General features: G+C 35.1%; 4 protein-coding genes, 1 long non-coding RNA gene and 1 pseudogene across 9 annotated transcripts; 3 read left to right on the forward strand and 3 right to left on the reverse strand.

The window, feature by feature from the left end:
- Positions 1-451: 451 nt before the first annotated feature.
- Positions 452-3,666, reverse strand: LOC114382697 (methionine gamma-lyase-like). Its single transcript, XM_028342274.1, has 2 exons — positions 2,689-3,666; positions 452-1,305 (listed from the first exon to the last, which is right to left on the reverse strand). The coding sequence occupies exons 1-2, from the start codon at positions 3,437-3,439 to the stop codon at positions 734-736; spliced, it is 1,323 nt and encodes a 440-aa protein (XP_028198075.1). The 5' UTR covers positions 3,440-3,666; the 3' UTR covers positions 452-733.
- A 53,937-nt stretch (positions 3,667-57,603) lies between these two features.
- LOC114381960 lies at positions 57,604-57,998 on the forward strand (annotated as a pseudogene).
- Positions 57,999-61,000: 3,002 nt separating this feature from the next.
- Positions 61,001-67,504, forward strand: LOC114381101. Its single transcript, XR_003659939.1, has 3 exons — positions 61,001-61,441; positions 66,849-66,921; positions 67,325-67,504. It is a non-coding gene; the product is annotated as an uncharacterized LOC114381101 (long non-coding RNA).
- Positions 67,505-68,971: 1,467 nt separating this feature from the next.
- Positions 68,972-86,096, reverse strand: LOC114382652. Its single transcript, XM_028342212.1, has 2 exons — positions 86,079-86,096; positions 68,972-69,622 (listed from the first exon to the last, which is right to left on the reverse strand). Exons 1-2 carry the CDS (start codon positions 86,094-86,096, stop codon positions 68,972-68,974), a joined length of 669 nt encoding a protein of 222 aa, XP_028198013.1.
- Positions 86,097-86,464: 368 nt separating this feature from the next.
- On the forward strand, positions 86,465-89,839 carry LOC114381999. 2 transcript variants are annotated; one of them, XM_028341228.1, is made up of 5 exons: positions 86,465-86,983; positions 87,072-88,172; positions 88,287-88,860; positions 88,931-89,429; positions 89,531-89,839. In XM_028341228.1, the coding sequence occupies exons 3-5, from the start codon at positions 88,826-88,828 to the stop codon at positions 89,624-89,626; spliced, it is 630 nt and encodes a 209-aa protein (XP_028197029.1). In that variant the 5' UTR covers positions 86,465-86,983; positions 87,072-88,172; positions 88,287-88,825; the 3' UTR covers positions 89,627-89,839. The 2 variants fall into 2 exon arrangements, with proteins under 2 accessions (XP_028197029.1, XP_028197030.1); XM_028341229.1 differs by lacking the exon at positions 89,531-89,839 and having other exon boundaries at positions 86,470-86,983; positions 88,931-89,476.
- A 7,452-nt stretch (positions 89,840-97,291) lies between these two features.
- Positions 97,292-100,638, reverse strand: LOC114382540 (metal-nicotianamine transporter YSL1-like). Of its 4 annotated transcripts, none has more exons than XM_028342036.1 (7): positions 100,519-100,638; positions 99,996-100,398; positions 99,749-99,921; positions 99,385-99,479; positions 99,011-99,145; positions 98,618-98,916; positions 97,292-98,519 (listed from the first exon to the last, which is right to left on the reverse strand). In XM_028342036.1, exons 2-7 carry the CDS (start codon positions 100,369-100,371, stop codon positions 97,588-97,590), a joined length of 2,010 nt encoding a protein of 669 aa, XP_028197837.1. In that variant the 5' UTR covers positions 100,372-100,398; positions 100,519-100,638; the 3' UTR covers positions 97,292-97,587. The 4 variants fall into 4 exon arrangements, with proteins under 4 accessions (XP_028197837.1, XP_028197838.1, XP_028197839.1 ...); XM_028342037.1 differs by having other exon boundaries at positions 100,500-100,609; XM_028342038.1 differs by having other exon boundaries at positions 99,996-100,394; positions 100,519-100,601.
- Positions 100,639-132,899: the final 32,261 nt, after the last annotated feature.

Genomic DNA, 132,899 nt, shown 5'->3' on the forward strand with positions numbered 1-132,899 from the left:
GGATTGATTAATTGTTTAGCTTTTCATGATCATCATCAGTGGAAGAACAACAGAATATGTGCAAGAAAGGAGAAGAACAAATTTGAAGAGATGAAGAAAAATGAAGAACAATTGTGAGAAAAATAAGAGTTTAATCCTATAACTTACACAAAAAGTTTATTCTTAAAATGAAAGTAACTAACTAATTAACTACACTAATATATATTGTGGCTAATCGAAGGAATGGATGGGTCTTGATCAGGCACATTTAATCTAATTAAGCTAATTACACATTTAAAATTTTGTAGCATCCTGTAGGTCCTCCACAAGGCAGAAGTAAATACAAAATCTTAAAATAAGCAACAATTATCAATTAAGCTCAATTATTTACTTAAGCCCAAAATTAAGTTAAGGTGAAAAAATAAGAGTGGAGTAAAGAAATCAAATAAGCTAAAAAAAAATAAAAAGATACTAAACTAAAAATACTTAATCACAATCATATTCTCATACAGTGTAGCAAATTTCACAAAAGAGGTGATGGCATTTCTAGGTTTAGGCGTCCTTTTCTTCGTACTACTCTTTTCTAGCTGGTTTATTTTCAACATAATTTTGATAACTTGATAGTATACGAATACCGTAAAACTATCTAGAACTTTATAAAGTAAACCAAACAGTAGAAGTTTATTCTATTGTACTGAAGCGGCTGATAACGGTAGCTAGTCCAACAAAATAGTAGCAATAAATAGAAATAGAATTAAACTAGTGGCTGCTTTTCCTGAAATCTATCGAGTGCAATTTCCATCTGACTCCATTTCTGCTCCAATGTGCCAATGTATCCAATTGACATCCTTACTAGGCCTGGGGAGATTCCGGCAAGCTTCTGTTCCTCCTCAGTCATCCCACTGCTAGTGCTGCTACCAGAGCAGGACATGAGGGTCTCATAATACCCCAAGCTAACAGCCATGAATCCAAATTGAGCATCGTTTTGCAAGTGAGCCATCAACAGGTTTGCCCTCTCCACCGTTTCCATGTCAATGCAAAGAAGTCCACCATACCCATATTCCCTGTTGGCTATTGATTTCAGCAATTCGTGCTGTGGGTGGTCTTCAAGGCCTGGGTAGATCACCTTCAACCCTAATTTCTTGAGCCTTGTGGCGAACACCAACGCACGGTGGCAATGCTCCTTCATCCTAAGGCTCAAGTGTGGGATTCTTTCTGACAGTTCAAACGCCACCTTCGCATTCATTGTTGGACCCAGCAGCATCAGGGACCCGTCGTGAAGGTCCATCATCGAATTCACTAGGCTCGCAGGCCCGCACACAGCCCCTGTTCATTGCAACATCCATTGTCACTTTACATTTTCAATTTCACCAAAAGAAAACCTTCATTCTAAAGACAAGATGCTTATTAAAAGGGATAATAACACATTATTATTTTGCCTCCATTGTCCATTCATAAAATAATAAGATGTAAAAAAGTTAATTTAAATGCAATAATACTACAAAACATTTTACATTATTATCTAACATAAATTATTATACATAATTAAATTATTATAATAGTAATTTCTAATTAATTGAATGTCACTATCTATCAAAACTATATTCAAATCAAAATTCTCTTACTATACTTAAAATAAATAAATATCAATATTCGCGTACAAATCAATGAGAACTACATCATTATCACATTGCAACTAACACGTGGATAAGGAAAAGAGAGAGAACAAGTGGCCGAAAAGACAAGTTGGTATGTTCACATGGTGTGCGTTCGGGACAAGAGCAAAGGGTAAAGAACAAGAAGGACTTTCGTCGAAAAAGAATATTATCGCTTTCGCGATTCCTCGTATTTCTTTAAAGGCAAAATAAGTTTGGAAATGAAAAAGAGAAAATAAAAAAGACAAACTTTAAATGCATTTTTATGCTATTATTTATTAAAATTATAGTTTTATTTTAATGGTATGCATAGTAAAAAATTATATTAAAAAGAGAACATATAAATTGCCAAAATAAAACTCTAATCTGAGAATAACATAAAAAAAAAAAAGTTCATGCACTAACACGGACGTTGCGTCTATGGTGCCTTCTTTTTATTAGAGTCACCTTAAATTAGAAAATGATAAACCTACACTCCTAGGAAATAAAAGAAAAAAAATTAACGATATCAAACAAAGAAAAAAGTAAAAGGAAAACATATATTTGTATAACTGTAAAGTTGTTATAGTGTGTTTAGAGAAATCTAAGAATTTTTAATATAACTATATTTTTAATTAATAGTTGAATATACACATCACCTGAGAATGAGAAAGAGAAAAAGAAAAAGGGTTTCAATAACGATATTAAAAATCTTTCTGGATATATGTCATAAATTTTTTTATTTGTTATTTATTTAAAATTGAATTTTAGCCACACAAAGTCATTAATTAAAAATGAAAAAAAATTATTCTACCAAAATATAATACTTTATACTGTCATAAATGTTTTCATTTATTATTTATTTAAATTTCAGTCATAAAATCATTAAAAATAACAATTTATTATACTCCTATCAAATTTTAATAGTCAGCCGTAATTATGAAAATTCAGTTTCAGGAGCATTGAAGAGATAATAATTCCTACGGCTAAAAAAAACGCATATCTAATTATTATTTAACCGCAGATAATAATTTATGAGAAGAATTAAGCCTAAATAAAGGTTGTAGAAACGGACCTGCAATAATATCAGCACCCCCACTGATAAACTTGGAGATGCTGTGAACGACGACGTCAGCGCCGAGACGAGCGGGGGAGATGACCATGGGAGCGAAGGTGTTGTCGGTGACAACTGTGACGCCCTTTGCGTGTCCCACGCGGCACAGTTCCGGAATGTTTGCGACCTTCAGGCTCGGATTCGCCATGGACTCGAAGTACAGGACGTTCGTCTTCCCTTCCACGATCGCACTCTCCACGCTTTCCAAATCACTGATGTCCACGAAGGTGGTGCTAATGTTGCATTTCCCGGGGAGGAAGTGCGTGAGGAGGGCGTGGGTCCCGCCGTAGAGAGTGGTGGAGGCCACCACGTGCCCGCCGGAGCTGCAGAGCTGGAGGAGGACCGAGGAGATGGCGGCCATGCCGCTGGCGGTGCAGTAGGCGGCCTCCGTGCCTTCCAGGGCGGCCATGTGGCGGCCCAAGTTGAGCACCGTCGGGTTGAAGTGGCGGCTGTAGATGAAGAAGTCGCGGTCGGGGCCCAGCTCGCCAGTGAACATGCGGCAGAGGGTCTCCGGCTCCATCACCGTGAACGTAGCCGAGGCCTCGATCGACATGTTCACGCCACCGTGCTCCCCGAACTCGTGCCGCGTCAAGGCCAATGCCGCCGCAGGGTCCATGTCGGGTGCCACCACATTCTTCCTCTTTCCGTCGTTCTCCGAAACGACGTCGTCCGTGCCGCTGCGCTTCCTGTTCACCACCGCGCTTTCAGCCATTTCGGTCGAAAATGTAGTGAGCAAGAGAGAGAGAGAGATATTGAATTGCGGAAAGGATGAAAGAAAAGACACCCCTGTCTGCAACTGCAAGAGCTCCCTATTGATTTTCGTTCTTCTCTGTCTGTCTCTGCCTAAAGCTGCGTCAATTTATAATAGCCTCTACGTTGTGAACCTGGACGTAATATCTGCGCAAATGGTGAATCTGGTCCTTTGAAAAGTAATTTCAAAGATTAGTCAAACCCGATTAAAAGAAAAATGAATCCTGTATAATTAATGATTCTGTAAACTTCAGAAAAATTAAACACGTACCATCAATGCTTTTTTTTTTTTTTTTAACTCCACACGGATTTTTTCTTTTTAAACAATGGTCCTGGCGTGTTTCCTATCATGCCTAGTGGTTCACTCAACACACGGATAATTCTTCAAATTGCTCTCCATTTCTAAGTTGGTAGCTTTTCGCACTAACTTCATCGATATTATCTATCAAATAAAATGCTTGTTCAGAAAAACCATCCAATTCTCTATAAACAATCAATTTAAATCCTCTAATTGTTTCTTTTAGACCAACCTATTTCCCATGATAATTGTTATTTGTAAGTATATTTTGAGTTCAAATTATATAGGAATTTATAATTTTTATCTCCTATTTCTTTTTTTTGGCAAATAATTATTATTTTAACATTATTTAAGATTTTATACAGAAAATATTAAAAGTTGTTGAATTTATGGAGCTTCTTAGTGTGAAAAATAAAACCCAAAAGAACAAATTGAAAATCTGAAAGCGTGAGCAAGCTAGTTCAGACGTTGAGCGCAAGTCACGCGCTAAGCGCGAAGGACTACTGCCATACACAACAAACGCGTGAAACCTATAAAAGAAAGAGATAGAAGAAAGAAAAAAACACAGAAAATTCAAGATAATACAATTCTTTATCGAAGGCAAAGGCTAGAAGAAGGACGAGCAAACATTGGAAGTCATTCCTTCCCTCCATTTCCTTTCTCAAGTTTCTCATTTATTAAATATTTTCCTCTTGCAAATGTAAAGCCTCCTAGGATAATGAGAAGCTAAATCCCCTTTGTTGGGAACTTGGCAAGCTGACTACTTTGATGTAATTTATCTTCGTATCTATTTGATAATATTACTTTTACATTATTCTTTCTTGTGCTTAACATTATTATTTGTGGCTTGATCACCCATTTGCATGGTAGATTTTAGGGGTAGCATTAGAAAATGATATTTTCTAATAGAACTAAGAAAAGGTATCTAATTAAATAAAGTCATAGGGATATATAGATTGATTTTGTTTAGCCTATTATACATCTCTATTTTTAATATAATTTACTATTTTGTTTAGCCTGTTATACATCTCTACAAAGGGATTTGGGAGAGAAGATAAATAAATTAGGCTCTTTCACTAGAGGGATCTTAGTTAGAGTGTATTAATAGATGTAGGTGTAAATTGGAATGATTATAAATAGAAAAAAATCATTAATGTTACATCAAGAGTAACTCTAATAGGCTAAATTCCCAACATTCTCATATTCTGAATTTAAATTTTATAATTGTCACAACCTACCCTTCGGCGGAAGGGCGAGGCGAAACAAAAAGTGTGTCATCTCATGAAGAAAATGCGTGGAGTCGCCACCAATGTTTATTCAAGGAAAACGTTAGAAAAACCAAAAAGACGAAGGTCTGCGGATTTTGAAAATGAGGGTTTGGGAGTTGTTTATGCATGGGGAAGGTATTAACACCCCCCACACACCTGTAACAAAGGACGACAACCCTTAATTGAGAATGCAAAACATGACTTCAAAATTATGTATTTTCCCTTTTTTATATTTATTATTTTTTTGAGGTCGACAAGGGTGTTGTCCTTGCTCCTAAGTATCCTCAAGTGCCATGAAGAGTTCATACCTACGTAGTTCTTTAAGTCTGAAAGTTTGTGTGTTACATTGATTTTATGTTTTTTTGAAAGATTGATTTTAATTGCGAACAAAGGTCGTTTAAGGCGTTGGACCTTGAAACGATGTTTTAAACTTTGAAAAGTGGGGAGAGTCATTAAGGCGTTGGACCTTGAAACGACCTCAAGTGATGTTTGATGAAAAATGAAGAGAATCGTTAAGGCGTTGGACCTTGAAACGATCTCAAGCGATATTTGATGAAATGAAGAAGTTTATGAGTTGGTTTTATTTTGGTTTTGCTTATTACCCTTCAATCTTTTTTAAAAGACAACTTGTGGCACTAATGACCGGTTAAAACTCACTGATGATAAAAGAAGGAGATGAGGGAGATAAAGATGCACAAAACAAGAAAGAGGACCCCTAAGGGTGCATAAATCGCATTCAAATCCTTAAAACAAAAACTAACTGGATAACGAATAAAGAACGAATGAAGAACGATGTAGAAGTCGATTACGGTCGCAATTCGGTACTGCCTCAGCCTTGTTTTTCTCTTCTTCTCTCTGATTTCTCTCAATATATGAAGGCGAAACCCCTTCCTTCAGCCCCATCACGCCTATTTATAGGAAATGAGGGGACTTGGTTGATCAGCAGCTCGCCTAGGCGAGCTGGTTACTTCATCCCTAAGTCTTTTAGGGGCCTAGGCAAGCCAAAGGCTAGCCCGGGGTCAGAAAAAGCTCCCAAAGGACCCTTTTGCCCTCCCTTTTGATTATTTTTTGTATTTTTTTCTGAAACATCATAAAACCTTTCGGATTGTGCGATAATTGGTGTCAAGTAGCTCAATTCGGCTAGCAAGAATCAAAATGTTGGAAAATGATCGTCCTCGGACGAAATTAGGGTATGACAGTTGTCCCTCTTTACTTATCTTTTTATTGAAAATGAAAAGGTAAGTAAAGATAAGGACACTAATTTCATCCTAGCGATCTTGCCATCCGACCGGCTACTAGAGGAAAACCTAAGCAGTGAAACCTGTCAAAGAAAGAATGTAAGAGGTATCAGGTACATCCAACAAAAGACCTTAAAGTTTTGAAAAGTAAAGGAGACATTGAAGTATCGATAAAAGACTTTGATAGTCTTTGAAACAAAAGACTCTGATAGTCTTTGAAAATGTAAGGAGCATAAGACATTGATAGTCTCTACAAGACAACAGACTTTGATAGTCTTGGAAAAGTAAAGAAGAATATGATAGTCTTTGACAAAAGACATTGAAGTCTTTGAAAAGTAAAGAAGACTGTGATAGTCTTGACAAAAGACAATGAAGTCTTTGAAAAGTAAAGAAGACTGTGATAGTCTTGAAAAAGTAAAGAAGAATGTGATAGTCTTGACAAAAGACTCTGATGGTCTTTGAAATGTAAAGAAGATTGTGATAGTCTTGACAAAAAGACTCTGATAGTCCTGGAAAAGTAAAGAAGACTATGATAGTCTTGGAAAAGTAAGGAGGATTGTGATATTCTTGACAAAAGACTCTAATGGTCTTTGAAATGTAAAAAAGACTGTGATAGTCTTGACAAAATACTCTGATAGTCCTGGAAAAGTAAAGAAGACTTTGATAGTCTTGGAAAAGTAAAGAAGATTGTGATATTCTTGACAAAAGACTCTGATGGTCTTTGAAATGTAAAGAAGACTGTGATAGTTTTGACAAAAGACTCTGATAGTCCTGGAAAGTAAATGATAGAGGACTTTGAGTCTTATGAAAACATAAAGACAAAGGACTTTGAGTCCTATGAAAAATAAAGATGAGGACTTTGAGTCGTATGAAATATAAAAGTGAGGACATTGAGTCCTGTGAAAGATAAAGCGAGGACTTTGAGTCATGTGAAAGATAAAGCGAGGACTTTGAGTCCTGTGAAAGATAAAGTGAGGACTTTGAGTCCTATGAAAGATAAAGTGAGTACTTTGAGTCTTATGAAAGATAAAGGCGGGGACTTTGAGTCCTGTGAAGGATAAAAGAGAGGGCTTTGAGTCCTATTCAACTAGCTAATAGGTACTAGTATCAAAGGGCTCAACCTTATGAGAAAACAAGAGGTTGACTCTTTGAGAAAGCCTCTCATCCTAGACTCAAAAGATATGACACTAGATTTGGGAATTGGGTGTATAAAGAGAAATCTACGTAATTATAACCTAACATGATTTTTGGGATGCAGATGCATGCAACCTTCATCTTGAAATGCAGTAAAATGTAAAAGGTATTGAACCATGAAAAATGTGTAATGCTCATGACATTCTTTTCTATTTTTGTGATTTTGATTTTGATTTGATTTTTTGCTTCTTTTTTTTTCTTTTTTTCCTCATGAGACCTTTTTGCAAATCTCTTCGGGGACTCCCTCAGAGGGTATGTTTGTTTGATTTAGTCACTCGACAATTTTGGATGATGACAGTGGAGCCATTTGACATTTAATCAATTAACCGAAATATTGATACTAGAGATTGTCCCTTTCTCTTTTTTTTTTGGTTTAAAACCTTCTATTATTATGCACAACAAGGAAACTTAAGGCTTTGGGATCAATCATGCGCCCCATTGAAGGATGACAATGGATTGTCACACTTTGGTTTGTGACCAAGTGAAACATTCCCAATTTAAGATCGTAGAGTGATGCCAAGGGTTTGTCGATCTCGCTGAAACTTTACGACATGGGCTAATCACGAAAGAATTTATATGACGAAGCTACCAATGGATTCGAAAGGAATCCCAAGGAGTCTAACATCATATGTACCCTACTATCACAATTGTCTTTGGGTATCTTCCACGAGCTCCTGGTCAAATGAGTTTTCTTCTCAAATGTGCAAGTGCGAACCTCAGGTTTTTTCTTTTCTTTTCTTTTTCTTTCAATAATCACAAGTGTGTATGGGTTTCATTCTAGAATCTCGACTTAAAGCAAAATTTATCATTCCTTGATCCACATGGGCTTTATTGGGCTTGTAACATGGTCAGGGGTAAGAGGGCTATGAAAGAAAATATCAAAGAGGCTCAAATAGTGTTTGAGGGTTATATTGAGTAAGAACCTTGAGAGTCTTGCTTGTACTTTTGTTCCTTTCAACTCTTGGGTTGGGCTCTACTCGTTTTGTGTCATACATTAATCTTTTGTTGCACTTTTGTGCCTTTCTTGTAAAATCTAGAGATCTTTGTGTAGAAGCAAGCTTCATGATGAATCAAGATTGATTCAAGGAGTTTTAATGATAACAAAGATGATGACAAAAAGCTCAAAAGTCAAGATCACTTCATGATAACAAAGATGATGACATTCAAGATTGAGTTCAAGATTGAGTCAAGAACACTTCAAGGATCAAAAGAAAATTTGATTTCAAGAATCAAGAATCAAGATTCAAGAATAATCAAGATCAAGATCCAAGACTCAAAGATTCAAGAATCAAGAGAAGACTTAATCAAGATAAGTATTAAAAAGTTTTTCAAAACATTGAGTAGCACAAGAAGTTTTTACAAAATCATTACCAAAGAGTTTTACTCTCTGTTAATCGATTACCAGATTATAGTAATCGATTACCAGTGGTTTTAAAACGTTAAGATTTTCAAAATTCAAAATGAAGAGTCACATCTGTTGATGTGTAATCGATTACACCTTTATGGTAATCGATTACCAGTGACTGATTTCGAAAAATTCATTTCCAAAAGTCACATTTCTTCAGGTGACTTGTTTCTGAAGATTCTTTCAAAAGCCATATCTTTTTAAGTGATTAGTTTTAAAGGAATTGCAAAGAGTTACAAGTTTTGACTTGAGTCATCAAGAAACTATAAATATGTGACCTTGGCATGAAACATTTTAACAATCTCATTCAGATCTATCATCTCTTTCAACCATTCTATCTTTCAATCTATCTTTCAATATCTTCTTTCATTTCTTTCAGAACTTTCTTATTTCATCTTTCTAAAAGTTTTTGTTCAAAACTTTTTCTTCTCAGAAAAGTTCTTTGTTCAAAAACTTGTGTTATTCATCTTTTTCATTCTCTTCTCCCTTTGCCAAAAAGAATTCGCCAAGGACTAACCGCCTGAATTCTTTTTGTGTCTCTCTTCTCCCTTTTCCAAAAGAACGAATGACTAACCGCCTGAATTCTTTTGTGTCTCCCTTCTCCCTTATCAAAGAATTCAAAACAACACAGTCTGAGAATTCTTTTGATTCTTCCCTTTCCCTAAAACAAAAGATTTCAAAGGACTAACCGCCTGAGAATTCTTTTGTTTCCCCCTTCACAAAGTTTCAAAGGACTAACCGCCTGAGAACTTTGTCTTAACACATTGGAGGGTACATCCTTTGTGGTACAAGTAGAGGGTACATCTACTTGGGTTGTTGACTGAGAACAAGAGAGGGTACATCTCTTATGGATCAGTTCTAGTGGAGGGTACATCCACTTGGTTGTTCAAAGAGAACAAGGGAGGGTACATCCCTTGTGGATCTTTGCTTGTAAAAGGATTTTTACAAGGTTGAAAAGAAATCTCAAGGACCGCAGGTCGCTTGGGGATTGGATGTAGGCACGGGTTGTTGCCGAACTAGTATAAAACTCTTGTGTGTTTGTCTCCTTCTTCCCTACTCTTTTAATTTCCGTTGTACACTTTAATTCCTGCTTTTACTTTTGGTTAAGTTTCTTTTCTATTCTTTATTTTATTAACAACATAGTAAAAGCCTAAGAAGGGTAATTTTTAATTAGTAAAGGTCTAGTAATAATTAATTCAACCCCCCCCCTTCTTAATTATTCTGAGGCCACTTGATCCAACACTTTGTCTCTCTTTTTCTCTTCACTCGCCTTTGGCGGATTTTATATTCTTTTTTCTTTTCATTGTTGCCCAACTTCCTGTGTTGTTTTCATTGCTCTTCCCGCTGGTTTAGCGATGGTTCCTACTCAGGGTTCCTATCTTGCTTTTGTTGTTTTTTTTTTGTTGTTTATAGAAAACAAATATGGTTTGGCTCGGAGGGGGTAGCAAAGGATAAACTAATGTTTGGGAAGTTGAAACATGGTCATGTGTCATTTCAAATCTTGTCTTAGATCCTTTTGTAGTTTGGATTTTGGGATAAAACCTTAATAACACACCCCTGATTGTTTTTTCTTTCATTTTTTATTACCCTAATTTTTGCCTAGGCCGCCCTTTCAAGTTCTTGACCTACCGGGTAAGAACTTCGGATCTGCCCCTAGGTTTGCTTAAGGCTCATGCATGGTGCCTCTCATTGCCCTAGTGTAGGGCTTTGAGGTATCTATTTGTTGTCTTTTGTCACAACCTTGTAGCAAGGAAAAATGAAATAAACTGTGCAGATTCTCAAAAATGAATTTTCAAGGACGATAAACATTCAAAGGATTTTCAATTGACAGATTAAATCGAATGACTCCTGTTCTTGATAACTCACTTTTCTCTCAAAAAGACAACTTTTAGGAATGATGAAATGAGGTCACATGAATGTTTGTAATTTTTATTTGGAACACAATCAATCAAAATTTTTTTAAACTTTTTACTTTACTCGTCGTTTACGGCACCTTCACCAAACATGGAGAACGAGCCATTTCTGATTGAACAAACTTGGGGATCAACTCAGGAGCACATGTCACTTGATCAAACAAACCAACGACTTACATTCACATTCCAATGGAAGTTAAATAAGAAAAGATGTAATTGTGAGAGAATGAGAGACAAGGATATCAAATTTATCCATATTATTAGCATTTTGACTGTTGTTTACAATAATGGCTTAAACTTGAAAATCCTAATGAGTTATTGGAGACATCTAACAACAACCTTCAAATTTCCCCATGTATGGTGTCGCTTGCCAAAGCCAGAATTCACAAGCGATTATCCTTCTCAAATTTTAGCCATCCCGCATCAATTAGACTTTGCACCTTATGTTTCAAGGTCCTACAATGTTCAATGGAATGCCCCAAAACTCACCCATGATAAGCACATGTCATGTTGGGGTTGTATTGTTTGGGAAATGGAGGTTGAGGAGTCTTTGTTGGGCTTATGACTGCCATTACATTATCGAGCAGATAGGGGAGTAAGTTAGCATATGGCATTGGAATTGGGGTGAATTCTGCAGGCTTATTTTCTAGAAAATTCCTTTCCTGGTTGGTGTTTTGATTTGTGTGAAGGGTGGTGTTTGGGGTGGCTTTGTGGCTGATTTAGGGGTGGCCTTTTTGGATGATTGAGTGTTCTTGGCTGATAGGGTGGTGGGTAATGAGAAGGGTTGATATTGGCTGAGTATTGATATTGTTGAGCTGGTGGGAAATTTGGCCATGTAGGAATGGCAATCATAGCATGGGTTCCTCCCTCATTCTTACTCTCTCTATTTGCCCCAGGTTTCTCATTCATCAAAGCAAGATAATCAAATTTTCCTCTTCTCAGACGAACTTCGATCCTTTTGCCGGTGAAAACCAAATCAGCAAAGCTTGAAGGCATGTAACCCACCATCTTCACATAGTAGAACACCGGTAACGTGTCTACTATCATTGTTATCATCTCTCTCTCCATCATTGGGAGCCCTACTTGAGCTGCCAAATCTCTCCACCTTTGGATGTATTCTTTGAAAGATTCACCCTCCTTCTTACACATGTTTTGTAGCTGCATTCTATCTAGAGCCATATCAGAATTGTACTGATACTGCCTAATGAAGGCAACCATTAGGTCCTTCCAAGAATGGACTTGGGAAGGTTCCAGATTAGTATACTAGGTGACGGCTGCCCTAGTAAGACTTTTCTGGAAGAAATGCATCAACAATTTTTCATTTTTCAAGTATGCCCCCATTTTCCTGTTGTACATTTTTAGGTGATTCTTGGGGCAAGTAGTCCCCTTGTACTTATTGAAATCTGGTACCTTGAACTTTGGAGGGATAATGACATCGGGCACTAGACACAATTCTACCATGTCAAAAAAGGCATAATCTCTGCTTCCTTCAATAGCCCTCAGCCTTCCCTCTATATGATCAAATTTCTCCCTTTCCACTATGGCAAGAGGCAGTCTTTCCCATGCAAAATGCAAGGATTGTGGTTGTGGGTGATACTGAGGTCCCCCCAAAGTGTTTGGCAGGGGTATGTCACCAAATGCCTTCCCATTGGGGTGCTTCATGTGTCTCAGTATCAATGGCACATCCGAGGTGAGGCTCGAAGTCGTCTAGATTATGGTATCGGGGTGCTTCATGTGTCTCCCCCATGGGTTGAGAGACATGTGCATGATCAGATTGGGGTTGTTGGCTTTCAATGGGTATGGGTGCGGAGTTGTCGACATTCTCATTGGGAGTGTGTGCAACGTTGGGTGGTGAATGGTTAGGAGGTAAGCCATATAGTGGGAAGTGTTGGACAAGTGGCCTCAATAACTTAAGAGGGAGGGGTGAATTAAGTCTTACAAAATTTCCTTTTCTAAACTTGAAATAGTTTTCTTAGAATATGAAACTAATTTGGCAAGTTTAATATATTTTTTTATGCAAATCATTGAATGCATCTTGGAGTTCATGAAAAGAAATAGATAAGTCATAGTTAGAAGACATTACCTCCTCTTCGCTTTCATAGTCTTTAGCCATGAGACCTAGATTTTAGGGCACCTATACTAGTTTTTGTATTAGGGGTAATTTTGTAATTTCACATGCATTAAGTGAATATTTGATGTATGTGTTGGGAATTAAATTTAATTGAATTGGGAGAATCCCAATCCAATTAAATTTTAGAGGGGGAGGTGAGCATTTTCTTGCTACACCCCATTGCTACATCATATAGTCACACTTTGTGCAAGTCCTTGATGCTTTACATGCCTCATGACACCAAGCTTACTTAGTGGAGAACCTTGGACTTGATATTGGATTAGTGGTTTGAACCATAGCTAAAATGCACTAATTATAATTAGTGAAATTTTGGCTCTTCAAATTCAAGTGAAATTTGAATAGAAATTCAAATTTCCCTCTAATTTTATGTGACACTTAGACTATAAATAGAGGTCATGTGTGTGCATTTTTCAACTTTGATCATTTGAGAATTACACTTCAAAGTTCAGACCTCATTTGAGGCACAAAATTTTGTGCTCCTTCTCTCCCTCTCCATCCACTCATCTTCTCCTATCTTCAAGCTCTTATTCATGGTTTCCTATGGTGGTGAGCTTGTTCTTGACTCATCTTCTCCTTGAAGTGGCATCTTCAATCATCTTTCCTCCTTCTCCATTCCGCTGCCATTGATCTTCAAGAAGTAAAGGGCTTCATTGATGAAGAATATCTAAGGCCTACAAGCTCCACATGGAGCTATATCATATGATTATTTACTGATTGTTCAAACATTTAACATGGTTTTTGATATATACTATTAAATTATGAAATGCAAAAGAACAGGGACTGCTATCAATGGTTTTTGCATGTATCAACACTCAGAACAATACCATTTTTGTAACCATTCCTATACATCCATCCTACCTATATATAAAATTCTATAAACAGGTACACTGAATTAATATTTGACAAATTGTCACTAACGGAAACACTCTTTTCAAGTTTGTTTTAAATCTAATACATAACAAGAGAATTTTATAAATAGTTTATGTAAAAATTTGTATTTAGAAATCAAGAAGTTTATCAATAATACCTTATAACACAAATAATCATAATCATTTGACAAATGCACCAAAGTATTCAACAATCAGAAATTGGAAAAAATAAAATAAAATTAGTGTAAATTACATTTTGTATTAGTTGTCATCACAAGTAACCAATAGTAGGTAGCAAATTAGTGTAGTTGGTAGGAAGTCTAAGGCTAAACCACACAAATGTCTAATCATAGGCTTAGTGGGAAAGAAAGAAACGGGAGGGAATGCACAACTCACCATTCTACCTTTTCTTCACTAGCTTCTGGTGACTATCAATGGTGAACCATATCCAAAATCTTCAAAAAACTTCTACAACATGAACCCTCCTTGAATAACATATATAAGTCGGATGATGATAAATGATGAACAAAATGGGAGGGCGAAAAGCATGGTTTCCTGAAGATGACAACTTACCTCCAACATGAAGAACAAAACACATATCTTCTCCTCCTAAGTTTGAAGGAACGTTTCTTCCTTTTTACACTATATGTTAGACTCAATAATCAAACAGGCATTCACGTACCATTATTTCTCCTGAAAAAAATATTATATTACTACTATTGGTAGATTGGTAGATACAGGGAAGTAGTACTACATGTTGCAGGTTTATATACTCTATTTATAAAATAACAAGGACCAAATGTGACCCCCAAAAACTGTTATATGTTGCACCTAAATTCTTATTTTCAAAGAATAATAAAATGTTGCAAAATACTTTGTGAAGTGAAAGATCAAATGGAAAATTTTGCACAACCAAGGAAAAATAGAAAACACATTTTGCAAGAAAGAAGAAAAGGTTGTCACACTCAAAATCAACATTTATCTTATGGTAAGAATGAGTACAAACCCCCAATTGACATGTACATATTTTGATAATTACTAATTCAAATATAACTTCTATCATTGCAGAAAAACGTAAGCGTATATCAACGTGTCATCCACACTTTATCGATGATAGTCCTACACTACATACACAATACACACCTTTGGCAAACATCACTTCATCTTGGAATCAGTCTAATCAACATTATACTAGGGAATTTGAAATTCGTTCGAGACATACTGTGAATGTATGTAGCATCCAAGATTCTTCAATCTAGACAAATCTATTGTACAAGTATGGGAAAGAAAATCTTACTTCATCAAACTTCAATCGACCATCAACTTCTACAGCAAATACACCCACACCTGGTGCTCCAATTCCTTTTGCCAGTAGGTCTCAACATATAAATTCTGGGAGATATGCAATACACAAATCAATACTAATATCTCACATCTCAGATGATAGTGATGAGGAAAATAATATAAATCAGACAGACATTGATGCGGGTAATGTGTTGTTATTGTTATTACATCTGAAATGAGTAAATGGTTGTGGATTATAATTACAATATGTCAAACTGATCAGCGTCTATATTTAAGTTGTTGCTTATCTGACTGACTTAATTGGTTAGGCAAGATGACATTTTAAGTTACACAAATTTGTGTCATGTGGAATATTCATTTGATAGCCCAACCCCAACAGATGATGATGTCGATAGTCATGATGATAGCAATGATCATACAGCTCGTGATTTTGAAAATACCGGCGTTGAGCTTGGAATTTCAACTTACTTTTTGTTGTCTTTTCATTTGTTCTGCACGTATGGAGCATTTAAACTTCTGAATTCATGTTTAGGTGCAACTTACAATGATATTGGAGATCCAGTTTGGAAATGCAAGCACTATAATGCTATGATGAGGTATGATGAGAGGATTAACAAAGACAAGCAGTCCAAAAACCCAAGGTTTGCATTATGTTGTGGCGATGGCAAAATACAGCTTCCTCTACTAGAAGATCCTCCACGACCATTGAGACAACTACTTTTTGACAGCAACAGTAAACAAGCTAAGAACTTCTAGCTCAACATTCGTTCATATAATCTAATATTTGCATTCACATCACCTGGTGCCAAAGTTGAAACAAGCTATAATACTGGTAGAGGTCCTCCTACATTTCGCATACATGGTCAAGAGCATCATCTTATTGCAAGCCTCCTACCTATGGGTAATAACTCACCCAAATTTCCACAGCTATATATTTATGATATTGAGAATGAAGTTAAAAATAGGCTTGCCCAAAACTTGTAAGTTTTTAACTTTGGATAAATTACATGTTACATTACATTTTTTAAAAAGTCTTTTTAATAATGTATACTAACAACACTTTGTTATGCACCTTGAAAAATACTTAGGAAAAAAGATATTCTTGATGAAGATATTATCATTGAAATCAAGAATATGCTAGATAAGCACAATCAGTATGCACAGAAGTTCAGAATGACAAGGGACAAACTACAATCTTCGGTTGTTTGTGACCTAAAACTAAAACTCATAAGTGATAGGTAATCAAATAGAAGATTATGTAACTTGCAAAATACTACTGAAGTTGCTACTTTGATTGTTAGTGACGAGCATACAGGTAATAAAAGAGATATCATCATTGAAAAGCAATCAAGAAGGAGCAAAAGAATAAATAAACTACATCTTGCATATTTGCCTTTGCAATATCCCCTCCTGTACCCAAAAGGTGAAGATGGCTATAGACCAAATATTCTTCATAAGGATCATCCAAATAGCCATGTTGCAAAGAGGAAAAAAGTTACCATGCGTGAATATTTTTGTTTCAGAATGCAATCAAGGGACAATGAATCTCGAACAATACTACATTCAAGGAGATTGTTTCAACAATGGATAGTTGACGGCTACACTATGATTGAGTCTCAAAAACTAAACTATGTTAGAGAAAATCAAAGGAACTCAGAGTTGACAAGTACATGAATTTGAATGCCTGTAATAATGAGCCCGAAACACATGGCAATGAGAAAGGAAAGAGAATTATACTACCGAGCTCCTTTGTTGGTAGTTGTAGGTATATGGAACAACTATATTTTGATGGTATGGCAATTTGTGGCCATATTGGATTTCCAGACCTGCTCTTGATATTAACATGTAATTCAACATGGTCAGAAATTCAACGAAAAGTTAGGAAATACAATCTAAGACCTAATGATTGCCCTGATATTGTCTCACGAATATTCAAAATGAAGCTCAATCATTTGATGAATGATCTCAAAAGTGGACATGTCTTTAGTGCCATTGTTGGATGTAAGTATTTACCACCTTTACCAATCAATTACTACACTTAATTTACAATTATACTTTCAAATACATTAATATTCATGGTGCTTATTATTTCATTGGATTGCAGTTGTTTACACCATTTAGTGGAAAAAAAGAGGATTGCCTCATGCTCATATTTTAATATTTCTACATCCTTCAAACAAGTATCCAAATCCAAAAAACATTGATAGCATCATTTCTGTTGAGATCCCAAATAAGGACACACATCTAGAGTTGTATGAATTAGTCAACAAGCATATGATTCATGGTCCATATGGACTGTCAAATAGGAAGGCATCATGTATTGTTGATGGAAAGTGTATTAGATTTTTTCCTAAGAAGTTCCAGTAAGCAACAATTGTTGACCAAGATGGTTTTCCAGTTTATAGAAGAAGAAACAATTGACATATGGTTGAAAAGAATGGTATTGAACTTGATAATCAATTTGTTGTGCCAAATAGTCCACATCTTCTACTTAAACATAGAGCACACCTAAATGTGGAATGGTGCAATCAGAGTACATCAATCAAATACCTGTTTAAGTACATCAACAAAGGATTCGATCAGATTACAACAGCTATTGTTAATGTGCAAAACCAGGATGGCACACAATGTAACACCCTGATATATATATCTATATATTATTAGTAATTATGTTTGATGTTTGATTATATTCGTTGTGTTATTTTTATCCGTAATTATTTTCAAGGAGGTTAATTTAGTTATTAGAGGGGTGTGGGTAGATAAGGATCTAGCTTCTCAAAGAAGTCTCTTGAGAAAACTTCTCAAAGAAGCCACGAAGAACCTTCTTGAGGAAGCCTCTTAATGAAGCTTCTTGAGGAAGCTACATGAAGCTGCCTCGGTAAAAACGCTTCCCAGACTTTGTTAACCGTTGGATCTTTCAAAATTTGGTCTGCAGCTTCACAAGACATTTGTCCATGATTTGACTGTTGGGAACTTTGAGAAGATGTCTGGAGTGTGCACGAAGCTTCCGTTCCTGAGAGCATTTCTCATTTGAGCGTTTCAGCCTTTGCTTTCGTGTAGCTTAGGAAAAACGTCATTTCTTCTCCTTTCTTCCTTCCAAAACCATTTCTAACGTCCCAAGCAATTTCTCCATCACCCACAGCCACCATTAGCCACCACAAATCGCCGTTGTTCTCCGTTGCAACCCCACATTGAGAGGAACCCTTCGACCGAAGCGGAATCTTCCAACTTGGCTCGCGGTTTCGGTAGAGAATGAAACCCTAGTCTAACCTTTCATTTTCCTTCGAGGTAACCATGGTTCTACGCTTGTTTCTTGTTAGTTTCAGCTTGTCTTGGCATCTTTTCTGACTTTGGAACCGTCATTGCATGTCTTATGCTTCCTTTGAAAAACCCTAGAGAAAGAGACTTTGTAAATGTTATCCTTTCATGAAATGCATGTTATTTTCGTAACCTACACTAAACCCCGGTCACATTGGCGTGGTCGAAATTTCCAAATGATATCCCTTTGTAAAACCCAAAATGCTCTCAATGCTCTTATGTAGTGACGTGGGTGTTTGACCCAGAGCATTGTTATTAGCTTTGTTTTCTGAAATCCATATTAAGTCTCCTTCATTTTAGCATGGTAGAGGCTTGCATGGAATTGGCGAGCAAGGACGAAAAGGAATCTTCAAGTGACGCGACGAGGAACCCGCGGGGTAGCTCACGATAGGTGAGGGGAGTTTATTATAAAATTTACTGTTTTAACACCATAGTTAGGGTCAGGGAACCTAGCTATAAGGATATCTTCCTGTCCCTGTTGCATGCTGATTTTTCTTTCAAGAAAATTATGTTTTTAACTAATGGGATGCGATAAAATTGTTATTGATATGCATGCTGGTTTTTCAGGAGAAATTATGTTTTGACGAATGGGATGCGATATATATATGTGTGTTTGTGTGTGTGTGTGTGTGTGTGTGTGTGTTTGAAATGCAATTTGTAGTTGATGTCTCTATTCAGGATTTTAATTGATATGTGATGATAATGATAATTATGATGATATTGATTTGAGATGACGTTGTTAATAAAGACCATGTCAACATGAATTTTTGTTACTATTGATGAATATGTGAATATAAAATGAGGTTGTTGTTGTTGTTGATAACGTCATTGAGACGAGATGATATTTATGTTGAGAATGACATGGAAATGGAATGTTGATTGATGTTGGAAATGCATTGGCATGTGCATGTTGTGTATGTTCGTGGGGGGCACTGTGCACTGACCTTCCAGGGTCTTTGGCACTAGCTTTTGGCCACGTTCATACATTGGATGTTGTGTATGTTCGTGGGGGGCATTGTGCACTAACCTTCCAGGGTCTTTGGCACTAGCTTTTGGCCATGTTCATACGTCGTATGGAGTGTATGTCATGGGGGGTAGAGTGCATGACCTTGTCGGTTGGCCCAGACGTGGGTAACTAGCGTGGTTAGAGAATCTAAGCATTTCTGAGAGGATGCTTAGGCGCTTTAATTCGTCCATGATCTTTGGCACTTACTTTTGGCCGTGATCATAGCTCATACGACACAGGAAATAGAGTAACTGTGGCCAAGTGAACTTTGTACTAGGGGGCTATCACCTGGTAGGGAACACCTTTGGGCTCCCAGGCTGATCACCTATGGGAGGAGGGCTGTTACGCGCACAACCGGGTGGTCTCGACAAACTCAGCACAGTTCCCTAAGTGAGAGTGTCGTGTGGGCACGCTTAGGCTACTTCCTGAGGTTTGGTTGTTGTTGGTACGTACCACATTGTATCTGAGTGGTTGAGTCAGGTGCATGCATCATTCTGTGCAGTCTTGATTAGGTCCATGGATGAATGATGAGTAATTGTAGGATGTGGATGATGAATATTTGTTGGATATGAGTGTTGAATAATGAATGTTGTGTGTCCTTATCATGTTTGCCTATGTTCCTTGCTAATTGTGGTTATTTGGAATTGGTATTGGTTCTTTTTATAATGAACTCACCCTTGCAATTTTGTATCGTGTGGTTGATACCTGTGATGATCACGAACATTGTTCGTGGGAGCAGAATGACAGCAGCAGGGTGCAAGAAGTAAGATTCTGGTGAGGAGCCGCCGAGCCGATGTGATGACATTGGTGTTATTTTGGGAGAGAGTTGTGTTTTGTAATCAAATCCTCTATAGTTGGTTTTTAAGTTTTATTTTATGAATTAAAGTTGTAAAACTTGGATTTTAATTATACTTATGAATAGATTTAATTTTCGTTTATGTGTATGACGTGTACCGAGTTACTGTTTCTATATAATTATGTATATTCACTTAAGTAATGGCGTGTTGTTGGATGAATGCATATTGTGAAAAAATTACTTTGGTTTTCATAAGCAAAATTAAGGGAGTTCTTTTATAAAAAATTGAAATTAGCGTATATTAGAGTGTGGGTATCGTAGCGACGAGGCGGGTCGTTACACACAAACTGAAGTTCATGATGAAATTAAACACTATCTCGATTGTAGGTATGTGTCAATCATTTGATGATTTAATACATAATATCTATACATAAATCAGCCCTTGTTATCTATAGACATTTATTATAATTTTCTAAAATGTTACAAAATATGTGTATATCTTTTACTATTAATTTGACCAGGTATGTATCACCACCTGAGGCATGTTGGAAGATTTTCGCATTCCAAATGCATGCACGTGCACCAGCAGTTGAACGTCTGTATTTCCACCTTGAAAATAAAAAATTTGTTTACTGGAAAGATACTCAAGAAATTGGTTCAGTAGCATCTAAAAAAATAGTCAAAGAATCTATGTTTACAGCTTGGATGGGCACCCCTTTCAAGTGGAGAGTTGTTCTACCTGAGAATGATGCTATCTTCTGCTAAAGGGTCACAATCTTACAAAGACATTAGAATGGTAGAAAATCTGGTGCATGGTACATTTAGAGAAACATGCTTTGCAAAAGGTTTTCTAGGAAATGATCAAGAATTTATTGGTGCTCTACGAGAAGCTAACACATGGGGATCTACACACTTTCTTAGAAAGTTATTTATAAAGTTGTTATTTATGAATACCATGGATAGACCACAATATGTGTGGGAACAAACATGGCAATGAATGGCAAATTAGTATTTTATCATAGAAGACAAGGTAATTTCAAGCCATTTATGGAATCAATCCACCAGGTGTTAATATTAACACTAGCCATATTAGATTCATAACATACTAATGAGATTGATTTACCTTTCTTCTCAAGCCATTTATGGAATCTAGGGCAATTCTTCTTCATGTGTCCCTTCTTCTTACAAAAGAAACACTTTGCCACCTTCTTAATATCAATTTGAGGTTGTATTTTACCATTCCCCTTCTAATTAACTTGAGACTTATTTGCTTTGTTCTTCCCACAAGCAATTGTCAGCAATGCACTCTTACCCATTGTTAGTCGATGAATACGACTAACTTTTGTGTACGAAATCTGTGAAAATTGTATCTAACTCCTCCCATTTATGGTTATTTTGTAGTGTTGTAATTACTTTTTGTTAAATATAGGTAATAAGTACTTAGTACTCCCATTTTGTGTATTTAATAATCATTTCCTTTCAATTTCAGGTTAATTAGGCAAAGTTGTGAAGTGCTGATTTTTAGCTTCTCGCTAAGCCAATCTGCCAGCTTAATGAAAGAAGAAGTAAGAAAAGAAGTGCTCAAGTTGCTAGAGGCAGGGCTCATCTATCCAATTTCAGATAGTTCATGGGTTAGTCCTATTCAAGTTGTTCCAAAAAAGGGAGGTATGACAGTGGTCAAGAATGATAGAGATTAGCTAATTCCTACAAGAACAGTCACCGGATGGAGAATGTGTATAGATTACAGGAAGCTCAACGAAGCTACCAGGAAAGACCATTACCCGCTTCCCTTCATGGATCAAATGCTTGAGAGACTTGCAGGGAAATCTTTCTATTGTTTCTTAGATAGATACTCGGGCTATAATCAAATTGCAGTGGATCCTCAGGACCAAGAAAAGACAGCTTTTACATGTCCTTTTGGTGTATTTGCTTATCGCCATATGTTGTTCGGTTTATGTAATGCCCCAGCTACTTTCCAGAGATGTATGATGACAACTTTTGCTAACATGGTAGAGAAATGTATTGAAGTTTTTATGGATGATTTTTCTGTCTTTGGTGCATCTTTTGAAAATTGCCTAGCAAATTTAGAGAAAGTGTTACAACGCTGTGAAGAATCTAATTTGGTGCTCAACTGGGTGAAATGTCACTTTATGGTTCAAGAAGGCATCGTGCTGGGACACAAAATTTCTAAAAGAGGAATTGTGGTGGATAAAGAAAAACTTGATGTTATTGATAAACTTCCACCTCCAGTTAATGTTAAAGGCATATGAAGTTTTTTAGGTCATGATGGATTCTATCGGTGATTCATTAAAGACTTTTCCAAAATTGCTAAACCACTGAGTAATCTGCTGAGCAAGGATGTCGTGTTTGTGTTTAATGACGAATGTTTAGAAGCCTTTAACACCCTCAAAGTCAAGTTGGTCTCTGCTCCTGTGATCACAATACCAGATTGGGGACAAGAGTTTGAATTGATGTGTGATGCAATCGATTATGCAGTAGGTGCTGTGCTGGGACAACCGAAGGGCAGAATGTTTCATACCATCTATTATGCCAGCAAAGTTTTGAATGATGCTCAGATTAACTATGCCACCACTAAGAAAAAATTGCTGGCAATCGTTTATGCACTTGAGAAATTTCGATCTTATCTGGTGGGATCAAAGATAGTGATTTACACTGACCACGTAGCAATTAAATATTTGTTGCGCAAAGCTAATTCCAAGCCATGATTGATCAGATGGATATTGTTGCTTCAAGAATTTGCTTTAGTCATCAGGGACAAGAAGGTTTCTGAAAATGTGGTAGCAGACCACCTCTCCAGATTAGTAAATGAAGAGGTCACTTTAAAGGAGGCTGAAATAAAAGATGAATTCCCTGATGAATCTTTGTTTTGATTGCAGGAAGACCCTGGTTTGCTGATATAGCTAATTTCAAGGCAACAGGTATCATTCCCAAAGACCTCAGTTGGCAGCAGAGAAAGAAATTCTTCCATGACGCTCGACATTATATATGGTATGATCCACACTTGTTCAAGGTAGGTGCAGATAATCTTCTTAGAAGGTGTGTAACAAGTGAGGAGGCCAAGGGTATATTGTGGCACTATCATAATTCACTATGTGGAGGGCATTATGGTAGAGACAAAACAGTAGCTAAGGTTTTACAGTCAGGATTTTTCTGGCCAACACTCTTTAAAGATGCCCATCATCATGTCTTAAAGTGTGACCAATGTCAAAGAATGGGGGGAATTTCCCGAAGGAATGAGATGCCTTTGCAAAACATTATGGAAGTTGAAGTTTTTGATTGCTGGGGTATTGATTTCATGGGTCCATTTCCTTCATCTATGGGAAATGAATACATTTAAGTAGTTGTTGATTATGTGTCTAAATGGGTGGAAGCTATGGCCACTTCAAGAAATGATGCTAAGACTGTGGTAAAGTTTATCAAGAAGAATATTTTTGCTCGATTCGGGGTGCCTCGGGTTTTGATTAGTGATGGTGGTTCACATTTTTGTAATGCTCAGCTTCAAAAGGTGTTGAGTCAATATCATGTGAATCATAAGGTAACATCACCCTATCACCCTCAAACTAATGGCCAAGCTGAAGTATCCAACAGAGAATTAAAGAAGATATTAGATAAAACAGTGGCATCAACCAAAAAAGATTGGTCAATCAAATTGGAAGATGCACTATGGGCTTACAGAACTGCATACAAGACCCCAATTAGCTTATCTCCTTTTCAACTGGTGTATGGGAAATGATGTCATTTACCAGTTGAAATGGAGCACAAAGCATATTGGGCTCTGAAATTCCTAAATTTTGATGAGAAGGCATCCAGGGAGCACAGAAAGATCCAATTGTTGGAGCTGGAATAAATGCGATTAACAACTTATGAATCTTCAAGACTTTACAAAGAAAAAGTCAAGAAATATCATGATAAAAAGATATTGAAGAAAGGCTTCAAACCGGGACAACAGGTACTACTTTTTAATTCAAGATTGAAATTATTTCCCGATAAGTTGAAATCCAAATGGTCTGGACCCTTTGTTATCAAGAAAGTTCGATCTTACAGTGCAATAGAGCTATACGACCCACAATCTCAGAATCCTAACAGAACATGGGTAGTAAATGGCCAGAGGTTGAAACTGTACCATGGTGAAGAATTTACACAGGCACACAACACCGTACATTTTATCGCTCATTGAGGTAAAAGCGTCAAGCTAATGACGTTAAAGAAGCGCTTCCTAGTAGGCAACCCAGTTCTAATTTCTGCTATTTTTTCTTTATGCATTGTATAATGTGGAACTTGCTTCATAGTCATTACATTGGGGTATATCAGCTTGCTTTTGAATGATAGATATAAGGGTTTCAAACTCTTGAGAAAAAGACTGAAATAGAACTTAGAATTTTTTTTCTTCTTCTAAAAATCAGTCCTTTCGCTAAGTGCAAACCTCGCGCTAAGCGCATCTTTTGTCATGCGCTAAGCGGAGAGTCTCTAGCGTTTAGTGCTCAACCTTTGCATCTCAGGCTGACTTGGTCCGCTAAGCTGGCCAAGGTTGAGCTAAGTCCATTTCAATTCGATCTGAATTGGGCTAAGCAATGGCCTGCTCGCTAAGCGCATCGTATTCACTGGCTAAGCGCGAGACGTCGCCGCTAAGCTCAATTTCTTGCAGCCTAAATTGGGTTTCATTGAGCTAAGCACAAATCATGCCAACTAAGCCAAATTCCTTGCGGCCATAGCAGCACTAAGCGATCCATTATTCGCTAAGCGCAAGCCCCTCTGTAGTCAAGATGCATCATATTCGCTAAGCCGGCCCAGAGCCAGACTTAGCGAGAGTTGCAGGTTTTAAAATCTGCCGAATTCGCTAAGCGCCCCTTCTGTGCGCTAAGCCTAGCTTTAAAAAAAATCAGATTTTGAATTTCAAACTTGGGCTAAGCATGTTGTCCCGCTAAGCGAACCTCTTTGAGAAACCAAACGTCTCTCTGGCTCACTTAGCGCTGCGGTTCGCTAAGCGAGAGGGTCGAAAATTGCTTAAGTGTAACATCAGTTACACTTACCTTTGCCTGCAATTTTGAGAACACTGCCTGCGTCCTCTCTCTCACCAAATTTGTGCATTCTTGCATTCATTCTTTCCGCATCTTCAGCAAAAAATAATCCAAGTAAGTTCCTCATTCCCTTTACTCTTTTACTTTGGTGAACCTTAGAGTAGAAAACCATAGAATTTAGCTTTTAATTTTTAGGGTTTTAATGATATTAGATTAGTTAAAAATTAGGACATTGGGAATGATTATGCTGTGTAGATAGTTTTGAATGGTTTGCATGTTTGATATGCCTTTTAGAGGCTCAAAAATAGAGGAGAAAATGAACTTTGTTTTTTGCATTTTTCTGAAAAACGCGATGAATTCGCTAAGCGAGTTCATCAATATTGCTTGAATATATGCGTTTTCAGATGAACTCACTAAGCGCACCTACCGTGCTAAGAAAGTTCATCTTTTGTGGATGAACGTTCATCTCCCTGATGAGTTGACTATGGCTAAGCGGGGCTGATTCGCTAAGCCCACGCAACTTAGTCAAATTTTTGTTGAACGCCACACACTAAGCTAAGCTCATGTCGTTGCGGCAGACATTGGGCTAAGCGAACCTAGCTCGCTAAGCCCACATACTTAGTGAATTTTTTGAAATTCATGGTGCCGCTAAGCGCAACCCTGCTAAGCTTAGCGCATATCTTTTGAGGCCTTGATTCAGCTAAAGCGCACCCTGTTGCGCTAAGCTGAAGTGTTATATTTCTGAGGGTGCGCTAAGCGAGTTGTATCCCACTAAGCGGCCATCATCAATTTCAACCTTTTAAATTCTATTTTTTTCAAATTGAATAAATGTAGTCTAAGGTGAATTTTGAGTTCTTTTCTTTACAGATGACATCGAGAAAAAGGAAAACCAAGGCCATAGCAAATGACATCCCTTCATCATTTACTCCAGCACCTCCATCTGCATTAGCAGGACCAGATGCCCAGAGCTCCCAAATCACAACCACTATGCTGCAAAGCTTATTCCAGGGACAGGTTATTATTATGCAAAGCCTACAGATGGTAGCTCCTCCAGGATCCATTCTATCAGTAAAGCAGTTCCTTGAGCATGTGGCCTGGCCTGGAGCTCAACCCTCGATTGTGAGAACTGGTGGAAGCTTTGTAGCTTAGGCACCTCAACAGGAGATATCCGACAAGGCTATTGCTCCTCCAGAGCCTACACCTGCACAGGTTGAACCAGTGCCAGCTGATCCACATTCACTAGTGGCAGATCCATATTCTCCCGAACTTGAAGCAGCTCCCCCATCTCCACCTATTATTATCCTCTCTGAATACCCTACACAGTCGACATCTAGAGAAGTTGTTGCTCTCTCTGATTCCCCTATTTTCCATCTGATAGATGAGGAGGATGCTCAGACTCAGGATACACAGGATCTGTCTCGGGGATTTTAAATTCCTGATGATTTTGCTTTTTGGATAATGATTATAACTATATTAGTTTCAGTACATTGTTTTTAGTGATTTTGATTTACGTTTATATATACTTGTGTTTTTTGTGGATAGTTAGTATGCATGTTTTGAAGCATACGGAACAGTTTGACTTGATCTTGATGAATATGCAATGAAACACTTTTATCTTTTTTTGAAATGGGTGTTATAAACTGATTTTGGATTGAATGCAGGATTCTTATGAAGATTGTGTTTCTTTTCATAAGTTTGAGCAAGTGTCTATGTTAGACAAAGAAAGAACAAGATTGTGAACTTGCAATTGCAATTGTTAGTCAATAGACAAGTTGATTGAGAAAGAAAAGCTTGAACCATAACCGGTGAGAGTGTGATCTTAAATTGTGTGTGAACGACTAACATTGAGTAATAGTCTTTGCATCAATCTCTGAATTTTAGAATGAAATGCATAAGTGTGGACATGATGAAGGCCATGATTGTATATACAAGCCAATTGACCAAAAAGCTTACCTTGAATTATAATTGTATCCTTTGCACCCTTTGTGAGCTAAATTACATTTTCAAAATTGAACCCTGAACTTGAATGAATATCTCTAGATACCTTGCTTAGATTCAAGGGGAGCATATGGTTCAAGGAAATTTACCCTAATTTTTTTTTTTTGGGGGGGGGGGGGTTAACTAGGATGTAAAGTAAAAGGTACAACACATCAGCACACTCAACAAACAAGTTGTGTTAAAAAAAAAGAAGAAAGAAAGCAATCAAAGAAAGTGTGTGTTGTTGTAATAAGGTCAAATGCAAATTAAAGTGAAATGCTAGTGAGTAAGCTAATTGTATTGAAAAACTACTTGGATAAGTCTAGGATTTATGCTCTCTTAGAATCTAAGCCTTTGAATCCTAGAAAAACCAATTATTTTTGTAGCCAAGCCTCACTACAAGCCTGTGAAAGTGCTTCTGATTCTATTTATGCATTTCTGACTTTATGGCATGAGATTAAGTGTAAAGATTGGACCTCTTGCTAGTTGTTATTGATGAAAAGCTTAAACACTTGTGCTTGAGTGAAACAGTAGTCGTGAGACTGTGGTTTAAACTAATTTCCTTGATATTTTGTCTTATGCCTAACTCCAATTAATTGTATAGGATACATTATATTCTTCTCTTTGAATAACTGCATGCTTTTTGAAAGACAAGTGATGAGCGCATTTTGCTTTATTCTATTATCATGCAATCAATAGTTTTTGTTGCATACACCTTTGTACATAGGCACTGCATATTCTTGTCACTTAGGGACCAGTGAGTTGTTCTTTATTTGCTTGAGGACAAGCAAAACTGTAAATTTGGGGGAATTGTTAGTCGATGAATACGACTAACTTTTGTGTAAGAAATCTGTGAAAATTGTATCTAACTCCTCCCATTTATGGTTATTTTGTATTGTTGTAATTACTTTTTGTTAAATATAGGTAATAAGTACTTAGTACTCCCATTTTGTGTATTTAATAATCATTTCCTTTCAATTTCAGGTTAATTAGGCAAAGTTGTGAAGTGCTGATTTTTAGCTTCTCGCTAAGCCAATCCGCCGGCTTAGCGAGCCATCCGTTGAGCGCACCACTCTTGTGGTTGAGCGCACCACTCTTGCGGCTGAGCGCACCACTCCTTCGGCTGAGCATGAGAAAGAATCTGGAAGAAGGATGAGTTGGACACATGCGCTAAGCGAGGGCTCATCCCGCTAAGCACACCACTTGCATGCATCCACTAAGTGAGAAGATGCGCGCTAAGCTGAAATTCACTTATGTGCGCTAAGCGAGCCAGAGTCGTGCTAAGCGCACAAGCACCAACGAGGCCACCTATTTAAGCCCAAAATAAAAAATGGAGAGGGGGTTTGGGTATTTCTCAAAGCTTCTGCATGTTTAGAGATTTCAAGAGAGAGAAAGGTCCAAGTTCCAAAGATTTTTGAGAGCTTTTGCTGTGCGAAGACTGACAAAGAACTGAGCTTAAAGAGGAAGCCATCCTGAGAGCATGAGATGAGTTTGTGAATGATTGTAAGGTTCTAAAGGTGGAGGAGACATCCCCACTACTTGTATTTCTTCAATCCTTCATTTTTCTCTTCTCTTTGTTGTAAAGGAAGCTTCCCAGATATGGAGAGCTAAATCCTCTGGTTGTTCTTCCTTGTAGATACTTGATGTAAATACCTTTATATCTATTTAATGATGTTTTATGTGTTCTCTGTGCTATCAATACGTCATTTTAGTATGCTTTTTCCTTGATTACGTAGATGCTTGCTTTGTTAGGATCATTCAACAATGGGAAATGGTCTGATTCTTAGAACTTGATAGGACAGGGCTAGTTTATCGTATTATCACGAGGGATTGGGGTACAGTAACCTAGTTGTTTGTATGTTTGTCTTGATGCAGTTCTGGTCCAGTTTAGTCCAACAAAAGGGATCTGAGGATGATGCTTGATCAGGATTAGGCTAGACTATCACGAGGGATCGGGGTTTAGCATTTCAGGAGACACCATAGAACACATGAGCATTGTTAAGTAGAGAATATCCTTATAACATCATGCACCTAATAGGAAGACCAACACGTTGTCTACTTGTCTTTACACATCATTACTCATGTGATTTTCCTTTTTAATAGTTAGTTTACATACCTATTCATAGTCCACACATATCTTTTCATACAAGACACCTATTCACTGAATATAGCTTTACCAAGTAACACAAGTTCCCCGACAGTTCGATACTCGGTTCTTACCGTTTTATACTACTTGCGCGATCCGGTGCACTTTCCGGGTTCGAATACCCATCTCCATTACAAGCCTTTCTTCTTCCTGAACACACATGGTCATTAATTCATTGATAGTCCATTTGTCCTTATGTGTGCTGTAGGAAATCTTAAACAGTCCATATTCCGGTAGAAGGGTGTTCAAAATGAAGTGCACCAGAAAGGACTCAGACATATCAACCTCTAGTTTCTTAAGTTGATTTGAAATATCTCACATTTACATTATGTACTCACACACACCTTTCACATTGGTGAGCCGGAGAGAATAGAATTTCATGATCATGGTGCTTGCTTAAGTCTTATTTGAAGTGATGAACTGGTCATTAATAACCTTAAGCAAGTCTTGAACCTTTTCATGCTGGTCGACAAAACTATGTATCCCAGCCAAGATTTTGGTCTTAATGAACATCACAATGAGCCAGTTGGATCGCTCTCACCGCTCATATAGTACAACAACAACTGGGTTACTATTATCAATGATTACAGGTGGTTCGTCTTTTCTTATAGCATAGTCTATGTCCATCCACCCCAATTGTAGAAGAATTCTCTCCTTTCATATCTTATAGTTATCTCGTTTGAGTTTGGGAACATCACATTGAATATCAAACAAACTAACAGTTTGAGAAGCTGTAAAAATCCAAAGGCTTATGTTAAAATTTGAGGCATTTTAATCTTAATGGTATGCTTTACCAATATAAACATACCATAAAATTAAATCTTGTGACATAAAAGTTTAGTTTTAAAGCACTTGATAAAAGTTTAAAAAACATCATGCACAATGATAGACCTTTTGGAGGGAAGGTCATTTTTTTTGTGGTGATTTCTGTCAAATACTACCAGTTGTGCCAAGAGGTACTCGGTCTAATATTGTGCATGCAAGTATAAATGCATCATACATATGGGATCATTGTCAAATTCTTAAATTGACAAAGAACGTGCGTTTGCAAACCAATGTTGTCGATACCAATAGTGATAACCTCAAACAATTTTCTAATAGGCTATTGGACATAGGCGATGGTGAACTTGGAGAACCTAATGATGGTTATGGCGAAATCAGCATTCCTGATGAGTTTCTTTATCAAGGACTTTAATGATCCTATCCAGGCAATTGTTGAGACAAAATATCCCAACTCTTATTACAAAACTATAACAATGGGGACTTCTTACAGAAAAGAGTTGTTCTAGCCTCTACAAAAGATGTTGTTGATAGTATAAATGATTATGTCATGTCTTTGATACTCAGTGAGGAGAAAAAGTATTGTAGTGCTGATAGTTTTGATAAATCTAATGAACTACTCAATCCTGCATTTGGAGTTCTAACACCTGAATTTCTGAACTCATTGAAAACATCAGGAATACCTAATCACAAGTTAAAGATCAAGGTTGGCATTCCCATAATACTATTACGAAATTTGGACCAAGCAGATGGGTTATGCAATGGAACTAGGCTTATTGTCACAAGACTTGGTGCACATGTGGTTGAAGCAGAGATTATTACTAACCCCAATATAGGACATAGGACATACATACCAAGAGTGAATATGTCTTCTTCTGATTCTCCATGGCCATTCAAATTAATTAGAAGACAGTTTCCATTCATGGTTTCATTTGCAATGACCATTAACAAGTCTCAAGGACAGCCTTTGGCACATGTTGGATTGTATTTACCAAACCCAGTATTTTCTCATGGCCAGCTATATGTAGCACTTTCGCGAGTGCAAAGTTTAAAAGGACTGCATATTATTATTCATGATAAAGAAGGCACTCTAAAAAATACTACTATTAATGTAGTATACAAAGAAGTCTTTGCAAACTTACAGAGAAGGTATGCTTCCCAAATTCTTATTGCAACATATGCATTACCATTAATGCCATTAATTTTGTATATAAAACTATAAGAAACATGGAGAACGACATCCTAGGTTTGTTAGCCATCTAATTTTTGATTGACTTCTTTTTCAGCATATTAATTTCCATTTCAGCAAATTATAATGTACTACATATTTAACTTTGTCAACGTTTTTACAGGTTCCAACATGCTCACTTTTTGAAGAAGTATTAATGCACATCTATCCCCTTTATCAAACATGCAAACCATTACCTATATTGATGCAATCCTACCTCGTAAGGGCATTGGATAGAAGACTCCAAGTAAATTGGGTCAGAGATCCAAGGGAAGGCCCTAGGGTTCTCATGAGCCTTAGGGTAGATTTCGGGCCCATGGGCTAAGTATGAGCCCGCTTATCTATGTAAATATTAGAATAGGTTTTTCCTTCTTTTGGGCCTTGTATTTTGTCCATTCTTGTAGTATAGGGTTTTAGCCTGGTATTTGAGGGCATTTTGGGTAGTCTTTGTAGTAGGGACTTTTTTTTGTATTTTCATGTATTTTGTCAAGGAGGTGAGCTTAGTTTTTAGATGGGTGTGTGTAGCTAAGTTCTAACTTCTCAAGGAGGTGAGCTTAGTTTTTAGATGGGTGTGTGTAGCTAAACTCTAGCTTCTCAAGGAAGCTTCTCAAGGAGGTGAGCTTAGTTTTTAGATGGGTGTGTATAGCTAAGCTCTAGCTTCTCAAGGAAGTTTTCTTAAGAAAGCTTCTCAAGGAAGCTACCTAGTCTATAAATAGAAGCATGTGTAACACTTGTTGTAACTTTGATGAATGAGAGTCTTGTGAGACACAACTCAAAGTTCAACTTCTCTCTCTTTTTCTTCCTTCAATTTTGTGCTCCCCCCTCTCTCTTTCTCTCTCTCATTCTTTTCCTCCATTGAAGCATCCTCTCCAAGCTTCTTATCCAAGGCTCATCTTGGTGGTGAAGCTCCTTCTTCCATGGCTTATTCCCTAGTGGATGACGCCTCCTCTCACCTCTTCTCCTTTATCTTCCGCTGCATCTCCATGGTGGAAAACCACCATTAAAGGACCTCATTGAAGCTCAAAGATCCGGCCTCCATAGAAGCTCCACAAGCAAGCTTCCATCATATATTGTTTGTAATTCAAACTTATTTTTGTGCTAAGCATATATGGTATACCATATATAATATGTCATCACAATATGTACATGAGATATCATATTTCGTTCAAATGTTTACTTGGATGATATTATTTGTAATTTATTTAATATAATTAAACTACCAACATATATTATCAAATATCAAATATTACTATTAGTCCATGCTTCGGCAACGACCAAGTTCTAGTATATAAGGAAAAAAAGTATTCCACTCTACTAAAATAAAGAATAAATATTAATCCTATAGATTTGAGTGATCCACAGGAGAACCCACTTTGGAGCAAATAAGCTCTCAAGCTCTCTCTTTTGAAGAAGCCTTATTAGAGTAGACTTACTCTCTTAAGAGTTTTTCATTCTTTGAACACTGTAAGAATAGCTATCTGGATTTGTGCCAGCTATCTTAACAGTTGTGTTGTGTCTTAATAGAAGAATTTAATGCAACCAAATCCTTTCTTCCCATTTCTTGTTCTCTTTCTTGTTCCCCCAATTTTAAAAAGTACGTGACACATGGTCCAACAATAAAAACTAACAAATAGGAAAAAGAATGATCCATTTTAACTACGTATCACTTTCACTTTGAAGGATAACCTTATGTTATTTAGAACTAATCTAATTAAATGTGTTGTCTATACTTAGAACTGTAAACTGTTGGAATCTACAACATCTAAATTAAAAGCCAAGTTAGGATATATAAGTGAAGAGCAACCCTCACCCCTTGAGCTAGCTTTTGGGGTTGAGTTAGGCCTAAACTCATATTATGAGATTCTAAGCCTAAAAGATAAGATATTAAGAATGGTGTTTAGACTTATATGTTGAAGATTCGTTTCTAGAGCTAGAGTTTAATAAATAAACAAGGTTATTCACCAAAATAAATAAAAATGGTTAAAGAGAAAGCCTTTTATTTAAATAATAACATACAATAAGAATTCTTAGAATGAGATTAGAGATGATATTATTTTTTTATATTTTTATATAGAAAAACATCATTCGCTTTCTCAAATAAATAACAAAATAATGACTTCATGCATCCTCAACTTTTGCCAAATTAGAGTTAATTCAGCATAAGAGTCATCACTTTTGAAATCGCATTAGATTACTCTAGCAAGATTGAAGAATGTTTGCAGAAAATGATAATAACAAACTCTGAACTAAAAGAAAAATGAAATCCCAAAAGGTATGAAAACTTCATTCTAATTATCAGTAATCAACAAGGAACAACATGGTTAAGCCTTGGAAACTTACAAAAGAGAAAGTGAGCATAAAAAAATCAAGAGAGACAAGAGTGGCAGTTTTAGTCGTCATTTACGACTAACTTTTGTATAGAAAAGTTTTATAAAATGATTATCTTTTCCCCAATTTATGGTTTTTTTTATAGGTTTGTACATATTTTTAGGTTAGTTTAATTTTGTTCAGTAGAAATGTCTAATAGTGTGAATTTAATGTGTTTTAACTTCATTTTCAGGTAAAAAGGATGAAGATTGTAAAGGCTTGTAGTTGGTGTCTTGCTAAGCGAGGCTTGTGAGCTTAGCGTGAATCATGAGCTAATCGAGGCACTCAGCCCGCTTAGCGAGTTAGGAGAATCTGAGAAGCATCTGCGCACTCAGCGTGTCATCAGCTCGCTCAGCAAGGTGGTTGTCTCTTATCGCGCTAAGCGTGCCCAGCTCGCTCAGCGGATATTCACTAACTCGCGCTAAGCAAGCCTTCGAGGACAGAAAGCCCTTTTTAAGGTTGAAGTTGGAAAAATCAAGCATTCAGCTAAGAAGCAGCGAAGATTAGGCTAAGAGAGAGCATAACAGAGGCGCAAAAACAAAGCAAAGAAGCAAAAAACCTCAGCTTTCAAGAGGATCTTAGGTTTAGGAGTAATTTCTAGGTTCCTAGAGGTGGAGGAGACATCCCCACCACTATGTAATATGTTATTTTCTTCTTAAACCCTCATCTTGTAGCTGAAAGGTGTTGCCTTGCGATGGAAGGCTAAGTATCTCTATTGGGAAATTCTGGTGAAACTTGATGTAAATTCTTAACTATTTATTTAAAGTTGTTTTATGTGTTCATTGCTTCTATCTGCACTTAATTATTGCCTGCTTTTGGTTTGATCACCCATTGGTGTGTAAAGTTAGGATTTTTAGCATTGGAAAATGTATTAATCCTTAGAACTGGATAGAGCAGGGCTATATAACTGCATTGCTAGACATAGAGTGCAGGGTTTTAGTTTTTGATATGTTGTGATTGTAATGTTGTTCGATTAGGCTAAGTTCAACGAGACATCTGAGAACGAGGGTTTAATTAGAATTAGTCCATTCATGCAAGGAATCGTTGTTTGGTATTTTAGTCCTCAGCATAGAACACAAAAATAAGATTAAATAGAGAAAAATATTTTAATTACATCAAGTGTTCAGTAGAAGGACCCGACGTTTTAATCATATGTTTTCTCTCCTGTTTTGATATGCGTATTTGTAGTTATTTTAGATTTACAACATATATATCTTTGGTTTAATTATGTTTACATGGTTTTATATCAATGTCTGCTTGCTGAATGAAACTTCACCGAATGAAACAAGTTCCCTAAGTTCGATACTCAGTTTCTTACCGTTTTATTATTACTTTAACGACTCGGTACACTTTCCGATAAAGTTTGGGGTTGTCCTAGAGCTCGAACAGGCAGCAAGACAACCTGAAAGTTGCAGGTCCACCGCCTACTATACTAACTTATCTATTAAGTTGTAGGCTTTAGCAACTAGCAATTGCCCTGTCAACTTACTTGCATGCACTTGACAAAAGAAACTTATTTGGAAACTTGTGAGGTACACTTTTTACCTATTTGAAACTAATAAGAGCATATAACAATCTTTCATGATAAGAAATAAGATTGAGAGACTCTAATTCATAATTTTAGCCACTCACGATCCTTCAGAACAAGACCAAACTTTCTAGCAAAATCTAAAAGAAACTGAATTTCCAGTAAGTATTTGATTCAAATTAATCATCATCAAACTTCTTTGAGTGTTATCACAATCCACTTGACTATAGTGTCATCCATGACCAAATACATACTAATCATATTTTCTCTGTTCCAATACCATTTCATAACAATGACCAGTTGTTAACTACTCAGTCATCAATCCAAAGTTGCAACCACAAAATGGAATAAATATGTGAAAGAAAATCAGAGTTGTTATACCAATTACCAAGTGACACTCCAAAATCAAATACCATTTTGAATGACAATTCAACAAAAATGACAAGTCAAAATCACTAAAATAGATCTATACCTACAAATTTGAAAGCATAAACACTCTCACCTAACATATCCACATGCCCACTAGAATGAATTCCAACTAGGAGAAGCAACAATATTTATTAGCATTACACGCATGAAGTAGGAAAATTCATAACCAAATGAAAACAATTTTAAACCAAAAGGCATAGTAGAACGATTCCATTAGCACGAGTAACTAAAAATATCAATTTCAATGTTTCAACTCTCAACTAAAAAATGTGCAGCGACTAACCTAAAAGGACTGAAACAAGTCAAGTGAGTATGAAAGAGAAAGTGAGTATAAAAAAATCGAGAGAAAAAAAAAACAAATCGATATACCTTACAAAAATCACGCAACTGCATGAAATTAAAAATCACATGACTACACGGAATTGAAATCCTGCAAGATGGAGAAAATGAGGGTTAGACCGAGAGATCATAAGATAAAATGGAACAGCAGAGAACGAGAATGGAAAACAAATTGCAAGTAGAAGAACACAAAATTTTGTACGACATCAAATCGAAAAGCAAATTTTGAGAGTGGAAGCAAATTACGAGTAAAACAATACTAGAGTTCAAATCGAGAAGCAAATCACAATGGAGTAAATAAAAAATGAAACCATGAGTAGAAGAACATGAAATTTCAAATAAAAAAATCACAATAAAAGTAAAGAGTTATGGAAAAAAACCTAGAGTAGAAAAGCTCTTAACGCCATTGTTTAGCCAATTCACAATTGTAGAGAGGTTTAACAAGTAAGCATAATGGAAGAGAGGCTTTGTAAAGCACAAATAAATTGTTTTTTTTCATATTTTTTCATTCTAATCATTTGGTAAATATTTTCTCCTCTATTGAGTAAACAAATCATAATAAATTAAATTAATCCATAAAAATAATGTTAATCTAAATTAAAATTTAATATTATTAATTAATATATTTTATCTTTAAAATTTTGAACAATTATTAACTAAAAATTAATTTAAATTGAATGGTTATTTTTTGAGATTGAGTATTTACTAAAAAAACAAGAGACTAGTATTTAAATTCTAACAGTCTTAAAGAGTTTTACCTACACCAACAATTGTAGGTATAAGACTTTTAAGGTTATACCTACACCAACCGACTATAGGCACAAGTTTTATGAAGTTTTATCTGCATCACGTAGTTGTAGGTATAAGTTTTTTAGAATTTTGCCTACACTGTGCCTTTGTAGGTAGTTAGTATAAGTTTTTTAGAATTTTGCCTACATTGTGCCTTTGTAGGTAGTTAGTATAAGTTTTTTAGAATTTTGCTTACATTGTGCCTTTGTAGGTAGTTATTCTTTTGAGTTTTACTTACACTAATCAACCATAGGTACAAGTTTTTTGGAGTTTTACCTACACAATATAGTTGTAGGTAGAAGTCTTTTTTTTAGTTTTAATGAGTTTACCTGTGCCAAATAATGATTGGCACAAGTTGTTGAGTTTTAACTACATTAGTTAGTTGTAGGTAGAAGTATTTTTGAGATTTACCTACACTAATTCATGTCTGTAGGAAAAAGGCGTCCGTAAGCATATGTCATTTTTCTTGTAGTGATTATCATTTATTATGATTTGTTTCCTATTATTATTAGAATTCCTTTCCTATTATTTGTTTTTTCTACCATGTTTCCCTATAAATAGGAAGCTACAAATATATATTATAATTCTTATTTTTTATTTTATAGGAGGATCTTGAAGTAGCAAAGTTTAGAGAGCAAGGACTCAAATTCTTACCTAACATAGAATTCCTTTTTAAGGGTACTATTGCGACTGGTTTTGCAGCATATGCACCATCTGAAGATTCAAGACAAAATGAAAGATTCAACACAAGAATAGAAGAGACAAATGATAACATTGATGATAACACTGACATGGAAGTGAATGAGTCTGAGATAGACACGACAACTCAGAACACGTCTTCGGCAAAGGAAAGTGGACAGAGGAAGAGAGGGTGACAAAAGAATTAGGGTTGCTGCCAAGATTTCCTCACAATTAGATCGTATTATTCAAACATTTGAATCTAGTATATATGCTCAAGACCCAACTAGAATTACTGCATGTGTAGCAAAGTTGAAAGATCTACCAGGACTTGAGCGTGGGAGTGAACTCTTTTACAAAGCCACTAGACTTATGAAAAAAAAAGGCAAACAGGATCACCTTTGTTGCTTTAGAAGAGCCTGAGCTACAACTTGGATGGATCTAGTCTAACACTTAAGCACAAGTTCCTTAGTTTCTCCTCTATTTGATATCATTGACACTTGCTAGTTTTGCTTGGTTATGAACCTTTGTTGTGTTATGGATCTTAGTTTTTAATTTCAGTTATGTCATAGATCTTTGATTTTAATTTTGGTTATGTTATGGATCTTGGTTATGGTTTGACTCTTGATTTTTATTTTCAGTTGTGTTATGAATTTTTTTCCTTCTACAGGATGTCTTCATCATTATCATCAAATGACTCATCACTATCATCAAATGACTCTTCATCTAGTGATGACGATCACATTATGAAGGACAAAGTGTTGATGTTTGTTGTAGCTAATGTTACCAATTACTTCATGAATTATGTTGTGAAAAATTCATGTAGAGATTCAAGCATGACAGGCCATTGTTGGGTATCTGAAATTTTAAATGCTCATCCAATACATTGTTTTCAGATGTTTAGAATGAAGAAACTTGTCTTTCTTGAATTATGTGATATCTTGGAAACCAAGTACAACTTAAAGAAAACTCGAAATGTCAGCATTTATGAGCAATTTGGCTTGTTTTTATACATGTTGAGTCAACTAGGTTCTGTTTGTAATTGTGAGGAAAGATTTCAACATTCAGGTAAAACAATATCTAGACATTTCCATAGTGTCTTAGAAGTTGTGTGTATGTTTGCAAAGGATATAATTAAGCCTGTTGATTCATCATTTAGAGATACTCCTGATGAGATTCTAAAAGATGCCCGATATTGCCCTTATTTTAGGGATTGCATTGGTGCAATAGATGGTACTCATATACGAGTTTGTGTTCCCTCTCATCTACAAGGAGTCTATATTGGTCGGAAAGGCTACACTACCACTAATGTTATGGCTGTTTGTGACTTTTGCATATGTTTCACTTTTGTTTGGGCAGGTTAGGAAGGTTCTGCACATGATACTAAGATATTTATGGAGGCTTTACATAAGCCTGCATTGCATTTTCCACATCTTCCTCAAGGTACTTAAAATTTATATATTATAAATATATGTATCATTATAATTTTGTGTTCTAACATGCTCTATTGTTTTATTCTTTAGGTAAATATTATCTTGTTGATTCTAGTTACCCCACTTTTATGGGTTTTCTAGGGCCATACAAGAAAACTAGGTATCATCTCCCGTAATTTAGAATTGGGCCTAGAATCAGGGGAAGAGTTAAAGTTTCTAATTATTATCATTCTAGTCTTCGAAGTACAATTGAACGTGTATTTGGTTTATGTAAAGCAAGATGGAAGATATTGAGTAATATGTCACCTTTTGCTTTGAAGACACAAAACCAAATCATTGTTGCTTACATGACAATACATAACTTCATTCAAAGAAATGACAAGAGTGATGGAGAATTTAATTCACTAGATGAAGATAACGAATATATAGATCGTGATGAAGATAAAAGTGAAGTTGGTCCTAGTACTACAACATGGGAAGAACCGAATGCTCAAAGTACTCTACAAATCAAATGGTGTAGAGAATCTCTAAAGAATATATTTCCAACACATTTAATTTCTTTATTTTTTAATAATACAAGGTTGCATGTTTATGGTATGGGTATATTTGAAAAATTTATATTTTGTTATAAATTATAATTACATAGATAATAATTAAATTATAAACTAGAATGTAAGTGATAACATTACTAAAACAATAAATTAATTAGATTTTAAATATGAAAATTAACTATGTAGAAAGACGTATAATTATATTTTTATGAGATACATTTATGTTATTTTTATAAAAATAATTATTTTTAATCAAAATTTCTAGAAAATATATAACAATATTTTAAATATAATGATAAAGTTAAAATATTTTTATAAATGAAATAGAAGAAAAAATTAATTTTTATTATTTTTAATAATATTTAATTATTTAAATAATGTTTAAGTATTTAATTATTAGTTTTAATAATTTAATGTCAAAGCATATAATATTTTTTTTGATAATTTTAATTATGCAAAAGACCTTCTACAATTTTATCCAAACACCATACTAATTTAAATAAGCACTTAAGAGTTTATCATCCAAACATCAAATTAATTTATGTAAAAGTAATTTTTCAGATGATCAGGACTTCTTGAATAAGTTCTTTGTCTATAAGATCTTTTACAATAATGCTTCTACATAACTTTAATAGATAATAGATAGAAGATAGATTTTGTTCTATTTCAAACTTCAAATATTAGTTAGGTAGTTACCAAAGAAAGTATTGTTTAGGCAAAGATAAAGATTCGATGTTAAATTTAGGAGCTTAACAATTTGATTTTAAGAAAAGATTTTTGTTTCTTGAAAAAAATATTTTCTAGTCCAAAAAAATCAGCAATCGTGATTTGGATTGATTTGATCCTTATATTTAATATGATATATTATTTGGTAAGCAATGAATTGGAGAGGTTCCTGTCTTCTGTTTGCCACTCTTTTGGTGGAGAAAATACTTCTGTGCGTGACTAGCAACTTGAAGAGGAGCACAGGTACGTGTGAATGTTGTTCTTGCTCACTTTTAAATTTCTGCAACGAGTTTCTTGTATTTTTCTTGTTGGAAATTTTCTTGTTTTTTTCTTGCTAGAATTATTGTATTCAATGTCCTTTTGTTTAAGTTTTACCTGTCTTGTGATGGGCTATTTCTTCATGGGATGAAGACATTTGGAAAAGGCATGTTGTGATGGCAAAATCAAGTTGCTTGTCACGCACAAAAGTTTTTCCCCTTTTAAATTTCTGCAACGAGTTTCTTGTTTTTTTTCTTGTTGGAAATTTTCTTGTATTGTTCTTGTTGGAATTATCGTATTCAATGTCCTTTTGTTTAAGTTCTACCTTTTTTGTGATGGGCTATTTTTTCATGGGATGAAGACATTTGGAAAATGCATGTTGTGATGGCAAAATCAAGTTGCTTGTCACGCACAAAAGTTTTTCCTCCACCATGTCAATACCTCCGCTAGATCTACAAATTCAGTAGTCTCCTCATTTCAATGAACTCAAACAGGTTTCAACTCCAAATCAACAAATCTGGCCCGAAAAGCTCGCGGTGTGCAATTTTGGAGAAAAATATTATCGCCATAGGGATTTACATTATATATATATATATATAGATATATATATATATATATATATATATATATATATATATATATATATATATATACATGCTGCTCCCTCTTGTACTTTTTTTTTCAACATAGTTAATTGTTTTTCTGTCCGTGGTTTTTTCCCGAAAGGGTTTTCCACGTAAAATCTGTGTGTTAATTCTTCTTTCCTTTATCTCTATTGCACATATTATTCTACAGCAGTTTAAGCATGATATTCCTTTCTCCCAAAGCCTTTAGTGTTGCAAGAAATAACATTGAGGAGGGTGAAATCGAAAGAAGGAGAAGCGGAAAGGTGGTAACCGTGTACGTGAAAGGAGCAAGAATAGGGGAATGAGCCTTTATTCTTATTTTCTTTGAGTCTGGAAGCTTCTCTCCCATTTTTTGTTTTCTAAATTTAGTTTATATTTGAAATAAAAAAGGAAAAAGAGATAGAGGTGGAAGATATTTTGATAAAAAGAGATTCATACTTGAATATGTTACTTGTTGAGTTTTTTATTGTACTTTTTTATTTGTTTTAAAAATTGAAAATTTATGAGAGGGTGACGGTATCTCCCGTAGATATGATTTTATTAATAGTAATATTTTAAATTTGAACTAATTAGATATTATTATGACTTATGAACTTGTTTTCAAAATATGGCTCGGTAACGACTTCAAACTCAAACAAAGAACGTTCTTCTCCAAGGCATGAGTCAAAGAAAATGCTGTATTGTATGTATTGCAAGACCCGTCGATAAGCTAAGGCTCCGACATGAAGGAAGGCCAGTAGAACTTTGAGAATTCATTCCACCTACACGTACAGGAACAGAAGAGAAAAAATGAGAATTTTTTTTTGTGTTTTATATTTATTAATTATATTTCCAACCTTCAACAAGCCATTTTCCCGTCCTTTTTCTGACTACCATTGATTGCATTGTACCAAATAAAATCTACTCAACATGCGAAGTTTCTCCTCGGATACATAACTACGTAAACTTGATCTTAGCCAAAAGGCCGACAAAGTAATTAATACCATTTTTTTTCCTCCAATACGTACAACAGCTCCTACTCCAAATAGAACAAATTTCTCAAAGGGGGCTACTTTTCCAAACTATTTCCTCAAATGGTGTTGTTTTGAAACTTATTTTTGCATGGGTCTATTTTTTTTTTTTTTTTTACGTAAAATGCATGAGGTTTGAAGGAAATCGCCAGTCCCATTGGCGAGTTTGGGCTGACATCGACACGTGGCATTGGTCTTGTCAGTCTCGCTGGCAATTTGACTATGCAGGGCGACTAACCAGTTTGACTGGCGAGTTGCGCTAGAGGAGCTTTTTCAGGGTAAGGTTGCAGGCACGCGTAACAGAAGAAGAGCAGGGTGCAGTGAAGGCAGGACCAGCAGGCGCAAATCGCAGGCTCTAGTGGCGATTTGGTTGGAGGAAATCCCAGGCTTCAGTGGTGATTTGGTTGAAGGAAATCGCAGGCTTCAGTGGCGATTTGGCTGTAAATATATATATTATGTTATTTATTTAAATTTGTGTTTACTTAGTTTTAGTTTTAAATGGTAAATTAAGTTTAGTTTGATAATTTAAGTTATTTACGATAGGTTTAGTTTTTGTTATAGTTTTAAATGATATTAGTTTTAGTTTTAGTTTTAAATGATATTAGTTTTGTACGTTAGGTTTAGTTTTAGTTAAATATATTTAAATTTTTTATGCTAGGTTAGTTATATCATACCTTGTATTAATTTTATATATATATTGTATTTAATTTTTTGCCACAAATATATATATATATATATATATATATATATATATATATTATGTTATTTATTTAAATTTTTTTTGCATGTAATTTAATTTATTAATAGAATATATTTAAATAATGTTTTATATATTTAAATAATTTTTTATATTTAAATTTTGTGCTTGGTGGGTATATAAAATAGTTTTATTTTATAGGTAATGTAAGTTATTATTTAAATATATTTAAATAATAATTATGTTATTTAAATTTTGTATGCTAGTTATATGATACCTTAGTTTATAGTAATTTTGTATATATATTATTTTAATTTTTGGCCTCAAATATATATATTATGTTATTTATTTAAATTTATGTTTGCATGTAATTTAATTTATTTATAAAATATATTTAAATTTTTTTATTTGTATAATATATTTTGTTATTCAAATATATATAGTTTGTTATTTGTTCAAATTTTAATTATGTGGTATATATATTTAATTAATTTTTTGTAAATGTAGTTAATTTTTTTTCTTTACAAGTAATGTATAATTTTTTTTGTCAATTTATTGTATTATATTTTATTTTGCAGTATCAATGACATCTTCCTCGTCATGTTCATCAAATATACAAATTAAGTCTGGCCCGATTGATGGTGACGTATTATGGATGCAAGTTAAACATGTTTCAGAACATGTTTGGAATGGGGAAGAAGACTGGAAATTACACATCAAACGAGTTATCCCCACGTATCAAGGGGAAGAAGAAATACCAGAGGAAGTTATTCCTCTACTTCGGCAATATGGTTTTTACTGGATAATGAAGATGGGATCCCTAAAAATAAATGTTGGCATTAATTAGTGTCTTGATTGAAAGATGGAGGCCCGAAACACATACGTTTCACATGAGATAAGATGCGGAGAGTGTACGATTACTCTTCAAGATGTCTCTATTATTAGGTCTCCGTGTTGATGGAGCACCATTAATTGGTCCAACAAATTTTGAGTGGGCTGATTTATGTGAAGAATTATTAGGAGTCAGACCACAGGAAGGTCAACTTCAAGGCACTGTGGTTAAATTAAGTTGGTTGACTCAACATTTTTTACAATTAAATAACCATGACGGTGACGTACAACAACTACAAAGGTTTACCCGTGCATGGATCCTTATATTCATAGGAGGTGTCCTATTTGTTGATAAAAGCAGTAGCAAAGTTTCCCTAAGGTACCTACAATTTTTACGTGACTTTGGACAGTGCAGCACGTATGCATGAGGACCTTCCGTGCTTGCTTTTTATATAGAGAGATGTGCAGTGCCACCGATTACAAAACTAAATCAATCGGAGGTATGTGCATCTTAATCCCAATGTGGGCATGGGAACGATGCACGACTTTGGCTCCAAAGAGGACTCCTCCTGTAATAGAAAATAAACCACTCAGACACAGGTTAGTCGTTTAAAAAATTAGATTTCATTTGAAAATAATTAATAATGTAATGTGTGGGCAACGATGATTTCATATTTTTTTGTAGGTGGCTGCGATGTTGAAATCAACATATTGGCGATGATGATCTGATAGTTTTTCGTCGCAAATTGGATATCATGAAACGACATGAGATAGGAAGATCGTAATGTATTGGTTAAATAATAAATAATATGTCATGTTTAAGTGAAAATTAACAATTGTGTTATTGTATGTAGTTTATGTGGGAGCCTTATACAACAACTGTTATGTCTGCGTTGCCTCCAATTTGTTTGGTTGGAAGTGTAGCATGGTGCGCGGTGCTGCCACTCATTTGTTTCCATGTTGTTGAGTGGCACCAACCCGATAGAGTTTTGCGACAATTTGGGATGCAACAACCTATTCCTGAGTGTCCTTCGCAACTAGGGGTGGAAATGAGCCAAGCCAAGCCAAGCCTTACTAGGCTTGAGCTCGGCCTGAGTTGAATACGTAAGGCTTGAACTTGGCTCATTACCTGTCATAGGCTTTTTTATAAGGCTCGGCTCGGCTTATATAAAAGCCTGGCTTGGCCCACGAGCCTATTTAAAAGCCTGCTTAAAGACGTCTTTGATTAATTAATTATTTTAAAACCTAGTGAAATACTAACTAAAAAAAGAAACTTATAAAATTTCGTATAAGTAATGTACAAATCCAAAAATAATCGATAAATAAAATCATATTGAATTCAAGTCGTTAAAGCACAAAGTATATCAAAAGAAAATAAAAAGAGCATAATATTAAAAAATGTATGGATTAGAGATGATTTGCAGAAAATGAATTTTATTCTACGTGAACAGTGTGCATGAACAGTAATAAAAACTGAAATTCTAAAATCCTAGAATTATTCTTCTCTCCGAAAAAAAACTCCCTAAACTAAAACCTTGGTGCTGTTATATAGGTCCTCAGCCCCAAAGCTTACAAATCTATTTTAAGTCCAAACCCATAAATGAAATAAAATAAAATCTAGATAGAATAAAATCTGGATAAGATAAGATTTGATAAAATAAAGTTGTTATTATTATTATTATTATTATTATTATTATTATTATTATTATTAGTTAAACAAGCCGGCTTGTCAAGCTTAACAAGCTTTTTTTATGGTTTGAGCTTGGCCATTTTATCTAAAAAGACTTTTTAAAAAGCTTGAGCTTGGCCTTTATAGTAAACAAGCCGAGCCGAAGGCCCTTGACAAGCTGCTCGGCTCATTTTCACCCCTATTCGCAACCACTGAATATCCATGGCATAACGCTGAAAGGCAAACAAGATGAAAATTTGGGACAATTGTTTGCCCCAATGATAAGTCAATGGAACAATCGAGCTAAGTTTAGGGTCGACGTTTATCCTCGACAAGAGGGCCTATTGAGTTTTAACTTCGACTACATGGTCTGGTATAAGCGAAAAATAAAGATGTTTGTCGACCCGAAGAATGCAAACACAACTACATTGGTATTTATTTGTTTTTGAATATTTGAGTTCAAATTATTTTTTAAAGCATCAACATTAATTTCCTTATCCTAATAATTGCTGGGTGAAGTTGTAGAGACATTACAGTATATGGTGTCACCACAAGGGAGGAACACATGGACGGTTGATGATCTCGTGTCTTATGTGGAGAAGATAATGATTTTATCCGAAGAGCAAGAGAGAATCACTGAGCCTGTGTCACATGGTCCAGTATCAGAGCGTTAATTTCCAACTCAAGAGTTTCATTCTTCAGTCAAGTGTTGAAACTCGGGGCATAGGCAGACGAAGGGAGGTTGTTGAAGCGGAAGAATATTCCCAACAAATGGTGGATCGTGGCCATGGAATGTATTACACGCCACCATTCTCAGTATCCTTCACAGATGTATCAGTATCCTTTCAAAGGTCATCACACTGATATGTCTGCAAGCGAACATTCGTTTGGTGATGTTGTAGAAACACATCCTTATTTTTCATGGCCGACTATGATCCCTTCACAGCAACATGATGCCCCAATTGCAACACCTAACGCCCCATTAGCTCCGCAATGGAATGTACCTGGAGCAATACCTGATATAGGTGACTTATTAGGTGTTGATTTGTGTCACGAGTTTTCTGCTGAGGCTAACCAAGTAGAAGCGGGGAGACGTCGCGGCAGAAGAAATCCTAATCGTCAAGCGCGAAGATGGGATCAACCATGTGGCACATCCTCACGTCATCACGGACATCATAATGAATGATTTTCATGTCTCTGTTTAAATTTGTTGTTGTATGTTTGTCATTTGAATTTGACACTTAATCTATCGTATCTCATTTATTAAGGCTTACTAATGGATATAGTTTATGTCGCGCATCAAACTATAATAATAAATAAAGTTTAAAAAAAAACTAAAGTAGACAAACGAAAATAACTAATGGTACTAACTAACGGGTTTTGTGCCTAGGGCTTAGGGTTAAACTACACAAGCCATTAAGAGACTGCTACATTCCAAAATAAGTAATGTTAAAAAAATAACTAAACTACACAAACCAAAATAAGTAATGTTTCTAACTAACGATTTCATTGAAGACCACAAAGTAAATACATTCAAGAGAACTTAAACCAATACAAGTCACTCGTCTAACATACATAAATCAATTAAATGAACAACTCCCACAGTCAGATTACATTAGACATCGACACCTGTTGTGCCCTTCTGCTCCACATCTACTACATTTTTATCGGTGCTTAGATGGTTGGAGCCAATCCATCTCATTCCTTGTCCTTGTTGATTTTGGCCGACCTTTCGCACGAATTGTAGTTAGGTCAGGGAGAAGTGTCCATGCATCATCAGAAGGAGGAATAGCCGCTTCATTCCCAAGAGGCCACCATTGTGCGGAGTAAGCTTTTAAGATGTGTTCATTTGTGTAAACAACATCTATATATTGGTAGTAGTTCATGCTCACGTAACCACAAGCTGCAATAATGTGTGAACATGGATAGTGAAGTGCAGAATACTTTCCGCATTGACAATAATGACCATTCAAGTTAACTGCCCACTTTTTTCCGTCACGTTGCGTTATAGGATTGAAGGTCTCCTCTACTTCAAACCTTGTCAAGTGGATATCATACACGCGAACGATGTGCGAACAAGCTTGTTCTTGATTTTTTTAAGTTCTTTAACAAGCTTAGAACAATATACTTGTCCTTCATTTAACTGTCTTTGGGCTTGGTGGTCACGATCAACAAAGTACTTTCGACACCTACTATATGTTGATTTGACCAATGCTGTTATCGGTATGTTGCGACAATCCTTCAATACCTTATTTATACATTCTGAGAGGTTCGTTGTCATATGGCCATATCGACGTCCTTCTCTATCATAAGCCATGGTCCATTTTTCCTTTGAAATGGGATCAATCCATGTTGCTATGGCTGGACTTAGTTGACGGAATTTTTCTAAATTTTGATAAAAAATATGCTTGCAAGGAGTGTAGCCTGCATGAAATTAGTTAGCAACAATAATTTGAAGTATACATGAAAGTTAAATTAACGTGACCATGATAAATGAAATCTTACCCAATTTCTTCAACATTTCTTTTTGTTTGGCTTTATTGAATTTGCGATTGAAATTGCTTGCTATGTGTCGGATGCAGTAAACATGATAACCATGGGGAGGTTGCCAACCAAGTGCTTCGTTAGCCACAATAGACTTTATACTCGCGTGACGATCAGATATGAGACAAATACCATTTTTATCTATGATGTGTTCACGCAAGTGTGCCAAAAACCATGACCACGCTGTTAACGTCTCACCTTCGACCATGGCGAATGCTAGAGGAAGGACACCACCATTTCCATCTTATGATGTGGCCATTAAGAGGGTCCCCCGATATTTTCCGTACAAATGTGTGCCATCAACTTGTATGATTGGCTTACAAAACTTGAAAGCCTCTTTACATTGACCAAAAGTCCAAAACACTCTATGAAACTGACGGTGTTCACGACTAATCGTGTTCGCAACAATAAAATCGTCATGTAGTATTTGAAAATATGTTCCAGGAGAATGATTTTGGATGTGTGTTAGCCACGACGAAAGTTTCGCATATGACTTTTCCCAATCGCCATATTCAAGTACAATGGCTTTTTGCTTCGCCAACCAAGCTTTTTTGTATGACACCTAGCAGGCAAATTCACTGTTAATCCTCTCTTGAATCAAAGAAACTTTTATTGATGGATCTTCTCTGATCATGCCTGTTAATAAAATAACAAAATTAAAATGACAATTAACGCAAAAGTAGCATAATATGAACATAAAATACGTACCTACTTCACAAGTGACAATTAAATCTGAATCAAGATTCTCGTGATCTTGTGCCATGGTCATATTGAGACATGTGTGTGGTCCACCCCATTGTGTGACTTTCCATGAATCAGTTTTTTTAGATAAAATTGTCCTCATATAGAACGGGCAAGGACACTCTGCGCTTTTATTCAAGCAACAAACAACATACTTGTTTGATTTACTTTCAACAACTTTAAAAGTTTGATGCACCTTCATAACATATTGTTTCAATGCATTTTTTACCACATCTTTAGTATCAAAATCCATGCCAACATATAATTCTTGGTCAACATTAAAACTCGATGGCATCTCCAAACCACAAATGTCTTCCTCATCAGGATGACTCCAGTTGATATTGTTATAATGCAAAACATCATTCCAAAATGGATTTTCAATTCCTTGTACACCTAATAGTTCAAAAAAAAAATCAAATCATACTTATTTAACATTAAATACAATTGTCATCAAATGATAAATGTATTCACCTATTTTTTTATTTAATAAATTATACATTCTGCTGGGTGAACAATTCTTACAGGTTGAATCATGTCGGTGACTTCATCGTCTGTATCAGATATACTGTTAACACTATCATCTTCGTCTGAAGACTCTTCAACATATGAGTTAGACACAAGATAATTATCATCATCATCATCTTCATCACCATGTAAGTTGCTCACATTTGTTGGCGGTTGCGCCTCATTATTAGATAAATTATTTCCGCATGATGTAAGAGAATTTGCAAAATGAAACATAGAACCACCAACCACATCCTTTTCTATGTACAATTCCAAAACTGACATTTGATTTTGTTGTTGAAAACTTTCGAGCATGGTTTCAACATCTTCATCATCACAAATTTGCAAAGCAACATATTTTCCAGAAACTAAAAATCTACAACTGATAGCAGAAATAATTTCATTATTTTGTAACTTTACCTTATCTCAAATTTTTTTTCTCAAAGCATTGAAACTAATTTCACGTTTAATCTGAATCGCTTTTTTACTGCCTTCAAATATTACACCATCATTCTCTTCATATACCCTTCCATTGAAATACAACATTGTTATAACTGAATTCATCATGTACCTACAAAAATACTATTGTAAATAATTAACCATAATAATAATAAATTCATAATAAATAAATCTAATCACAAAAAACCTTTTTACTGAAACTTCACATTAAAACTTTATTCTAAATAAAAATTATTAACTTCAACTAAATATGATGAAAGAGACTTAAAACAGTTGAACGATTTGAAGGTACTAATTTTAAAAGCAAAATAATCCATTAACGAAGCAAAAGGTAGTAATTAATCTTAACAATAATAACTTAAAAATAAATAAAGGTCATTAATTAAATATGATGTCACAAACTTAAAAGTAAAAAGTAAAAATTAAAAAAGGTAGAACAAAGGAATGCTTTCAAAGTAGACATTTTAATTACATTACAAAGCATCAACCAAGTTATTATTATAAAGTCACACGAACAAAACATCAACAACAAGCTATTCTAATTAAAAAAAATACTACACACATCATATTGAAATTTTTTTCCGCACTCAAAATACTTACTTCAAATAAATATGATGCAAAATAAATTTTTTATTTTAAACGGGGTTGAAGTTCAAGGCTCATAAATTTTTAACACACACGAACAAACCATGAACACCCCAACCTAATCTAATTAAAAAAATACTACAACTTCATATTTAAAAAATTTTCCACACTCAAAATACTTACTTCAAATAAATATGATGCCACGAAAATTTTGGATTTTAAACACACTTCAAAGAAGGCTCATAAATTTTTAAGACAGTAACACAACATCAACACCAACCTAATGTAATTATAAAATGACTACAAACTAAATATTCAAAACAATTTTCTGACTTTAGATATTTTCTTCAAATAAATATGATGAGATAATTTTATTTTTTTTAATCAGACTTTTACTTCAACCCTCACAAATTTTTAACACCAACAAAACATCAAATACAACTTAATTAAAAAAATTATAATAAAAACTTCGCATTCAAACTTTTTTCCGGCGTAAAAAAAATTACTTCAAAAAATTTAATTTCATGCCACACACATTTCATTATGAACTTCATACCTTGAAGGCTGACTTGAAGAAGAAAAGGTTCAGCAATTATAAAAAATGGATAGCAAACAATTTTAGAAATTGAGCAATTTTTAAAACGCACAGCAAATGTGGAAGAAGTGCCTATTTAAACCTGATGATCTCGCCAGTGCCAATGGCTATATCAGTTATCTTGCCAGTAGCACTAGCTATTTCCAAGCGCAACTTGCCAGTGCCACTGGCTATATGCCCTGAAAAAGTTGCACCCTGCTCTTCTTCTGTTACGCGTGCCTGGAACCCTACCCCAAAAAGCTCCCCCTAGCGCAACTCGCCAGTCAAACCGGCTAGTCCCCCTGCATGGTCAAATCGCCAGTGAGACGGGCGAGACCAATGCCACATGTCCATGCCAGCCCAAACTCGCTAATGGGGCTGGCGATTTCCTTCAAACCTCATGCATTTTACGTAAAAAACAGACCCATGCAGGAATAAGTTCCAAAAACAGCACCATTTGAGGAAATAGTTTGGAAAAGTAGCCCCTTTTGGAAAATTTGCCCCCCAAATAGATACGGTTGTTATCCATTTAGAAGAGTAAAAAGACAAAGGAGGAAGATATTTTGATAAAAAGAGACACAAATTTAAACATGTTACTTGTTCAGTTTTTATTTTACTTTTTTATTTATTTTAAAGAATGAAAATTTATGAGAGGGTGACACGTGTCTTCAGTGGATATGATTTTATTAATAGTAATATATTCGATGGCTCCCATTAGGCAACTCTACAAGGTTCCAAACTCTGTTATTTTACATGGAATTCATTTAATCTTTCATGATATCATACCATAAATTTGACTCTTTACCACTCATGGTTTGATCAAAAGTTTCAGGGTCATTTTCAGTTCCAATGTTATAGTCAGATTCCTACAAATATACAAAATAATCACTGGGAATAACTGATTTCTTACTCTAGTAGACATCCTTAATGTTGCATCAACATTTTCTTGGGAATCTTATTGTTCAACTGGTTGTTCATCATTTTCAAGAATTTGTTGATCAACTTAATCTATTGAATCAACAATAGGTTGTGGTAGTCATGTGTAGTTCATCATCCCTTTAAACTTGAGGGATATGAATTACAACTAATCTTTCACTTGATGTGGAAGGTTGAGACTCTATATGATCAATTTCAGAACCTAAGTCCCTCAATTGATCAAGTCATTTTTAAGAAACTTTTCATTTCTTGATTCCACAATCCTAGTAATATGATATGGACAATAAAACCTATAACCTTTATACCTTTTGGCATATCCAATGAAATACCCACTAATAGTGTTCGGTTCAAGTTTCTTCTCTTGTGGATTATATATTCTCACCTTATATGGACAACCACAAACAAGCATATGTTTCAAACTAGGTTTCCAACCTATAAACAACTCAAAAGGCATCTTTGGGACAGTCTTGGTTGGAACACGATTTAATATATACACTGTCATCTTTAGTGCTTTAGCCCACAAGGATTTATGAAGATTGGAGTTGCTAAGCATACTTCGTACCGTGTCCAGTAATGTTTGGTTCCTTCTTTCTGTCACACCATTCTGATTTAGAGAACTAGGCATAGTGTACTAGGCAACAATCCTATGTTCTTGAAGAAACTTTGCAAAAGCACCAAGTGTTTGTCCATTCTCAGTATATCTGTCATAATATTCTTCACCTCTATCTAATCTCACTATTTTTATTTGTTTGCCACATTGGTTCTCAACTTCAGCCTTAAAGACTTTGAAGGCATCTAATGCTTCATTTTTGTTATGAAGTAAATAAACATTCATATATCGTGAATAATCATCTACAAAGGTGATAAAATGTTTCTAACCACGTGCATCCATATCTGGACAACAAATATCAGTATGAATTATTTCTAATATGTTTGAACTCCTGTTAGCACCTTTCTTAGACATGTTGGTCCACTTACCCTTAATGTAGTCCACACAAGGCTTAAAGTTAGCAAAATCTAGAGTATTGAGTACCCCATATTTCACCAACCTTTTAATACTTTCAATGGAGATATGTCCTAATCTCCGGTGCTATAACATAGAGGAATTCTCATTAATATTACACCTTTTAATACCAGTTTGAACATGCATTGAATTATAAGCAACATAATTTTGTAAACCAAGAAGATAAAGACCATCAGACAAGATACCTGATCGAGGCTGTACCCGAATCAAATTAACATTAAAAATGCAGTATCTAGGAAGTGATCCTAGATCATCTCCCAACGAGCAATGATCAACCAAACGTTCATAACAGATAGTAGGAAAATAGTAACAAATTGGGGGGGGGGGGTTGTTTGCTTTTGTAAATTAAACAACGAATAGATGTGAATTAGAAAATATCAGAATTAAAACACGTTTCCCCTTGATTCACAAGCAAGTCTCTTATCCTAGGTTACGAGAGTTTATCCTTTATCAGTTCAACCACTTAATCCAACCCTAAATTAAATTACTAAGTGAAATTTAATATAAGGCATTCATTATGTGATTAAGCAACACATACACCAATTAATCATAAACAATCATTAAGCATGAACGTAAATTAAGCGCAGAGACAATTAATCAAGCACTAAGCATGCATGAATTAATAACAACAAATTCAAAGTAATTAGTGAAGAGGAAAAACTGAACATAATTTAATAGTAATAATAGAACCTCAAAGAGAAATGTGCTTGATCCTCAAGAGAAAACAACGCTGGAGACTTAGCCTTCCATTTATCAATAGAGAACGAAATTATAGATTGAAGAACAAAATTTTATTGTTGAAACGAAAAGTAAAAATTGGAATTGCAAAACGAAAAAGTGTCTAAAAGAAGAAAAGCCTAAAACTAAAAATGAAAACCGGAGAGAGCCTCAAACTAGAGCCTTGGTGTTGTTATATAGTTTTTTTCCAGCCCCAAAGCTTACAAATCTATTTTAAATCCAAACTCATAAATAAAATAAAATCAAATCTAGATAAGATAAGATCTATATGAAATAATATTTAGATGATATCAAATCTAAATAATATCTAGATAAGATAAAGTCTAGATAAGATAAAATTTTGTAGAATAAAATAGTCTGCCCTCTTCAAGTCCAATCCCAATTATGGATTCAAGCCCAATGCTTCATTAATTCCTGAAATTAGATTAAAAACATCAAATTAGCTGAATGAGCCCAAATAATAAAACTGCCTAATTAATTTGACAATTAAGACTAATCAGTAATTAAAATGGTGCAAAAACGTTTAAGAAATAGGAGAAAATAATGACACATCAATACCATTCCCAACACATTAAGAATTATAAAATAACTCAAACGATGTGTCTTTAAAATTAAAGGAATCCAAAAGGTACGAGTCTGGAAACAGAAATCAAGTTTTGAGAAAAACTTGGCACATAAAAGGTCCTTTCTAATTTCAAAATAAAGAAACTACTTAAAGTTAAAATGCAAGTTCCAATAGCCTCCATAGGATAGCCTAGCTTATTGCCTAATAAAATGTTTTGCTCACTTCCCAGTAGTTTCATTAGGCAATATGGATTGTAGATCTTGAATCAATCCCCCAGGTGTTAATATTAACACTAGTTATATTAGATTCATAACATACTAATGAGATTGATTTACCTTTCTTCTCAAACCATTGATGGAATATAGGATAATTCTTCTTCATGTGTCCCTTCTTTTTACAAAAGAAACACTTTGTCACCTTCTTAATATCAGTTTGAGATGGTATTTTACCATTCCCCTTCTAATTAACTTGAGACTTAGTTGCTTTGTTCTTCCCACAAGCAGTTGTCAGCAATGCATTCTCACCCATCTCCATTACAAGCCTTTCTTCTTCTTGAACACACATTGTCATTAATTCATTGATAGTCCATTTGTTCTTATGTGTGTTGTAGGAAATCTTAAACGACTCATATTCCAGCAGAAGGGTGTTCAAAATGAAGTGCACCAGAAAGGACTTAGACATATCAACCTCTAATTTCTTAAGTTGAGCTGAAATATCTCACATTTACATTATGTACTCACACACACCTTTTACATTGGTGAGCCGGAGAGAAGAGAACTTCATGATCATGGTGCTTGCTAAAGTCTTATTTGAAGTGATGTTCATTAATAACCTTAAGCAAGTCTCGGACCTTTTCATGTTGGTCGACAAAACTACGTATCCCAGCCAAGATTTTGGTCTTAATGAACATCACAATAAGCCAGTTGGATCACTCTCACCGCTCATATAGCACAACAACAACTGGGCTATTATTATCAATGATTACAGGTGGTTCGTCTTTCCTTATAGCATAGTCTATGTCCATCCACCCCAATTGTAGAAGAATTCTCTCCTTCCATATCTTATAGTTATCTCGTTTGAGTTTGGAAACATCACATTGAATATCAAACAAACTAACAGTTTGAGGAGCTGCAAAAATCCAAAGGCTTATGTTAAAATTTGAGGCATATTAATCTTAATGGTATGTTTTACCAATGTAAACATAACATAAAATTAAATCTTGTGACATAAAAATTGTCTGTGGCTAAATTTTTAATTTCATAAGAAACAATTAAACTTTATGATAAAATAATCAAATTACATACTAAAATTCATGTTTTACGGGTACAACATGAAAATAATTTGATTTTTTTATCACAAATATTTACTTTATGATAAAACTGACAAATTATACATACTTCATGATCCCTATAGGTAAACCATGAAAAATAATGTCATTTTATCCCAATTAATTATGAAAATATAATAAAATTTTCTATGGGATAAAATTCATTATATAAAGTACAATTAATCATAATATTATGTTTAATTCCTTATATGATCTTTAAACAACTTAATATATAATTTTAATCAAATTATAGATGTTGTGGTTAACCCATAATAAACAAAATTATAAAGATCACTTAGACATAAAACTTAATCTTATGAGAATAAATCATATTAGGCATTTCAAGATTAACATATAATACAATGATGAATAAAATTCTCATATAATTTCATAATTGAAACATATATATGCACATAATAAATTTTTTCTAGAATACATTCATACGTAAAATAAATGAAAAATTCATAAATTGGAATGGTGAACAAAAACACATAAGGTTATAAGATATGAAAAACTAATAAATTTCAAAAAACCTTAAATGAATTAATGGCTCATGCGAGTTCCAAAAATCTATAGGTTGTTGGGTTTGAAACCCAATACCAGTGCAAAAACCAAGGTCAGTCCTTACTCATTTGGGCATCATTTTGCATGATTCAAAAGCCAAAAACAAGAAAATAAACCAAATAAGGATTTCTAATCTTATTTTTAACAAACAAGGCTCCAAACACCAAAAAAAAAATTAATCCAAAAAATACCAAAAACCGAAAATTGACAAGGCAGAGGCAACTGAGGCTCGCGGAAAAACAAACAAATATACCTCCAGCCATTGCCATGAAAGAGCTGACTTGTTTTGGTTCTTCCAAGCTCTCACTCTCTCGATAGATGGTGTATTAGATGAAAATGAAAGATGTGAGCTCATGACCAAATACATGTACTATATATAGGCATTCTACAATGCATTTAGTAGGCATTATTAACAATTAGTAGCCATGACCACTCATTAGTATAGTCATTCAATATTTAGCTTTTCAACTCCAAAACTAATGAAGCATTTTTCAAAATGTATAAACCAAATTATTATAGTGATGACAAAATCAAGTTGCTTGTCACGCACAAAAAATTTTCCTCCACCATGTCAATACCTCCCCTAGATCTACAAATTCAGCAATCTCCTCCGTTCATTGAGCGGGACATTCAAACAGGTTTCAACTCCAAATCAGCAAATCTGGCCTGAAAAGCTCGATTGCGGCGCGACAATTTTGTAGAAAAATATTATTGTGATAGGGTTTTACATTAGCGGTTACAATATATATATATATATATATATATATATATATATATATATATATATATATATATATATATATATATATATATATATATATATATATATTGTAACCTAGCTGCTAGTATGCACTCTCTTGTACTTTTTTTCAACATGGTGAATTGCTTCTCTGTCCATGGTTTTTTCCCAAAAGGATTTTCCACGTAAAATTTGCGTGTTAATTCTTCTTTCTTTTATCTCTATTGCACATCTTATTTTACAGTAGTTTTACCATGATATTCCTTTCTCCCAAAGCCTTTAGTGTTGCAAGAAATAGCATTGAGGAGGGTGAAATCAAAAGAAGGAGAAGGTGAAAGGTGGTAACCGTCTACGTGAAAGGAGGAAGAATAGGGGAATGAGCGTTTATTTTAATTTTCTTTGAGTATGGAAGCTTCTCTTCCATTTTCTGTTTTCTAACGTTAGTTTGAATTTGAAATAAGAAAGAGTAAAGAGATAAAGGAGGAAGACATTTTGATAAAAGGAGGTACAAAGTTGAATTTGTTACTTGTTTAGTTTTTTGTTTTACTTTTTTATTTTTTTTTTAAATGAAAATGTATGAGAGGGTGACACGTGTCTTCAGTGGATATGATTTTATTAACAGTAATATTTCGAATTTGAAATAGAAAAGAGTAAAGAGATAAACACTACTAGAAAAGAGGCCTTCTACGACACTGATTTTACGACGATTATACGAAAACCAATGTCATAAGTAAAGTGGTGACATTTTTGTAAATAATTATAATTTTTTTAAAGACGATTTCCTCAAAATCGGCTTAAAAAATACTTTACGACATCAGTTTTAAAAAACCGTCTTCGAAAACATGTTTTCTCACTCTCTCTGATGCTAATGTGACACGTTTTAATTGGGTTAGCTTGGACAACCCTAAATCTCAATTTTTCTTCTACCCTCACTCTTCCATTATCATTGTTGTCATATTGAGAGAGGGGGAGAGAGAAGAAATAATGAAGTTTAACCCTAGGGTTTCCTTAAGTCGTCGCAAGAGCCACAATGTTCACTTCATTGTTCCATCGAGCGTGCGCCGCGTCCTGATGAGCACGTCTCTCTCCATTGATCTTCGGTCGAAGTACAATGTGCGATCCATTTCAGTTCGCAAGGACGACGAGGTTAATGGCTCCAAGTCTATCGTCGCAAGTGGGTCATCCACATTGAGCACATCACCCGCGAGAAGGTTAACGCTAACGTTGGGATTCACCCTTCCAAGATTGACGTCACCAAACTTCGAATGGACAAGGGCAGCAAATCCTTGCTCGATCGAAAGGCCAAGGGTTGTGCCACTGCTGACAAGGAAAAAGGTACCAAGTTCGCTCCTGAGGATATCATGGAGACCGTCAATTAGTTTCTCTCCTTTTTTACCCTCACTATACTTTTTATTTAATTTTTTTGTTGTTGCTACTATTTGGAACTTGGATTCAGTTATATTTATTGTTTCTTGTGTTTTTTTTATTTGGTAGTTTTAGGGTCTTGTGGTTTTGATCTTAAGGGTTCAGGTATTGTGAGACCTTTTTGTTTTGTTTAATTTAATCAAATGTTTGTCATTATTACTGTTTTGTCTACTGCATTTACTGTTTTTTAGCTGTTTTCCCTTTGTGACAGTCATATTTCTACACGATTTTGATGGATTTAATGGGTTTTAGAGTGTTGCGTTAGTGAAGAGAGGAAGAGAACGTGGGTGGTGGTTCGCATTCCAGTTTGAAAAGCATTCTCTAGCATGGTAGGTCTGCTTATGATGCATGGTTCAGCTTTGCCTCAAATCAGGTAACAGGATATGAGTCCATGAGAGTGTCAATCACTCTCATCATTGGAACTTAGATTGTATGAGAGAATTTTGGTTTGATTACCTTTTATTGGGGTTACAGGGACAGTCGTGATTTTGTTGTCATCTTTGATAGTGTGCATTTGATTAGATAAATTGAGATATTTGGAGCTTGCTATGCCACCACAGTGTTCGTACCTTTATTTCACAACTACAGAATTTGGTCTTTCCTTGGCCTAGGTATGACCACATACACAACTTGGTACATGACCATTGCAGCCATTGCTCATGGCCAGGTAAGCAATGCCAAGTACAGTGGTCTTTATTTCTTTAGCGGGGCCTCTCTTATTTGAAATAGTACAGAAATTACACTGTCATGTGTCATCATTTGCAGACTATTAATGCTTTAAAAGTAATAATTGTGCCACTGATTGCCTGTTCTTCTTGTTGGTGAGGTTCTTTTTGTTGGTGAAGAAAATTGAAGAGGTGCTACGGTAGGACGAAATTGAATTACATCAGGAGGCATCTTTGCTTTTTTCTTTTTCCCCTCACGCTCTTTGATTATTATTAGTTTCAATATTACAATGTTACATTATATATATATGCTCTTTGATTATTATTCTTTTTCCCTTAAGGGATGCTTTACCCTTGTTTCAGGTGTTACCTTTCTTTTCTTTCAGCTGCTGCTTGTTACCTAGCTGTTGTGATTGCCTTTCCGTAATTGAGCTGCAGAAGGAAAAAAACTATGTGTGCCTCTATAAGGTTCTTCCTTTTTGTTTTTAAATTTTTTCTGGGTTGCTGACATGGATCTTGAAGATTGGTTCTTTGTCAAAATTTCTCTTTGGTGCTTGTTTGGTGATTGAGTAAGCTTGAAGAATGTTTGCAGGAGGTTAGTGTGTCTTTTTCAAACTTCAATTCATGTCACTCTCATTTCATATTTTATTGGTGTGCTTTTTGATTGATGATTAGTTTTACTTTTCTCTTTTCTAATATCAGATTTTTGCATTAAATAATGTTTTGAGTGCAATTAATAGACACCTGGAGAGAATCATATAAATGAGAGAGAAGTTTATATATATAATAAATATCTGGTATGATAGAAAAAGGGTATAAAAAAATAAAAAGAATAATAATATTTTTTTTTCTAATCAGATACAAAAAGAATAATAATACAACTTTGTTAGAGGAGTATGTGAATATATTTGATGTAAGAAACTCTCAATCAATTTGTACTCTTTTTGATTAATTGCTTTCTGGTTTGTGTATGCTTACAATTAGGAAAAGTAACTTCAAGTTGTCGCATAACCTTCGTTTATGTTCCATTTTCATCCCTTAGCAGACCACTAGAACCTACATTAGTGTTTAATTTGATCCAATATGGAGGTGGAGGCATCCAGCAAGTCTGTAAATTTTCCGAAGTACAATATTGGGAAATGCTAGTGGAGTTGGCATATCTCTAGCTATTCTATTTTCATGTAGCGGACTGTTTTGATGACTATTAAATCTCAAGTATCATCAATTCAAGTTGACATTCAATTTGATTTATAAATATATTTTAATCTGATCATTTTGATTTTCTAAGTTACAACTTAATTCTTCAAAGTCTATGTTTTGTTATTTTTTGCTCTATATGTTAACCATAGAAGGCTCATTAGCACAAAAGGGCATCCTCAAAAGTCCAGCACTCCTTAAGGTAATTAAATTAAGCCTATTGCTTTGCATATACACTTAAAATGAATCTCATACATGTCATATAATATTATGACCCTTAATTTGCTATAATCATCAATTCGTTCTCTGCAAGCAAAATGAAACACCATCATGTTTGTTCTGCGATCGACACTATCCGCAACCCCATCAAGCCCCATTTATCAATTTTGTGTAAAATATTTTTTTATTAAGGTCCTTTTGGACATTGAGTCCAGTATTGTACTTAATTATTATATAAAATATTATTCACCTTCTTTCATTCATTATCCCGCTCCAACAAATAAAAAATGTTGCCAGCTAGTTTAATTTATTAATTTCTCTTTCAATGTTTAAATTTACACTACTTAGTTAATATCATGCACATTTTAAATTTTATAGTACAAATCTAATTATTAACATTTTAATTGGTTATCTTGAGTCACAGACAAGGTTAGTTGAAGGCAAAGCTTCTCAAACCATTTTCCAACCAAAATTTCGTAAAATGAAGCTGATTTTTTGTCAGGTTATCTTATGGCACAATCATCATTATTATTCCTTACTTAATGTATATATAAAGACACACTACTACAATTTTTAGATTTAACATCGCACGGTTAACATCGGTTATTCACAAAACCGATGTTAACAAAAACGCGGTGACATTTTTGTAAATAAGTAGACTTAGTTAACATCGGTTTTTCTGAAACCGATGTTAACTACTCGATATTAACATCGGTTATTTAAATAACTGATGTTACTATGGAGTAGTTAACATCGGTTTCAGAAAAACCGATGTTAGTATGTCGTTGTTAACATCAGTTTGGTAAAAACCGATGTTACCTAGTTGATGTTAACATCGGTTATTTTTATAAAACCGATGTTGTTATCATTATATATTAAAAATATGAAATTGCACAACCCGCACGCTCGAACCCTATCGTTCTTCTTCTTTCTCCTTCTGCTTGAGTTCGTCTTTGTCGCAAACTGGCCTGCACTTCCGTGACTGCAACCACATTGTGGAGTTCGTGTTTGTGGAGTTCGTCTCTGCCACTTATCGATTGAGGTATGTCCTTTCATTTTAACATTAGGCGTTCGTCATTTTAACATTTGCTTACTTTCGCAACTCGAAGAAAACTAGGAAAGGAAAGAGTCCCAGAAAGGGTGGGAATCGATTTTGGAAGTCCATTGTGGTTCGCGTTAAGACTCCTAGGGCGTTCTTCTTCTTTCTCCTTCTGCCTGAGTTCGTCTTTGTCGCAAGCTGGGCTGCGCTTCCGTGACTGCAACGACATTGTGGAGTTCGTCTTTGTGGAGTTCGTGTCTGGCACTTATCGATTGAGGTATGTCCTTTCGTTTTTACATTAGGCGTTTTTCGTTTAACATTTGCTCACTTGTTGGCCTCTTGATGACCTCCCCAAAGAAAATTTCTCTGAATGGAAACAATCTTGTGCACCACTTTTTTGGGAAACTTAAAAAAAGATAGTAAATATATAGGTAAGGCTGATAAAGCTGAATTAATGAGAGTGATTCTGCCCCCCATAGATAGGCTTCTTTGCTTCCATTTTGCAAGTTTGGTTTCAAACTTCCTTATAATAGGCTGCCACACAATCCCTTGAGTTGTGGAACTCAACGATTGCTTCTGCTTATGGATTTCATGGTCAAGGACAAGAAGCAATCAAGGTTTTCAATGAGATGGAACAAGAAAATCTGCCAGAAAGTGAAGTAATATTCTTAAGGTATTTAGATGGGCATATATGTATTTCTATGGTTTTGTGCAAGGTTGATTGCTATTTGTCTATCTACGTGTTATCAGCTAGTACTATAGTGTATATCGTTGTTTATGGTTCAGATGGCTAACCAAAGAGGAAATGGGTTTTGATTACATGTCTTGCGGAGGGACATTTGTTGTATGTGAATTTTGGAAGTTTGTATAGCTATTGATTCTGGTATTGGGTCTATTGAGTGGGAATTTAGTGTAAAAGGTGTTTTTGGGAAAGTATGCATGAAAACAACACCTTAAGGGGAATGGCATACAACTGGTTTTGGTAGTTGTTAAAGCCTGTTAGCTTCATAAGTGGGGAGTGCGGGTTGTCTTTTAGAAGATTTTTTGGATTTTTCTTATGCTGCCTTGGTTACCCAGTATTTATGCTTCTTTTGAGTCTAAATACAGTGTAACCTCTGGTGGGTTGTGTAAGGAGTTCTTGGAATCTTTCTTTTATTTTGTGTATGGGTTTGGGTACCCCTTGTACCCCTCATTAATCAATTTTGTCTTCTTTGCTGATAAAAAAAAAAACATAAGGAAAAACATGCATGTAATGTTTACTTTTTTTTTTTGGAAGGCAGAAATTATATAGTATTATTAATAAGAACGCAAAATATACAAAGCAGCTATGCTGCCAGCCTCCCAAAAACACAACTGAAACCCAACACAAAGCCCAACCAAAAGACAAAAACAACCCAGATTAAGCAAAGGCCTCCATAAGGTTGGAAGACCAATGATTAAAAGGGATATTAAAATCTTTATCTCTAGCTTTAGACCAGGACCAAGCTAGGAATAAGGCATCATCCATCACTTTGGAAGATACAAAAGGAATTCCCTGAAAAATCAGTAAGTTCCTATGCTTCCAAATGGCAAAAGTTAAGGCAATCCACCACCCACACCATCTAGGATGGTTTCTTCCTACAACAAAACCATCACAAAATAGACTGAAATGACTTGCTGGAGAAGAAGGGAGGACTCCAATAGCCTGGATCCACCTCAAGGATTCCCACCATAGGCCAATAGTCTGATTGCAGTGGAAAAAAAGATGGCCTGCATCCTCCTGCTCAATATGACAAAGAGGGCAGACAGACTCCTGTAAGTCCACATTTCTTCTATGGAGGTTAGCTCTAGTAGGGAGCCTATCTTTAATAAGTCTCCAGGTGAAAATGGCAGCCTTTGGGGGGATTTTTAATTTCCAAATAAGCTGAAAGTTCCTCCCATCTGAAGCAGGTCTATTTTGATTTGACATAAGCCCATAAGCTGACCTGGTAGAATACATCCCACTAGGATCAGCTTTCCACAACAAGTTATCTTTCAAATGTCTCTGAATAGGATAAGCATTGATCTCTTCCATGAAAGCCACAGCTACTCCCTCCTCATACTCGAATAGGTGTCTCCTCCACTTCAGATCCCAGCTCCAATTATTCTGGGAGAAGCTACCCATGGTGGAAATAAGATCATTCTGCTGCTTACTAATCATAAAAAGCTGAGAATATTTCTGTTGCAAATTGCAATCCTCCCCCAGCCAATTATCTTTCCAAAATCTAATTTTATCCCCACAGCCAGCCTTCCAAGCCATATTTTGATGAATAATCTTGAAGTCATCATGCTGATATAACTTCCTAAGGTCCCTCCACCATTGAGAATCCCAACAATGAACTCTGCCATTCTGCAAGGCTGACCACCCCCCATATTTGGAATTTAGAACCCTAACCCAGAACTGGTTCTGATTAGAATATAAATCCCAAATCCATCTTCCCATCAGAGCTGCATTAAACTTGGGCAGATTCTTGATTCCCAGACCCCCTTCCTTCTTGTGGAGGCAGATGACATCCCATTTGACCCAAGGGATCTTCTTTTGATCATGCTCCCCTCCCCACATGAAGTTCTTTTGCAAAGGGACCAATCTATTAGCTATTCTTTGAGGTAGTTTAAAGAAAGATAGGAGATAAATTGGTAAAGCATTCAGAACAGAATTTATCAAGGTGACCCTGCCAGCCATAGATAATCATTTCTGATTCCATTTAGTGAGTTTAGCTTCAAATTTACTGATCAAAGGCTCCCAAACCACCTGACTTGAAGATTTGACACCAATAGGAATACCCAAGTAATGAAAGGGGATACCCATCTGCCTACAATTCAAAAGCTGAGCAGCTTCATGAGCCCAATTAACAGAATCCCCAAAGATCCCAAACTGACTTTTAGCATAATTAATTTTCAGACCAGAGGCCATCTCAAAGCCTCTAAGCATTGCCTTCAAGACAAGAACATTCTCCCAAGAAGCCTCACCAATAAATACAGTATCATCAGCATATTGGAGGATATTAATAGGCTCCTTTTGTTTCCCAACCAAGTAGCTTCGATAAAGATTTTTCAGAATGGCCTCTCGCATCAAACCAGTGAGTCCTTCCCCCACTATATTGAACAGCAAAGGGGCTAGAGGGTCCCCTCTTCTCAGACCACGAGTAGGGGCAAATTCTTTAGTAGGACTGCCATTAACTAAGATGGAAATGGTTGCTGATTGAAGACAGGCAGCAATCCATTGTCTCCATTTAGTACAGAAGCCTAATCTTGACAGCATATAATCCAAGAAAGACCAAGATACAGAATCATAGGCCTTTTCAAAATCCACTTTGAAGACCATGACTGGTTGCTTTCTCTTCAAAGCTTCCTCAACCACCTCATTAAGGATCAGAATTCCATGAAGGATATGTGTATCCTTTATGAAGGCTGATTGCCTTTCATCAACAATACCAGAAATGACACTCCTCAGCTTGTTTGCCAAAAGCTTGGCTATGACTTTATACATACACCCAATGAGAGAAATAGGCCTGTAATCATTTAAAGATTGAGGATGACTTGTTTTAGGAATAAGGGCCATGAAGGAAGCATTGCTGCCTCTAGGAAACCTTCCATGAAAGTGGAATTCATCTACAAATCTCCTGAATTCAGGTTTCAAAACCCTCCAAAAAGCCTTAATAAAATTGAAATTAAATCCATCGGGTCCCGAGCATTTGTCTCCACCACAACTCCAAATAGCCTCTTTAATCTCTTGGTCAGAAAAAGGGGAAGTGATCCCCTCTCTTTGATTCAGTTGTCTTAACTCCTCCCACAAAATTCTTTTCCCAGCTAGATCACAAGGGGCATAGACATTGACTATGAAAAGTCTCTGGTCTTCACTAACCCATCTCCCATCTAAAAATAAAAAGCTATGGCCTTTAATTCTCCTTTCCATATGAAAAGCTGAATTGTTCCATAAACAAAGTAAACCACCAGCTGCCTAAACAGAGGGGACACTGTCCCAAGAAACAGTGGAATCCCCCCACATTGACTGACAAACGATTTTATCAAATTTCTCCCTTTTTGTCTCTTGAATACACACAAGATCAATCTTATGAATTAAATTGAGCCTCCTTATAGCAGCCCATTTAATCCCCCTTCCCAACCCTCTAGAGTTATATGATAGGATAATCATGATTGATGATTCTTGATACCCCTCTCAACTGCCACAGATTTGTCTCTCTGCTCCATCTGAATCATCAAATCCCTGACCATAGGTGAGGCCCATGTCACTGACTAGAGCCATTTGATTTTCCAGGGAAGCCTGGTTACAAATGTTGGCTCTCGGGTCCTTCTTGCAAGCTTTCAGACAAGCCTCATAAGGCTGAGGGGTTGTTTCCTTGGGAGGTTCCAGAACAGATTTGGCCTCTACATTATAGTCCTTAGTTTCCTTTCTTCTAACATAATACTTCATAACAGAGTTAATTGGGCCTAGTGTTTGCTGGCCCAACTCCCCCCTTCCTTTTGAATATTAGAAGGTCCTACGGATAAAGGAGTTGGAGTCTCCAAACAATTAGATTGACCCCTTCTACGGGCTAAGCTTTCCTTAAAAGGACCTGTTATTTTCTTTTCTCCCTCCATAATACCAGCTTTGGCACCAGACAAGACCACCAAGCCTTTTTGCTTCTGATCCATTTATGCCACCTCGATAACTTCTTCTTTCTGCTCCTCCACTGCACCCCTTGGGCTCAGACTAGCTTTTTCCATTTGCATGTCTACACAGCTCCCACTGCACCCCTTGTTTACCTACAATCGGATTATGTGGTACCTTTTGTTTATGCCCCCCCCCCTCCCCCCAGTTAGTGGATGCTTGTTGAACAAATCTCAATATAGAATCCAATTAGTAATTGCAATAAACAAAAGGACAAGAACCCATTTTTCGTTTGGGGATTGTCTTCTAACGAAATGCTTCTCCTTGAATGAATTCAATAAAAACAGAAGCATTTGGGGAAATGACAAAATGCTTGTCCAGGACTAAATTGAACCAAAAACCCAGAGTTCGAGTCAAGTGTGATAGGACTATAGGAGTGTATGCCAAATCCAAATCGGGGTTGGGGGGTTTGAAAATTTAACTGCGATGGAGAGTGATTAGTGGTCGTATCAAACCAAAGGTAGCGTATGATTTTGATTCGTACCTGCTGCCAAAAATGACAATGTGGAAATCGCTTATAGATTCATTGGGTAGAGTGGAATCACATGAAATAAAAATAAATTGGAACAAAAATTTTAAATTAAAATAAAATGTAAAAATATAAGTATTAGTACACTAGGCTTTTTCTTTTCTTAGCACTAGAATTAAATGTGCAATTACTGACCATAGGAACCTCCATATTTAGAGATATACCTATATATCATTCCACATTATATATCCTTGGCTTGAGATCCATTTCCTTCCACATTTATGACAGCCCATCACTTAACCTTCACACCTCCTACTCAGTTGTATTTCTCACTTCATGCTAGACCTTTGTCCTTGCATACTCTCAAATATTCACTTTTTGATGGTTCTATCCTAAAGAAAACTCAAATTTTCTCATAACATAGTTGTCATGCAAAGAACTACAAGTTAGTGACAGTGTGACATTTAATTTATTTATTTTTTGTTAATATATTGATCATATGCTTTTGTTAATTTAATTGAACAGACATTAGGTTACTCAAGTAAGATCATCAAGGCTGCCAGTTACATTGTCCCTCCTTTATCAGGGCTCTCAAAGGGTAATTCATTTCAGTGGCCTTTTTAATCAATGGGTAGAATATAAAACTGTAATCTCTATTCAGTGAAAGAAAGATGGAAGCAATTGCCTTGTTAATTTGGTTGTAGTTTGGGTGAAGTGGCATGATATGGACAAGAAATAATTATATTGCTTTCTTTTGGTGAAAAAATTATATTGCTGTGAACGATGTTGAAGTAATTTTTGAATTTGGGTGATGAGGGAGCATTGATGAAATCTAATTTTTTATGCAGTGAGTACTAAATGATTCATATTTTAAGACTGAACTTTTATATCTAATCACAAATAAAGTTAAATAAAATAGATACTCTTAAGGTCCCTTGGTTCAGCTTGCTATTAAATCACCTTGTCTTGTTAGCTACTAATTGCATTTCATATTTTATTAGGCCCATCCCTTGTACTTAGAAAATAGGATTCTGCTCCAAAGCTGGTCTGATTGGTGAACAATCATTGATGTTTTTGAGTTCACTTAAGTTGGTCTTGCGGTCATTGTTGGAAAGTGAATTGTGCTGAAGCCTCGAACTCAGGTATTTATATGTTTTATTCGAAAACTACTATCAAATTGTTTGTATGCATTACTGGTATACTTTTAGAACTGTTTGATATAGGATCACCAGTTGTTAGTCCTATACAACATAAATTGCAATGCCATGAAAGTAGTATTTATTGAAAAATTTGGAAAGTAAATAACAAATAATGAATTTGCAAGCCCAATACCATTGTTTGGTAGATAAATTGATGTATTTGTTTGACTAACTTATCTAACATCTAATGAGTATCTGTCAATAGTCCTCCCTTAAAGCTATCTTTGAAATGCAGGTTGTGCTGTTCACACACACACACAGAGCCACACACACACCCACATACACACACACAACCACAGACACACACACACACACACACACACACACACAGACCCCCCCCCCCCCACACACACACACAGCCACACACACATACACATACATAACCACACACACACACACACACACACACACACACACACACCGACACACACACACACACCCACAGACCCACACACACAGCCACACACACATACACATACATAACCACACACACAGACACAACGACACACACACACAGCCACACACACATACACATACATAACCACACACACAGACACAACGACACACACACACAGCCACACACACATACATATACAAGACCACACACACACACACACACAACAACACACACACATACACTTACATAACCACACACACACACACCTACATACCCACACACACACGCACACACACACACACACAACCACAAACACAGACAGCCACACACCCACACACACACACACACATACACAGACTGCAACACACACACACACACACACAACAGAAAGTTGAAAATACACACAAAAAATTTGAAGTTATAGCAAAGCACAGGTAAAATCAGTAAATCTGTCTATACCATAGATATTTATGGGGAGGGGAAGAGGATAACAATCCAATTACAACCTTAAGCTGTGGAAAGAAACATCCACGTCAATTTAATTACATTCCATTTAACTAATGTAGTAAATAGAAGGATATGATATGTATCCATCTTCAATATTATTACCTTGAAGAGTTTCTTGCACTCCTTGTACTCCTCTTGATTGACTCAATTCTCTGAAGCCTTATTTGCTCTACAAACTTAGCAATGAACTCATCAGCCTTCTTATCCACATCTAGTCCTTCATCACCATCTGTTTTTGAACTTTCTCCACCGATAACAGATGGACCCTTTCCCTTGTCATTGTTCTGAGCAACGGTTCTTCCTCCTTCAACGTCTTAGTCCTCGGTTTCTATGTCATCGTCGTCATCATCATCGTCAGATTCCACAAGAAGACTTTCTTTCTCAGCTAGCTGTGACACAAGAGGCACGCTTGCATGCCCCATGAACTTGTTACTTCTAAACAATGTGCCTTGCATGGATTTATTTTCTTCATGACTTTTCTTTCCCACTGGTGTGGTTCTCTCACTTGTGAAGCTTCTCTTCAACTCCTTATTAAAGGAAGGTGCTTAGTTGGATGAACCATCAAACCTTGGCTTCATGAACATTGATTTCTGAAACATTGTTGGTGGTGGTGGCGGAGGTGGTGGAGGACAAGACTTGTAGAAGCCCTTCTTCCTCACCGAATCCTCTGCGTTTGAAGACAACATTATAACATAAGTGTTTGAAGACAACATTATAACTTCAGCTCTTCTATTGGAATTGCTTGAAAATCCTTGAGAAATTGTTGACCTATTTAGAGATTGAACATCTGTATCAACACCATCAGCTTCAACTTCTGCATTTCTATTTGAATTGATTGAAAAACTTTTGAAGGTTGTTGACCTATTTAGATATTGAACATCAGCATCAACATCAACATCAACAGCTTCAACTTCTGCTTTTCTATTCGAATAGCTTGAAAATCTTTTAGAACTCATTGACATGTTCAGAGATTGAACATCAATATCTTCTTCAGATAAGCGAGATTTCAAGCTTCGAATGGGCAAAAGCAGAGGCTTCTCCCCACTCTGGTCATCAAAACTAGAATACTTTTGCAACTGTGAAGCAACAACAACAACCACAGGTTCGTTCCTGTAGTGTTGGTTGCTCCAAGTTTGGACTTTTGTTTCATCAGACTCGACAGGGCTCTCACCCTCGTCCTCGAAAAAAGAAGAAACCTAAAGGAACCTTGACACAAGAGTTTGTGCAGTGCCAAACCTGAAGGAACCACAAACACACCCACACACACACATATACCCAACTACAATAATAAAGCATAAGCACCCTTCAAACCCATCATTTTAAATTAGTTACATAATCAACTGCTGATGTCTATATTTGTCTGTAATTGAATTTTACCTTTTGTATGTTCTTGTATGTGATCAGTGTAATTTGCTATATAAACAACTGTTGTTCATGTTGAGTGAACCTTAGATTCCCGTTTGAGACTGAATGCAATGACTCTTGCAGATAGTTTGCATTAGTCATTGTATTTAGTCTTGAATTGTCCGTTTGGACAATTTGGGGAGACTGGTATTTTTATGTTAGATTCATTCATGAAGGTTATTACTATTTTCATTAATTTGATTAAATTTCGGTTCAATGCATTTCAAATTGTTCTCTGAGTGTATACTTGATTATCGGGAAATTCATTTCAGCGATGTCATGTCGTGTACTTGGAGACCAATTTGAAATGCTGCCGAAATTTAGTCAAATTTTTGTAAATAATGGTAACCCTGACGTTTGAAGCTAACATAAAAGACAGTTTTCCTAAATGGGATAGGGTCACACCTATAAATAAAAAGTGAGATTTTTATGCATGGAATTGCTTAGATGGATCCAAGTTGGATGAATGAAAGTCGCATGAGCCCAGAATATGAGGATGGCATCGAACAGTTCTTGCAATTTGCTTCAGAAAGAGGTCGACCGAATGAAGAAGGAAAATATTATTGTCCTTGCATCAACTGTTTGAATGGAAGACGAAAATTACTCGATGACATACGAGACCATCTATTATGTGATGGGATTAAGAAGAATTACACGACATGGATATGGCATGGTGAAGTCACAGACATGCAGAGTGGGTCCCAATCTGAACCGTTTGATGTAGAAATGGGAGATCAGTTAGAGGACATGATTCGTGACCTTGGACAAGAATCTTTCCAGCAAGCACACGCCCCTGTGTATGAAGGATTGCAGAGTGATTCTAAGAAGCCTTTGTATGCAGGGTGCAAGAATTCCTTAACCCTTTTGTCTGTTGTGTTAAGTCTGGTTAATGTGAAGGTCAGGTATGGGTGGAGTGACAAAAGTTTCACCTCACTGCTTGAGGTAGTGCACAATCTGCTTCCAGAGGACAACACGTTGCCTAAAAGTTACTATAAGGCGAAAAAGATATTGTGTCCGATGGGTATGGAGTATCACAAGATTCTTGTTTGCCCCAATGATTGCATACTGTACAGGCATGAATTCCAAGAAATGTCCAAATGCCCTATCTGTGGGACTTCACGGTACAAAGTGAAGGATGAAGAAGAAAGCAGTTCTGATGAAAACTCCAACAAGGGCCCCCCAGCGAAGGTTTTGTGGTATCTTCCAATCATTCCAAGGTTTAAGCATCTTTTTTCCAATGAGAATGACGCAAAAGACCTTACATGGCATGCAAATGGAAGGATTTCTGATGGAATGGTCTGTCATCCGGCTGATTGCTCACAGTGGAAGAAGATTGATGGTTTGTATCCGGATTTTGGGAAAGAGCCAAGAAATCTTAGACTTGGACTAGCCAGTGATGGAATAAATCCATATGGCACCTTAAGCACTCAACACAGTTCATGGTCAGTTCTGCTAGTAATTTACAATTTGTCTCCTTGGTTGTGCATGAAGTGAAAATACATGATGTTGTCTATGATGATATCGAGCCCAAGATAGCCAGGAAATGACATTGATGTTTATCTAAGTCCGTTGGTTGAAGATCTGAGAAAGTTGTGGGACGAGGGGGTTGTAGTGTTTGATGCGTTTCGCAAGGAGACCTTTGAAATGCGTGCAATGCTTTTTTGTACCATTAATGACTTTCCAGCATATGGGAATCTCAGCGGTTATAGTGTTAAGGGTCATCATGCATGCCCCATCTGTGAAGAAAACACAAGTTATATACAACTTAAACATGGGAGAAAAATAGTCTACAGTAGGCATCACCGCTTTCTAACACCCAATCATCCTTACAGACGACTGAAAAAAGCTTTTAATGGAAGTCAAGAGCATGATATTGCGTCAATACCGTTGACTAGTGAGCAGGTATATCAGCGGGTTCAACACCTAAATACTATATTTGGGAAGACCCAAAAGAAGGATAAAAGTCAGAGTTGCATATGGAAGAAGAGGTCCATTTTCTTTAATCTTCCGTACTGGTGTGATCTTGAAGTTAGACATTGTATTGATGTTATGCATGTGGAGAAAAATGTTTGTGACAGTGTGATTGGGATGCTCCTTAACATTCAAGGCAAGACGAAGGATGGCTTGAATACCCATCAAGATCTAGCTGATATGGATATACGATCACAGTTGCATCCAAGGTCTGATGGGAAGAAAATTTACTTGCCCCCAGCCTGCCATACTTTGTCCAAGAAGGAGAAGATAAGTTTTTGTCGGTGTCTTCGTTGGGTGAAGGTTCCACAAGGATACTCTTCAAATATTAAGAGCCTTGTGCAGTTGAAGGAGCTTAAGCTTTTAGGGTTAAAGTCTCACGATTGTCACGTGCTCATGCAACAATTGTTAGTTGTGGCTATACGAGACATCTTGCCAAACAAAGTCAGGTTAGCGATAACTCGCCTGTGCTTTTTCTTCCATGCTATATGTAGCAAAGTCATTGATCCTGTCAAGTTTGATGAGTGGGAAAATGAGGCCGCAATTATACTGTGCCAGTTGGAGATGTATTTTCCCCCTGCTTTCTTTGACATCATGATTCACTTGATTGTGCATCTGGTCAAAGAAATCAAATGGTGTGGTCCTGTTTATCTACGGTGGATGTACCCGGTTGAGCGATACATGAAGATCTTAAAAGGGTATACAAAGAATCTATATCGTCCATAAGCATCTATTGTTGAGAGGTACATTGCAGAAGAAGCCATTGAATTTTGTTCAGAATACTTAGAGAAGGCTAAACCTGTTGGCCTTCCTGAGTCTCGGCATAATGACAGAGTGGGTGGTAAGGGTTCAAGAGGACTGCATGTGATCACTCCAAGTGTAGAAGATTTGTTACAAGCTCACTTGTATGTCTAGAACAACAGTAATGAAGTTTTGTCATACATAGTTAAGCATGAAGCTTTAGTCAAACAGAATAATCCGAAAATGTCAAAGAATTAGGTGTTGAAAAAGCATAACAAGACTTTCTATGATTGATTTAAAGATACAATCTTTGCAGATGAGAATGCTTCAGAAACATTAAGAAAGCTAGCAGATGGGCCTAAAAGAAATGTTATAACCTGGCAAGGATACGACATAAACAGGTATTCATTTTACACAAAGCACAAGATGACAAAAGTACAATGCAGAACAGCGGGGTCACCCTAAGGGCTGAACCCCAACACTTTGCAAGTGTCAATGACGCCAATCCCTGTGTAGCTTCCATCCCTTACTTTGGGTTCATTGATGAAATTTAGGAGCTTAACTATGTGAAATTTACGGTATATGTTTTCAAATGTAAATGGGTTAACAGCAACACCGGTGTGCGCACCAATGATATAGGATTTACGTTGGTAGACCTAAAGAAACTTGGTTACCACAATGACCCTTTCATCATGGCAGAACAAGCTAGACAAGTATTTTACGTGCAAGACCCTTGTGATGAAAGGTAGTGCATGGTTCTGCAGGGCAAAACAATTGGTGTTAATGTAGAAGATGATGATTCATACATGGACACCTATGTTAGTCCTTTGACTGCTCAAATCACTCCTAACGTTGTTAGAGAAGAAGAAGCTGACGACGTTCATGCTAATCGAAATGATCATGATGAAGGAGAATTGATTAGCATCGTCTAATGTAATTTTCTACAGAGACAGAGGTCACCAAAGCAAGTAAGTGACAGCTACATTTTTCTCTGATTGAGGCATCGGTATTTTGTTTTAGATGGTATCCTTAGGACTTCATGCAGCTCATGTTTGTCGCCAGTTTCATCATCCACCACCATTTTCTTCTCTGTCTTCTCACATTTGTTGTTGTTAAACCCATATTTATATTTTCTTCCCTTCATGTCTTGTTTTATCACAACTTTAGCCGAATCTTGTAACTTCAGCACAGTTGAATCTCCTATCTTATTCTCCAATGACACGCTTTGATGGCCTGTATCTCTTTTCTTCGTATGTTCTAGTCCTTTAGCTTCAGAATTGATGCAATCCTCCCTAGGAAGGGACCAATCACAAGAACCATGAGCAAGAGGCTCCAAGAAGATTGGGCTAGAGCTGCTGAAGAAGGCCCTAGGGTTCTCATGAACCTTAGGGTAGATTTCTGAGCCCATGGGCCAAGGTTGGGTCCAATTATCTTTGTACATATTAGACTAGGATGTCATTATATTTGGTCCTTGTATATAGGGCTCCATATTGTAGGTAGGGTACCCTAGAAATATAGGATTTTTCAGCCCTTGTATTTTTGGGCACCTAGACCAGTTTTTGTATTAGGGGTAGTTTTGTAATTTCACATGCACTAAGTGGATATTTGATGTGTGTGGCTGGAAATAAATTTAATTGAATTGGTAGAAGCCCAATCCAATTAAATTTTAGAGGGGGAGGTGAGCATTTGCTTACTACACCCCATTGCCACATCATATAGTCACACTTTGTGCATGTCCTTCATGCTTTTCATGCCTCATGACACCTAAGCACACTTAGTGGAGAATCTTGGAATTGATCTTGGATTAGTGGGCTGAACCATAACTAAAATTCACTAATCATAATTAGTGAAATTTTGGCTCCAAAGTTTGGCTCCACAAATTCAATTTCAAATTCAAGTGAAATTTGAATTTCCCTCCAATTTTGTGTGACACTTAGGCTATAAATAGAGGTCATGTGTGTGTATTTTTTTTAAACTTTGATCATTTGAATATTAACTTCAGATTTCAGAGCTCCTTTTGAGCACAAAATTTCGTGCTCTTCTCTCCCTCTCCCTTCATTCATCTCCTTCTTCCTCCAAGCTCTTATCCATGGCCTCCTATGGTGGTGAGCTTCTTCTAGACTCATCTTCTCCTTGAAGTGGCGTCTCCTCTCTCTCTTCCTTCTCCATTCCGCTGCCATTTTATCTTCCAAGAAGCAAAGGAATCCATTGATGAAGAAGATCCTAGGCCTACAAGCTCCAATGGAGCTTGCATCATGTGGTATCAGAGCATCTTCATCTAGGTGATGTTCTTTTGCTTCCTCTATCTTTTTGTTCGGTGAATTCTCTTTAATTCCTTGTTCTTCATCTTATTCTCCATGTATATCCTCCATTGTCTTGTGGTTTGGTGCTGTTTAGAGTAGATTAAAAAAAAAATAAACCGATTAAATCTTAGATCTACACTTGTTCTTGCATTTCTATGGTTCAAATTTTGTAGATCTACTCTTGAATCTTGTTTTTGTGTTGATTTTAGGTTCTATCATTTTTCATTCATAATATTCTTGTGCTGAACCTTAGATCTAAATTTTCTTCCAAAATATTGATTAAAAAAAAAAACACAAAAATCTAAGTGTAAATCACTTAATCCATGTTGTCTTAGAGTCATGTTTAGTCATAGTAATTGTCACATTATGTTCTAAGTTTGTGTTGAATTTTATTTTGTTGATTGAATTCTAGATACATTTGTTCATGTATTCTTGTCATTATTAGCCTATCTTTTGAATTTTGAGTCTAATTCATGCATGTTATTTAGTTCATAACATGTTCTAAATCAATTCCTAGAAGTAGTCTTGTTCTTGAACTCTTTTTTGTTTTCTAAGATTCCTACATGATGCCTATGATGAAGTTGAGTTGTGGTGCTGAGTTGTGGCTGGATTTGTGAATCAAATAAGTCTTAAGCTCTCTTGAATTGTGTTATTCAAGATAATTGAGCATAAGCAAACACAAATTGTAACTATCCAAGCCTTAAGCAACATAAACACTACTCTTGATTTCTAGGTTGAAATCGCTGGTGCTGGCAGCTTGAACATACAAAATTGTATAAATTACTGGGAATTGGTCACAACGATTTTTGAGCTGAAAGTTTTACTGAATTTTCTAGACATCTGGAAAAAAATTATAGAAAAAGAACCAAGCGATTTGGATTAAAGGAAAAAATAATAAAAATCACACAAGTTGGCAGAAAAATCAGTGTCCAGAAAAAAAAAAAGGAAAAGTGAAAGGAAAGTGTGCTTGCTATTTTGGCTCAAAATTTGTTCTATAATTGGTGCCTATTTTATACCAATCCTAGTTCTGAAATTTCAATTGAAAATTATTGTGAAAACAAGTGCCAAAACTAGAGGTTTCTTGAGTCTTTTTTTTTTTTTGAGTTTTTCTACTCTACTCTAGAGCCATTCTAGGTTTCTCTTTGAGTCCTAGCTTGCTTTTTTGTGCTTTTCATTGCTTTAATTGTTGAATAATCTTTGGAAATTTGTCTTGTTAAAACTCTATTGGTTTAGCTTTCATTTCATTTTTTTTTGGTCTTTGGTTATTGCTTGTCTCTTTGTTTCCTTGCTTGTGAGTTGCCATATAGGGAATTGGAAAGGAGGATTGGTGCCATATCTTGAAGAATTTGAGTCAAGAAGAAAGGGGCCAACCACCTTAAGAGCTATTGGACTAAGAAGCACTCCAAATTGAGTGAAATACTCAAGAGAGAATAGCCACCACAATTGAGGACTTTTTTTTTTGTAATTTTGTAATTGGCAATTTGTTTTGTTTTCAAATTTTGTAACAAAAAGGCCTTTCATTGGAAGTAAGTTGGGAGCCTCCAATAGGTCACCCTACTTCCATTTGTGTGTAATAATTTTAGGCAATTTTCCCTTAGGATAGTGAGTGTTTTGTTGGGAACCTTAAATGAGGTCATCCAAACACTCTTAGGATCCGCCTAGTTTGCATTTCTTGCACTTTAATTTCTTGCTTACTTTCATAGCTTATTTCTTTTACCCTCCATTGTCAAACCACCTAGATAGCTTGCCTTTTACCAATTAGTTTTTACCTTATCTTTCACACCTCTTTTAGTGTTTATTTTGGCTAGTTTCAACCATAGTTTCTTTTACCATTTGTTTTCAAACCCCCAACAAGAAAGAACCATAACTTAGGAACCAACATGAGTCTTCATTCTTCATCTAGTGTTAATGGTGAGGGTTCTACTCCTAAGGACCCCTTGTATAAGATATTAGATGAGTTGAGATCCCTTAAGTTGTGGAAAGAAAAACAAGAGAGAAAAGAAAAAGGTAAAAAAAAAAGTGGAAGAAATATGTCAAGATGAAAGAGAGAAAATAAGAGAGGAAGAAAGAAGAAAAATAATGAAAGAAATGAAAAGAGAAAAACATGCCTCCTATAGTAGTCATGACTCTTGCAAGAGTTTAAGTGAAGAACTTAGCGACTATTATAGAGGGCGTCATAGTTCACATACTAAACATCACTCCCAAAGAAGAGAAAAGGATAGAAGGCCTCAAGAGGTTAACATTAGCCTCCCATATTTCCATGGAAAAGATAATGTTGAGGCCTACTTAGATTGGGAAATGAAGGTTGAACAACTCTTTGCTTGCCATCATATTAGCGAAGAGAGAAAAGTTCCATTGGCTACCCTTAGCTTTCAAGGGTATGCCCTCTATTGGTGGACTTCCCTTGTTAAAGAACAAAGGATTCATGGGGATCCTCCAGTAGAGTATTGGAATGATCTTAAGAGTTCCCTTAGGAAGAGGCACATTCCCTCCTACTATGAAAGGGAGCTTATGGACAAGCTCCAAAGGCTTAGACAAGGGAGTATGAGCGTTGAAGAATATAGACAACAAATGGAACTACTCCTTTTAAGAGCTGGACTTAGGGAGGAGGAAAGAACAAGCATAGCTAGGTTCCTTAGTGGGCTCAATATGGAAGTGAGGGACAAGGTTGAACTCCTTCCATATAGGGACCTAGATGAGCTAGTCCAACTTTGTATAAGAGTGGAGCAACAACTTAAAAGAAAGCCTTCTTCAAAATCTTATGGCTCTCACTCTTATCCAAGGAAGGACCAAGCCCATGGAATTTTAGGGGCTGCACCTTCAAAACCCAAGGAAGATAAGGGTAAGACCATAGAGAAATACACCCCTAAGACTAGTTCCCAAGAAAGGACTAGCAACATTAAATGTTTCAAATGTCTTGGGAGAGGTCACATTGCCTCTCAATGCCCCACAAAGAAAACCATGATCATGAGGGGTCAAGACATTTATAGTAGTCAAGAGGAGACTACTTCTTGCTCTTCCTCTAGTGGAAGTGAAGATGAAGTAAGGGGTGAAGAGTCTAGTGAGGAAGTCTACCCCCATGAAGAAGGTGACCTCTTAATGGTTAGAAGGCTCCTTGGAGGTCAATCTTGTGATCTATCTCAATCCCAAAGAGAGAACATCTTTCATACAAGATGCAAAATTTTAGATAAAACTTGTTCTCTCATTGTGGATAGTGGATCTTGTTGCAATTGTTGTAGCACAAGATTAGTTTCCAAGTTGAACCTCACTATCATTCCCCACCCAAAACCTTATAAACTTCAATGGCTCAATGAGCAAGGGGAAATGATAGTTAACCAACAAGTGAAGGTACCTTTCTCCATTGGGACATATAAGGATGAAGTTAATTGTGATATAGTTCCCATGGAGGCAGGACATATTCTTTTAGGAAGGCCGTGGCAATTTGATAGGAAGATAATTTATAATGGCCTAACTAATGAGATTACCCTCACCCATCTTGGCACTAAATTTGTGTTGCATCCTCAAACACCTTCACAGGTGGCCAAAGATCAAATAACTATGAAAGATAAGAGGGATGAGGAAGAAAAATTAGAAAAACAAAAGAAAAAGAAGGATAGTAAGGCCTTGTCTTCAAAGGCCAGGGGGAAGGAAAAAGAGGGAAAGGATTCCTCCAAGAAGATTGTTAAGAAGGAAAATCATTTTGCAACAAAAGGTGATATTAAAAGAGCACTCCTTCTTAAACAATCTTTCTACCTTCTCCTATCAAGGGAAACATCCCTTAGCACTGCCACAATTCCTACATTTGAGACCTTACCCCCAAAGGTCCAAGAACTCTTACATGAATTTGGTGATATATTTCCCAAAGAGATACCCCCTGGGCTACCTCCTTTAAGGGGAATAGAACACCAAATAGATTTAGTCCCAGGAGCAAGCCTTCCTAATAGGCCAGCCTATAGGACTAACCCTCAGGAGACTAAGGAGATAGAGTCTCAGGTTAAAGAATTGTTGGAGAAGGGCTGGGTCCAAGAGAGCCTAAGCCCATGTGTTGTGCCAGTGTTGTTGGTGCCCAAAAAGGATGGTACGTGGAGAATGTGTACAGATTGCAGGGCCATCAACAACATCACTGTAAAGTATAGGCACCCCATTCCTAGACTTGATGATTTGCTTGATGAGTTGCATGGTGCCAATATCTTTTCAAAAATTGATCTTAAAAGTGGTTATCACCAAATCAGGATGAAAAAGGGTGATGAGTGGAAAACTGCTTTCAAGACCAAGTTTGGTTTGTATGAATGGCTAGTGATGCCTTTTGGGCTCACTAATGCACCAAGCACCTTTATGAGGCTTATGCATCATGTCTTAAGGGATTTCATAGGTAGATTTGTAGTTGTTTATTTTGATGATATTTTAGTGTATAGTAGGAGGCTAGATGATCACTTAGGACATCTCAGACAAGTTCTTTCAGTCCTTAGGAAAAACACCCTCTATGCAAATATAGAGAAGTGTACCTTTTGTGTAGATAATATAGTTTTCTTAGGTTTTGTAGTTGGTAGAAATGGGGTCCAAGTGGACCCTGAGAAAATCAAGGCCATCCAAGAATGGCCCACCCCAAAAAGTGTGGGAGATATTAGGAGCTTCCATGGGTTAGCAAGCTTCTATAGAAGGTTCGTTCCTAATTTCTCTACAATTGCATCACCTCTCAATGAGCTGGTGAAGAAGAATGTGGCATTTACCTGGGGTGAAAAACAAGAGCAAGCCTTTGCTTTGCTCAAAGAAAAGCTTACTAAGGCACCTGTTCTAGCTCTTCCTGACTTTTCTAAAACTTTTGAGCTAGAATGTGATGCCTCTGGAGTGGGAGTTGGAGCTGTATTGTTACAAGGTGGGCACCCTATTGCTTATTTTAGTGAAAAACTTCATAGTGCCACCCTCAACTACCCCACCTATGATAAAGAGCTTTATGCCTTAATAAGAGCCCTCCAAACTTGGGAACATTACCTTGTTTCCAAGGAATTTGTCATTCATAGTGATCATCAATCACTTAAGTACATTAGAGGGCAAAGCAAGTTAAACAAGAGGCATGCAAAATGGGTAGAGTACCTAGAGCAATTTCCATATGTTATCAAATACAAAAAGGGAAAAACAAATGTGGTAGCTGATGCCCTCTCTAGGAGACACACATTGTTTTGCTCCCTAGGAGCTCAAATTTTAGGATTTGATAATATTAGGGACTTGTATGCTTTAGATGAACATTTCTCTCCCATTTATGAGAGTTGTGGGAAAAAGGCCCAAGATGGATTCTATTTGGCTGAGGGGTATTTGTTCAAAGAGGGAAAGCTTTGCATACCCCAAGGATCCATTAGGAAATTACTTGTGAAAGAGAGCCATGAGGGTGGGCTCATGGGCCACTTTGGGATAGACAAGACCCTTGTCTTCCTCAAAGAAAAGTTTTATTGGCCCCATATGAAGAAAGATGTCCATAAGCATTGCACTAGGTGTGTGGCTTGTTTACAAGCCAAGTCTAGGGTGATGCCTCATGGGCTATACACACCCTTACCCATCCCATCTGCACCTTGGGTAGACATTAGTATGGACTTTGTCCTTGGGCTTCCTAGAACCCAAAGAGGTGTAGACTCTATCTTTGTGGTGGTGGATAGGTTTAGCAAGATGGCACACTTTATACCATGCCACAAGGTGGATGATGCTTCCCACATCTCAAAACTCTTTTTCAAGGAAGTTGTGAGACTCCATGGTTTGCCTAGGACCATTGTGTCAGATAGAGATGCTAAGTTCCTTAGCCACTTCTGGAAAACTTTATGGGCTAAGTTAGGAACTAAACTTCTTTTCTCTACCACTTGTCATCCACAAACTGATGGGCAAACAGAGGTAGTGAATAGGTCTTTATCCACCCTTTTAAGGGCTCTTCTGAAAGGCAACCATAAGTCTTGGGATGAGTATCTTCCTCATGTAGAATTTGCCTACAACAGGGGGGTTCATAGAACCACCAAGCAGTCCCCTTTTGAGGTTGTCTATGGGTTCAATCCCCTAACACCGTTAGACCTCATTCCCCTCCCACTAGACACTTCTTTTATACATAAAGAAGGGGAATCTAGGTCAGAATTTGTAAAGAAGATGCATGAGAGGGTTAAGAACCAAATAGAGAACCAAACAAAGGTGTATTCAACTAAAGGCAATAGAGGAAGAAAAGAGCTAGTTCTTAATGAGGGTGACTGGGTTTGGCTCCATCTTAGGAAGGATAGATTCCCTACTAAAAGGAAATCCAAGCTTAGCCCTAGAGGGGATGGACCTTTTCAGGTTTTGGAGAGGATCAATAACAATGCCTATAGGTTGGACCTCCCAGAAGAGTATGGAGTCAGCACCACTTTTAACATTTCTGATTTAACTCCTTTTGCAGGTGGAGCTGATATTGAGGAGGAGGAACTAACAGATTTGAGGTCAAATCCTCTTCAAGGGGAAGGGGATGATGCAATCCTCCCTAGGAAGGGACCAATCACAAGAACCATGAGCAAGAGGCTCCAAGAAGATTGGGCTAGAGCTGCTGAAGAAGGCCCTAGGGTTCTCATGAACCTTAGGGTAGATTTCTGAGCCCATGGGCCAAGGTTGGGTCCAATTATCTTTGTACATATTAGACTAGGATGTCATTATATTTGGTCCTTGTATATAGGGCTCCATATTGTAGGTAGGGTACCCTAGAAATATAGGATTTTTCAGCCCTTGTATTTTTGGGCACCTAGACCAGTTTTTGTATTAGGGGTAGTTTTGTAATTTCACATGCACTAAGTGGATATTTGATGTGTGTGGCTGGAAATAAATTTAATTGAATTGGTAGAAGCCCAATCCAATTAAATTTTAGAGGGGGAGGTGAGCATTTGCTTACTACACCCCATTGCCACATCATATAGTCACACTTTGTGCATGTCCTTCATGCTTTTCATGCCTCATGACACCTAAGCACACTTAGTGGAGAATCTTGGAATTGATCTTGGATTAGTGGGCTGAACCATAACTAAAATTCACTAATCATAATTAGTGAAATTTTGGCTCCAAAGTTTGGCTCCACAAATTCAATTTCAAATTCAAATGAAATTTGAATTTCCCTCCAATTTTGTGTGACACTTAGGCTATAAATAGAGGTCATGTGTGTGTATTTTTTTTAAACTTTGATCATTTGAATATTAACTTCAGATTTCAGAGCTCCTTTTGAGCACAAAATTTCGTGCTCTTCTCTCCCTCTCCCTTCATTCATCTCCTTCTTCCTCCAAGCTCTTATCCATGGCCTCCTATGGTGGTGAGCTTCTTCTAGACTCATCTTCTCCTTGAAGTGGCGTCTCCTCTCTCTCTTCCTTCTCCATTCCGCTGCCATTTTATCTTCCAAGAAGCAAAGGAATCCATTGATTAAGAAGATCCTAGGCCTACAAGCTCCAATGGAGCTTGCATCAAGAATGCATAAAGCAATCTGAATTTTCCAATGATCACCAAAGGCTTCTACATCAGCATTGACACTCTCCACCCTCTTTGGTTTATGCTTATGTGCTGCATTTCGTGCTTCCTCCTTATAAATCTCATATTTATTAGAGGTTGCACTAGAACAATCAGCACCAATTTCTGCTTCTTCCTCGTCTACCAGCTCAATATCTTTCCTTTCAACTTTTGTTTTGTAAATTACAGTGTAGTTTACAAAAGCAAAGCTGAAACGAAAGATATTGAGCTGGTAGAGGAGGAACAGACACGGATTGGTGTTGATTCTTCTAGTGAGACCTCTAATAAATATGAGAATTATAAGGAGGAAGCACGGAATGCAGCACAAAAGCATAAACCAAAGAGGGTGGAGAGTGTCAATGCTGATGCAGAAGCCTTTGGTGATGACTGGAAAGTTCAGATTGCTCTATGCATTCTGAAGCTGAAGCACTAAAACATATGAAGAAAAGAGATACAGGCAATCAAAGTGTGTCATTGGAGAATAAGACAGGAGATTCAACTGTGCTGAAGATGGGAAATTCGGCTAAAGTTGTGATAAAACAAGACATGAAGGGAAGAAGGCATAAATATGGGTTTAACAACAATAAACGTGAGAAGGCAGAGAAGGTAAGGGTGGTGGATGATGAAACTGGCGACAAACATCAGTTGGATGAAGTCCTAAGGATGCCATGTACATGTGTATTTCTGAAGATATAGTATTTATATTTCATCACGCATACATTGACTGCTGATTACATGTAATAGACTTTTTATATCATGGTTGCCCCAAATCACAATTAAAAAGCACAACTAAATCACTTATGATCCTGTTTTGATTAATCCTATTTTGTATGTTGTTGTATGTTATTGTATAAAAGATCATGGGTTCTCCACCTGCCTCCCCTCCTCCTCCTCCTCCTCCTCCTTCAGACGCATCGGCTTCGCCATCTGTCATGAAGCGGACACGCAAAGCCTCACGTCTACGATCGTTGTCCACTAGACCACCTGGTGGTGAGAGACCAGTGGTCCATGTTGATCCTGCTACCGGGAAGGCCGACGGTCCCCACAGGAAGAAATTAAGAACATATTTGGGGATTGTGGCGCGTGATAAGGTGGACGTCACCTACGAGAACTGGAAGGAGGTCCCTACTGCTTAGAAGGACCTAATTTGGGAGGATATTCAAGTATCTTTCTTTTCTTATTTGATTTTGTTTAATTAATAGCCAAAAAAATACATTATTGTAACAAATAAACTTTATTTGATGTTGTCAGGCGGAATTTGATATCCCAGAGGCTTCTGACAGTAGGACGAAAAGGAAGTTACTTCAGACCGTGGGGGAGAGATGGAGGCAGTTTAAATCAGACCTCACAAGGAAATGGGCCCTTGCAGTCGATCAGGACGGTGTCGAGGACACTGTCTGTGAGAAATACTGCATCAGCAAGGAAAAGTGGGTCCAGTTTTGTCAAAGTTGGAGAGACCCTTCTTGGGAGGTATGTTCCTTGCCATTTAAGTTTTTTTTCAAAAAACATGATGTTGTTATACTTCATTCTACCAATTCCAAACATTATTGTTTAATTTTTTTAAGATGTGTGCAAGAAGGCACAGGCCATCCAGAAGCAGAATACTGCCCCCCCCACGTTTTGTCTCGTGGGGGTTATGACTATTTCGAGCAGAAGCTCCTGGCTGAGAAGACGAAGAAGAAGCTGGATGAAGCTGCACAGTCAAGAAGCGTTGATGGGGTCATCGACCCTCCATCCCCAGTCAGACGCCACGTGAAGTGGAAGATGGCCCGCACGAAGAAAACAGGGGAGATGACGACTGAGGCCGCAAAAGAAATCGCTGAGAAGATTGTAAGTCATTTTCAACTAACCATTACAATTATATTTCAATATTTTGTGAATGTCATGTACCACTGTTTGTTTTCTGTGCAAGATTCCTTTGAGGAGCAGGCCACACAGGGATCCTTCGTCCCCCATGGACGTCAGGATGTTCTCGCCGCTGCTATTGGACGTTCAGAGCACCCTGGACGTGTCCGTGCTACTGGAGTTGGTGTCACCATCAAGCAATCCTTTGGATCGGCTCCATGGACGTCCCGCAGCTCTTCCTCCCTGCCTCCTGACGAATTGCAGCAGCTGACCCAGCAAATCAGGGACTAGCTAGAGGAGTCCATCACAGAGAGAGTGACGCGGCAAGACATGGCATCCTTCAGCCAGATGCAGTCCCAGCTTCAGTCGCAGATGCAATCTCAGGGACTTGCAGTGCCTCCTGACCCTCTGGTTGGTCCCTCCAATCCTCGAGTGAGCACAAAGGAGAGTTGTGTTGATCCCTCAAGAAACGATCCTGAGACGGGTGACTCTGACAGGTGCGGCTTGTACATAGAAGCAGATCCTGCCCGCCTGGTTGCCATGGGAAGAGTTTATGAGGGATCCACTATTGTTCATAACACTCCTTTGTTGCCTAGCCAAGTAAAGGTGAGTGTGGAGGAGGTTACAGATGCAGATGCTTCAGTTCCTGAACCCACTGATGAGGTTTCCTTAGTGGGGCAGGCACTTCACACCATCCTTGCTTAGTCGACACATCTGGTCAAGTCTTTATCACAGTAGGTACTTATTGTCCTTACTATATGTTTCTTCTTTTTAAATTAATTCATTAAGCGTGCCTCAAATTAAGCTATTTAACTTTGTTTCATGAACAGGTAGTTGTGTCTCCGGCAAAACCACCTCCAAAGCCCGATCCGGAGGTCGATGATCTGCTTTATCTGATGACATTGACCATCCCAGAGCTTTTCTTGAGGCCTTATCAGGTTAGATGGGATGCCATCGTGTTTGGGGTCTTTAATCCAGATTTCTCCCTTTACATAAAGCACGAAGACCTCTCCGAAATCGCACACGGTTGTCAATGTCTCAGCATATCAGTCTTACAGTTGTGGATTCTGTAAGTCATTTTATATTACTTTTAATTACCTAAGTTATTGCTTTCAATTCATAAATATTTAACTTTGACTTAACATAAACAGGCATCTCATTGAAACATGTATGCGAGCGGGGAATTCAAATATCTATGGATTCCTCGAGCCACAGTCCATTCAGAGGTCTGGGCAATCGCAATTTGAGTCTGAAAGTTACATAAAGAGTTGGATGCAGAGTTCACAACGCGATGTCTATCTTGGAGCCTACCTAAATGGGTAAGTCACAAAATAACTGAATTTAATTAATGTTTACTAATGTACTAACCCATTTTAGGTTCCACTACAGTGGACACTGGCAGATGGTGGTCATCCTGCCCAAGGAACACCTAGTTGTCTGGTTTGTTCATTGCATAACAGGCCAGACAACTACCTTAAGGGGATTATTAATAGGTTAGTGTTCTTTTCAATACATTTGCATTGAAATACCTCAACGCACAACACCAGTTTTTAATTGTTACTCATCTGGAACAGTGCTTTAAAAGGTCTTGATGATGCTCCACAGCCCAAATCAAAGGCTCATGCTAGGTGGATTGTCGTCAAGGTACGTCATTTACATAAAACTTCCAATTATATATATTTCTTTATGTGTCTGTACACTAGTTGTTTAATTAATATCCAAATTTCATTGAGTGAATAGGCAATTTAGTCCCTGAGATTGTAACCAATTTGCATATTAGTCCCTAACTTAAATTTTAATTCATAATAGTCCCTAACTTTACCTCCGTTATGCAAATAAGTCCCTGCTATTAAAATCTAATTTCCTCCGTTAGTCAAATGTCTGTTTGGCAAACCTCAGTCCACGTAAGCATCTCAATGTGGCAAGTTTGAGTCCAAGTCAGCAATCCTATGTGGCAAGGCAAGGACTGAATTGAAAAATTAGGTTAAAAAGAAATCAAAAATGATGTAAACCCATTTTCCCTTTCACTGTCTTACTGCTTGTAGGGTTTTTTAACTGTTTGCGGTTTGCTCTTCCCTCCCCTGCATTCTCGTGATTGTGAGGGTTCGCGCTTTTTGTCAAGTTGGTGGTTTTTTTGCGTTCATTTCATTTGCATTGCTTTGGTGGTTTGATTTGGGGTTTTATATGTTCAAGGGGTTTCATTTGCATAGTCTTCGTGCTTCATAAGGAGGTTTATGATCCTTTCTTATTTTCGTTTATGATGCTTTGTTTTTATAGATGACATTGCATGTTGTTGTGTGATGTGCCTATGTTTGAGTTTGAGGTAGGTTTTTTATTTCCTAATATATGACAATGTTTGTGGTTTCTGATTGTGTAGAATGAATGACAATATAACTTTAGTATTGCACCATGGAGGAAGATTCACTCCACGTGCCAGTGATGGAAAGGTTGAATATATAGGCGGAGAATTTGACGTTTGGGAGGATATATCTACAGATTGCCTGAATGCATTTATCTTATATAAGAAGTATAGAAATATAGGAGAATGTTTTTGGTTGATTGATAAGGACTTAGATTTTAATCATGGGTTAAGGAGTTGTACAACTGATGGAGATATATTACACTTAGTTAGGGATGCTTTTGAAAATAAGAATGAGATAAATGTTTATTTTCATCATGAAGTAGATCCAATTTTAGAAGAAGTCCCACAGATGTTGTACTTGGAATGTGATCCAATTCCAAAAGCTGTTGAGAATGAGGATGATTTAGATGATGTACCTGTTGCTGGCCATGAGGAAGGTAAGTTTTAATTCATTTGTACTTGGTCCGACATGGTTACCATAAGTAATTAATATGATTAATTTTTACTTGATCACCATTGATGCAGATGTTGGTTGGTGCTGGTGAGAATGTTGGTGCTGGAGAGCAGAGGGATGTTGATGCTGGTGAGCAGAGAGATGTTGGTGGTGAAGAGAGAGATGTTGCTGATAGTGAGGAGGAAAAGGAAGTTGACAGTGATGAGTGGCTTATAAATTTCTCTTGTATGATGAATGAAGTTGAAGCTGAAGTTGAGACAGATGGTTATCATTCAGAGGAGCTTAATATCCCCATTAGTAGTGATGATGAAGATGAGGATGTTGAAGTTTATCCTCAATATAGTCAAAGTAGTGGAGTTGGTGAACAGAAGTTGGAATTAGGGATGGAGTTTGGTACTCTAGATGAATTTAAATCTGCCTTGAAGGAGTATAGCATATTGATAGGCAGGGAGTTCAAGTGGAAGAAGAATGATAAACAGAGGGCTAGAGCAAAATGCAAGAAGGCATTTTGTGATTGGGAAATCTACTGTGCAAAGAATGAAGTTAGAAACTCTTTTCAGATAAAGACATTCAAGCATAACCATAATTGCTGCAGAGAAGTGAACAACAAACAAGCAAATAGATAGTGGGTGGTCAGTAAACTTGAGGGCAAACTCTGAATGTAGTCAACCCTTAAATATGTTGAAGCTTTGGAACATTTCAAGCAAGAGTTTGGAGTGCACATTGAAGTTACAAAGATGTGGAGAGACATGAAAGAAGCAAAGCCACTAGTGGAAGGGAATGAGAGGAAACAATATGCCAAAGTATTTGATTATGCACATGAATTGTTGAGGAGCAATCCTGGATCAACAGTTAAGATCAACACAGTGCCAAGTCCAGGAGGTCCACCATAATTTCAGAGGCTATATATTTGTCTTGTTGGCTGTAAGAAGGGGTTTGTTGCTGGATGTAGACCATTCACAGGTCTAGATGGATGTTTCCTAAAGAGTGCATTTGGAGGAAACTTGCTCTCTGTTGTTGGGCTTGATGGCAATAACCACATCTTTGTTATTGCTTATGCTGTTGTGGACATTGAGAACAAAGACAATTGGAAATGGTTTTTAACTTTGTTGCATGAAGATCTTAGGGATTACATACAGAATGGGTGGAATTTCATGTCAAACATGCAAAAGGTATGACATGGTGTGATTTACAATTGTTATCATTAGTTAGGTATTTAATTGAAGTTAATGACATAAGTTAGGGACTAGTCCAGAAGTATTTACTACTTTGCTGCAATTTTTCAGGGACTTATCCCAGCTTTACAGGAAGTCATGCCTGGTGCACCTCATAGATTCTGTGTCTTGCATCTTTGAAAAAATTTTACAAAGCAATGGAAAAGCAAGGAACTTAAAGGAATTGTGTGGCAATGTGCAAAATCCACTACTGTTTCTGAGTTTAAAGGCCATATTGCCCATTTGAAGACAATCAACTGCCAGGCTTGGGAGTATTTGAATAAATGGCCCAAACAAGCATGGACAAAAGCCCACTTCAGTACAATACCCAAGGTGGACAATATATGCAACAACACTAGAATTCTGCAGTATAGATGCAAGCCTATTATCACAATGCTTGAAGAAATTATAAGTTATATCATGAGAACCATGGCTGCCTGCAAGGTTAAACTTTCTGGAAAGTTTGGACCATTATGTCCAGTGCAGTATAAAAGACTAGAAAAAGAATTTCATTTTGCTAATCAATGGACTCCCATTTGGTGTGGTGATAACATGGGCCTGAGATATGAGGTCCACATGTGGGGGAATAAGGTTGAGGTCAATTTAGCTGGATGGACATGCACTTGTGGAGTATGGCAACTAACAGGTTGTGTTCTTTATAGTTTTTTTTTTCATTCCTAACCTACATGTGTGCTAAATTTACAACTTTGATGTAGGGATGCCATGCCGACATGCCATTGCAACAATAACTCTCACAAAGGAGGGAAGCCTGAGGACATGTGTCATGAGTGGCTGTCAATAGAAGCTTATAATAAGACATACCAGCATTTTATTGAACCAGTCCAAGGACCACAATATTGGGCCCAGACACAATATACACACCCTGTTCCACCATATAAAAGGGTCCAAAGAGGAAGGCCAAAGAAAAATAGAAAGAGATCTGTAGATGAGGACAATGTCACAGGACATAAGCTAAAGAGGAAATTGGCTGAGTTTACATGTGGAAGGTGTGGCCAAACCAATCATAACATTAGAAGCTGTAAAAATATTGGAGTTCCTGTTAGGCCAAAGAAATATGTTGCACCATCAACTGCAAATGAGGATGACCACCTATTATCTCAAGATGAACAAGCTTTGAATGAGGCTGAAAAAGATCCGGTGGAGATTAATTTATCTCAGCCTCATTTGTCACAAGATAGTGACATGGAGTTGATGGTAAATATTTGTCACAACAAAGTAGTTTTATCTCAACCTAATTTGTTGCAGCACTCCATTTTTATATATTACAATTATTCATGTTTGGCATTTGCATGTAGGTCCCTGCAACTATTGTTCCACCAATAGCAAGGAATAAGCTAACCATAACAAGAGCCAAACAAAGGAAGATTGCTGATAAAGATGATGCAGTATAAAGAAAACTGAAGACCTATTTTTTGTTGCATTTTGAAGGTTGCTGAGTTTGAAGGTTGCTGATGAAGAAAACTGAAGAAGCATTTTTTGTTGCATTTTGATATTAGGATGTGTAGTTGTATATTTTGAAAGCTTCACTGGCATGTGAAATGATGTAAACATTATGGCCTACTGAACAATTGCTTCTAACTACCACCCTTTGGGATGTCAAACATTATGTGAAATTGATTTAATGTCATGTTTCTTCTCTTTCTTTTATAAATTATACACGGTGTTGGATTTGGAGTTGGAGTAGGACCACCTAGTTTAGTGCTACTTCAATAACTTCAAAAAGTTATACAACAATAAATTGTATTTAATAAACTGCAAATTTCAACAACAAATTTCACCAAGAAATTTCACCAACATATTATATTTAATTGAAATGGGTAATTGACAGTAGCAACAAATTACTTCCTACTACAAATTCTTCAGCAAAACAACAATTACAATATCAAAAGTTGCTATTACACATTTTACCTAAAATACATTCCCCCTAAAACTAACATTACAGTTAAAAATGAAAAACCTAACAACACAATGTTTGTTAAATTTCTTATTTTCTTCTGCAAAGCTTCAATTTGTAGCCTCAAATCAGCCACTACTATTGTTTCTCTTGAGACATAAGACAAATTAGAAAGTTGGTTTTCTTCTTCAACCCATTGAAAAAATTGACAGTTATCTAGGTCTATTTGGGGTAATGCACAAGTATAGAATAACCTTCCTGGGTTCCTCCTTGTTCTTATAGTTCGAATAGCTGCACGTCTTCCATGGTGTCATTGCCGAATGAAACTACCAAAAAGTGCACAACAACTGCCGCTTGCAGACATGGAGAAATCAAGTGAACAAGCAGCAGCGACTGAGCCTCAAAGTAGAAGAAGAAGAAGCGACTCAGCATGGGAAACCGGCAGCTTCGTAAACCCTAATTTATTTAGGGAAGAAGAAGAAGCAACCTTGCGTGAGAGAGAATTTATAGATGCAGACCTCAGTGCCACGTTGGACAGTCTACGTGGCACTGAATTGCCACCTATACACCTCACTAACGTCGTCATCTGATAATTTAATGATAGGGACTATTTTGCAAAACTTATGTAAAGTTAGGGACTATTATGAATTAAAATTTAAGTCAGGGACTAATATGCAAACTGGTTACAATCTCAGGGACTAAATTGCCTATTCACTCAAATTTCATTATGTATTTAGTGTAATAGACAAAAAGGAAGTACTGAGTGCGGCTACTATGTGATGCACTGGATGTCCACCATCATTTTAGGAACTTTTAGGAATAATTGGGAAGCGGTAAGTTTATTTCAAACAAAATCGATTTATTTATAAATTTGTATTACATTATTAACTTATTATGATTTATTTCATCATGCAATATTTTAACGATCCTAGACCATTGGAGGCAGAGAGATTAAAGGCATTGCGGATCCAGTGAGCACAGTTTTATCTCCGAGGTAGAGATCAGACCTAGGATTTAGGGACATTATCTTTAGCTTTAGTTTACTTTGGTTTAACATTTTTGACATTTTCTATGTAATATGAACATTGAATACATTTGATGATTGTTCTTTATGATAAATCAATTATTTGATGTTTATTATCATTAAAACTGCTTGAAAGCAGAATAAAATGTTTATTTGCTGTGAATTGGGCTTGAAATTGCATTTGACAGGGACAATTTTGGGTTTACTGTAAAAACAGAAAGTATATATATAAAAAAATACTTGAAAACTACATCGATTATTAACAAAAACCGGTGTTAATATGGTAAACAACATCGGTTATTTACAAAAACCGATGTCAACATGAACCTTAACATCGGTTGTAATAGAAAACCAATGTTAACGTTTGTATATTAACATCGGTTATTTGTGTATAACCGATGTCAGCGTTTGTATTTTAACATCGGTTATCTGTAAATAACCGATGTCAACGCTTTTATATTAACATCGGTTATCTACACATAATCGATGTTATACACAAAGAACTACACCAAATAAGTGTATGCATCATCGACGTTGACATCGGTTTTCTAGAAAAATCGATGTTAATGGAATATATTAACATCGGTTATCATAGGAAACCGATGTTAATATATTACATTAACATCGGTATTTCTAGAAAACTGATGTTAATATAACATATTAACATCGGTTTTACTGCAAAACCGATGTCAACGTTCATCATGCGTACACTTTTTTTGTTGTAGTTCATTGTGTTTAACATCGGGTATTTAGAGAACCGATGTTATCATATTTATGTTAACATTGGTTTTACAAAACCGATGTTAACATTGATACATTCAACGTTGGCACTTTCAACATCGGTTTTAGAGCCGATGTAGAATGTTCTAAATAACTGATGTTGAAAGTGTATTTTCTAATAGTGACACAATTTACATACTTATCAATTTAAAACATTCACAAGCTAAGTTGTTGTATATATTGTACAATTCAAGTTTTAAATATATATTCTTTTATTTTCTATGATATTTTTTAAAAGAAATTAATTTTATTATAATCTAGTTATTAATTAATTATGACTATGATTATTAGAATAACTAAACTATGAGCAACCCTACTTGAAATTGGTATGTACCATTGTAGGTGTCTTAACTCTTGTTGATGTAGCTCCATGTGGAGCTTGTAGGTCTTGGATCTTCTTCATCAATGGAGTCATTTGCTTCTTGAAGTTTCATGGCAGCGGAATGGAGAAGGAAAAAGATGATTGGAGAAGCCAATTCAAGGAGAAGATGAGTCTAGAAGAAGCTCACCACCATAGGAAGTCATGGATAAGAGCTTGAAGGTAAAAGAAGATGAATGGAGGGAGAGGGAGAAAAGGAGCACGGAATTTTGTGCCTCAAAAGAGGTCTGAACTTTGAAGTTTAATTTTCAAATGATAAAAGTTGAAAAAATACACACACATGACCTCTATTTATAGCCTAAGTGTCACACAAAATTGAACGAAAATTTAAATTTCTATTCAAATTTTACTTCAATTTGAAATTGAATTTGTGGAGTCAAATTTTAGAGCCAAAATTTCACTAATTATGATTAGTGAATTTTAGTTATGGTTCAACCCACTAATCCAAGATCAAGTTCAAGATTTTCCACTAAATGTGCTTAGGTGTCATGAGACATGTAAAGCATGAAGGACATGCACAAAGTATGGCTATATGATGTGGCAATGAGGTATAGCAAGCAAATGCTCACCTCCCCCTCTAAAATTTAATTGCATTGGGCTTCTCCCAATTCAATTAAATTTATTTCCAACCACACATCAAATATTCACTTAATGCATGTGAAATTATAAAATTACTCCTAATACAAAAACTAGTCTAGGTGCCCTAAAATACAAGGGCTGAAAAATCCTACATTTCTAGGGTACCTTACCTATATTATGGAGCCATAAATACAAGATCCAAAAATAATGAAACTTTAATCTAATATGTACAAAGATAAGCGGGCTCATACTTAGCCCATGGGTTCGAAATCTACCCTAAGACTCATGAAAACCCTAGTGATGCAATCCTCCCTAGGAAGGGACCAGTCACTAGAGCCATGAGCAATAGGCTCCAAGAGGATTGGGCTAGAGCTGCTGAAGAAGGCCTAGGGTTCTCATAAACCTTAGGGTAGATTTCTGAGCCCATGGGCCAAGGTTGGGTCCAATTATCTTTGTACATATTAGATTATGATGTCATTATATTTGGTCCTTGTATTTAGGGCTCCATAATATAGGTAGGGTACCCTAGAAATATAATATTTTTCAGTTATTGTATTTTAGGGCACCTAGACTAGTTTTTGTATTAGGGGTAGTTTTGTAATTTCACATGCACTAAGTGAATATTTGATGTGTGTGTTGGGAAATAAATTTAATTGAATTGGTAGAAGCTCAATCCAATTAAATTTTAGAGGGGGAGGTGAGCATTTGCTTACTACACCCCATTGCCACATCATATAGTCACACTTTGTGCATGTCTTTCATGCTTTACATGCCTCATGACGGCTAAGCACAATTAGTGGAGAATCTTGGAATTGATCTTAGATTAATGGGCTGAACCATAATTGAAATTCACAAATCATAATTAGTGAAATTTTGGCTCCAAAATTTGGCTCCACAAATTCAATTTCAAATTCAAGCGAAATCTCAATTCAAATTTCCCTTCAATTTTGTGTGACACTTAGGCTATAAATAGAGGTCATGTGTGTGCATTTTTTCAACTTTGATCATTTAAAAATTAAACTTCAGATTTCAGAGCTCTTTTAGAGCACAAAATTTTGTGCTCTTCTCTTCCTCTTCGTTCATTCATCTCCTTCTTCTTCCAAGCTCTTATCCATGGCCTCCTATGATGGCGAGCTTATTCTAGACTCATCTTCTCCTTGAAGTGGCGTCTCCTCTCTCTCTTCCTTCTTCATTCCACTGTCATTCATCTTCCAAGAAGCAAAGGAATCCATTGATGAAGAAGATCATAGGCCTACAGGCTCTAATGGAGCTTACATCACCTAGGGCCTTCTCTTGCATCTCTAGCCCAATCTTCTTGGAGTCTTCTATCCAATGCCCTTGCGGGGTAGGATTGCATCATTCCCTCCCCTTTGAAAAGGATTTGACCTCAAATCTCGAGGTTGTAGAAACTCTGGACTTTTTTCCTCAACACCTGTAAAAAGAACAAAAACATATGTATTCGTGGTATTTGGTATGTTGAAGTAAGGTAAGGTCTGAAAATTCATTTCTTGGGCATCTTCCCATGAAGGAACATGGTTCCTCACCAACTCAATGAGTGGTGCTACAAGTATAGAAAAATATGGGACAAACCTTTTGTAAAATTTTGTTAAGTCATGGAAGCCCCAAATTTTTCTTATACTTAGTGGAGTGGGCCACTCTGGAATGATCTTTATTCTCTTAGGGTTCATGGGAACCCCTTGATCACTATTTAAAAAATTAAGAAAAGTAATACAATAAAACATACCTTTGCTTCAACATACCTTTGCTCTAATACCACATGATGTAGCTTCATGTGGAGCTTGTAGGCCTTTGATCTTTTTAATCAATGGAGTCATTTGTTTCTTGAAGATCATGGCAGCGGAATGGAGAAGGAAGAAAGATGATTGAAGACGCTACTTCAAGGAGAAGATGAGTCAAGAAGAAGCTACCTCAAGGCTCATGAGAACCTTAGGGCCTTCTCTTGCTTCTCTGGCCTAATCTTCTTGGAGTCTTCTATCCAATGCCCTTGCAGGGTAGGATTGCATCAATTTATTTGACCGAGATTAACTACTATCAAATTGTTGAAGGATTTTTATTTATTTATTAATATTAGACAAAATTTAATAATGAAGTTTAATATTGTTCATTTCATTCTTTCCTATTTTGTAATAATATTTTCAACCCTTTTGTTTTATTGGTGGTAATAATACTTGCACCAAAGCAGGTTTTAAGGCATGAGGTAATGTCTATGATCCTCAATACAATATATTTCAAATTTTACTTTAAGTTGTTTGTAGCTGATTAATCATTTTGTTTAATGTTACAAAATATAAGATAGCTTTTTCTTGTCTGCTCCTGGTTTGTTTTAGGCAGTATCATGTAATAGCTTGGTATTTTTTATTTAATTGAAACATTGTGTTGAACTTGGTATTTTTTTCCATTTCTACAAAGTGGATCATTGTATACTTATAATAATGATAATCAACCATAGATTTGCCTTTAGATTGGTTAATTAAGATGATTTTGTGACAAAGATAAAGAAACTTCATTTCTTTGAACAATAAGAGAAAACAAACTAGGTAGAACACCTCAAATATATTTAATTGTTAAAAAAAATATATTCTAAAACGATTCTCTAAAATATATTTAATTTTTTTTAAAAAAAATTACATTCTAAGACGGTTCTCTGAAAAATCGTCTTACAATGTAAACATTCTAAGACGGTTGTCTGAATCCTCTCAAATATATTTGAATTTTTTAAAAAAATACATTCTAAGACAATTCTTTGAAAAATCATCTTAGAAAATCTACTCTTCTAAGACAGTTTTTAGCTAAGAACCGTTTTAAAAGGATACATTTTTCTAAAATGATTTTTATCGAACCATTGTAGAAAATGAAACTTTCTACGACGGTGGTTACGTCATTGGTAATAATCATCGTAGAAAGTATATTTTAACCGATGTAGAATAACCTTTTTCTAATAGTGAAAGAAGGAAGATATTTTGATAAAAATAGTATCAAATTTGAACCTGTGACTTGTTCAATTTTTTTTTTACTTTTTATTTCTTTTAAAAAATGAAAATTTATGAGTGGGTGACACATATATCCGGTGGATATGATTTTATTAATAGTAATATTTTCAATTTGAAATAAAAAAAGAGTAAAAAGATAAAAAAAAAAGATATTTTGATATAAAGAGATTTAAATTTGAATCGGACACTTATTCAATTTTTTATATTTTCTTTCTTTATTTGTTCTTAAAAATGAAAACTTATGAGAGGGCGAAACTTGTCTCAAATGGACATGATTTTATTAATAGTAATAAATAATAGATGGACGATAGATTTTGCTACGTTTCAAAATTTAAATATTGATTAGGTAGTTTCCAAAGAAAATATTGAAGAGATGGAAATTACAATTAGGGAGACTAGGGGGAGAACTTTAGTGACTGATTAAGTTAGATAAAACAGAACGCAAAAATGGAAGCCCAGTGCAAAAGCCTCCACTGTCATATGGTCATATGGGAATATGGACAAATGAAATGAAAACATAAGGGAGTTCAAAACCAAGAAATTAGGTGCCAACCTAGGGTTTGATTGTACTGCACAACCAAGATTGATGGCGGATGGATAATATGGCACATGTATAAGGAAAAAAGTATTACAGTCTACTAGAATAAAGAATAAATAGTAATCCTATAGAAGGATGACTACAATTTATGGATAAAGAAAACTAGAAGAGAAAACGATTCTTAGCTTCTTACATAACGAAGACATCTTCATTACTTAAATAGAAGCAAATATAGTTGTTGAAGATGGGACCCACTGTCTACAAATGAATCCTTTAGGCACTTTTGGTATATGTTTAGAAGTGGGTACTCTTACCTAATGAAGACACATTCATTACTGAATGTTAAGTGAGCGATTTTTTATAAGTTAAATTATTCAATAAGTCCTTCAACTATTTGACAAAATTCAATTAAGTACCCCATCTGTTTTTTTAATTGGATTCTTGAATCTATATTTATTTTTTTAGTTAAGTCCTTTTGCCTAACTGTTTTGATGAAAAATTAATTGCGAGTTTGTAGCATGATTATGGTAGAGTGAAGCTTAGTGAGGTTTATTAAAGAATACTCGGGATTGAGTGAACATGCAGATTTTAGAATACTAATTGAAGAACTTAATTAGGAAAAGAAGAACATAATTAAGACTGGTTTAAAAGTTGTAGAGGTAAAAATATTGAACTAAACATATATTTTGTGTAGACCTACAGAGGTTAACAATACTGGATTTTAGATCCTTGTCGTAAATTTTTTGTAATAGCAATTAGAAGAAAAACCCAATTAAAAGATAAATACAAATTCAAAAGACTTAATTAAAAAAATAGAAACCTAATTAAAAATATCAAATAATTCAACAACCTACCAATTAAATTAACTTTTTTATATCATAGACAACTTTTCAGCTCTCTTAATAAATCATTTGTTGACGTTTTACACAAATAAGTCGAATTAATTCTCTTCCCTTCCAAGAGATCAATAACAGGAACTGACTTTTGCTACGAATTAAGTTGTAGTAAGCAATAATACAATGTTCCAAAGCCCAATGACGAGACACTAGGAATATTTGTAGTATTCTATTTCTGGGGGTATGAGGTGGAACTGCAAACACTAACTAATCATGGCATTTATTGGTTTGATGTAGTTGATGATCAAGTTCTAGGAAGCAAGAAAATTCATGCAGATAGGAGGTTTAATTTTGGAAAGGGCGAGAATGGAAGCAGGGAGAGCCCAGAGGCCTTCCCCACAAATGAGTCCAGAGGCAGTTGCTGGAATCATGGCCTCAGCCTTCTTGGAGTTAAGCTTGTGCCACACGTAAACAACCAAAGTCCCAAGGGCCATATCAATGGCAAAGTAAGCACCAACAAGGAAGGGTATCGCCATTACCATGGGCAAAGGCATCCATTTCCCAATCTTCTTGGGGGAGAGGTCTCTGACCATGTTCACAGCCACCGCGAAAGCGAAGAACCCGTAACAGAGCTGCAAGCAGTGGTGGGGAAGTGCCGAGAAACCTTCGACGCCTAAGACTGCCATGTTTCTGTAAATGAGAGCATAGGGAGCCTTGAATTCCCCATGCGGGTTCCCCACATCGAACGCCTTGTAGAACAGAAAGAAGCTGAGGGGAGCTATTACACATCCCAACGCAGTGCCCACTAATTGGCATATGAACATTGCTTTAGGAGAAGTGCAGGTGTAATACGCAGTTTTGAAATCGAGCATCAGAGTGCAAGCCACGGAGACCACAGATTTAACCAGACCACAACCTACGAGTCCTGCCACCACCCCGTTGTCTCTCCCGCTCATAGCTGCTATAACAAAGAGTGCCACTTTGCCGTAATTGTGTGCCATGTTCATGTCGGTGAGGCCCGTTCCGTAAGCGTTACAGAATGCCAGGGATGGCGCTAAGATGTATGCGACCACCACGTAGAACCACTTCAGCTGAGGAAACATTTGTGGGATTACAATTATGGCTACCACCGACAAAACTATGTATCCGCCGGTTCCAATCCACATCGATATGTTGTCCCTCAGAAACACTTGTTTTTTTTTAAGCTCTTCACCGTTATCCCCCTGCTGATCACCGCTTACTGCTGCACCCACCAAATAGCCAAATTATATTTGAATTGAATGTAATATTTCATAACCAAATATGACCTCGAGAATGGCAAGTTCTGAATCCTTTTCTTACCATTTTTACGGTTCTTAATTTTTTCATGTACGCTAAGGATTGAGGAAACTAGAATCTTGACAAAGTTGTATAAGCCATCACCGAGGATGAGAGCAACTGTCAGGAAGACCTTGTAGCCATACAAGGCTTTCATGCTGCTCTCATCTAAATTGGTCGGGAACCAATCTCCCTTACGAAGATCAATGAGCGGCCATACCACTCCAAAAGATAGAACAGCTCCAAGGAGCAAAGACAAATTCACTAGGTGGGGGCAAATCATCCCTGCTCCCACATAAGTCATGTTAAAATCGAAATAGAATCTGTAAATTCAAACAAAAATATTAGTTATAGGTGCAACTCGAATGGAATGGAATGTAAGCATCCACTCCCAAGCAAACTTAAAATCATACATACGTTTGCTTCCAAGCTTTCAATCCAAAGGTAGGAAACTGCGCGAATCCGCAGCCCTGTGTCCCTGAGAAGAACCACTTGAAAAACCCCCACATGAAACTGATGGAAAAATACTTCAGGAACCCACCAACTTGCTTCCTGCAATCAACTCAATCATTATCTTTAATTAGGTTCAGAAATGACTAATTAGCAGGACAAAACTTATAATCCAGTTACTTAACTGTTTTCTGTGTTGATTTTCCATTCAGAATTGAAATTTTACTTTAATAACCTGTATTAAGTTCTATTTTAATTGGTGTAACAATATCAAAATTACAAATTATTATATCAATTTTATTCTAAATTTAAAAATTAAGAAAAAGAATTTTGATGTGTACTTGGCCATTTTGTCCCCCTGCGTGTGGAAACCATTGATGAGAACAGCTGTGGCCAAGCCACTAGGAAACGTCAACTTCAGGTCAACTATCATGATCTGCTCAAGAAGAAATAAGTGCCGGTCAAAATCAGCATGCCGCAGAGTTATTTGAGCTTCTCTATGAAATAAATCATAGTATTTACTAATACTAAGTTCTTCCATAGACAAACAATGTTCTTCTATCTATGTATCCGATCGATGTTTACTCTTTCTTTAATTTTGTTAACCTAAAAGGCATCCACGTGGTACACGTGGGATAATATAGATAGGATTTGAGCGGTGGATGAGAAAACTCCTACTAGAGAAGAGTAGTTAGTTTAGTATACCTTTCTGAGTGGAATCAAGATAAAGAGGCCAACAAAGCAAACCACAAAAAGGAAGGCAGTCATCCAAGCATATCCAGGATCTCTAACAGTATTTGGATTGTTACCCTCAGCCCCAACTCCAGACAACTCATACGTCTTCCTGTTTAATCCCAAAAGATAAGAAGCGAATCCTCCTGCATGCAAAAAATTAACACCATAATATATAATATATAATATCCATGGCATGGGAATTAATTAATATACATACCATGAACAGCAATGCTATAGCATGAGACAGCACAAGTCTGTATGATGGTGTTTTCTTGCCGGGTGAAGGGTTTGGAGATAAAACCAGCCTTTTGGAGAACTTTGTTCCAGCTTCGGACAAACAAGAAAGCAAGGAGGGCAGCAGAGGCATTGAAGTTAGGAACGATTCCAGCCGAGAGATTGAGCTTCATGGCTATTATGCTGTATATGATTCCAAGCACCATGCTCACCACCAACCCTCTCACTGTTATTTGCTCTTTCCATGGCTTTGACTCAGTATCTGCTACCTCTACCTGACTCTCCACCTCTTTCTCTTTCTCTATTTCTAATTTCTTCTCTTCTCCCCCCGTCTCCAAATTAGCTGGTGCGGACATCATCTATGTATATATGCTCTCCTACTCGATCTGCACACAACATATATACCAATGATTATTTCATTTTCATTGAATCAATTATTGATGCAGATTTATATCTCAACAACTTATGCAATATATATATATCTCAACTTAGTTATCTAAACTTGCTTTTTCGCTTCTAGCCTCGCCGATTGGTGTAGTTTGAAAGAAATTAGTAGAAAGAGATCCGATCCGCATGGCACAACTATTATATCGATTGGCGTACATACATTTATAGGGCCGGGTGAAGTTTCATAGCCTTAGTCACTTCCATGATTAGCTGCATGACAGTCTAATTACTAATTACAGTAACAATATTCACTCTTTGTCATGACTAATTCGTCTTCATTGCCTTCACAATTGTTGACTTGACATGATTTTTGGTTTATTCAAACTTTAAAAGAAATATTTATTTTAATAAAATAAATAAATTTTTTTTTTTAGTATTTTTATTTAAACTGTTTTTCCTTTAAAAAAATGTTTTGTTTGCTTATTTTGAGAAGAAAACTCTATCTTCTTATTAAATAAGTATTTTTTTAAATTACTTATTTTAATTTAAACAAACTGATTCATAATTATTAATTAATGATTTCTATTTGTTTCATTAATGGGTTAAAAATGTTAGGGTTGGGTAAACCCAATCCATATAAAAGACTTATTTACTAATGTTTATATAATACATATATAATTTTATTATTTAAAAAACTAATAAAATTTAATGAAGTGTCATATGAAGATGAAGATTAATAAGGACTATGGTGGTTCAGGATCACTAAATATTAAATAAGACACTTCATTAAATATTTCCTGTCACTTCACTAAAACAAAACCCCCCTATACATATAAATATTTACTTAGATTATTTGTTTTTTTTTTTTATGTGTCCATTCCAACTAAATGGTTTAACAAATTCTAACTAAATATTAGTAACTAATTATATATATATATATATATATATATATATATATATATATATATATATATATATATATATATATATATATGTATATGTGTGTGTGTGTGAGTGTGTGATTTGTTAATACTCATACATCATTTTTTTCAGATGGTGTGAGTTAACAAGATGCATCAAAAATTTATGAAAAAAAAGTCAATCATATCTTTTATTCTAGTAAACTATTTTTAAGGATACTATAATAATTTAAAATAATTTTTTTAAAAGATCATTTGAGATCATTTCTCTTTTTAGAAAATAGGAATAATTTGCAGGGTGTTATACAAATCACCAATTTAGTCTATAAATATATAAATATTGTAACAATTTTGCTCAACTGGTAAATATACTGTTCATTTGGTCCTTAGACTATGACACTTAATGTCAGAGTGATTCTAAAATTATAGTACTCACTCACTCAAAAATTAATTCACAACATACATAACTTATAATAAAATGGTGGATTAATTTGTTATAACATTTATACATTTGTGGACTAAATTTGGTGATTTAAAAAATGTGGAGACTAAATTGTCAGCCAATGCATATTTCAATGACAAAATAGGCTATTAGTACAAAAATTATACTTATAAAAAGTTTTCTTTAAAAAAAATTCTAAATATGGAGTTTGAAATATTTATACTAGGTAAATGACAATTTTAATTTCTGAATGTGTAAAAAAAAAGTGACAGTTATGTGTTATTAGTTTTGGGGATCATTTTATTGTTAAGTTAATGTTTAAGAATTATTTTAATATTAACTTGTAAAATTTAAGGGCCAATTTTTCATTAAATTATTTGTAAGACCTAATTGTCATACTTTTTACATATTTAAATATTAAATCAGATTTTTTATTCTTTTAGTGAGTAAATTGTCACTTATTAACACATTTAAGAATCAAAATAGTCATTTACTCTATTTATATTATTATAAATTATACCTGTGTTCTTATTTATAAGGCCTAATTCACAATGCTTATTCTTTTGTATAAAACTGAATTCATTTGGTAAGATTTTTTGAGAGGTTACAAGCTCTTTTAACTAGCTTTTAAATAATGGTTATTTCTTTTTATAAAATTCATAATATCATCTATATTAATTATTTTTAGACTAAAATATATTTAACTAATAGAAATTGTATTCATAAACATTTAGAATAGGGATGAACATTAATGATAATGATATTTTTTGAAAAAAATAGCACATTTATTACAATCAATTATATTGGTTACTTTTTTTAATTTTAATAAATTAAATAATTAGATCTTATAAATAAAAATAGAAACCATATAATTATTTTTATTTGTATATATACATAGATCTCGAAAATTATTCTAAAATCAAATAAGACAATTTTTACTGTGACATTTGTGGGAAAAATAAGAATAATTATTATACTATTACATATATTTTTTTATATTCATCTGTAAATTTGTTATACTATTACATATATTTTTTTATATTTAACTATTTTTTCCTTATCTGTTATAAATAAATGTGATGGGAAATTCCTTATATGCTAAACAAACAGTCTCATCGAAACTAGTCTACATTTATAACAAATCTACAAATAAACGTTACTATATTAACTTGTTGCATTCTTGAAGTCACGGAACAGAAACAACACGGGCTTCAGCAGTTAGCACGTAGAAAATGGAGGCACTGGAATGACTGGATGCAGCAGGTACCAATAAATTAAATAAATAAATTTGGATATAAAGTTATAGATAAATATAAATGGAGACCCAGTACTGTTTAATATCCACACAAAAGAGTTGAGAGAAACGAGAAAAATATAAATAGGATAATTGATATATATATAATCTGATAAAAGAAAAAATAAAGATAAATAGTAAATTAATGTTAATGTAGTGAAGTGTTTAAAATATATATATATATATATATATATATATATATATATATATATATAATCCAAAATTTTATATAAAATGTTGATATGAATAACAAAGAGTGGTAATTTTTATATTATTTATTAAAGATAATTAAATTATATTTACATTGAATAAATTTATTATCAATAACAAAATTCTTTCTTTACATATTTAACTTCAAATATTTAATATAATTACCTATTAAAACTTAAATTTGAAAATACTTTGTTAACTTTGGAGTAGTGATCGATGTCAATGCAGTGATATGTCTTTTACTTTCATGTCATTGTCATTGATCATTTGACTTGTTTACACCTTTATCATTGGCCTATCTTTTCCCTAATTGGACCGCTACCAATGTTCCCCATAACGACAACGACCTTAGTGCTTTCACACGGGCAACTTAAGATTATATGCCATACGAGCATTTTCAAAGTTGGTTGTTTAACGAGCGTTTTATTTCTAGACATGGCTGGTTAACTTTTTTTTTTTTTTTTTATAATTAGAGGCGATTTACATAGCATATATTGGATTGTTTAAAGTTAAACTCTGATTAAACAAACGATGACTTATAAATAAAAATCAAATATTTTATTATTATTTAACATTCATTTAAAAAGATAATTTAAAAAGTTTAAAAATTATATCATTTGAGCAATGTATATATGAATTATTTAACTATAATACAACATTGAAGGATCAATTAAGATAAGATAAAAAATTCAAAATAAATTACTTAAATTACATCCATTAAAAATACTATTAGTATAAGGGAACTAAGGTCCACCATTGAAATTAAATACGCTGTAAATCGATTGCAGCTGTGGGAGAGTAGGCCTACCAGCAATTAGCAAGAATTGAAAAAACAAAAATTAATATTGGGATATATTTGACTTTTGAACAATGCCTTTTGTTTACTAATTTCACTAGTGATTGATATATCTTCTGTTTTGTAATTTAGTGAAATAATATATATATATATATATATATATATATATATATATATATATATATATATATATATATATATGATATAGAGTGAAATATCATTAATTTGAAAAATGTTAGAAATATATTTTTTAATAAACTTATTTTTAGTTAAAATTTGTTGAAGAGCAGTTTTGTAATTTTATAAAAGTAACATGATATTTCTACCACAGAAAAAAAATTAACTTAAAAAAGTTATTGCTACTTTTATATGAGAACACTTTTGTGAAGAATCTATTTTTGTATTAATAGACTAGGAAGAAATAAAGAATAACTGAAGAATCAAATAATTGTTCATCAAATGTTATTCTTTTTTAAAAATAGATATCAAATATGAAAAATTAAAATTTTTAATTTAAGATTTTTAAAAAACTAAAATTTCTTAACTACCATGGCTTTGACTCAGTATCTGCTACCTCTACCTGACTCTCCACCTCTTTCTCTATTTCTAATTTCTTCTCTTCTCCCCCGTCTCCAAATTAGCTTATGAAGACATCATCTATGTATATATGCTCTCCTACTCTGCACACAACATATATACCAATGATTATTTCATTTTGAATGAATCAATTATTCATGCAGATTTATATCTCAATAATTTATGTATATATATATATATATATATATATATATATATATATATATATATATATATATATATATATATATATATATATATATATATATATATATAAACTTGTTCTTTCGCTTCTAGCCTCGCCGATTGATGTAGTTTGAAAGAAACTAGTGTGTGTGAGGTCTGTGCGGACGCCTGGGCTGACATTTCAGTGTAAGTGGTATAAACATTATGTAGATAGTTTTTTTAAAGGATTGAATGTGAAGAAAAGAAAAAAAAAATGTAAATTTGTTGGCAAAATTGGTGATTGTAATTACAACAAATGATGTATCAGATGTTATTAAGAACAAATTGTAAATTATGTAAGGAGGTAGTTAATATGTTGTTGGATACGCATGTCAAATGGTGTTATCATAATTCCATGCAAATAACGTGGCAGGCAGTGTGGGTTTAAAAATGATATTGTGAGAGGGATAAAAAACTAACGTTGTCGGATGATAACAAAAGAAAAGATTGTTCAATATCGTAAGGTATTTAAGTTTGTTTGTTAAAAAATACAAAATAAATTTTTTCATTGAATAAAAGTCAGTTGTCAACGTGGATGTCCTTGTTGTCCCATTCAATATCTTTCCTGATCAACAGCTCTCATGCATGGTCATCAAATTGGAAGTAGAAGACTATCTCATCTCCAGGCATCAATTTTTTTTCATGAAGAAAGTGGAACCATGGGTCAGCAATTGATGGCACACCATCGTTGATGGTGACGTGCCACTAGGTGCATTTTGCCAGTCCGCGCGGAAGGGTAATAATTTTTTTTGGAACCATAGGCAAATCTGGAAGCTGCTGATGGAAGAAACTGTATGAACAACGAAAAGAATGGTCAAACAATTTAATCAGGAAGGAATGAGCAGGCAATGGAAGGAAAAAAAACAATTAAAAACGATTATAAATGATAAAAGGTGGAGTAAAACCCACCAAAGGGAGCATGCGCTGTATCATCTCCTTTGTGACATCAGTTGTAAAAATATGTCTCCTGGTTGATATAACGGGCTTTACACGCACCTGCCTGTGTATAGGTCCGATGACATCAACGAAGAAAGTAGTATTTTTGTCAAAAGCAACAAAACGAAGAATGACACCCTCATTTAGATGTGTGCTCTTCTGAATTCCTTTAGGCCATCAGCAAAAAAACATTTGCTACCATACGTCCTCACTCGAATGAAATGTTTGTTGCCATCGTAGTGGAATAAAACATACTTTGGGTATTTGTACATCCATTGGCTATGCAAAGACAATGGGACTTGCAGAAGGTTCTGCATCCAAAAGAAGTCAACAGAAGTAGGTGATAAAAAAATGAGAATGATGTTAAGTGAAGCATGTTTGTGATTGTGAATCCTGACCTTCTGAACACATAATGGTGCAATAAATCTGATGGTGGCTAAGCAATCGGATGAATGCTATAGGAAAGAAATAAAAATAGTAAGCAACCAAGCGAAAAGAGGAAAATAGAAATAACAAAGATGAAAAGGAGAAATCGCTGGAAAAAAGTTGCAACAGTTGAGTAGGATCTGGAAGTGCTCATGTTTGTATGTTTACGTAAGATAGGTTACACGAAGGAGTTTAAAAGGCGATGTAGTATATATATACACACACACACACACACACACACACACACACACACACATATGTATGTATGTATTTTTTGTGGTTTTGTAACTGGTGGAGCGGTTACTTGTTATTAAATGGAGACTCCTCGAAGGTTGGTGCAGAGAAGAGTTGCAAACAGTCACAACTGATAGGTGTGAAGAGTGCTTTGAATGATTTTTTTTAACGTTTCCCCATATTTAAATTAGTGAGTATGAATGCATGATAATGATTACATCTAGTAGGGTATGTACCATGATTAGAATGCACCATAGGGAAATACAACAACAGCAATTATGCAGTGCATTTATTAAGCACGGGTCTAACTCTGATTTGAGAATGGAAAGGCTGGAATATACAATGTTGAGTTAGATGTTGTTTTAATAACATGGATGAATATCAGCATAATATTTGGACGGTATTTAAATGCAACGTTTTTGAATTGCAGGGTAAAGTAAAGTCAGTGACATTGCAAGGCAAGGCTGTAGGATGGAAGCATACTTGTTTATAAATTGGCAAATACTTCCTTGTAAACAACATTAGTGGTGAGATTTTTTTGAATACCTTGATTGTCATGAATAAGAATATGTAGTCTTTTTTTGCTCTTAACTCTTGAATGGGCAACATATAATTGGCCATGGCTAAAAACTGGGTGTGGCAAATACAATCCTACGTGTTCCAATGATCCCTGAGACTTGTTTATAGTCATAGCATAAGAAACTATAAATGGAAATTGTCTCCTAATAAGTTTGAATGGCCATGGAGAATCAGATGGAGACATATTCATTCTAGGTATGTATGTTTTATTTCCTGTATTAGGTCCAGTAATGGCTTCTGACTCAGCCACATTAGAATCGAGTCTGGTGATAATAAGCCTAGTTCCATTGCACAATCCATCAGCCTGGTCCAAATTCCTTATCAGCATGATTGGAGTACCAACCTTAAGTTTTAATTTATGATTAGGTATGCCTGATGTTTTCAATGAACTTAGAAATTTAGGTGTCAATAATCCGAAAGCAGGATTGAGTAGTTCATCTGATTTATCAACATTATCTATGCTACAATACTCCTTTTCACCATTGGGTATTAGTGATAAGACATAATCATTTATTTTGTCAACAATATCTTTTTTAGAGGCAAGAACAACTCTTTTTTACAAGTAATCTGTATTGCTATAGTTATGTATCAAGTTGGGATATGTTGCTTCAACAATATCCTAGATAGGATCAGTATAATCCTTTATAAGGAACTCATCTGGGATGGTGATTTCAGAAAATCCATCATTAGCTTGTCCAACTTTGCCGTCACCTATGTCTAGTAGACAATCAGAAAATTGTTTGAGCTCTTGATTATTGGGCTGCCCAGAAACATTTGATAGCAACCTCATGTTTTTTGTCAATCTAAGAATCTGGCAATGACCCCAAATGTATGATGCATTTATAGTTGCATGGAAAATATCCGAGCGATTACCTTTTGGAATAATAGGTAGTATTTGTCGGAAATCACCACCAAAAACTATAACTTTGCCTCCAAAAGGCAGGTTGTTGTGGATGATGTCTTTAAGGCTTTTATCAAGTGCCTCAAAAGTAAACTTGTGACACATTGGAGCTTCATCCCAGACTATTAGTTTTGTAACCTTCAATAATTCAGCTAAGTTGCTACCTTGATGAATATTACATGTTGAATTTTGTGTTGCAGGCACTGGTATAACAAATTTGAAATGTGTTGTTCTACCACCAAGCAATAGTAATGAAGCAATTCCACTTGAAGCAACTATATAAACAATACCACCATTGGAGCATATAGCAGATGATAATGTTGTCCAGACAAATGCCTTGTTAGTTCCACCATATCCATAGAGGAAGTAAAATTCTGCTGATTGAGTGTCAACGACACGGATAATGGTATCGACAATAGATTTCTGCTTGTCTGTATTTACATATTGACATATTAAGAATTAGTAATATGCACTATTGTGATTGAGGAGGGTCTAAATAAAAAGTGTAAAAATTTGCATATACCTGTCAACAAATGGTAAGATCTGTTGAATTCTGCCGCTAGTATTTGTTTGTCATATGCCATTTCATTGAAGATGAGTTTATTATGGTCTTGATTGGGTGCATATCCTATTGGGTATTTCATGGAAGGAAAATCTCGTGGTCTTTTTCTGTTGGCTTGTAGCATATTTTCAATTTCAGTCAAGCATAAATGGATTGCTTCCTTTTCAGTAAGTTGAATACCTGTGATTAGTATAGTAATAAATATTATGGTTACGGGTAATAAGTTCTTATTTAGTATATATAGAATTACCTTGTTTTCTATGATTGAATTTAATATCATCTGCCATCCATTGTCATGTTTGTTGCCAAACATATTCTGGTCTGTTCATGGTGTTCATAAATAAAAGCTTGACAAATAATTTTCTGAGGTAGTGTGCAGTGCCCCAACTATTAGCTTCTCGTAAAGCACCAATAAATTCTTGATCACTACCTAGAAAGCTTTTTGCAAAACATGCTTCCCTAAATGTACCATACACCACATCATTGACTGTTCTAATGTCTTTGTAAGACTGTGCACCTTTGGCAGAGGAAAGCATCATTCTGAGGTAAAATAATTCGCCAGTTGAAGGTGGGACCCATATAAGTCTGTCTATTGTATTTCCTTGTTTTCTTGGTTGCTAGCATCTTTTGTGGGCAGCATAAACAAATCTTGAGACATATTGATGATAAGTAAGATCCCGTCCATAAGGGCATATTTTGTTAAAATGCATCCAGGCTATGAACATGGATTCTTTGATTGTGTTTTTTGATAGAACTTCATCAATTTGTTGATTATCTGTCCAGTAAACTGGTTATTGATTTTCAAGACGGAAATATAGTCGTTCCACTGTCGGGGAACGTCCGTGCATTGAGAAGGCAAAAATTTTCCAACATGCTTCTAGGGGAGACACATACCTAGTGAATCAAGCAGAATGGTGCATATTGTTGAAGACACAGTCTGATGAAGCACAGTTTGAGCTAAATATTATAACAAATAAAGTTATGTGCAATAATGTTGTTATTTTAATGATGTGAGAATAAAAGTATACCTGCAATCAAGATATTGTTTAATTTCATCTTGAACTTGAAAGTGTCCACCATTCGGGGTTTGATCATTAAGAAGAGTGGCTGTAATATGGTCAAAACCTTTGTTGATGTATTTGAACAGGTATTTGATTGATGTACTTTGATTGCACCATTCCACATTTAAGTGTGTTTTATATTTCAATAACAATTGTGGATTGTATGGCACAACAAATTGATTATCAAGTTCAATATCATTCTTTAGCACTGTATGCCCCGTCATTTCTTCTCCTATAAACTGGAAATCCATCCTGGTCAACAATTGTTGATTCATGAAATTTTTTAGGAAAATATCTAATACACTTTCCATTGACCATACATGGTGATCTTTTATTTGCAAAGCCACATGGTCCATGAATCATATGGTTGGAGACTATTTCAAATAATTCTGGATGGCTGTGTTTGTTTGGTATTTCTGCTGAAATGATGTGATCAATATCCTCTGGATTTGGATATTTGTTTGAAGGGTGTAGAAAGATTAAAATGTGGGCATGAGGCAATCCTCTTTTTTGCCACTCAATTGTATAAATAACTGCAATAAAGTTGGATTAGTGATACTATAAACATTAATAGTGTATATTAACTAAAATTTACAGAGTAGGAGAAAAGTGATAAATTTTTTTATTACTTACATCCAATAATGTTACCAAAGATATTGTCATGTTTTAGATCATTCATCAATTGATTGAGTTTTATTTTGAAAACCCATGTGATAATATCAAGGCAATATGAGGAGTGAGATTGGATTGTGTGACTTTGCGTTATATTTCTGGCCATGTTGGATTACATGTTAATGTTAAGAATAAGTCTGGAAATCCAAGATGTCCACAAATTGTCATCCCATCAAAATAGAGTTGCTCCATATACCTCTGACCACCAAAAAAACTACTTTGCAGTATGATTTTCTTTCCTTTATCCCTACCAAGTGTTTCAGGATGATCATTAGAGGTATTTAAATTGATGTATTTGTCAACCCTGAGTTGTTGTTGATGTTGCCTAACATATTTTAGTTTTTGAGACTTAATCGTACAATATCCATCAACAATCCATTGCTGAAACACTCTTCTCGAATGAAGTATAGTTTGAGCTTCATTGGTTATTGACTATAGCCTGTAACAAAAATATTCTCGTAGTGTAACTTTTTTTCTCTTTGCATTATGTATATTGACATGATCTTTATGAGGTATATTTGCTCTGTAACCATCTTCTCCTTTTGGGTATAAAAGGGGATATTGCAAAAACAAATATGCATGATGAAGTTCATGTACTCTATTCAGAAGTCCAAATTGTTTTTCTATTATGATATCTCTTTTATCAGTTGTGTGCTCTTCACCAACAATCAAAGCAGCAACTTCAGCAGTAGTTGGTAAGTTATATAATCTTCCATCTGTTTGTCTTTGACTAAACAGTTTTAGTTTGAGGTCAGGAACAACAAATGATTGCAATTTTTCCTTTGCCATCCTAAACTTCTGGGCATAATGATTGTGATCATCAAGCATATTTTTTATTCCAATGATAATGTCTTCATTAAGCATACGATGCATGCTATAAATTTAAAATTAGTCAGATGACAATTGGCAGACATTAGAAAATGAAAATTTTAAAATGTGTAACATAAGTATAAATATTGATGGGTTCTGTGAAAGTCTATTGTTGATCTCATTGTCTGTATCATAAATATATAGTTGTGCAAACTTGGCTAGGTTATTAGGCATAGGGATGAGACTTCCAATAAGATGATGTGTTTGGCCATGTATACGGAAAGTTGGAGGTCCCCTTCCAGTGTTATAGGATGTGTCAATTTTCATACCCGGTGATGTGAATGCAAACATTAGATTATACGAACGTATGTTTTGCTGAAAGTTTTTAGCTATAGGATCGTGGTCATTGAAAAGTAAGTAATTCAATGGATGGGGTAGTTGCTGCAACAGAGGCAATTGTATTTTTCCATCAGAACAGCATAATGAAAACCTTTATTTCCTGCTTTGTCTGTCTTTATTTATCCTCTCATCATACCACATCATAGCTTTACAATGTTGGCATTCCCATACAGGATCCCCAATATCAATGTAAGCACTACCTATAAATTAATTATCAGTAATTTTATACATCGAAGACAGAAGAATGCATTTTAAAGGTGTGAGGGAAAACCTGTATTTTGATATTCAAATGATGCGGCTAGAATGCTCTGATCATCATAATCATCAAGATAATCTATTGTTGGGTCGTTGAATGAGTAATCTATATATATATATATATTAATTTGGTATAAAATATATGAGCTGAAAGCATTTTATTCAGTTATTTAATCATGCAAGAAGCACAATATAAATAATGGATAATTACCTATATCCATATTTTCCTATGTCATATTCACATCGTCATCAGTGAAATCTAGAGGTCATGAATTACAAATTGATCTTCCTATGTAGCGTTAGATGGTGTGTGATTTTTATCTGCATAAACAGACGTCACGACATCATATATGTAACTTGACTGTAGAATAAGATTAGAAAATGATGTAATAAAAAATCAAATGTGTCCATGTAGATATGTAACAATAACATTACAATAAAAATTACCTATATGAATGTCACAGCATGTGATATTGGAACGATAATCACTGGGTTGGCATGTGGATGTAGAAGGGGTTGCTTTATTTTTTTTATTGTCATAAGATGACATCAAATTCCTCTGGATGAACGAAACATTGATTGTATGGCCAATTGAATGATGTCGACATCGATTCATAGATAAAGTAATGTTTGCCGATGGTGTACATTGTGAGCTTGTTGTGGGGTTATGATCGTTAAAGGTTGGGCTACACTGTGAGGTATATTGGAAGTTGACTATAATAATAGTGTTTGTAAGTATAATATTAATTTCAATAATGTATAAATAAATTAGAATTTTGTATTGATTGTTACCATTAGTAACTGGACATTTTCTTTTTTGTTGTAATATAATTTTCCTACGCTTTCTTCGTTCAACATAGTTGTCCATTTGAAGTTTGATTTCTGTAACAATTGGTTTATAATTGTCAAAGACCATGAAAATTTAATGTTAAAACGTACATAAGTAACTGTAGTAGTTGGGAAAAAAGAAATGATACCAATATGACAGTCATTTGGATGCGCCAGTGAAGGCATATGTGTTTTCAATTCAAAAAGCACAATAGCATAAAAGAATACAAAAACCTGTAGTAAAACACACATTAAATTTCATACTTGATGGTTTGGTGTTGTGCCAATCATCTGTGGCTATAAAATGCTTGTTTTGCAATTTCTCTCATGTCTGAGAATTTATCATCATCATCCTTCTTTTTGAAGTTGAATACATTCAATGTTTGATGAGGGAGGAAACAAAATATTTGAAAATAAATGGTGCATTGGCAAACGAATTGAAAAGATTAAAAGTTTTTGAAGAATAGTTTCGATTGCGTTAATATTGATATTGATTGACATCGATGGAGAATTGACAAAGGCCCTGGAATGAGGGAAGTAACTCTGGGTGCTATATCGGTTGAGTTAACTTACTACGCAAGTGATTGATTATACACTGGGTGAAACCACCCAACCAACCAAGGTAAGTCACTCTTCCTGGTAAAGCTGTATCTAAATTTGGTTTATTAAATGCATGGAGTGTGGCATCCCAAAAAATAGCCGTCAATAAAGGACATAAGAATAATAGTATACGCTTTATTACCTGCACACATTAAATGTGTTTACAGGTAATGAGATTAGTGACAGCATAATAATTATTTATTATTTTAAAAAATACACAAAGGAAGGAATATATATTTACGACATCCTTGTTATTGTTGTACATATGATTAATAATTTGTGGATGCTTGGGATAACTTAAGTATGGGATTTTAATTATTAATATATGTTGAGAACCATTGGTTAATAATTATAGGAATGGTGAGCATTAACATTTTTTGTACTTTGTCATAGGCCAAGTATATATAATTGACTCAATCGCTTAGTAGATAATATTTTATGCAGTAATATAATAATAACAATTGAATTAAAATTAAACATTACAAAAACCAAGCAATTGAATAGGTGAATAAGAAATATGTTTATACTATATACTGAATCAAGTGGAAGAACAAATATAATATTGTCTAATACCCCAAGGCATTTGAAAGCAAAAAACATATCAGTTTTTCTAAGGGACAACCAAAGCAACAAAACACTGCTATAACTATTTTCTCTCTTATTTAGGTGGACTCGTCTTCATTCCATCCGATCTCCTTCCTCAAGATGATCTCCGATACACCTTGGTTTGGCCGGTAATAAAAGACAACCTCATCTCGAGCCATCAAGTTATTGTCTCTCAGGAATTAGTACCAAGGTGTAGTGAGAGTTTGCAGCCCATCTTGGATAGACATCCTCCAAATCTGATGACCACGAGGTGCTTCAACAGTAAGATATTGATATCTGTGCCCAATGATATCCACAGCATTAGGTGGCAACACCTATATTTAAACCAACGTAGTTAATTAGAATCGGAAGGACATGAATTTTGTCGATAGTGGTTTATGATATAAAAAGTGATACTCTTACCAGAGGTGTAGGAGTAGAGATGATATGATTGGTAATATCAACGGTAAATATGTATGTTCTGGTGATACTGTAAGGTCTGCCTGATGTTTGTCTGTCCAGTGGTGGCATGAAATGCATATAAAAGCTTGTATTTCTATCGGGTGTAGCAAAATGAACCACCATGCCTTCATGAATACCCAACGCTCTTCTGAAGTCCTTCAATCCATCCGCAAAATAAAATTTGTTACCGTCTCTTCTAACCTTTATAAAATGTTTTTCTCCATTGTAATCAAACGTTATATACAGTGGGTAAGTAGGACGCCATTGTCTATGACATGCTAATGGTATTTGAATGAAGTTCTGGAATTATACATCAATTACATGGTTAACCCCACAATAGTAGATACAATTCTTGTGTTCATTTCATACAATAAAATGAATAAGATAGTCAGTATGAAAACACATACTCTATCAACGTGGAAAACAGATTGAAATTTGTATATAACTAGGTTGCCGAAGGAACTGGGTGCTGCCTGAATGACAAAATGTGTCATAGTTAAACTTTTGGGAGACATGAAGCAAATAAATTGTTTGTATATCTATGGAGATTAACAATTTGGCCAAAGAAACTTATAAATAGAAAGGAAAAGAATTATGTATGAAGAATGATGGATATATGAGAAGAATAAAGATTAAACTAAATAAAAGCATAATAACTTACGACGGTGGAGGCAGTGGATATTACAGAACTCATTGTGCGGGCAGAGTTTGGTTTTGGTGTTGGAAGAACGATGAAAGAGTTGTTACTCACTTGACGATAATAGCAATGTAAAATAAAGACTTTATATCTACCATACCCAGTTCCCCATCACTAATAATCACTAATCACTAATAATTAATAATGAATAAACTAATGAATGATTAATCAATTACCAATTAACAATTATCAATTCAATTAAACATTAAATTGAAGCAGTAGTTAAAAGGGTTTGGAAATCACTGTTTATTGGAATTTGTTATGATGAGGTGACTTGAATGGACAACATATGATATATGATATAATATAAAAATATATAATAACATATATAACATATAATATAATATAATAACATAATATATAATATAATAATACAATATAATAAATAAATAATTGCTAGCAATCTCGTGCATGAAGTAAAAAACATCACAAATAGAAGGAAAAAAGAACATTGTGAAAGAGAAAGATGGAGAAACAGAAGTTTGAAGGAGAAAGAGTAACCAAGAAGATTGAAGGAGAGAGAAACACAACAAAAACGCAGGAGAGAGAAAAAAAAGTCATATAATGTATATTGTATTTGTATGTATATTTATATATTTTAGTTAGATATTTATTTATATCAATATCTCTAAGTGAAGATACGACGACTATATTATCTGCAAAATGAGAAATGATTGTAGGCTATAGCTATCCTGGGTACTGACAAAGGCAGAACCCCCAAAATTGTAATTTTAATTTTTTAAGAAATATAATCACACACTCCAATAAAATATAATAAATGGATTTTGATAGTTTCCGTAAGTTACCATTTGTTTCAAAGGCATACTGCAAGCTGCATCCTTCCTAAAATAATAACCATCTGTCACATTAAAGCACAACAAATGTAAATATAATATAATAATATATAATATGAATATATATATATATATATATATATATATATATATATATATATAAACATTAAATGACAAAAGGTAATATGTTTTATTTGGATATATAATAAGACAGTAACACAATATTAATCTTTGTAGTTTGTAATATCGATGAATTACATATTCTGATAATTTTCTATAAATAACCAATTTTAGTAGTAAGGATGGGTTTATAACTGACACCAGTAAGCATCACAAGAGGATAAAGCAAGGAAGGAAGATTTTTTTTTCATACACAACATATATAGAGCCAGTTACATCAAAACAAACTAAAGGCAATGAGTTTATATGCTATCTGGTTCAATCCACAGTCAATTGTTATCCTCCGATTTAATTTAATAATTATCATGTAAACGATGAAAGTTAAGAGTATCAGACGGATGAAGAACAAACATAAGTTAAACGATAAATACGATGATTCATATATATATATATATATATATTTGATATTCGACTGTTTATACAACATTGATATTAAATGTTGTTCTACATCACAAAATATATTGTCATATGTACTAACATAACATATTCAAAATGATGAAGTTGATGTTAAACAAAACATACAGGCTGATACCACAGGATTTTGTAACCACTAATTACTCAGCTTTGATATGTTTGTTAGTTGATAGCTGATATTGTGTATACCCATCAAAATCAAAATCAGAACTGGTTTGCTGACTACTAATCCTTTTGGTTGAAGTTAAACAGCCTGTGTTTCCTGGATCGTAATCAGCGGACTGTGACAACGATGGTTGTGGACCCATTTTGCAATATATATATTAACAAAAATATAATAAGCAAAGATTTTTCACATAATAATAGCTAAAAACATTTGTCAATCCTACACCCAGAAAAATATTGGAACAAAATACCCACCGTAGGATGGTAAATTGGCGGTGAACTTTCAGGCTCAACAACTATTGCCTTTCCCATACTTGCTTCTCCCTGCATGCAAAATATTAAGGCAAAACAAATGTCAATTATTTTTTGTTAACCTTATATTCTGATAAACTTAATTAGTTATTACCTTCAATCCAAGGGTGGTTGTCAATGTTTGAATATAATGGGGTTCTTCACTGACATACAACACAGATGATTGGCGCAATTGTGAATGGTACTTAAATCTGACAGCCCAATTTTTAGACAGTATTTCATCAACACACGGTGGAAACACCTTAATGTCGTCCCCAACCTACATAGGGAGATTAATTTGTGTCAATCACAAACCACAGTATCATTTAATCTATCATTGCATCGTGCAGAACATATCGCTATCAATTCATCTCGACATTCTGCAGCAGTTTTATCAAACATCTTGATACATGTTGCATCCCAGATAAGGAAGTTTCCTTTGTCCCCATTATGCTCCATCCTAACATTTAACTTATACCTTGGAACCCATAGCAGTTTCAATAAAATTTGGTAATGCAATCAATTGTGTAACCAAATAATTAGTGCAAAGAAGATTCTTGGCCTTACCTTGGAACTGTGTCGTTCATTCGGTTTTGGCAAGAACAACAAGTTGAACCTACTTTGGATGGATCAAATGTTGTGGTACACTAAGGACAATTGTCATAACTCTATGGAGCATCAATGATGATTTTGTCAACTGTCCCAATAGTCAAACAGTAACACTCCTAAAAAAGGTAAACAATAGGTGTTAAAACAAAGATGAGGTAAAACACACATAAAGGATTGCACTGTTCAGTTAGTCACATGTTTGAGGTTGTTAATTTCACCTATACTGACCACCTGAGCATTGTGCAAAAACTTGTCCACCAAATTACTTTGGCTAGGTTGGGACTGAGAACCACCGTTATCATCGGTTATTCCACCTGAGTAAAATGGCACACACAAACTGAATGGACCGCAAGTAAAAAAGTTAGAGTTGCAGCAAGCTTGCATATAAAAAATGCAAAATTAATCACAAACCTATTACGAAATTGTTGTATCTCTGCAATGTCAGTGTTGACATACAATCTAGACCCATACTTGATATTTTGGACGCTCAGAGGATACTTGTCTAGAAAAATATCCATCAACATGATCAACAACATAGATATTTATTGATCAAATGGAATAAATCTGTAAAACAAAGACCAATTTACACCACACTGACCTATAGCATCTTTGATTTTACCCAGGCTCAACATAACAATCAATGGTTCCTGAAGCAGAAGGTTTTTGTCAATAGCATGATGAAGTTGAATAGCATAGTTCTCCCAAACAGTCATTATGATGTCCGAGTTACTATCACCAGACAATCACAATCACCATATTAGTTGTTGCTAACCTATTGATCATATAAATAATAAGGAGAAGTTGCAATGGTTTATTTTGGTTCCTTTAGGAGGATATATATCTGAAATTAGGACATTTGAATACCTGTTATCTCTAAGCCTGACTGTCATCCTGTAAGGGGGATTAACTGTCTTAACATCAATGAGATCAGCGACCACCCCAACAATGTCTTGCCCAAAATGCCACCCAACACAAACGTTAGTCCCACAAAAAAAATGTATACGAAATTGTTTATCATACGAAAAACTCAATAAACTGACCCACTAAAGTATGACGTGGTGCCACCCCAGAGATTATATCAGCAAACAGAGTAATCATGTAGACATCAGGAGGAATTTCTGGACGCTGGATCTCCTTGACAAACGTAGTTCTGATGAAATAAACCAAAAGTGGAATTAGGCTGACTCTGTATTTAGACTGGTTGTCAACAATCCTTAGGTTCTGAATCAAATACGAAGAACCACAATGTAACTTGTGCCGGAACTCAGTGAACAATTCTTGCCAGAGAGTAGCACCAATCTTTGTACCCTGAAACACCTAAATGACAAAATGAAGTCACATCAAATACAATAAAAATGACTAATAACAACAAACAGAAAGAACGCAACAATAACTGTTTGGTCCATCAACACCATCTTAATTGCTTGTTTACTATTTTGCTTTCTAACTTCCCAAAGATTAGTGATACAGACAACTATCTTCCATGTTCCTTTTCTCGTATGTAACTTAGATATGATATTTTCCTTTTGAGACATGGCTACAACACAGACAATGAAGACCACAAAAAATTAGGAAAAAAAGACACAAATAGACAGAAAATAGAAAGCACACCTGATAGATGTACCAATAAAGAATGCACAAACCTGAGCAACACAGTAAAACAAAAGTCCTAGTAAAAGACCGGTCCTTCAAAACCCTTTGGTTAGAATAAAATAAAAACAAATAGGTTCACACAAAACAGTAGTAGCAGGCATACCCTAAACACTAAACAGGAGCAAAAAACGGCAGGCATACCAACTTCCAAAGCCTTTTGTGCAGAATGAAAACAAACAAATACATAGCAAATAGGACGAAAATGGTAGGAGACAAAATACCACTAACAATGGAAGACATAGACAGAGGCATGGTAAAAAAACAGTTTTTTTATAGCATTTAGTAAATAGAGACGTTTTAAAAAACCAACAAATCTGCAGAGAATGAAAAGGAACCAAATACAAATCTGGACAACGAAAGCAATCGAAAAAGAAGAACAAAATCGCAGTTCCAGACCTGGAGAGGAGAACAAAATAGCAACAGACATTAGCAAAACCCAAACAAAAAAGTTAAAGAGTAACCAGAAAAGAAAAATCCAGAATAATAGAGAGAATGAAAAGGAACCAAAAACAAAGTTGAAAGCTTTAGGCATAAAAACAAACACAAAGGTCAAAACACAAAGGAGGCAAGACAAACAGTAGTCCACAACATCAGAATCAGACAAAGGTCACACATTTTTTTTGTCCAAAGCAATATAAAAACCAAAGCAAAAAATAATTGCATGTAAAGCGCTGAGAATGAAAAGGAAGCAAAATACAAAACAGAAAGCTCAGTCAGCAGGAAGCAAATACAAACCTGGACAACAAAAGCAAACCAAAAAGAACCACGCCTGGATAGGAGAACAACCTACTAAGGAAAAGTCATCAACAAAAACCCAGATACAATGTAAGAGTAACGGGTAAAAAAGGAAAACAGAGAATAAACAAGATCAGAAAGGTCAGCTAACGGGAGCAACTGAAAAACAAGTCAATGCAAGAAAAACCGACAGCGGATGGAAAAACCAAACGTCAGTTAGTAGGTTTGGAGAGAAGAGCAATTCGGGAGGTGCTTTTTGGAGAGAAAGTGGAAGTTTAGAAAGCAAACCCAAAGGAGAGAAAGGATTGGCAAAAAAAATTTTGTGGGCAAAAAAAACTAAAGCTTTGTAAGAGGACATGTGGAGGGAGTGGGAAAAGAAGGAATGCAAAAATGGGCAGGACACATGGAGGGAGTGGGAAAAGAAGGAATGCAAAAAAGGGTCACTGCATAGAGAAGACAGAGTTTTTTTTTGCCACGTGTCACAATGACATTCAACAGGCAGTCAGGGCCTTGTTTGTATAAAAGATAAAGATAGAGATTAATAGAAAGAGATCTGATCTGCATGGTACAACTATTATATCGATTGGTGTACATACATTTATAGGGTCGGTGAAGTTTCGTAGCCTTAGTCACTTCCATGATTAGCTGCATGACAATGTAATTACTAATTACAGTAACAATATTCACTCTATCAACACTCAGAGAAATACATCTTCATTGCCTTCACAATTGTTGACTTGACATGATTTTTGGTTTGTTTAAATTTATTTGTTAAAAGAAATATTTATGATTAAATTATTCATTTGGTCCCTGTAGTTTCATGATTCTTACTTTTTTAGTCTTTATAGTTTGAAAGTGGTCTTTTTAGTCTCTATAGTTTCATGATTCTTACTTTTTTAGTCCCTATAGTTTTCAAATTACAGGGACTAAAAGAGAATTAAAATGTAAACTATAGGGACTAAAAATAACACTTTTAAACTACAGTAACTAAAAGAGAATTAAAATCTAAACTATAGGGACTAAAAAGACCACTTTCAAACTATAGGAACTAAAAAGGTAAGAACTGTTGGAACAAGTGACCTCTGAACAATTAAGAAGGGGGGTTGAATTAATTATTAATGTGTCTTGACTAATTAAAATTTATCCTTCTTAATATTACTAGATTCAATTAGGCTTTACTACTAAGTTATGAGAAGGTAAAGAACAGAAACAATAACTTAGACAAAAGTAAAGCGGAAATAAAAAGTGCACAGCGGAAAAGTAAAGAGTGTAGGGAAGAAGAAAGCAAACACAAGTTTTATACTGGTTCAGCAACGACCCGTGTCTATATCCAATCCCCAAGCAACCCACGGTTCTTGAGATTTCTAATAACCTTGTAAAATCCTTTACAAGCAAAGAGCCACAAAGGATGTACCCTCCCTTGTTCTCTTTGAACAACTAAGTAGATGTACCCTCTACTTGAAGCGAATCACAAAGGATGTACCCTCCCTTGTGTTCACTATTACAACCAAGAAGCTACCCGCTTCTTACACAGAATTCTCAGACACAGTTAGTTCTTTGAATTCAGTGTTTGGGCAAAGAATTCTCAGACAGATAGTTCTTTGAATTCTTTGTTTGGGGAATCAAAAGAATTCTCAGACGGTTAGTTCTTTGAATTCTTTTGGCAAGAGGGAGAAGGAAGGAATCAAAGGAATTCTTAGACGGTTAGTTCTTTGAATTCTTTTGGTAAGAGGGAGAAGAAATGAATCAAAAGAATAGCACAAGTTTTTTGACCAATGAACTTTTCTTGACAAAGAAAGTATTGAACAAAAACTCTTAGAAAGATGTTGAGAAATGAATCAGAAAGTTCTCTCTTTTTGAATAAAAGGAATCTATTTTTGAAATTTGTGCCATGGTCACATATTTATAGTCATTTGATGACTCAAGTTAAAGTTTGTAACTCTTGACAATTTCTTTAAAACTAGTCACTTTAAAAGTTGTGACTCTTTTTGAAAACTAGTCACTTTAAAAGTTGTGACTCTTAAAAATCTTCAGAAACTAGTCACTTTAAGAATTACGACTTTTGGTAATTTATTTTTCAAAATAAGTTAGTGGTAATCGATTATCAACATAGTGTAATCGATTACACATCAACAGATGTGACTCTTCATGTTTAAGTTTAAAAATCAAAACGTTTAGAAACACTGGTAATTGATTACAAATGTTGTGTAATCGATTACACAAGTTTGAAAATGTTTTATCACAAGTTGTGACTTTTGAAATTTGAAATCCAATGTTTGAAAACATTGGTAATCGATTACTACTTTGTAAAACAGTTATAAAACTGTTTGGGCTTCTGATAATCGATTACTGCCTTCTAGTAATCGACTACCAGAGAGTAAAAACTCTGGTAAAAGATTTTTCTTTGAAAAATTATTTTGGAGAAATTGTGTTATTCAATCTTTTCTTTTGAAAAAATCTTTTTATACTTATCTTGATGTTTTTCTTGAAGTTCTTGCATATCTTGAGTCTTCACTTGATTCTTGATTGAACGACTCTTTGATTCTTGAAACTTGTTTGATTCTTGATTCTTGATTTGAGTCTTTGGCATCGTCAAAATAAACTTGGAAAGTTTTGCTTCCACAAGAACTATGAAACTATAAGGACCAAATGAGTAATTTAACCAATATTTATTTAATAAAATAAATAATTTTATTGATTTATTTTAGTATCTTTATTTAAACTGTTTTTCCTTAAAAAATATATTTTGTTTGCTTATTTTGAGAAAAAAAATTCTATCTACTTATTAAATAAGTATTTTTTCTTAAAGTACTTATTTTTAATTTAAACAAATTGATTCATAATTATTAATTAATGATTTCTATTTGTTTCATTAATGGGTTAAAAATGTTAGGGTTGGGTAAACCCAATCCATATAAAAGACTTATTTACTAATGTTTATATAATACATATTTAATTTTGTTATTTTAAAAAATAATAAAATTTAATTAAATGTCATATGAAGATTAGTAAGGATCATGGTGGTTCAGATCACTAAATATTAAATCCTTAATTTAGCCTAAAGGCTAGATTAGTTGAGTTCAATGAAAAGTAAGAGTTTTAACATTAACCCGGCCGTGAGTAATAAAATTTACTTTGTCACTTCACTAAAACAAAACCCCCCAATACATATAAATATTTACTTAGATTATTTGTTTTTTTATGTGTCCACTTCAACTAAATGGTTTAACAAATTCTAACTAAATATTAGTAACTAATTTTATATATGTATATCATATCTTTTATTCTAGTAAACTATTTTTAAGGATACTATAATAATTTAAAATAATTTTTTTAAAAGATCATTTGAGATCATTTCTCTTTTTAAAAAATAATAATAATTTGTAGGGTGTGATACAAATCACCAATTTAGTCTATAAATATGTAAATATTATAATAAATTAGTTCAACCATCAAACATACTGACAATTTGATCCTTAGAATATGATATTTATTCACAGAATAATTATAAAATTATAATACTCATTGAAAAATTAGTTCACAACATACATGACTTATAGTAAAATTAATGGTGGATTAATTTGTTACAATATTTACATATTTGTTTACTAGATTTGGTGATTTAAAAAATGTGGAGCCTAAACTGTCAACCAATGCATAGTTCAAGGACAAAATAGGCTATTAATGCAAAAAATATACTTATAAAAAGTTTTCTTTAAAAAAACTTTCTAAATATGGAGTTTGAAATATTTATATTGCATAAATGACAATTTTAATTCATGAATGTGTAAAAAAAAAGTAACAGCCGTTAAGGATCAATTTTTTCATTAAGTTATTTGTAAGACTTAATTGTTACACTTTTTACCCAAGAGATTAAATTAGATTTTTTTTTATTCTTTTAATGAATACATTGTCACTTATTAACACATTTAAGAACCAAAATAGTCATTTATTCTGTTTATATTATTGTACCTTTGTTCCTATTTATAAGGCCTAATTCATAATGCTTGTTCTTTTTTATAAAACTCAATTCCTAATGTTATCTATACTAATTATTTTTAGCCTAAAATATATTTAATTAATAGAGATTATATTCATAAACATTTAGAAGAGGATGAACTTTAATGATAATGATATTTTTTTGAAGAAAAAAAAGTAAGACATATATTACTATCAATTATATTGATTACTTTTTAATTCTAATAAATTAAGTAATTAGACCTTATGAATAAAAATAGAAACCATATAATTAGTTTTATTTGTTTATACACATAGATCTCGATAATTATTCTAAAATCAAAGAAGACAATTTTTACTGTAACATTTGTGGGAAATATAAGAATAATTTGTTGGAGTCTCACAGAACTTACGTAAAAGATAAAATGTAAAGGAAGGAATTCATTCCCTGTTATTGAAAAGCAAACTTGGCTAATATATAGCCTTACATCAGAATAAAGAAAACTGAAAAATAAAACTGCTCACGCATACATGACCCACTATTTCCTAATAATGTGCTAGACATATTCAAAAACATAACTGCTCCTAAAAATATGGAACCATAAGCTCACTAACAAATCCTCCCTTAAACTGAATGCTATATGCAATTAGTTTATATCAGACTCTGAACACATTCCTAGTGACCTGCGTAGCTTTAAGAAAGTATCAAGCTTGAGTGGTTTGGTCATAATATCAGCCACTTGTTCTTGTGTCCCACAATGCATCATCTTGATAGTTCCGGCCTTTGTAAGATCTCGAAGGAAATGTAATCGGACGTCAATATGTTTACAACGACCATGCATCACTGGATTCTTCGAAAGCTTAATAGCAGAACTACTATCACAACGAATTACAGTAGCTTGGTCTTGCATTTTGCACAATTTTCCCAACACCCTTTTCAACCATATGGCTTGACAAGCACATGATGCTGCACCTATAAACTCTGCCTCTGTAGTTGATAGACTCACAATTGGTTGTTTTTTTGATGACCACGAAACAGCAGCTGAACACAATAAGAAAACATAACCCGAAGTACTTTTTCTGTCATCCAAATCCCCTGCATAATCGTTGTCAGTGTAAGCAAGAAGCTCTTTGTTTCCTCCCTTTTTGTAGAAAATTCCAAACTCAGTTGTTCCCTTTAAATATCTCAGCACCCTTTTGGCTGCTAGTAAATGCAGCTCAGTAGGATTCTCCATGTACCTGCTAATTAAGTTCACCACAAACATCATATCGGGCCGAGTAGATGTTAGATACATAAGACTTCCCACAATTTGTTTATAGTAAGTCTTATCCACCTTTACACCAGTGTCGTCCTTTGTGAGTTTAACACCAGGAACAATTGGAGTTTGCACCGAATTGCTTTTATCCATTCCAAACCTTTGCAACATCTCTAATGCATATTTCTTTTGACATAAGAAAATGCCATCTATTCGTTGCATCACTTCAAGACCTAGAAAATATCTCATATTACCAAGATCTGTCATGTCAAATTCATGCTTCATGGAGCTTTTAAATTTTGCAAACATCAACTCATCATTTCCAGTAAAAATAAGGTCATCAACATACAAGCTAACAATTAATATCATATCTTCCTTTTCTCTCTTCACAAACAAAGTATGCTCATAGTCACTTCTCAAATCCTTCCTTCAGAAAATATGCTTCTATGTGACTATACCAAGCACGTGGTGCTTGCTTAAGTCCGTAAAGGGCTTTCTTCAACTTATACACTTTATGCTCTTCCCCTTTTTGTTCATAACCACAAGGTTGGTCCACATACACTGTTTCATCCAACTCTCCATGTAAAAATGCTGACTTTACATCCAGCTGATAGATTGGCCATCCCTTTTGAGCTGCAAGTGCTACCACCAAACGAATTGTCTCCATACGTGCCACTAGTGCAAATACTTCTGTATAGCCTACCCCATATTCTTGTGCATACCCCTTCACTACAAGCCTAGCTTTGTACTTGTCCACTTCTCCATTCTCTTTGAATTTTGTCTTATAAATCCACTTTACTCCAACTTTCTTTGCTCCGTCAGGTAATTCCATCAATTCCCATGTGCCATTTTTGTTTATTGCTTCCATCTCCTCGTCCATGGCTTTCCTCCATTTTGCAATTTGAACAGCTGCATCAAAGTGAGTAGGATCACTTTCACCAGTTGCAGACATAGCCAGATTAGCTTCTGTACTGCCTTCAGAAAGTCCTTCTCCAGTTTCATAATCTTCCATCCAAAGGGGTGGTCTTCTACACCTTCGTTGAACGGGACTAGAAGTGTTTACTTCGGCCATAGAATCAGAGGAAATAATAATATCCTCTTTTGGGGTATCAGTATTGTGTCGTACCTCATGTTCTTCTTCTACAACAGCTTCCACATCCTTATCACCCCAATCTAAATCACATAAGATGGTTTCTTCATACTGCTTATCCCAATCCCAACTTTTATCTTCGTCAAAGACAACATCCCTGCTTATTATGATCTTTTGTGAAATCGGATCATAAAGTTTGTATGCTTTTGATACTTCACTAACCCCCAACAAAACACAACACAAACTTTTATCATCTAGCTTGGTTCTTTTAGCATCAGGCACATGAACATGAGAAATACATCCAAAAACTCTAAAATACTTAACTGAAGGCTTGACTCCACTCCAGGCTTCTTCCGGCGTTTTATTTATCACTGCTAATGTGGGACTCCGATTCAAAATATGCACAGACCAGGTGGCAGCTTCAGCCCAAAAAGTTTTGGGCATTTTCTTCTCTGAGAGCATGCTCCGAACCATGTTCATGATGGTTCTATTTTTCCGTTCTGCAATTCCGTTCTGTTGTGGTGTGTATGCAGCTGTCAGTTGCCTACGAATACCATTGTCACAGCAAAAATTGGTGAAATCATGTGATGTAAACTCTCCCCCCACGATCAGTGCGCAAACTTCTGATTAATGAGTCAGCTTCTTTCTCAACAAGAATTTTAAATTTCTTAAAGACAGAAAGAGCTTCTGATTTTTCTGTCAAGAAATAAATCCAAGTTTTTCTACTGAAATCATCAATAAAGGTGAGCAAATACCTCTTTTTGCTATTGGAGATAGGTGTGATTGGTCCACAAATATCTGCATGAATTAGTTGTAGAACCTGTGTAGCCCTCCAAGTACTCTTCTTTGGGAATGAAGCTCGTGATTGCTTCCCTACCAAGAAGTCCTGGCACAGTTTTGTTGGTGTTTTCATTGTTGGCAAACCATATACCATACTCTGCTGGTAAAGCGTATTTAAACCCTGAAAACTCAAATGTCCATATCTGCAATGCCAAAGATGCACTATATCCTCTGTAACTGTGTGAAAGCAAGTGGATTTGGTAGGTTGAGATATGGCATGTAGCATGAACATTCAATTGGAAGAGATTCTGGTTTCCATGATTAAACCGTTTTCAGGATGAAACACCTTGCACTTTCCATGTTGAAACAGAATACTAAGTCCCTTTTCTTGTAATTGCCCAATACTTAGTAAGTTATTCCTCAAATCTGGCACAAAAAAGACTCCAGTAACAGTATAAGTGTTGTCATTCATGTTTATCCGAACGTTACCTTTGCCCGTTACAGCCATACTGGAATTATTGCCCAATTTGACTGAATCTTTGTAATTTTCATCAAGATCTGAGAAATATTCCTTCTTCCCGCACATGTGATTGCTACATCCAGAGTCAAGAAACCACACAACTTCTTCATTTGCCTTAGTCACGTCTGTGTAGGCCATCAATAACATTTCTTCATCGTTTTCTACATAGTTGGCCTCCTTTCTTTGGTTTGAACATTCCCAGCTGAAATGTCCGAGTTGATGACAAGTGTAGCACTCCACAGTGGATTTGTCAAATCCCTGTTTGCCACGTCCTCAGCCTCGTCCTCTTCCTCTTCGTCCAAAGCCTCCACGACCTCGTCCCTATTCTGCATGTTGATCTGTATGAGCAATCTGCAAGGCCTGCGCTTCTTCTACATGAGAAGTCATGCGTAGTTCATGGACAAGAAGACTACTTTGCAATTCATCAATGGTCAATGTGTCTCTATCCTTAGACTCCTCAATGGAACACACAACATAATCAAACTTGGGAGTCATGGATCTCAGAATTTTTTCAACTACAGCCACATCTCCTTTGTTTTCACCATTAGCCTTCATCTTGTTGGCTATGGTAAGTGTCCGAGCAAAATAATCGTTTACAGATTCTCCCTCCTTCATGTGGAGAATTTCAAACTCTTTTCTTAGAGCTTGCGATTGTGCACGCTTGACTCGTGAAGTGCCTTGGTACTTCTGTTTCAAAGAATCCCATATATTCTTTGATGTATCCTTGTTAAGAATTGTCTCCAGGATTGAACGATCTAATGCTTGAAATAGGTAGTTCTTTGCCTTCAAATCTTTTAATTTCTGATCATCAATATACTTCCTCTCTACTTCGGTAAGAGGTGTTCCTTCCACTGATTCAGGAATTCCATTTTCCACCAGACCCCAGTACTCCTTAAGAAATTCTCCATGAGCAGCGCCCAGTGATCACAATGCCCGTCAAACTTCGGTATAGCGGGCTGCACAAACGAACTCTCCGATGCCATAGCGTTGCTTAGAAGACTGCTGCTTCTACTTTGGATCAGGCCCCGTGATGGTGCTCTGATACCAGAATGTTGGAGTCTCACAGAACTTACGTAAAAGATAAAATGTAAAGGAAGGAATTCATTCATTGTGATTGAAAAGCAAACCTGGCTAATATATAGCCTTACATCAGAATAAAGAAAACTGAAAAATAAAACTGCTCACGCATACATGACCCACTATTTCCTAATAATGTGCTAGACATATTCAAAAACATAACTGCTCCTAAAAATATGGAACCATAAGCTCACTTCATCTGTTATACTATTACATATATTTATTTATATTCAACTATTTTTTTTCTTATATATTATAAATAGATGTGATGTCAAATTCACTTATCAAATAAAAAAACACAAACAGTTTCATCGTAACTGGTCTACGTTTATAACAAATCTATATAAACAAACAGTCTCATCGAAACTAGTCTACATTTATAACAAATCTACAAATAAACGTTACTATATTAACTTGTTGCATTCTTGAAGTCACGGAACAGAAACAACACGGGCTTCAGCAGTTAGAACGTAGAAAATGGAGGCACCGGAATGACTGGATGCAGCAGGTACCAATAAATTAAATAAATAAATTTGGATATAAAGTTATAGATAAATATAAATGGAGACCCAGTACTGTTTAATATCCATTAATATCCACACAAAAGAGTTGAGAGAAACGAGAAAAATATAAATAGGATAATTGATATATATATATATATATATATAAACATCATTATATTTTAAACACTTCACTACATTAACCTTAATTTACTATTTATATAATGATGTTTATATATATATATAATCCAAAATTTTATATAAAATGTTGATATGAATAACAAAGAGTGGTAATTTTTATATTATTTATTAAAGATAATTAAATTATATTTACATGTAATAAATTTATTATCAATAATGGTAGAGTTTCAAGCCAAAAGATAAGGTGTATTTATATTGAGAATTAGATTTTTATCACTAAGGTTTAGGGGACTTAAATGCAAAGTGAAATATTGTATTTTACTAGATGAATCTTAGTTGAATAGATGTATTGAAAGTTATCTTTATTTCAACTTTCAAGAGAATTTATTTATTATAGTTGGTGACAATCTTCACTATAAATAGAAAGAGAATTAGTGAAAAAATACAACACATGAAGAGAATATGTCATAAAAAAGATTGTTTGTTAAAGAGAAAAATATTTTTGTGTGAGTGTAATCATTTATTGTAATCATTGAGTGAGGTACAGGTTTATAGAGACTATATAGGATGAGTTATAATCTTGTAATAATTTTTGTGATAGTGAAATATTTTTTGAATCATGTTAAATTCTTGTATTTGTTATTTTTTTTTTACGATATAGTAATTTTTGTGTGTTCTCGTAATACTTTCTGGGGTGAATAATTTTATTTGTGAGAATTGATTAGCCAAGAGTAATATTAGAGTCTTGATTTTCCAATAATAACAAAATTCTTTCTTTACATATTTAACTTCAAATATTTAATATAATTACCTATTTAAAACTTAAATTTGAAAATACTTACTTAACTTTGGAGTAGTGATGCAATGCAGTGACAGGTCTTTTACTTTTATGTCATCGATCATTTGACTTGTCATTGGCCTATCTTTTCCCTAACTGGACCGCTATCGATCTGTTCCCATAACGTTAGTGATTTCATATGAGCAAATTAAGATTATATGCCTATAGGAGCATTTTCAAAGTTGGTTGTTTAACGAGCGTTTTATTTTTAGACATTGCTGGTTAACTTTTATATATATATATATATATAATTAGAGGTGATTTACATAGCATATATTGGATATCATATTGGATTGTTTAAAGTTAAACTTTGATTAAACAAACGATGACTTATAAATAAAATAAAATATTTCATTACTATTTAAGAATCATTTAAAAAGATAATTTAATTTTTTTTTAAATTATGTCATTTGAGCAATATATATATGAATTATTTAACTATGATATAATATTAAAGGGGCCAATTAACATAAGATAAAAAAAAAACTCAAAATAAATTACTTAAATTACACCCACTAAAAATACTATTAGTCCAAGGGAACTAAGGTCCACCATTGAAATTAAATACGCTGTAAATTGATTGCAGCTGTTGGAGAGTAGGCCTACCAGCAATTAGCAAGAATTGAAAAAACAAATTAATATTGGGATATATTTGACTTTTGAACAATGGCTTTTGTTTTCTAATTTCATCAGTGATTGATATATCTTCTGTTTTGTAATTTAGTGAAATAATATATATATATATATATATATATATATATATATATATATATATATATATATATAGTGAAATATCATTAATTTGAAAAATGTTAGAAATATATTTTTTAATAAACTTATTTTTAGTTAAAATTTGTTGAAGAGAAGTGTTATAATTTAATAAAAGTAACATGATATTTCTACCAAAGAAAAAAAAAGATTAACTTTAAAAAGTTATTGCTACTTTTATATATGAGAACACTTTTGTGAAAAATCTAACTAAAAATCATTCTTGTAAAAAAAATTTCCCGAAAAGAGTGATTGGAATTTTTTTATACATTGGAAGAATCTATTTTTGTAATTAATAATAGACTAGGAAGAAGAAAAGAATAACGGAAGAATCAAATAATTGTTCATCAAATGTTATTATTTTTAAAAAATAGATATGAAAAATTAAAAATTTTAATTTAACATTTTTTTAAAAACTAAAACTTTCTTATCTTTCAAACACCCCCTAAAGTTAAATCACAAAATAAGAGGTTTATAAATAAATAAATCATATCTATCAATATTTCCAATTAATCAATCACTCGGAATTCCTATTTGTTTCAAAGATATAATCAACTAAGTCATGTTTAAAATTATTTAAAGAACCAATAAATATGCACTTTTTGTTCATGAGTATGTCAAGTGAATTACAAATACAGTTTAAGTTTAACAAATTTTCTATATATGTTTCTCGATCTCATCCTCAACCTTTGGACTTTATTTTCTTGTGATGGTAAACTCTTACTATCGTCTGACGAACAACGAGTGGTCTTACATGCAAACACTCTTGTTAAAATATACTCATTTTTTTATTTATCTGTGAAAATCGTGTAAAAAAATTTACAATAATTTACTATCCTAATTAATAAATTGCGTTAGACCCCTTAACAGCCTTGTGCTCGAATGAGATAATGTAAATATATATTTGGTTGAAAAAATCTAAACTTGGAAATATTAGTATGAGTAGATCAAAGATGAGTAGATGGAGAGTCCAAAGAGGTGTATTTCAAGAGAAGATGAATATATTTTGATTCTTGGAAAATTTCGCTTTAATTATAATAATAGGTAAAAAATAGCATCAGTCCAACGGCAATTGAGGCCTAAAATAATAAATGAGGTAGTTACATATAGTTGTGACGGTCAAGGTAATAGGTTAGTGGTCTAACCGATGAGTCATTAGTTAGTCCGGTTTGACTCGGTATATATTAAAAATTTAAAATTATATATATATAACTAACATTATTTGAGGTGAAAAAATTTATCCATACTTCAAAATCTAAAATAATAATTGATAGTAAGGAGACATCAAAACGACGTCGTAAGTGTGATCTATTTTTTTTTAAAACCGATCGGGTTGTACCGATCTAACCGAGATTTGGTACCTAACCGGTCATGTTTGATCGAGTCATCCTGAGTTAATTGCGTAACTGATCCAGTAATAGAATCGATCCAGTTGGACTATTGGATTCTGGTTGGATCGGTCTGACTGATCGGATCGAACTGGATTTTACAACTATGGGTAAGTATACAGAAGGCCTTTTTTGCCAACATATAAGAGCTTTTTGTTTTGTATAAATTAATAGCAATTTATTTTAGGTGGGCCCAAGCTCATATTTTTATTATTTTACCCTTCGTCTAACCCCTCAAAAGGTGGGATAATCAAAACCCATTAAGTCTTTTTAATTATGAAGGAAACCATGAAACTTTGTTATATAAAGAGATAGTGAAAAGAGAGAAGACACTAGCCAACACAAAGAGGGAATCACCACGTAAGTAAGTGATAGGGAGTTCATGTAATGAGAGGGCTTCTCAAGTTTATCAAAAGAGCTTATAATGAGAAGGATTTTCTATAGGCATGGAAACAAAGTGAGTCAAGAGCTTATTTGGCTTTTCCCATCCTCATCCCGTAAAATGTGGGGCAGTTCAAGTTTGAGTTAAAAGAAAAAGTGAATTTCAAATTTTAATAACCATCTGCATCGAATTTTGTTGGAATTCAGAAACCCGTGAGTAACTACCACACAAATTTTTACAATTTTAATTTGTAAATATATTTTTTAAATAAATTATATGTTGAGTTATTAATTATATTTTAATTCAAACAACACGTAAAATAATAAATAATAGAAATTAAAAATGAAAATTGTATGTACTAAAATATGAATTATTTGACTACTTTTAAGTTATTGTTTAATTTTGACACAGAATTTGACACAAACAATCTTGATAATATGTAGATATAATTCAATGATTTAATCAATAAAATTCACATTCTATATCAATTTA

Source organism: Glycine soja, chromosome 13, assembly GCF_004193775.1.
Source record: "Glycine soja cultivar W05 chromosome 13, ASM419377v2, whole genome shotgun sequence".
In the NCBI taxonomy this organism is placed as follows: Eukaryota; Viridiplantae; Streptophyta; class Magnoliopsida; order Fabales; family Fabaceae; genus Glycine; species Glycine soja.

Excerpts from the sequence above, each read along its gene's own strand:
- LOC114382697 (XM_028342274.1), bottom strand. The coding sequence starts at position 3,439 with ATGGCTGAAAGCGCGGTGGTGAACAGGAAGCGCAGCGGCACGGACGAC. Across the intron at positions 1,306-2,688 it reads GGGTGCTGATATTATTGCAG|GGGCTGTGTGCGGGCCTGCG; the intron begins GTCCGTTTCTAC and ends TGCAATGAACAG.
- LOC114382540 (XM_028342036.1), bottom strand. The coding sequence starts at position 100,371 with ATGATGTCCGCACCAGCTAATTTGGAGACGGGGGGAGAAGAGAAGAAA. Across the intron at positions 99,480-99,748 it reads TCTTGATTCCACTCAGAAAG|ATCATGATAGTTGACCTGAA; the intron begins GTATACTAAACT and ends CTTCTTGAGCAG. Across the intron at positions 99,146-99,384 it reads CAGGGGGACAAAATGGCCAA|GAAGCAAGTTGGTGGGTTCC; the intron begins GTACACATCAAA and ends AGTTGATTGCAG.
- LOC114381999 (XM_028341228.1), top strand. The coding sequence starts at position 88,826 with ATGGACATGCACTTGTGGAGTATGGCAACTAACAG. Across the intron at positions 88,861-88,930 it reads TGGAGTATGGCAACTAACAG|GGATGCCATGCCGACATGCC; the intron begins GTTGTGTTCTTT and ends ACTTTGATGTAG. Across the intron at positions 89,430-89,530 it reads ATAGTGACATGGAGTTGATG|GTCCCTGCAACTATTGTTCC; the intron begins GTAAATATTTGT and ends ATTTGCATGTAG.